The sequence below is a fragment of the Suncus etruscus genome, chromosome 2 (assembly GCF_024139225.1).
Source record: "Suncus etruscus isolate mSunEtr1 chromosome 2, mSunEtr1.pri.cur, whole genome shotgun sequence".
NCBI classification, from domain to species: Eukaryota; Metazoa; Chordata; class Mammalia; order Eulipotyphla; family Soricidae; genus Suncus; species Suncus etruscus.
This window is the reverse complement of record NC_064849.1, coordinates 151,692,819-151,814,714: the sequence shown is the minus strand read 5'-3', so window position 1 is coordinate 151,814,714 and position 121,896 is coordinate 151,692,819. Positions and strand designations below refer to the sequence as shown.

Here is a 121,896-nt window from a genome sequence, read left to right as displayed (position 1 = left end):
TATTGAATACAAGACCACTCTGGGGGCCGGAGAGATAGCATGGAGGTAAGGCGTGCCTTTCATGCCGGCATCCCATATGGTTTCCCCGTGCCTGTCAGGAGCAATTTCTGAGCATGGAGCCAGGAATAACTGCCGGGTGTGACCCAAAAACCACAAAATAATAATAGTAATAATAACAAGACCACTCTTGGGTGGGGCAGTAAAGACAGAGCTTGGGCTATTCTGTGCCAGTCTCACCCAGATTTACAAGTAACACAATCTCTGTTTGGGGGTAAATTCCCAAAACAATTTCTGTTTTAGGGTTAACAAAGGAGCCAGTAATGATCTTTCTTTTAGATAAAATAAAGTGTAACCTAAAAAGCTTACAAGGGCAATCACAAGCAAGCAAATTTCAACAGTAATTAAGAATCTCCCAAAGAGCAAAAGTCCAGGACCAGATGGGTTTAAGGATAAGTTTTATCAAACTCAGAGAAAAATTAATATCATTGATCTTTAAACTCTTCTAAAATATTAAAGAGATGGGAATTCTCCCTAACATCTTCTATGAAACTAATGTTATGCTGATTCAAAAAGCTGACAGAGATACTACCAAAAAAGAAAACTACAGACCAATCTCACTGATGAACATTAATGCAAAAATCCTCAACAAAATCTCAGCAAACCGAATCCAACTACATATTAAAAGTTATACATGGGGCCGGAGAGATAGCATAGAGGTAAGGCGTTTGCCTTTCATGCAGGAGGTCATCGGTTCGAATCCCGGCGTCCCATATGGTCCCCCGTGCCTGCCAGGAGCAATTTCTGAGCCTGGAGCCAGAAATAACCACTGAGCACTGCCGGGTGTGAACCAAAAACCACCAAAAAAAAAAAAAATCTTCGGGGCCAGGCGGTGGCGCTGGAGGTAAGGTGCCTGCCTTGCCTGCGCTAGCCTCGGACGGACCACGGTTCGATCCCCCGGCGTCCTATATGGTCCCCCAAGAAGCCAGGAGCAACTTCTGAGCGCATAGTCAGGAGTAACCCCTGAGCGTCACAGGGTGTGGCCCAAAAACAAAACAAAAAAGTTATACATAATAATCAACTGGATTCGTCTCTGTGGATGCAAGGATGATTCGGTATACACAAATCAATCCACATCATATACCACATTAGTAAAAGAAAATGTAAAAATTACATGATTATATCAATTGATGCAGATAAAGCATTCGACAAGATCCAACACTCTTTCATGATTAAAAGCCCCAGCAAAATAGGTGTGGTGAACTTTCCCCAAGACAGTAACAAATATCTATGTATACAAAGCCAATAACCAACATTATTCTTAATGATGAAAAATTGAAAGCATTTCTACTAGTGTCATGCCCAAGTCAAGACTGTTCATTGTCTCCACTCTTATTCAATATAGTATTAGAAGTTCTAGCAATAGCAATCAGGCAAGGGAAGGAAATAAAAGAAATAAAAATTGGTAAAGAGGAAGTCAAAATATCTCTGTTTTTAGATGCATAATGATACATCAAGAACCTAAAGAGTTGGGGCCGGAGAGATAGCATGGAAGTGGGGTGCTTGCCTTGCATGCAGAGAAACAGTGGTTCGAATCCTGGTATCCTATATGATCCCCCGAGCCTGCCAGGAGCAATTTCTGAGCATAGAGCCAGGAGTAACCCCTGAGCACTGCCGGGTGTGACCCAAAAAAGAACCTGAAGAGTCAGGGCCAGAGTGGATGGAAGTTGTAGGGCATTTGCCTTGCTACATGCTAACCTAGGATGGACCATGATTAGATCCTCAGGAGTCCCATATGGTCCCCCAAGCCAGGAGTCATTTCTGAACACATAGCCAGGGTTAACCTCTGAACGTCACTGGGTGTGACTCTCTCCCCCCCATAAAAACCTAAAGAGTCCACAAAAAAGCTCTTATAATCAATAAATCAAAAAAGCAAAATGGACAGCTACAAAGTCAATAATAAAAGACTGTTGCTTTTCTTTATACAATAATGACTCAAAGGAGAAAGAGATCAACGAGTATATTTCATTTAAAATAGTGTCAAAAACTACTCAGTACTCAAGAATCAACCTAACAAAAGAGGTAGAGCAATCTATACCACAAAAACTTCAAAACATTTAGGAAAGACATTGAAGAAGATCTAGAAAATGAAAAAAAGTGGATTAAAAGAATCTTTGTCACCAAAATGACAATCTTACCGAAACTACTATATAGATTCAGTGCAATCCCTATCCAAACTCAGACAACATTCTTCAAGGACTTAGAAAAATTTGTGTGGAACAATGGAAGACTTAGGATAGTCAAACCCGTACCTAAAAACAAGAAACTGAGAGACATCTCATTACCTAATTTGATCCTCTACTACAAATCCATAGTTCTCAAAACAAAGACAAACTTTTAGACCAATGGTTCAGAATAGACTATCCAGTGACAAACCCCCAAATATATGTCAATTAATCTTTGACAAAGGAAGCAAGAACATGAAGTGGAATAGTGTTTTCAAAAAATGGTACTGATAAAATTGGTTAACCACCTATGAGAAATTAAAGGTAGATCCGTATCTCACATCTCACACAAAAGTCAATTCAATGTTGATCAAAGACCTTGAGATCAGACATTAATCCCTAAAGTTCACTGAGGAAAACATAGGCAAAGCACACCAAGATTTAGACCTCAAAGGAATCTTTAATGATAGGATGCTGATGACAAGCACTATTGAATCAAATATGAATAAATGGGACTACATCAAACTAAAAAGTTTCTATATGGCAAAAGAAACACAGGCTAAAATTAAAAGACAGCTGAGTGGAAGAAAACATTGTAGTCAACATATCAGATAAAGGGTTGATATCTAGGATATACAAAGTACTCACAAAGGTTAACCCCACAAAACCTAAAAACTCTAAAAAATGGGGAGAGGAAATGAACACACACTTCTCTGGCCAAAAGGCACATGAAAGAAAGAGCTCATCATCAATTATTAGGGAAATTCAAATCAATACAACAATAAGATATTATCTTACACCAGTGAGGATTACACATATAAAAATATTGAGAACAATTTGTGTTGGCAGAGATGTGGTGAAGAAGAAACTCTCCTCCATTACTGGTAGAACTGCTACCTGGTCCAACTCCTGTGGAAAACAACAATATGAGAGTTCTAAGCAAACTAAGAATTCATCTGCCACATGACCAAGAATTCCACCTATGGGTATCTATCCCCAGGACAGAAAAATATTCATTCAGAAGGATATATGCACATTGCTGTTCATTGCAGCACTCAGTACAATAGCTTAAGACTTAAAATAAACCTAGATGTCCAACAACAGATGAGTGGATCAGGAAGATGTGGTACCTATGTACAATGGAATATTAATGGCTGTAAGAAATTATGTAATCATACAATTTACTGAACCATGGATGGAACTGGAGAGTATTATGTTAAATAAACTAAGTCAGAAGTAGGATAAATACAGGCTACCACTTATATGTGATATTTAGGATAACTACATGATGAAATGCAGTGGTTTAAATATGGTTGTTGAGAACACTTTCAGCCTCAGAGTATATAGCAAGAAGAAGAAATTAAATGGAGAAAAACACAAATATTAAAGGATAGGGCACAGGAACCAAGAAATCTTAGGTGCATTGTTGATATTTAGAAAGAACAGAACAAAATATCCAAGCCACAGTCAACAATATAATCATCAGATCCAAACTTTAACAAACTAAACTTAAAATGGCCCTGTTATGCTGGAAGTCTGGGAGTAGGGGATGGTGGTATGGGATGCACTCTGGGAACTTTGGCGGAGGGAGGTTGACACTGGTGTTGGAATTGGTCCTGAAATATTGTATATTTGAAACCCAACTATGAAAACTTTGTAAATCACAATTTCAATAAAAAGTTTTTTTTTAAATGGTTGGCAGAATTTGTTATGTATTTCTGTTCTACTTTCAAATTTTTCTCACTGGATTGTTCGTAAAGTCTACTTCATTTTGCACTTCATCGATATGCTTCAATTATTTCCTGTTGCTCTATTTTTACCTTCTGCTTGCCCATCGAATTGGAAGCCTCCTCTACCTTGGAGGCAGCAGGCCACCTAGGTTTCTTCACTGGATGTTCCAGTGCTTTGGGGGCATGCTGGGGGCATGTAAAGAGAATGACATCTCTCTCTCTCTCTCTCTCTCTCTCTCTCTCTCTCTCTCTCCCTCTCTCTCCCTCTTCTCTCTCTCTCTCTCTCTCTCTCTCTCTCTCTCACACACACACACACACACACACACACTTGCTTTTTCTCTCTCTCTTTTTTTTTTTTTTTGGTTTTTCAGGCCACACCCGTTAGATGCTCAGGGGTTACTCCTGGCTACATGCTCAGAAATTGCCCCTGGCTTGGGGGGACCATAGGGGACGCCGGGGGATCGAACCTTGGTCCTTTCCTTGGCTAGCGCTTGCAAGGCAGACACCTTCCTCTAGCACCACCTCGCCGGCCCCGCTTTTTCTCTTATATATGTGAATATTTTTAAGTGTGTAAGTTGGATTGCAATAAATAGCAAGATTATTAGAAAACATGTTAAAAACTGCCTATGTGTGACCCTAGGGCAATTCCCAGAACCTGAAAAATTCCTTAAAACTTCAGCACTAAAAATTGCAAGTTGATAATACATTGGCCCTTGCAGTTCAAGAATTAGAAGTTTCATATAAATTAATAAACACATAACACAGTTTCATAAATTTGTTGGATTTTCCAATAAGGTATTTTTATCTCCTCAAAAGCTGGTAAGAAACAAGGAGACATTGGAATAGGGACCATCCCAGATATCCCAGATATGTTCACTTTTTTCTTCTCAACTTTTCTCAGCAAATCATACTGATTAAGCTCATGACAAAGGCTGGAAAATTTAAACTTCATTGAGTTCTCCTATCTTGCGCTGTAATTTCTTTATGTCTTTCTGAACTTTCTGTTTCTCTAAATCCATTTTTGCTTTTTGTATTTGTTGAAGAGAGCTGAGAGAGTCATGAATTGATTGAAATCCTAGAAAAGAACATAAAAAGAGAAATTCTTAAAGCATCATATTTTTGAACAAAAGTTCCTAATCAGCAGTGCTGTAATAAATGCCATTTAATTCGATGCAAATTTATATCCTTTAGAAACAAGTCTATGAATATACTATTATTTTTGCATGCCATGGAGATGCATTATTAACAATTGTATTTCTTAGGACGGTAGTGATAATATGGAGCAATAATACAGTGGGTAGAGTGCTAGCCTTGCATGTGGCCAACGTGGATTCATCACATATGGTCCTTTAAACTCCACCAGAAGTAATTTTAGAGTATAAAGCTAGGAGTAATCTGAGCATGTGGGGTGTTGTTCAAAAACAAACTAACAATAACAACAATAACAAATAGTGTTTCAACTTCTATCTGGCTTCATTATGGAAATTCAATTCAATTCCTATTATTTCATGCCCCATGAAATATTGCATATAACGAAATAATTTTTTTATTTCAAGAAAGTTAAAATAGTCTCTGCTTTATAGTTTGACCAGATATTTAAATTATCTTCTTAAATATTTATATTTCTGGGGCCAAAGCAATACCATTGTATTCATTGGGTAGAACACTAGCATTGTATGTGATCAACCTTAGTTTTATCCTCAGAACCCCATACATTACCCTGAGACCTTACCAGTAGTGATTCCTTAGCCAGAAGTAAGCCTAGAGCACTATCATCTTTTATGGGACACTGGGATTGAACCGTGGTCCGTCTTGGGTCAGCCACGTGCAAGGCAAACACCCTACTGCTGTGCTCAGGCTCCCAAAGCACTCTAGTCTTTCAAACAAGTTTTGAATCTCATCCATGAACTTTTCTTTCATTGTAATAAGAATTTTATTTATTTTCTTGTTTGTATTGTATTTGGACTATACCCAAAGGTGCTCAGGTCTCTAAAATAAGTTATTGAATAAAATAGAAGTAGCTGGTGAAGAAGACACTCCATGTCACCCTGACTTTGACTTAGGATCTGTACAGAAAACAGGATATTTAATTACAGAAACCTTACAGCAACAGCTGTGATTGTGAAGAGCTTTTACTGTGACCACAGAGAAAGACTTTGGGTTAGATAACTTAGTATGCCTAGAGCTGGTCTTATGCAAGGATTCTTCATATGAGGTCTGTTTAGGACAAAGGTTTTTCCATTCTATTTTCCCCATATTTTTCTGTGCCTATGCAAACAACCACCACCACCACCACAAAAACTGCCACACACATACCTTTTTAATTGTATTTTTAAAACCTCTTATCTTTTTTAAAAAAGATCTTATTAAACCTTCTGCTATTATATTAATGACTTTATTAGAGATACAAGAATTTTCACGAATATACTTGCTACTGAACTTTTTCTTCTTTTTCTACTCTTCCATTTTATTTTTTAGTTTTTCTTTCTATTTTTCTCAATAGCCTTGCTTTCCCTTATTGTGAAACAAATGTATTATGATTAGTTATGTCAACTATGTGATGCATTTTCTTAAAAAAAATTTTTTTTTAGCAAAGAGTAACTGGTGACAGATTCAAAGCTGCTCCAGACACACAAAAGCTCGAGTCAAAATAGGATTCCTCTACATCTGGCTGGTGTTACCCTGAGCCAGGGCACTTCCCAGGATGAACTATAAAACCAAGAAAATTGAGGCCAGCTTCATGCTGAAGCCAGGTGTCTTAAATTCTTTTTTGTGTTGGAATTATACAAGGCAATGCTTGGAGGTTGCTCACAGAATTTCTGTGGAACCATTTGTGCAGGGAGTCGAAACCAGGCCTCTTTCTCAGCAGCTTATTTTATAGGACAAATGTTAGGGGAAAAAAAACTCCTAATAAGTCTCTGGCAGTATGAATTATTGGATGAATGGAAGCTATTGATGATTAGGCACCACACGGTCCCCCAATCATGGAAATAGCACCTGTCAGTTGTAGAGCCCCCACCTCAATCAAAGAAAAATTAAGTTCAGATAAAATATAGACCATTCTGGTCTCACTCATCTATGGGTTTTAAGAAAAATGAAAGACATTCTTGCAATAATAATTTTCAGACACAAAAGAGAAAAGAGCTGGAAGTTCCAGCTCACCTCAGGAAGCTCACCACAAAGAGTGATGAGATTAGTTAGAGAAATAACTACATTTTGAACTGTCCTAATAATGAAAATATATGAGGGAAATGGAGAGCCTGTTTAGAGTACAGGCGAGGGTCGGGTGGGGAGGAGGGAGACTTGGGACATTGGTGACGGGAATATTGCACTGGTGATGGGTGGTGTTCTTTACATGACTAAAACCTAAATACAAATATGTATGTAATCAAGGTGTTTAAATAAAAAAAATCTTTACTTTACTAAACATACTTTAGTCCTGGGAGTAAATATCTTTCAAAAAAAGAAAAAAATATATAGACCATTCTATACTAACTTTTGTTAACATTGAGTGATTCTTTTCAAAATGTATTATAGCCACATTAAGCTTTTGAGGTTATAATTCAAATTTTATTAACCAGGATTCACAAGTCACTTCTCTACACATTTTTATGAAGGATGCAAAGGAGCAAGTCCTTATTTGGCTGAACTAGCACTTAGTAAAATACATGTAGAAACCTGTAGATAGCAAATGTCCTCTTCAAAGATATCTGGGCATTTTACTGATGGAATGACTACAAAGAAATCTCTGGCAGTTAAATGTAAGGAAGGATCAATTGCCTTGGCATATGATTCTTTGTCTGGTTACATTATTTTAGGCAATAATAGGAGTTGGGGATGGGGGGTGTGAGGGTCAGACTTCTAGGCAGTAAAATTGAGTTATATGCTAGAAATATTTGGCAGGAAGGAAACCACAATGTTTTCTTAAGAACCCCCAAGGCACTTCGATACAGGACTGAAATTTGATAGAATTGAGATGAAGTTTACTGAGAATTAGAATGCAGAAGATAAGTGAGGGGGTTTCCTCTATTGTGGGAAGCGTCTCAGAATTGTGACTTAAGGCAGATGGCAGCCTTGTAGCACCTATTCCCCTCCCTCCTTTTGACAAATTAGAATGTGTCTTTCAAATTAATCCCCTTTGATGTTAGCCAGCTTGACTCTGCTGCCATTGGCCATCTTCTGAAGAAAAACATGCTTTGTAATGAACTTTGAATTCATTTCTTGGTTCAAAAGGTCAGACATTCAATCTGACGTCTTTGCAGCCTCATTATCAAATGTTCAGTGAGAAAAGCATTTGATTTCAACCCCTAATTTGATGATATACCTACTAGTCACGTCTTAGTGATCACTGAGGACTTTCCAATTCAAATAGAATCCTATGAGTCTAGCTTAGAGGACACAGAAATCTCACAGCAATCGCGTTATGTGAGTTTACTTATGTAAGGTAAGAACATGCATTTAATTACCTGCCTTTGGTGTTTTTATGTTCTTTGGTATGTTTAAGTATTATATTAAATACAGAAGATGTCACTAAATGACAGCATTGATGCTTATCCATTAGCACAAAGAAGAAAAGGGTGCAGAGCAATGGCAGAGTAGTAGGGTGTTTATCTTGCACATATCGAATGCAGGATCCAGGTTCAATCCCTGGAATCCCATATGGTCCCCCAAATCTAGGAGCGATTTCTGAGAGTAGAGCCAAAAGTAACCCAAGTGCTGCCAGGTGTAGCCCTCCAGGACACCCCCCCCCCAAGAAATAAACAAAAAGGAGAAGAAAACAAGCATCAAGTAGGAAAAGGCTACCTGCCATCTTGTTCTTAAGTAAAGGTATCTAACTACTCACCTGTTTGATACTCATTCTGCATTTTCTCTAATTCAGCCCAGATGAGTTTTTCCAGTAGGTTCATCTTTTTGTACAGTTTATTTTCTATTTTTCTTATGGACTTTAGCTCAGTTTCCTGTTTTTGTAGGTTAATAAGATTCTCTAATTTGCTGGAAAGTTGCAGTAGTTTTTGTTCCAGTTTTTTTTCAGATTTGTCCTATAAAGAATATTATGTGATAAGACCGCAGGAAAAAAAAACTTACATGGATTTGCATTTTAGCTTAAAGCATTTTGGGTTCATTTTTAACAATTTCACTTTTCCATGTTAAGACATTGAAAATTCAGACATTTTGTTGGTTCTAAAACTGTGTCCAGGTGTTTGGTACTCGGTACTACATATGATTACATATGATTCCCCCAGGCCCTGCAGGTGTGATTCCTGGGCACAGAGCCAGGAGTAAGCCTTAATCACGACTGAGTACAGCCCAGATAAGAACAAAAAACTCTCTAGGTGGGACCAGAATTTACATCAAGGCCTCCCAAAGATGAGGTTACAGCTGAATTCCCAGACCCTTCTATGGTACGCATTACCAAGTGTGCAAACTCTGTGTCCCCAACTGTTGGAACAATAGAATTAAAAATATAGTTGTTAAAAGAAAAAAGTAAAATCTCTGGTGTATTCTAGTATTTGGGCAGTGCGACAGCTCTGCAGCCTGAGGCTTATTAGCTTTTCTTCCCTGTGAGGTCTTCCGCAAACCACCCCAAATTTGGACTCAAACTGGCTGAAATTGGCCCAGGGCCCTTTTGGTTACCGTCTCTCTGCCCCAAGAAGAGAGTAATCTGCACTTGAGATTTCCAACTCTTGCAGTTTTAAAACGCTGTGATGGCAGAAGAGGGTCTTATATAGCGGTGCCTAAAGGCCCTCGTCTCATGTTTCAAAAAACATCTTTAAGGGGGGGGGCAGATGCTACGTGGCCCTGTACTGCTCTCCCTAAAATGCTCAGTTATTGTGCTGCTTGCAGAAGGCCCAGAGTGACTCTGGAATTCTCCAGAGCATCGGGTGCATCAACAATAAGGTCTTACTTGCTTGGGAAGGAGAATTGAAAACAGAGTTACTAGTGTCTCCGGCAGGTCAAAACAGCTTGTATAAAGCAAAACTTTTCAAGCTTTGTGTGGAAAATTCACCCAAAATGCTATGCCCAGCAGCATAGACTCTCAGGGGGAGGCCTCAACTGCTCTGACACCTCAGGTCCGGGTTGGGATCAATAATCTATATTAAAAAAGCAATTGCAGTTTGACAGCCCACTGGCTATAAACCCACAGATTCCCTCATAGTTAAATGACTTAGTTATTATTATTGTTGCTGCTGCTGTTGTTGTTTGGGTAACTCCAGCAGAGCCTGGAGTGATCTCTGAGATCACTGCTGGAGGTGCCAGGGACCAAACCTGGGTCTGTCTGCTGCCTGTAAGGCTAGTGCCTGTCACCTGTGCTATTTCTCTAGCTCACTTAAAACTATTTTGATCTAGTGACTAGTGCTTTACAGATTAGGCTGGCACAGATAGAGCTCATGCTTTGGGATGAGTTTAGAGCTGCAAAATAGCATGCAGAACACAGGCATATGAATTTCTATAGTGCTGCAAAAAATGTTAGTGACATAGGAAAGATGACTGTGAGCAAGTGTCACGTGAGGCCTTTGCTCATCACTAACATCCACCTGGTGACTCAGCAACTGTTCACCTCAAGAGTAGCGGACTCCTTACCAGTTGCTCATGTAGGAGCTGCATACACTGATTTACATGGTCCAGATGGTCTTTTCCATATTTGATTAACTGATTCTCTGTCCATTTTTGTTGGTTCTCAAGTTCTTCATAAACATTACTTGAAAGTGTATTAAATCTAAAGGGAGAGAAGGGTTGTCTTTTTTTTAAACCACCAAATTTAATGTTAAATTCAAACAAAAAAACAAAATGCATTATTGAGGAAAAACTTAAGTCTATTTTGATGATGAGACTCAAGAAGCATAAGCAAGAAATTTTGGGGCGTTGTGGCTCTGAGGGAGCCTATGCTAAGCTTGGGCTCAACCTGGCTGCTGACAACACCCCTCTGGTTACCTGGAAATCCAATATCTAGATAGTGATAGTTACAGAAATCCTAATTACCTATGCCTATTTCCTCTCAGAAAGCCCAGATAAACTACTTGGGAAAAGAAGAAATACTCAGCTAAGGAAGTATTTATGGTTGATGTCAGCAAACTTTTAATATTTATAATCATTATTTGAAGTTCTATCCTATGATCTGAGGCATACAGTTAAGGCTGTCATTGGGCAAGAAAGTAGCCTCATGGGGCCAGAGAGGTGATGCAAGCAGTAGGGGCATTTGCCTTGCTACATGCTAGCCTAGGACAGACAGAGGATCCATTGCCCAGCATCCCATATGGTCCCCCAAGCCAGGAGCGATTTCTGAGCGCACAGCCAGGAGTAACCCCTGAGCATCACTGGGTGTGGCCCAAACCCCCTAAAATAAAAAAAAAAAAGAAAGCAGCTTCAGATGACATAAATAAGCATGACATAAACAAACCAACATGGCTGTGGTTTAATGAAATGTTTGTTATATATATCCAGATGTAAATTTCACCTACCATCAGGCAAATATAAACATAAATTATAAAAAGTATAAATATTATTCTTCACGGTGGGTATATTTACTGGGAGGTATTAGTTGTTAAATCCTGTTCTTACTAAAACCTCTATGAGGCTGGGCAGTGTGATTCACCCATGCAAAAGGGAATAGCGTGACAGGAGGGAGAAGAGCCTGGAAAGGATGAAATGTGTAAAGACTTAAGAGAGCGTCCATGGCAGATTTTCCTTTCCCTTGTTTATCTACTCAGGTAAAATCTTTGGAAAAAATTTGAATAACACCAGGGGTTTCTGTGTAAAATTTTGGAGAAAAGAGTATGCTTAAAGAGGTAATGAGTTTCTCATAAATAATAGGGCAGTAGTATAAGAAAGTGCTACATAGGATACTATATAAGAGAATGGTGTGTGTTTGTGTGTGTGTGTGTGTGTGTGTGTGTGTGTGTGTGTGTTTCAAACTCAGGCATAGAGAGACATTTACTCTGTCACTAAACCTCATTTCCCAGTTCAATAGAGAATAATTTGTTTTGTTTTGGGGGTACAGCTGGTGATGTTCAGGGTTTACTTCTTGCTCTGTGCTCAGGAATCATTCCTGGTGATGTTTGGGGCACCATATGGAATGTTAGGGATTGCATGCAAGCTAAGTGCTCTCCCCATTGCCCCAGATAAAACTTTTGCTTTTTGACTTATGTTGCAATTCTGATTCTATAATTTTGAAAACCATACATTTTAACTAACTTTTACTGTTTTTTTTTCTTTTTTTTTAATTTGGTGAGGGAACGAGGGGAGACACACTTAGCAATCATTGTTTAGGGCTTACTCCTGGTTCTGCTATCAGGCATCAATCCTGCTGAAGCTTGGGGAACCAGATGGAATGCCAGGGATCAGAGCAGGTTGGCCACATGCATGACAAATTTCTTATCTGCTGTATTACCTATTGCTCAAGCCCCAACAGGGAATGATTTCAAAAATGTCAATCAATGGATGTTATTATAGAGATAAAAATAATTAAACTGATTATCATCAATTGAAAAGGTCCCTCTACTAGAAGACGAGCTCACACCTTTCACATCTGCAGAGGCAAAGAGAGATTCAAAAGGGTGGAGGGAAGGAATTGGTAAGGGGTTTTGGTTTCTTTTATTTGCATGTGAGTTTCTCATTGCAAAATGTAATTTCAAATTTCCTTTTAGACTAGGCCAAATGTATTTGCAGGACAAGGCATATTGTTCTTTACTTTGTGGATAGCTTGAAGTAATGTTTGTTAAGAAAACTTGCATAATGATAATTTAGAAATGAAAATTGATTAAGACACCCTAAACATACAGTACATGTATTTGCCTCCTTGACTATCCTAAACAAGTGTTTGAACCAATAATTGGGCTAGACAAGTTATATGAGGTCATTTTTATTCAACCTAGGGTCATTTAGCAATGTCTGGAGATACTTTTGATTGACACAGATGGAAGATACCCTGTGAACTTTAGCAGGCACAAGTCAGATCCTAACAATGCGAAAGACTCTATAATACACAGGGTAGATCCTTCACAAAGAACTGTCCAATCAAAATGCTTTCTGCACCTAGCTTTAAGGAACCCACATTTAGATTTAGATGATTGCTGCAGACGTGTTGCGTCTCAGCAATTCTCATAGGTCATAGTACTTCACGAGAAGAAAGCGGGAACACGAACGGCTGAACAGAATAATATTGCAGAAATGATTACCACACACGAAGTATGGGGACCCACGTCTGATGAGCGTGTGACAAGTTTAATTTTTTGAGCAGGAGAATTTATAGGGGCAAGATTAGCCAAAGGTAAAGAATGATTGTAATCACAAAGCCTAGTACAACAATAACAATATCCAAGCTATGGGTGTGACTGTAAAAATTCTAGGTTACAAAGGAGAAGGTCACAACTCAAGGTAACTCTTTGCAAGCTTACTTCAAATGTAAAATCAGGATTAGGAGGAAGTAGGACATATCTAGAAACTTGTTCTTTCTAGGCTGGATTCTATTGTTTTAGAGGTTAAGTGAAAGGAGGAGCCAAATCTCCAAGAATGTGCTTCCCTATTTCTAAAGGAGGGTCAATAGTCAAGATCTGTATTCTGGTTATGCCCTTGATTACCAGAAACTGCAGCTGCAGAGGACACATTTGAAAAAGAGAGAAAAATTGTCTTTGCTTTTAGGGCTGGCTATATCCAGAAAAGGCGGTTCTAAAATAAACTTTGGTGCTGGGATTTCTGAGCCAAATTATTTGATAGAGGCCATTATTTAGCCTGGTATATACAAAGGAGACATAGTCAAATACTGGCTGAAAATGTAATGCCAGGCATCTCTTTGGAAATTCCTCAACCATCCATGCAGGGGAAAAAGGCGTCCACAGCGGGCCTTTTGAGGAACCCCATGGGGGTTAAATTTGTTTTACCCACCAGGAGAATCTGAGGATACATCTGGTGAGCCCCCCTAGAAGCTTAAGTATGCCCTGGCAGATGATAATTTCAAAAACTAAGAAAACTTAATTTTATAAATCATAGTTACAATAGTTGAATTTTGATTTTCATCTCTATCATCTTTTTGATACAGCGGTGTTTTCTCACATAGAAAGCATAGCTTGAGAGGCCAGAGATACTTAATAGACAGGGCATTTGCCTTTCAAGTGGTTGTCCTGCATTTGATATCTGGCATTCTATATGACCTTCGAGCACAATAGCCATCATCCCTGAGCATAGAGTCAGAAATAAACCCTGAGTAAGGGCAGGTGTGACTCCCTCATCCTCAAAGAAAGCAACTTGATTCAGTTGTGTATAGAGATATAGAGAGCATAAAGTCAGTTGCTCTTCTTTGTTTTGCTCTAATCAAGATAACATCAAGCTCAAACATTGCTACTGGTTAGTGCTGTTGAATCTAAGATAAATAAATCCCCACTAAATAGGCAAAGAATCTTGTTTTCCAACTGCTTCCTTTCTCTGAATCTTCCTATTCTATACAAATCCCTTATTTCATTCAGGCTTACTTTCAAGTTCTACCTTATGAAGTTTGTTTTTATTGACCACATTGTATACCATAAAACACCCTAAGCTTTATGAAAATAAAGGTTTAAAAGTGATGCTTTTAAATAATGACCAGATCCTAAGATAACATATTGCCATTTTTTGTTTGCTTTAGTTACCACACCTAGCTGAGCTCAGTGCTTATTCCTGGCTCTGTACTCTCTACACAGTGTGAACAATGCCTAGAATCGGAAATGTGCCTGTGAGTAGTTGTTGGATAAACCTTTTCATTTAATTCATTTTAAAGGCTGCTCATAAATAACAGATCAGAGATAAGTCAAGTTACTTACAGCCTAATATTCTAGAGGAAGTATTAATTAATAGTGATGGTTAAGGGGGAAAAACAATCTACATATAACCAAGAGAGAGTTTTATAATTGAGAATTCAGACTTCATATTTTTTGACTGTATAAATAAGTGAGAGCATATACGCTCATCACTGATGCAATATTAAGGTCCCTCTGAAAGTGAAGAAATCATTAAATGTGCCCAAGTAATATATTTGGAAGGGCACATCAGTAATTGAAATTCTGAAATTAAAATAAAGCCATAAAATTGAATTACTACTTAATGAGCCTTTTATTACAAGGCGTTGTCTATAATTGAAAATTCACTCTTTCAGTTACAGTTAGAAGTTAGACTCTGTTGGTATCTTAAAATGTAAAAAAGTCTTTTCAAATCTACCTGTGAAAGATAACTAAAATTAAAAATAAAATATTTTGTTTCCTAGCATTTGATCTATCCTTAGATATGTCCTGTGTGCATTAAAGAAAAACAAGAATTTAGCTGTTTTGGGGGTCAAAATGTTCTACAAAAATTTTTTTGCTTTTGCTTTTTTTATTTGTTTGGTTTTTTGGGCCACACCTGTTTGATGCTCAGGGGTTACTCCTGGCTGCCCCTGGCTTGGGGGGACCATATGGGACGCCGGGGATCGAACCGCGGTTCTTCCTAGGCTAGCACTTGCAAGGCAGACACCTTACCTCTAGCGCCACCTTGCCGGCCCCTCTTCAAAAGTTTATTAAGTCATCATGTCTATCTTTCAAAATGAATAAAGTAATATCAAGATTTAAGGAAAAATATTTCTTTTCCTCAAAGTTTTTTTCTAATGAAATGAATATTTGCCATAGAATTATATTCCTATTAATTAAGCCTTTTTTCAATATATACAGAAATATTTCTATAAGATGCATCTAGATTTATAGATAGGTAAATAGACAAATGAGTTTTTTAATTTTCCTTTTTTAAAAATACAAAAGTATTATCTTAAAATTATAACTAGAAACCTCATAGAATAATGTGAAATATTAGTTTGCTTGCTTGTTTGGGGGCCATATTGGCTACATTCAGGGCTTACACTTTCCAATGTTAACTAATTTACTTAATTTTCATGACTGTAAGCCTTATTATCTTTAGTTTATTTTGATTTAGTATCCAATTATGCTTAGGGCTCAGTCTTGGTTCTGTTCTTAGGAACTTTTCTTGGTGGTGCTCAAGGGGACCTTATGCAGTGCCTGAGATTAAAACAGTGATAGATTGAGCCAGGGTCAAGGCACAAGGCAATACCCTACCCATTATATTATATCTCCAACCCAAGTTTTCTTATATTTTTTGTTTGTTTTTAGGCCATACCCAGTAACACTCAGTGGTTACTCCTGACTCTGCACTCAGAAATCACTCCTGGCAGGCTCAGAGAATCATATGGAATTCTGGGGTTTGAGCCCAGGGCAGCCACATGCTTTATTTGCTAGGTTATTGCTCTGGCTACAGTTTTCTTATCTTTAAAGTAGAAACAAGACCCTTCAGATCTGAATGTGCTTGTAATTTTTGAGCACTTAATGATTAGTAAACTTTAGAGATGTCAATCACTATGTTAGTTTATCTACTGCTAGATCTTAATAATGTCCTAACTTATAGATTCTTTACCTGTGGATAGAATTTTTATTTGTGTTCTCTCTCCAGCTGGAAAAGGCTGTGATTGTCTTTGGATATTCCAAACCACCACTGACATATTATATTCATTTGCCTTACTAGCCAAATACTTTTGCTTTTCTTGTAAATCATTACTAACTGAACAGTATGAACAGAAAGAGCTATCTAAGGACTGAATTGATAGAAAACAGCTCAATTATAGAAGTCCAGAGCTTTTGCTGCATAAACACTATGTTGTTGGCTTAGAAAATTACTTAGCTGAACATCTATTTAACAATGACCTTGTAGGAAAGAGGAAGGTAAATGCAGGGATATAAATGCAGAGCCAGGAGAACTCCTGAGCATTGAAAGGTGTGGCCCAACAGCCCCCTTCAAAAAAGATTAATTTTTGTGTTTGAAACTGGGGATTAAATATGCAAGGTTATCTAAATATATGTATTTATACATATAAAATATATATCACTGATGTAAATCTCCATACCCTAAAATAAATTCTAAAACTATATTTTCAGAAACTTTACTTTTATGGTTCTTTGAATTCTTTGTCTCTGGGGCAGGAGAGATGGCATGGAGGTAAGGTGTTTGTTTGCATACAGAAGGTCGGTGGTTCAAATCCCGGCATCCCATATGGAGCGATTTCTGAGCATAGAGCCAGGAGTAACCCCTGAGAGCTCCGGGTGTGACCCAAAAACCAAAAACCAAAAAAAAACAAAACAAATAAAAAAAAAGAATTCTTTGTCTCAACTTTAAAGAACTAAATCAAAGAATTTAATTAAAATAATTTTAAAAAGCAAATCAAACATCAAATAGATATTTACTGAGAATTTTCAGTGTGCTAAAACTTAAAACTTAAAGACTTAGATATACTTGTATTTTTTTGTATTTTTTTTTGCTTTTGGGGCCACACCCGGTGACTCTTAGGGGTTACTCCTGCCTATACACTCAGAAATCGTTCCTAGCTTGGGGAACCATATGGGACACTGGGGGATGGAATCGTGGTCTGTCCTGGGTCAGCCACGCGCAAGGTAAATGCCCTACTGCTGTGCCATCGCTCCGGCCCCACTTATATATTTTTCAAAAAGTAAGAAAATAATGGTAATTTCTTATTTACTTTGGATATCTACTCCTTTGAGTTTAATGATGGCTACTATTAGGTCATAAGTTACTAGACTATCAATATTTACCACTTTAATATTCTGAAATTGGGAGCTGTCTTAAAAGCATAGTTGCTGTGGCTTAATTGTTAGCTTCATGTCTTAGAGGCGCAAAAATATAATGGAGCTTTTTTTGTAGTCATGACAGATTTAATGTCATTTAATGTAAAAGGTGTGAAGATCAAGAAAGCAGAGTATTGCCAGAATACTAGCTTTGCCCAAGGTATTAAAACCTGTGAGAATCAACCCTGGATCAGCTATATACAAGGCAAATGCACTAACTGTTGTGCTATCTCTCCAGCACCAATGATCTTTACTGTTAATTCCATTATATAAATTATATAATCTAACAATCTATTGGTCAAGTTATGGGATAGATGTGCTTGTGTATGTAAATTTATATACACATGTTTATAATAAATATGTATATAGATACTTGTTCATAGTTCTGTAGTTATGTGTAAGTATAGATGCATAAATATTTGTGCACAAAAACAAAACAAAAAACAAAAAAATACCCTATCAAACAGTGACTTGGAGAATAGTAGAGATATAGTGAGATGCTTGCCTTGATTGCAGTTGATCCTGATCATAGGAAGTTTCATTTTTTCCTTCTCCCCAAAAAAAAACCCTTGTCAAATAGCATTTATTCCAGGCATTATTGAACAGGGAGGTAAAGGATACAAAAGTAAAAGAGGCAACAATATCACCCACTCAAATGACTAGAATTCTCCTTTACTGGCACTACAGCTTGTAGAGAAATGCAGTCATTTAAATGAGGATTTGAGGAAAAGGATAACAGCAAAATAAATTATTGTGTAGTCTTTTGCTTAGGGGGAAATTTAGTGTTGCATGGAAAAAAGACAATATATATACATATATATAAATTGGATAAAAACAAAACTATACTGTACATATGCATATATAAAGAGAGGATAAAGATGAAAATATATAAAATATTATAAAGAAAAATATTTAAAAAGCATTAACACAAAGGAGCAAAATTATCAAAAGAAATCTTAAAATTTTTTGTTAAAGTTGTTTTGAAAATTTTTGACAATCTTGTGGAACTGGTGTATAATATGCAAAGTGATTTACATTGGGCATTTGTTGAAAAGTTACATCGATTTTGTTAAAAAAAAGGGACAAAGTAACTGTTATCTGGGATGTTATATACCAAAATATTGATAAAATTAATGTTTCATCTTTTATTATGAATATTGTATAAGGAAGGTACTTTAGAGCAGAATATTCTCTTCATCACTTTTTGCTTTATTTCTTGGCCAGGTTCAAAATTTTGAGATAGTTTTTTTTAATTTAATGCCAAAATTTTCAGTAAACAAAACCAAAGAACAATCTTTAGACTGCATTTAGCAGAATTAAAAACCTTTCATTCACTCACCTCAACTCCAAAAGATTCATTTCATGGCGATAATCCCCCTGGATGATCTTTAGATTTGAAGTTTGCTCAGAATTTGAAGATTCTATTTTTCCTAAAAGCTGTATTACCTGTTAAAAGTACAAAAGAAGCTGCGCATATGTGAACAAAATTTTCAATAATTAAATTAATTATATCTTGTTGCTAAAGAAACCTACAGCATGTCTGAGTTTGAAAAACATTTTTTTTAAAGGAGAAGTTCTTTTTTTTAATTTTGGCTATACCCAGTGACATTCAGGGTTTACTATAGACTCTGTACTCAGATGTCACTCCTAGTGGCCCGGGGCACCACACAGGGGCTCAAGATTGAGCCTGGGTTAGATATATGCAAGGCAAAACACTACCCATTGTACGATAGCACCATTTGGGGGGGTGGGTTGGGTCACACCCAGCAGCGCTCAGGGGTTACTCCTGGCTCTATGCTCAGAAATCGCTCCTGGCAGGCTCGGGGTACCACATGGGATATGCCGGGATTCGAACCAATGACCTTCTGCATGAAAGGCAAACACCTTACCTCCATGCTATCTCTCCAGCCTCGTACTATAGCACCTTTAAAAGAACAATTCTACAGTCTAGAATTCTCTGTAGGGACAGGATAAGGGAATGGGTCTGTCTATAAAATTCTTTTTGAGAATAATCTGCCTAATATGACAAAGACATGCTGTTGATATTTGTTTACCAATGTGTTAGTTTCATTCTTTATTTTCTTCTTATCACATAAGAATATAAGCCATTGTGTTCTCTGACACCACTATATCACCAATGTATACTAGGTGGACAATGATGAATGCTCACCAAATACATGTTAAATGTTTAAATGCATAATTGGGGTTTAAGTGAAATACACATGACTTGCTTAATTTTAGGTCTCAAGCACTTCGATGCAGGATTATGATATGAGCAGAGATCACAAGTGAAATGACAGGACATATAAATATAAGGTAAAAAAACAAGTTATAATTTTGCAAATAAAGAAAAGTATGTCTGTCCCATTCCCAGAAACATCAAGGGGAAAAAAAAACAGACTTGCAAAATCTTTTAGAGATAAACACAGACTTGGAAAAATAGGTATAAAACTGTAGCATATATTTCTGCTTAAATGAATCACTGTCAAGAGGAATAAAACCACAGGATTGTATGTTGTTGTGAGTTTTGTTGTTGTTTGTTTGGGGGCCACAAACAGCTGTGCTCAGGGATTTCTCCTGGCTCTGCACTCAGGACATACTTACTCCTGGTTGTGCTTACGGAATCATATGGGACGCTAGGGATTGAACTCAAGTTGGTCATATGGAAGGCAAGTGCTCTACCTGCTGTACTATTGCTCTGGCCTCACATGTTTGAACTTGTGCAAAGGAAATTAACTCTTGAAATACAAGGACATATGAAGGAGTGTGAGCACTTAACAAAATCAGAACTCTTTTAGAAAAGAAAGGCAAAAGAAAAAAAAAGGCAGTTAGAAGATTGTTGGTGGCATCTAACACCACCAAAAACTGGTTACAGTTTGAAACAGACTACCTACTGGTGGTTTCTTAAAGGCAGACATGTCAACAATAAAATAACAGGAAGATTATATGCTTGGCAAAGGAAACAAAAGCAAGACAAAGTGATATCATTAGATAAACTAGTATTCAAGGAAACATGTGAAATGTAACATATAGATTCACTTTTAGAGATGAGGAGTAAAATCACCAGTAAAAATAATTTTGATGCTTGGGGAAAACAGTTTAAATGTAGAACACATGCCTAGCACATGTGAGTTCCCAAATTTGATTCCTGGTATTATATGTATCCCTAGTACTCCAAATATGGCCCTGGTGGCTCTGAGCATCATAGACTTAAGAATGAACAGTCATCAGTTTTCATGGCCGGCCCTGGCAACTCGGGCCCTGGAGGGCGGGCGGAGGAGGAAAACTCCTCCCCTTTCAATTTTCAAACTGAAGAGGAAGCCTGCAGTTGGACCCAGCAGAGCGCACATGCCAGGAAAGCTGTCCCTCTTTTTTCTGGTATGTCAGGGTCTCTGGGCAGACAGCGGGCCATAGGCCTCCTGGACTGAACACTTGGTCCAGGAGACTGAGACCCCACCCACGCCAGACTGATCTTCATGGCCAGCCCTGGCAACTCGGGCCCTGGGGGGCAGACGAAGGAGGGAAACCCCTCCCCTACGCATACTGGACCCCCTGTATTGTTTGTTACTAATACTAATTTTCAAAACACTTTTTAAGCATTACCCAAAAATGTTCCTTATCCTAGGAATGTTCCTAGGAATGGAATCAGTATGCCCAAGATTTAGATGAAAGACTCAAATAGACCTTTATTCTCTAGTCTTTTTGTGAATGTGAGATTTCATATTGACTCCAAGACTAAACCATAAACAGTCTATCTATATATTGTTTTTTAAAATTATCTTTATTTAAACACCGTGATTACAAATATAATTGTACTTGTATGATTACAGTCATGTAAAGAACACCCTCCTTCACCAGTGCAGGATTCCCACCACCAATTTCCCAGATCTACCCACCCCCCACCTCACCCACACCTGTACTCGAGACAGGCTTTCTTTTTCCCTCATTCATTCACATCGTTATGATAGTTTTCAGTGTAGTGATTTCTCTAACTGCACTTATCATTCTATGTGGTGAGCTTCATGTCATTAGCTGCACCTACATGGGAGGATGGGGGGAAGTAAGGGTTGGGACTGAGGCAGTAAAATATTAGAAATGAGCTTTGTAGGGCAGTATCAAGGTCCCAATACAAGATGGATATTATGGATATATAGAATATATGCACACATTAATATCAATTATATATTGTATACAGTCTCTATCATGTATTGCCTCTCCCCTCACCCCTGTGTCTCTCCTACCCCCTCATCCCCCAACCCAGAATCATTATCTTCCCCTTATTTAACCCTCTTTATCCTCCATTCCTAACTGGGTAGACACCAAGACTGACCTTCTTCCCCAAAAGACCACCATCCAGCTCCTCATTGAAAGACACCCTCTCGGTCCCCACCTCATGCCTCGACAAAGAACTACAACCAACACGCCCACTGACCCATGCTTGGTGGCTCCTCTCACCCCCATCAAACTATAGACTGTTGCATGATACCAGAATCAGCTTTAGCAAAACCCCTAGTTCAAGGACAATATAGGGTTCCATAATGCTGCAAAACATGTCTCAAACTCAACTATCACCTGTTGTCTTCAAATACCTTTGTTTTCTTTCTTTTTTTTTAAACACAGGTTTATTTATCTGTTTTATTTTAATGAATACATATTTTTTCTATCCTTACCATTTTTGGTGCTGCTTGGTATTAAAGCCTTGCCTGGGATAAAATGCAGATCAAAAACAGACCACAGAAATTGTGAGTATAACCAGTCATCCTTACTCATAATAGCACCAGCAATCCAATATGAAACCATATGTTTTTGTATGGGCACAGTAAATAAGGGAAAACCATAGACACAGAAATTAGATCTTATCTTCTAAGGATAAGACCTCACACTTTTTATATCACTAGGGTGCCTCCCATCCTGGACATGTGTCATGTGGATACAATCCAGTCTCCAGGAGATTGGACAGTGTCAATTCAATTCCAACCCCCGGATCCCAGATGTAGAACTGATACAGCTCTGGGCAACAACTCCAGGAACCAACTTCATTGGGAGAATTATAGCACAGCTCTGGCACTAACTTGTACCAGTTACGATATGATAAAGAGGAAATGACAACTTGACCCAAGACTAAGTTGTCTTATCACCTCACCTAACTCTGGATGAAACCAGAAGATGTACTGTCTTTTGAACAGCGAAAAAATAAGAGCACCATGTACAGAAAACTGACTTTGACAGCTGCTACTGGGCAGAACTATCCTTTGGACCGATAAGAAAAATTCTGCCCTAGACTGTAGACCAGAACTCTTATTAAATTAAAAAAAAAAAGGATTTTTTATTGCAGACCCCCAACTTGGATAACAGAGAGTGAGCAGAACCCTTAGATCCATAATATCCCATAATTTGGCTTGGAGATTAAATGAAAACAGGGAGCATCTGATACAGAAGACTGTACACAACAATGGTGAAACAGAACCTTTAGAACCGTAAAGACTCTAACCTAGACCCTGTCCTAGGACCTGTACAAATGCCAAGACCGCTGGATACAGTGGCCTCATTGTCTCACCCACAACTGAGAGGAAAGTTTCCTGGCACCACATACAAAGCCCTTGGGATGAGGTAATGAACACCTATGGAGCCAGGGGTTGATCCCATGATGGTATGCTTCAAGGATGGAGAAGCCCTGAATCTCCTAGGCCACGGGAATTCCTATTCTCCCTCAATGCTTACTGTGCCTCTACAAAAAAAAAAAAAAAAAAAAAAAAAAATGGAGGAAACGCCAAACCCTACCACTGTAGCACCCCTTCTTTTTCTTGTTTTGTTTCTATTTGTTAGTTTTAGACTTTATTTTCCTTCTTTCCTCCACTTTTCTCTTCCATTTTCATTCCTGTGGTTTTATTTGGTGATATTTTTTTCTTTTCTCGTTAGCCGGGTACATTTTTTTCTCCTTTTTCTTTTTTTTGGTAGTTGCAGCCAATTTTTTCTCTCTTCCTTTTTTTTCTTTTTTTTCTTTCTTTTTTCTTTTTTCTCTTATCCTTTTTATCGCAAACGACAACAGAATAGACAATCTACAAGAAGCTATAAAGTGGAGACCAGTTGCACTAGTATTCTGGGGGGAAAGGGAGGGAGATATGAGATGCATGCTGGAAACGGGGGTGAAGGGAGGACAGCACTGGGGTGGGAGTGTCCCTCATTTGTTGTCACTATGTGCCATAAATAATGCTGTGAAAAATAAAAAAAAGAGAATGAACAGTCATGTTTGAGCATCACAGTGACTAATCTTCTGGGACACACCCCCGCAGCACCCCAGCACCATTTGGCATGGCCTCTATAAAAAATTATTTTGAAACAATGCAGAAAGACCTCCTCATTCCTATGTTCATTGCAGCAATATTTACAATTCCCAGAATATGGAAATAATCTAAGTACCAGACAACAGACGAGTGACTAAAGAAACTGTGGTACATCCACACAATGGAATACTAAGCAGCTTTTAGGAAAAATAAAATAATAAAATTTGCTTACATGTGTATGCATATGAAGATTATGCTGGGTGAAATGAGTCAAAGAGATAGACATAAATTAATCTCATTCATCTGTGAAATATAAGAAAATAAAAGACAGTATGGTAATAATATCCAGAGACAATATAGACAAAGTAAAGGAGAACCATTTTATGGTAGAAAGCTTGCCATGAAGAGCAATGAGTAGAGAAGAGAGAGTTGGAACTGATCATTCTGGACAAGAACTGGGTGCTGAAAGGAGATAAAGTCATCTGTGTGGTACTCCTTCATTAACAGTAGTGCAAATCACAGTCTGTAAAAGGAAAAAAGGAAAATAGAGAATGTCTGCTCCAGAGCAGATGGGGGGTGGGAGGCATACTTGGGACATATGTGGCAGGAAATATGTACTGATGAAGGGTGGTGTACATTGTATGAGTGAAACTCAACCATGGCCAATTTTGTAATCACAATATGTAAAGTAATAAAAAAAAGAAAAATTAGGGGCCGGAGAAATAGCATGGAGGTAGGGTGTTTGCTTTGCATGCAGAAGGACAGTGGTTCAAATCCCGGCATCCCATATGGTCCCCCAAGTCTGCCAGGAGCGACTTCTGAGTGTAGAGCCAGGAGCAAGCCCTGAGCACTGCTGGGTGTGACCCAAAAACAAAAAAAAAAAAAACAAAAAGAAAAAAGAAAAATTATTTTGAGGGCTGAAACAATAGCACAGTGGATAGGGCATTTGCCTCACACACCGCCAGTCTGGGTTCAATTCCTGGCATCTCCCCAAGCTTGTTAGGAGTAATTTCTGAACACAGAGCCAGGATTCATCCCGGAGTACAGCCAGATGTGGACCAGCATTAAAAAAATAATTTTGAATGTTTACTTACCTTACTTACAATACAATATAGTGAAATAAAAAGTGAAATCCATGGAATTATAAGTATAAATTAACAAATATAAATACAGTAACAAAAACATACATTCTCACCAAATATAACTGTGATTTAGACTCCTGTTATGACCTAAAATGCATTTCATAAATCAAATGTTTGGATCTAATAAAACCTAAAAAGTATGAGTTAGTTGTTTTCTGAGCATGATTAAAATATATCAAATCACTAGCTAACAGCACGCAAAGATATTCTGAATATTTCTAGAAGTCAGATAATTCATACAATTATACACTCAGACAAGTTATCTTGTATGATTTTTGGTACTAACAGTGTTGAGAAGTTGTAGTCAAAACCTTCAGGGGAAAAATGGAATCAAGCTTTAAATCAGAAAACCAGATATAAACTTTTTTTTGTGACATTTTTAAAAACTTTACTAATTGATTGGTTGATTGGTTTTTGGGCCACACCTGGCAGCATCCAGGGGCCACTCCTGGCTCTGAGCTCAGAAATCGTTTCCAACAGGCTGAGGGACCATATGGGATGCAAGGGAGTCGAAACTGGTCCCTCCTGGGTCTGCAGCATGCAAGGCAAAAGCCTCACCAATGTGCTATCTCTCCGGCCCTGTGATTTGTTAATAGGACTGAGTACCTGGAAAACTAAGAGAATCAAACTGAAAAACTATTAAGACTAGATGAAAAAATTGTGGGGAACAAGGTATGATTGGAATAATCTAGCACCCATGAATAATCCACTGAAATAACAAATGTTCAACTCCTCCAATTCCCAAAGAAATTCTACTTTGTGGGGCCGGGCGGTGGCGCTAAAGGTAAGGTGCCTGCCTTGCCTGCGCTAGCCTTGGACGGACCGCGGTTCGATCCCCCGGTGTCCCATATGGTCCCCCAAGCCAGGAGCAATTTCTGAGCACATAGCCAGGAGTAACCCCTGAGCGTTATCGGGTGTGGCCCAAAAACCAAAAAAAAAAAAAAAAAAAAAAAAAGAAATTCTACTTTGTTCTGTCTAAATTATTTAAAAGATAACGTGTTTTTTTTCGGGCCACACCCGTTTGATACTCAGGGGTTACTCCTGCTAAGTGCTCAGAAATCGCCCCTGGCTTGGGGGGACAATATGGGACGCCGGGGGATAGAACTGCAGTCCTTCCTTGGCTAGCGCTTGCAAGGCAGACACCTTCCCTCTAGCGCCACCTCGCCGGCCCCGAGATTACGTATTTTTAAATAAATATTTGATATAGTAGGGAGCAGAGAAGACTGACTTAAAACTGTTGACTTGGAAGATGAGAAGAAAGGGCATGACAGGTAGAGGAGAGAATGAACAGCATGGAGGTGGCAACATCTTATATTTTGGGGTGAGCGTGGATCCAGATATTGGTAGTTCAGCATCACCACATATAAAGAATGAACTAGGAAGTATAGTGTCAGCTGATAAAATGAGCAAATGTAGAGAGGACCTTTGTTCAGGATAAAGCACTTGCATATTATTTTGTACAAGATACAATCCCTAATCCATCCCAACTCATTTCAGGGATATATTTTGATCACCTCACATTTATGTTGGGCATTTAATAATAATTCCATGAGAAATTCCTTGTAATCCCTGCTACTACTACTATACTCTTCAGGAGGAATCCAGAGAATAAGGCTAGACGGTCAATGATGGAATGATATAGCACATGCTTCTAATGAATTAAATAAATAATTAAGTAAATTAATTAACTAAATAATAAGTTAAATAATTGGGTTGTTTTGGGTTTGGTTTTTGAGGCCATATGTAATAGGGTTCAGTAATTACTCTGGCTCCACACCCAAGAATCACTCCTGGTGAGTTTTGGGGGATCATATGAGATTCCAGGGCTTGAACCTAGGTTGGTCACATATAAAGCAAGCAACCCTCTGCTCTACTATCTCTCCAGTGCACATTAAATATTTGTTGGAATTGAACATATATATATATATATATATATATATATATATATATACATATATAGGTATATATGCATAAGATGCCATTTTAAGCCATTTGGAAGAAAAGACCAGTTACCACTTGATTACCATATATTTTTGTACCATAAGATGCACTTTTTTTCCCCGAAAGATGCATCTTATGGAGCAAATGCCGCCTGGAACTGAAGCGTGAATGCAGGGAAGGAGAGCATCTAAAAACCATGTGCATCTTATGGTCAGGTATATCTTATTAGAACAAAAAATACAGTATATATTTTGATAAGCGACAATGATTTTACTTGTCCTTGATATATATGGTTCTTCTATTTACTTACCTTTACATCCAAATTCTTAGAAACAGTTTCTATGGCAGGTAAGAGTTCTTGGATTGATTTTTCAACGTGATGATGCTCCTGTCTGATGAAGTGAATATCGCTAGAAAGCTTCATAATGCTGGAGTCACATCTAGTTGCAAGATGGAAATTGGCTGTGAGATCAGTATGTTAATAATGTTTTTAATATTAATGATAATTTGTGTATACATTTGGAGTTAAGTTACATAATCTTTTAATAATGGGTTGATAGATGAAGAAACATATACACAAATATATTTTTCTATTTATTATTTGCCTCCTGATGAGGATGAAAATCAGATTGAATCATGAAACATTTACTCAAGCCAGAATTCTTAATGGGAATAGTTTAAATAAGAACATTGGGGGTAAATTTGTGATTTGTTAATTCCATTATAGATGTTTTGACAGATTTTGTTGTTTTGATCATTGTGATTACTCTATGCTGCTTGTTGATAGGTAAAGTTGGAAATTTTCTTCTTACGTATCACATCCTAACTACAGTTTTATCCTTTTAGCTTCTTTTATTTGGCTCCCAGCTCATCATTACTTCTCTGGTTAGAAAAACTGACTGTGACAACCACAACTGAGCAGAACATATCCTGGCACCAATAAAAGAAAGCCCTAGTCTAGGTTTTGATCTACGATCTGTACATCAACCAAGATCTCTAATTTCAGAGGTCTGACTGAGACAATTGCAACTGAATGGGTCTTCTGGAAACATAATGAAAGACTAAATCCCAGGCTCTATCCTGGGATCAGCGCAATGACCAAGACCACCAACTACAGAAGATGGATTAAAATGACAACTTCTAGAACAGCAAAGACAGACTTCATCATATGCTCCACTCCTTGACCTGTGCAGATACCAAGATTTCTAGATACAGAGGTCTGATTTTATCACCCATGACGGAACAGAAGTCTTCCATACACCACAAAAGCACCTAGGGGAGAGTAAAAGAACATGCAAGGAGTCCATAGTTATTCCCATGACAGTATACTTCAAGGGTGGAGAAACCCTGTATCTCTTAGGCCAAGGGAATTAATTCCCTTTCTATGATCCCCAATATTTACTGTGCCTATGCAGGAAAAAAATCAGCACAAAATAATCTTTTTTATTTATTTATCTATTTTAATTTTATGTATTTATTTATTTATTTATTTTAGTTATGGTATTGTTGTTGTTTTCATTTTTTAATGTGCTCTGTTTGGTTTTTATTTCAGGACGGTGGTTCTTATGTGGTGCTTGTCTTTACTGCTGTAGTGCTCATTGGATTTTTTTTTTTTTTTTTTTTTGGTTTTTGGGCCACACCCGGCGGTGCTCAGGGGTTGCTCCTGGCTGTCTGCTCAGAAATAGCTCCTGGCAGGCACGGGGGACCATATGGGACACCGGGATTCGAAGCAACCACCTTTGGTCCTGGATCGGCTGCTTGCAAGGCAAACACTGCTGTGCTATCTCTCTGGGCCCGTGCTCACTGGATTTTTTGTTTGATATTTCTTTTTGTATTGTTGTGGTGTTTCTCTTCCTTTTTCCCTATCTTCTCTCAAACAGATATTGAGAGCCTCTAGAAGGACTCCACCCACTTTCGGCTTATTTGATTTTTACCCCCATTATATTGGTTTTCTTTTCTTCAAACAGAACCACATAACTTGAACCATCTAGTTCCACCTCTCAAATTGAGGGTGAAATAATGAAGGGTACCAAGACCAAACAGTTGTATGATCACTAAGTAGTAAGCTAGACATAGAGGGGGCCACTTATACTAGCAGCCCGGGGGGGGGGTAAGGGTGGGGAATATGAGATGCAAGCTGGGAACGGATATAGAGGGAGGACAACTTTGGTGATGGGAATTTCCCTAATTCAATGTTACTATGTACCTAAATATTAGTGTGAAAGATATGTAATCCACTTTGGTCAAAATAAAAACTATTTTAAAAAAAAGATGGAAAAAAAAAGAAAAAGAAAAAGAAAAAGTGGCTTTGTACTGGTAAAGGGGTGTGTTCTGTTTATGACTAAAACCCAACTACAATCATGCTTGTAATCATGGTGCTTAAATAAAGATATTATTTAAAAGAAGAAAAGAAAAATTGGCTCACAAAGGAGAGGGAGAGTGAGACAGACAGAGGGAGATAGGGAGACAGAGAGACAGAGCAGAGAGCGACAGAGAAAGAAGTAAAAATGACTGCCCAAAAGTTCTTGAAGTAATTATAAGAAAGAAAAAGTGGCATCACTTCTTTTAGCTCCTATTAAAATGTGTACTTCTCTGGGTGATCTCAGTGATATTAGGACATAGCAATTTAAATTGACATACAAATGAAGCTTTGTCTCATCCAGTTGCATTTGACATTTTAAGGAAGAAACTATAGTAAAATGAAGTTAGACTTGAAGATTAGCTATATTCTTTTTTTTTTTTTTTTTTTTTTTTGGTTTTTGGGTCACACCCATTTGACGCTCAGGGATTACTCCTGGCTATGCACTCAGAAATGACCCTGGCTTGGGAAGGACCATATGGGACGCCGGGGATCGAACCGCGGTCCATCCTATGCTAGCGCTTGCAAGGCAGACACCTTACCTCTAGTACCACCTTCCCGGCCCTGATTAACTATATTCTTAACATTTCATGAGCCCTCTCTGGAAAGAAATAGCTTCTTAGATTACACAACATGTTATATGATCAGTTTCAATATTTATGTATATACATGAAAGTTAAAATTCAGAGTACTTTTATTTATTTATTTTGGAGTTAAGGGGTATAGGCCACATCCATTATGGCTCTGAACACCACATGTGTCCCAGACTTTCCACCCCAAAATAAGTTGAAACATTTAAAGTATCAATTTAAAAAAATGATGATTTTTGTTACCAGAGTTGAGCCACAGGTGAATTAAGATGGAAATTTTGCCTTAGCAACACTTGAAAAGAATTATATAGTTGTGATAGGAGGCTGCTAGAAGTAAGCAGTAGGACATTATTTGGTTAAAAATTGGAGTAGAGGGGCCGGCGAGGTGGCGCTAGAGGTAAGGTGTCTGCCTTGCAAGCGCTAGCCAAGCAAAGGACCATGGTTCGATTCCCCGGCGTCCCATATGGTCCCCCCAAGCCAGGGGCAATTTCTGAGCGTGTAGCCAGGAGTAACCCCTAAGCATCAAACGGGTGTGGCCTGAAAAACCAAAAAAAAAAAAAAAAAAAAAAAAAAGAAAAATAAATTGGAGTAGAGGCCAGGCAGACAGCTTGAAGTTCTAGTGCTAGTGTATGTGTTTTACCTGTAGGAGGCCTGTGTTTAATTCCAGACACCACTTGCTCCTCTGAGCACCACCTGGAGCTATTCCTCATAATGAGCCAGGTTAGCACCCCCGTACTGGTAGGTGTGGTCCTCAAACAAATAAAAATTCTAACAGAATATTGGAGCTGTATAAAAAGCCTTATTCACACAGTTGTACATTATTTTTGGATCAACTTTGCTTTTGCTTAATTAGGATGTTCTATGAGTCCACATTCCAACTCCCAAGGTCTTACACAACCAGTATTGCTTCTCACTGCCCAGTGTTTACCCTGTTCCCACTCCCAGGGACAATTGCTTTGTGCATGATTAAGAAATTGATCTCTGGTATCAGATTAATATTCCTTTAGAATTTTGTCTTCTGCTATTTTCTAGGTTTTTCATCTGGGACAAGGTTCTTAAATTTCAGTTTTTCTTTTCTGAAAAAAAAATAGTATGTTGAGATCTCTGCATATACTGGCACAGACAAATGGGCAAAAAATAGAAAGCTGTCTTTTATATCTGTGTGGTCAGCCTTCAAGACCTAAATGTGTCTCCTGGATAATGTTATTTCAGAACTATTTAAGAATAGGAAGTGATAAAGAATGGCAAATATTTAGCCAGTAGGTGGCACAGGAGAGCTCCTACAAGTTCAACAGCTATTATTTATTAACTCAATTGAAAATAGTTTCCTCTTTATTTTCTTTTTTTTTTCTTTTTTTTTTTTTTTTTGGTTTTTGGGCCACACCCGGTGACGCTCAGGGGTTACTCCTGGCTATGCGCTCAGAAGTCGCTCCTGGCTTGGGGGACCATATGGGACGCCGGGGGATCGAACCGCTGTCCGTCTCCTAGGCTAGCGCAGGTAAGGCAGGCACCTTACCTCGAGCGCCACCGCCCGGCCCCTCCTCTTTATTTTCACCTTCCCCAATCCCATCAGCCTACTGGACTGACTTCACCTGAAATAAAAAAAAAATCAATGTTTTTAATACTGCATTCTATGTTTCCATATAAAGTTTCTCATTTTGGGAAACAATTTTATTGTTTTGTAAAAATAAATAATAAAATTGTCACATAATATTGTTAAGATATTTCCAGATTGTTAAAGGTCTTAAGATTTTTAATAATTAATTATTGAATGACTTTATATTGAATGCTTTCTTTTTTAGTAGATTTTTTTACATTTATAGGATTTTTCTTTTATTTATTGATGCAGACATTTAAGTATTATCTATAATATAATATCTTGTAGTGTAGATCCAACATTCCATTTTTAGAATAAAAAACATTTTATAGTTTTATTGGCATATTCAAATTTTTCAAAATTAAAAAAATTCTTTCCTTACTCTTACTCTTACTAATTTGTATACTCTTACTAATTTGTATACATCTATTTGGTATAAATTTTAACATGTGTTAGCATAAAGTTGTCATGATGGAAATTTATAATGTATCTTTAATTTTATAATTGATTTATAGCATATATTATAAAGAAATCATTTTGCTAGTGGATGAAAATTTTGAAAAGATGTCCACCCTATCTGCACTTAGTATAAACTTCTGTTCCAAGCTAAAAAGAATGCTGATTTGGGGTCCAGAATTATTAGCACAGCGGTAGGGCCTTTGCCTTTCATGCAGCTGACCCGTGATGGATCTGGGTTCGATCTCTGGCATCCCATATGGTTCACCGGGTCAGGAGTGATTTCTGAGTGCATAGCCAGGAGTAACTTCTGAGCTAATCACCAGGTGTGGACCAAAAACCAAAAAAAAAAAAAAAATGCTGTTGTTAAGAAATTCAATACTGATAAAATGCGATTATGTGTTTGCACTTTTTTATTGCTTAAGCATGAAGCAAAGTAATGATGATGAGTTTGTAGCAATGCCCTATAAAAACAGGCTCTTTGAGTTTTATCATGGTTTTAGGATGCTTGCCTATCTTAGACCCATAGGTTTGCTTAACCAGTGAAATGAACCCTCCTTGTTCTCTTGACATAGATTATCATGGTGTGTTTGACTAAATGAACATCTACTACAATTCTTCACACTATTAACTTTTAGTAAAAATGGAAAAAAATTGCAGTTTTTGAAAAAAAAATTTTTTGTTTCTGGGCCACACCTGATGATGCTCAGGGGTTACTCCTGGCTATGCACTCAGAAATCTCTCCTGGCTTGGGGGACTATAAGGGATGCTTGGGGTTCGAAATGTGGTTCATCCTAAGTCAGCTGCATGCAAGGCAATTGCCCTACCACTGCACCACCGCTCTGGCCCTAGTTTTTGAAAAAAATATTTTTATCAACTTCATTGATTTATAATTTTGTAGAATTTAGGTTTTTATTTTATCTATAGTTGTGTAGGTAAATCAGCAACACAATCAGTAAATTTTTGTCAGATGTGAGATAGAGACATATAGAGAACCATATTAAGGGAACAACAAATGGCCAAAGGTATCAAAAATGGAGGTTTTTTTTGTCTATAAGAATTAAATTTATTTGGAGAGTGGAGAATTAAAAAGGACATTGGAGTAAGGAAGCAGACATGCCGGTAATGGGTGGGATGTTGGAACAACATATGCACGAAAAGTTTAGTTAATCATATTGCAAATTACAGTACCATAATAAAAATGGTTAAAAGAAATTACAACACCATTCTTCAAAGTTATAGAATACATGTTAGTGAAATTTCTAGTGAATCATTAAACTTCCCAAATAGCCAAAACAATTCTGAGAAAAAATGAAAATAGGCAGCATCCATCATAAGCTCTAGGTTTAAACTATAGCATAAAACTATAGTACTAAAAACTGTGATGATATAAAAAGCACTCAAAAACAATAGAATAAAATTGAGAATTCAGAAGTAAGTCTACAGATACAATAAGAATAAGGATAATTTATGACAAATGCATTACAAGCTATGATGTTACTTATGCTCAATCTATTAAAAACACTGGAGCAAAGGTAAAACATCCTTTTTTTGGAGGAGACACACCCAGCAGTTCTGAGGGCTTACTTCTGGTTCTGCCTAAGGCAATACTCAGGGGACCATATGGGGTGCTGGGGATTGAACCCAGGTCAGTTACATGCAAGGTAAGCTCTGTATCAGCAATATTATAATGCTCACAGAACACATATCTTGATATGCACAGGGGTGCTAGAGAGCACTTCTTGTTCTGTGTTCAGGGACCACTCTTATCTGTGTTTGTGGGATCACATGTGTTTTTGGAGATTCAAACTAGGTTCTTTGTCGCAACCACATCAAGGCAAATGCCTTCACCTCTTTACTCTATCCAGCTCCACACCATGATATTGATTTAAGCATTTTCTTCAATAACTTGACTCCATTGGCAATGAAAATTAAACCTATGATACTAGAAAATTAAAGGTTCCTTCACTTTTTATTTTCAAAGATATGAAAGTTTAAGTAACCATATTGTGAAACACAATACCACAATAAAAACTGAAACTAAAATAAAAGTTATCTATTGAACGGAAAAAAATATTTGACATAGGATTTATATACAAGATATGTAAGTGCCCATAAAGCCCAACAATAACAAAGTAGCCACATTTAAAAAATGGAGATAGTCTGAACAGAGACATTTCATCAAAGGCAACATACAGATGGCCATGAGGAAGTTTCCATCATAACAGATTTTTAGAAAAATGCAAATTAAAGCAATGAGATAGCATTAGTAAGAGTGGCATCAGTCTGAAAATCTAGATAGAAACAAAGGCTGGTAGGGATACAGTGAAAAACATGCTCATTCACTGTTGTTGGCAATGTAAATTAATTCAGTGTCTGTGGAAAACAGTATGTATATTTCTCAAAAAATAAAACAACAGAACCACATTGATTGAATCATCTTGTTCAGCCTCATAAAACTGAGAAGGGAAAATGAATGGTACTAGGTCTAGACACACACATAAATATTTAGTGGAAATAAAATATGATCAGACCTGAACATCAAACCCAAAATTAATGACAACAGAAGCTATACCTAATTCACAGTAAGCTCAACAAGTGGGGACTAGTTACACTAGTATTCTGGGGGGGGGGGTTGTAAAAGAGGGAGATGTGGGATGCATACTGGGAACAGGGGTGGAGGGAGGACATCACTGGTGGTGGGAATGCCCTTGATTTATTGTCACTCTGAACCTTGAATATTACTGTAAAATATTTGTTATTCACTTTGGCCATAATAAAAATTAATAAAAATAAAATAAAATAAAACAACTATCTTATTATTCAGCAATTATACTTCTAGCTATCTATCTAAAGCATACAGAAACACTAAACTTTTCATTGCAGTGCTACTTAACAATAATGTTTCTAGAAACCAGCTAATTGCCTAACAACAGATGAGTAGATAATGAAATTGTGGCATATTTAGTCAATGGAATACTACTCAGTATAAAATAGATGAAAGCTCACATTTTGATACAACATTGAATAACTAAAAGAAGAATATGTTAAACAAAGTTAGTACAGAAGAGAAGGCCAAATTCTGAATGTTTTACTCATGTGTTTATAAAATAGTAAAGCACAGGCCAGTGAAACACTAGATTCTGACCACAGGATTGTGGTTATTGGTTATGAAGACAAGGGAAAGGGAACATATTGTCTAGTGATAACACTGTCTAACCCTAAACTCTTTTTTTTATTTAAGTAAAAATAGCTTTATTTAGAAAATATAAGTAACCAGAGGGAGATAAAGAAAAACTACTTTAGTTTAAAAATGTATTTTTCATACTCAGCATTTTTATCTTGAGGCATTTAGAGAAAAGCAGAAAACTATTTAAAAATAAGACATCCATAACATGTTTTATTATTATTTTGTAGCTTTGGGGCTATACCTGAAGTTGATCAGGGCCTATTCCTGGTTCTATGCTCAGCAGTTGCTCCATCCAGTCCTGGCAGGGCTTGGGGAGGCAGTGTGGTTCTAGGGATCAAACCTGGGTTCTCAGCATGCAAATCATGTGGCCAGCCTGTTGAACTATTTCTATGCCCTATAATATTGTTTTATTAAAAAACAAAGAACCTGCTTGGGTCAGAGTAATACAAGAGGCAGAGTGCACTTGTCTTGCATCCAGTCTACCTGGGCTTGATCCCAGGCACCATTTCTGATCCCCCAATTCTGCCAGGAGTGATCCCTAAGTATAGAACTGAAGTAAAAAGTAAAACCTGAGCACTGCTGGATGTGGCCCCCAAACCATAAAAAGCAAATAGAAAAAATGAGCTATTGATAAAATCATTATATATTTTATAAAGTATTTCAATTTTAGGCATCATTTATTGTTCATATGACAAAAAAGAGAAGATAAATAAGCTAATAAGCTTTATACCCTGCTGTTTCAAGTTTTTTTTGTTTGTTTTTGTTTTTTTTCTGTTTCAAGTTTTTATTAATATTATTCTAATTTTAAAATGTCACATTTTATGACATTTACAGTGTTCTGTAACTAGGTCTTTCACTGCTCTTTAATCTTCATTCATTCTATATTTAAAATCTTTATTTACTGGTATTTTTTAAATTACCATTTTTATGACTGTAATTGATTTATTTTCTGTTTGGCTAGAGTCTGCCATCAGTTTCAGAAGATAGACTCAAGAGTATAAAAATGTTTTTCTGGCTTGATAATGCCTGAGTAGTTCTTTACTCTTGAAGGACTGCAGCTTTTTAATTTTATTATTATTTTTTAGAACAGAGAGACATGGTGCCACTCTTTGGTTGAGGTGACATCTGAGATAAATGTTTTTTTTTTCTCCTTTCTTTTAAATGATTTATCTTCCTTATCTCAAATTTGAGTAATTTTTCTTTTACCTAATGACTTTTCTAGTCTGCAGTTTTAGTCAGGTTATATTTTTGGGTCCAAATTTCTACCACCAGTTGACCCATAAATTTAAGTGTTTGTTTCTAAAAAGGCATTGTCTTATATTTATTTGTCCTATTTAAAATTCTTTGTTCATTTTTTTTTGTCTTCAGGAACTACAGGAGTTTTGTGGTCAGTATATTTTACTTGTCTCCTACATATGCATCATTTCTCAGTTACCCTTTTTCCAATACAAATAATTTTCCTTTTGTGTGGGCTACTCATGCTTTTGGGTAGGTGGTTTTGAATCTAGGCTTCCCACATATTAAAACCATAATGCTATTTTTTGGATCTCTGTTTTGCTTATTTATTTTATTTTATTTTTTGCTTATTTATTTTAAAAGCCTCATTATTTTCAGTTATAGCCTGTTTTGGGGGCTTCTGAGTAGATTAAACTCTGTAGATGTTAATGTTTTTTTCATTTCCCCATGAACAGTTTCATTGTTCCTATCTTCTTTAATTATTTGATGAGTCTTTTTTTGCGAGGCTGTTGTGGTTGGGGCGACTCCACATCAGTCTCTGCAGCCAGGAGGCTGCACTCCTGACGATATTAATCTTGCAGTGCAGTTAATTGCTAAGAACTGGTGATGTGGAGTTGGGAGTCACAAAGCCTATAACCGAAGAGTGGGAAGGTGAGGAGGAGTTGAGAAACTGGTTATCAAACACAGTGCCTCTTATATGCAAAGCTCTTTTCTCCTGTCCCTTATCTACTTCAGGAGAAACACTATTAGCTCTTTTCTTCAAAGTAAAATGTATGTAGAGTTTAAAAGTCAATGATAATTAAAAGATTAAGAACAAACTATAGTGGTTCCATATTCTGCCTCTCGTCTCTTCTTTCAGTTCCTTTATGTCTGTCGAGGAAAGCACTCACGACCTTTTTGTTTTTTGAGGCATTGGGAGCCAGGCCCACATTCAGCTTGTGCTCATGGCTTATTCATGGGTCTGTATTCAGAGCTCTTGGCAATACTCAGGGCATCATATAGGATGCAGGGGATAGAACCTAGGTCTGCTACATGCGAAGCTAATGTACCCTACACCTCCTATCCAATATCCTATTGCTCCAAGGCTCACCTTTTAGCCCAATTTCCCTCCAAGATTCCTGAACAAATAACTTCCAAGCCTTTGAGAATCCTGTTGTATAAAGTAAGGTCATTCTTAGCTTATCCAAGAGCATTAAAATCAGTTTTTAAAGGAAATTTGTTAAGTAATTGCCCACACATTCATTTGTTTTCTAGGTTCTAAGATTACTATGTTGATAACCCCTGCCTTTGTGGCTTATATTTTTTGTTTTGTTTGTTTTGGGACAACTCCCAGGACTTATCCCTGGTTCTGTGCTCCAGGATAACTTTGGCAGGGTTTAAGATATATTGGTATTCAGTTTAAGGTGAACATATTGGTGTTAGATATGTTAGAACATACCTAACCTGGGTAGGTAGCAAGTAAGACAATCACCCTGCTAAATTGCTTTGAATGGATCTGAAATAATGGCTCCTGTCTCTGGAGTTTCAAGCCAGGAAAGGGTACAGAAATGTTGTTCAGCTTAATGTATTCCCATTACTGTATTCCACAGAGATAAACAGATGGGAACACATTAAGCTCAGAAGCTTCTGCACCTCAAAAGAAATAATGCCCAGGATACAAGAGCCACCCACTGAGTGGGAGAAACTATTCACCCCCATCAGATAAGGGGCTAATATCCAAAATATACAGGGCACTGACAGAACTTTACAAGAAAAAAAAATCTAATCCCATCAAAAAATGGGGAGAAGAAATGAACAGACACTTTGATAAAAAAGAAATACAAATGGCCAAAAGGCACATGAAAAAATGCTCCTCATCACTAATCATCAGGGAGATGCAAATCAAAATGATGAGATACCATCTCACACCACAGAGATTGGCACACATCACAAAGAACGAGAACAATCAGTGCTGGTGGGGATGTGGAGAGAAAGGAACTCTTATCCACTGCTGGTGGGAATGCCATCTAGTCCAACCTCTATGGAAAGCAATATGGAGATTCCTCCAAAAACTGGAAATTGAGCTCCCATTCGACCCAGCTATTCCACTCCTAGGGTTATACCCTCGGAACACAAGAATGCAATACAAAAAACCCTTCCTCATACCTATATTTATTGCAAGACTATTCACAATAGCCAGGCTCTGGAAACAACCAAGATGTCCTTCAACAGATGAATGGCTAAAGAAACTGTGATACATATACACAATGGAATATTATGCAGCCATCAGGAGAGATGAAGTCATGAAATTTTCCTATAATGGATATACATGGAATCTATTATGCTGAGTGAAATAAGTCAGAGGGAGAGAGAGACTCAGAATAGTCTCACTCATCTACGGGTTTTAAGAAAAATAAAAGTCATTTTTGCAACAATTCTGAGACAATGAGAGGAGGGTTGGAACTTTCAGCTCACTTCATGAAGCTCACCACAAAGAGTGGTGAGTGCAGTTAGAGAAATAACTACACTGAGAACTACCATAACCATGTGAATAAATGAGGGAACTGGAAAGCCTGTCTGGAGTACAGGTAGGGGAGAGAAATTTGGGACATTGGTGGTGGGAATGTTGCACTGGTGAAGGGGGGCGTTCTTTACATGACTGAAACCTAATCACAACCATATTTGTAATCAAGATGCTTTAATAAAGATATTATAAATAAAAAAAAGAAATTGTGTTCAACCAATAGCCAGACTATTCTAGCTGTAAAGACTAACTTGCAACTTAGACATGCCTGCTTCCTTCTGTCTGTCATTCATTCATTCTGTCTGCTTCATTCTTTGCAACAACTTCTGTTGGTCAGTGGTTGAAGATGCCAATCCAATTGGCTTTATTGTGGTAAATTACCACAAGTGGGGCTTTGGGAAGGATCAAAGTGACATGTTTCTGACAGTACTCTGCTCTACTTTAAATCTTATTTTTTCCCCTTTTAATTTACTTGAAATCAGAGAACCTGTGGTTTGAACTCCTGTATTTCTTTCTGCAATTCACTTCATAAGTATTATTTATTGGTTATAACACCCTTTTTTAGCTTCTCTCTGTGGCTCATTTTGGCAGTAGGTGGAGGTATGGCTTTCCAAGCAGTGATCCTGAACTGGGGCTTCTCCATTCTCTGCCAGCCAGAATGGTATTTGTGCAAGGGGCAGGGGCTCAACATATGGTGCTGCTCAAGCACCTGGTTTTGTAATAACACAGGCTACACAGGTGGTACTGGGCACCTCCACGGTCAGACTTGGTGGTGGTCAGGGTGCCATATGGACCAAGATTTGAACCTGGGAATACCCCACACACTAAGTTCTTTCAGTGCTGCATTAATTTGTTTTTAATGCATAGACTGCATTCTTCCTAAGAACTACTCTGACTTTTTAGATTGATCCTGACTGCTGTCGAAGATCAGTATGTATTTTGTAGATAACAGGGCACCTCAATTTAGACTTCTATCACCAATTCTATTATTTCCTGGTTGCATGCAGGTCTTCCCAGTTTCTTCTCTCTCCTCTCTCTTCTCCCTCTCTCTCCTCTCTCTCTCCTCTCTCTCCCTCTCTCCCCCTCCCTCCCCCTGTTCCTTCCCCCTCTCTTCCTCCCCCCTCTCTCCCTCTCTCTCCTTCCCCCTCTCTCCCTCCCCCTCTCTCCCTCCCCCTTCTACGTCCCCCTCTCCCTTCCTCCCTCCCTCCCCCATTTTTCTTCCCCCTGTCTCATCCCCCTGTCTCATCCCCTCTCCCCCTCTCTCCCCTTTCTCCTCCCCTCCCTCTCCCCCTCTCCCTCTCTCTTCCCCCCCTCCCCTCTCTCTCCCCTCTCTTCTCTCTCTCCCTCTCTCTCCTCTCTTGCCCTCGCTCTCCTCTCCTCTCTCCTCTCCTCTCCTCTCTCTCTCCTCTCCTCTCCTCTCTCTCCTTTCTCTCTCCTCTCTCTCTTCTCACACTCTCTCTTTCTCTCTCTCTTTGGGGGGGTCATACCCAGCAGTACTCAAATGATACTCCTGGTTCTGCGCTTTGAAATTGCTCCTGGCAGACTTAGGGGACCAAATGAGATGTCGGGAATCGAACCCAGTCGGACCTGGGTTGGCTGCATGCAAGGCAAATGCCCTGCTGATTGTGTTATTGCTCCAGCCCCACCAGTTTCTTCTTAAAAATCCTTTGTGTATTTCATGAACAATCACTGATCTACTGCTTCTCTTTCTACAGTTGAATCTCGCCTTCTCTCTTTCTTTGGGCATGCCAGACTTAAGTTAATTCTCTTAGGTGTGAATGGGTAGGAGGAAAGGGGATACTAGATGATAACAATTTGTAGCTATACATCCTAATCGCTAAGGGAAATGCAAAACAAATGTCTAAAGGCCAGATGATAGTACAGCTGTGAAGCATCTAGTCAACCTGATTTGATGCCTGGTATGAAGCATCATTAGGTCCTTTGCACATCACTGTGTATAAATCTTGGATGCACCCAGCATCAGCAGAGTGGGTGAACAAGGGACCCCCAGTACCCAGAGTCTGAGTGCCTTTGTATCTTTGAGCCTTTGCATTTGTACCTCTGGCCTGTTTGGATGAGAATTGCCTAAAGTGCCTGGGATATCCTGAACTATTTCTCTAGCTTCTTGTGCTAATTTCTTCCCTAGATGAATCAGCCACCAAACCAAAACTAAATGTCTTCCCTAAATGGATCTGTCCCCAAACCAAAACTAAATACCATTTTTATAGGTAGGCCGTTGATCATGAGAGCCATTCACCACTCAGCTCTTTTCCATATAATATTCTTTAATGTAAAATAGTTTACCCACTTCTGCTTATCTACCTTCTAAAAGTCTGAAATCAAGTTGATTCTTGCAGGAAGACTGTTTTCTCCCAATCTACTAGAATGTTTACTTTTGGGAGGGACACACCAGTGACACGAAGGGGCTACTCCTGACTCTGTGCTCAGAAATCGCTCCTGGCTTGGGGGACCATCTGGGACAACTGGGACCAAGCCTAGGTCTGTCCTGAGCCAGCCGTGTGCAAGGCAAACAACCCTACCTCTATGCTATCACTCCAGCCCCCTACTGGCATGTTTTCTTAGCTCCTCCAACTTCCACTATTCACCTTATTACTATATTTGCAGCTCATATTCTTTTGTAGATTAAACAGATATGTGTAAGGCATTGTATTTCTATAGTCCTGAATCCTAACACACTGCCTGTAATATGGTAAATATATAATACTTTCTATTGAATTGAAGAAATAGATATCCTAGAACAGGTTGGTTTTAGTCTTTAATCACCCATTTATTATTTGGTCACCAATACTTCAGAGTGAATTAGCAAGGCTGAGTTAGAAGTATTCCAGGATTTCTGCTGTGTACTTTGGCACATGGGAGGACTTTTGAACTTATGCTTCTGCTCTCCTCTGTGAAGCTGTTGTGAAGCATCCCACCCAGAACAGCTCTGGAGGGCATGATAACAGAGAATATCTCCTGAGGGCACATCAGCAGAGGTGAGCTGTCTCCACCCATGAAAGACAGAGCCAGAGGAGCATGGCTGCTGCTGGGCTTTGCGGTCACATACATTTTATTGCCAATGAACCCCAGCACAACAAATAGAAGACATCATACTAAAAGCATGACAATGGAGAAACAAACTGGCCAACATCATGCATAGAGAATGAAGATGGCAGCTCTTCTGACCCCAAAAGTGCCAACCACTTAGTTAGCCTCTCAGATAAGGAGTTCAGAGAAGAAATATGGAGGATCCTCATATAACTCAAAGAAAGCATGGATTGAGCTGAATGAACCACAAATAAGAGCCAAGAGGATATGAAAATAAAAATGATAAAACTCCACTCTGAAATAAAGGGACTGAAAAACTTGGTAAATGAAGTGAAAAACCTCACTGGAAAGCCTCTCTAACAGAGTAACAGTGCTAAGGACAGAATAAGTGAGCTGGAAGATGAATTGCATAACAACTCCATACAACAGAAGAGAATGGAAAAGAGCCTTAAAGCAAATGATCAGAGCTGGGAAGTATTCCAGGAAAGCAAAATGGCAGAGCACAATGAAAAGGCTAAACTGTCATCCTAAATTATATTTTCTGATGTGATATTTAAAATGTTTTTAAAAATCATACAAAATATCCTGTTCAGTAATTTATCTATTTAGTAGTAAATCTGGTATGCAACATGTATGTATTTTAAATGTTACATTCATTAGAATTTGACTCATCTAGAGATATTATTCATAGTTAAGAGAATGTCTTTGGATAGACAATTGAGGGCCTAAAGAGAAGACTGTTCACTTTTATATGGAACTAAACTGGGTGTTCTGCATGGTCTGAGGCTTTCAAATGCTATCAAATATTTTCTTAATAACCTCATCAATTTAGCTAAAATAAGTACCTTATTTTATTTTCAAATAAAAGTTAGATGGAAATGAGAATTCAATGGACAAGAACTGAGTGCTGTATGTCAATTAAAAGCTTCTTACCTGGCGACTCTTCCTCGAAGATCTCCAACTCCTTGAAGATGTTTGTTGTTTAGCTCCTGAACTGCATAATTAGTTCCTGTGGCCACCTGGTCTCGAATTCTGATTTGGTTTTCTAAAATCTGTAATTTTTGGTTAAAATTCCCATCAGTGTTTCTCCACATGACAGAAAAGAATCAGTCAAATAGAATTTATAAAACTGAATACATTTATAACTAATTAACAGGTTCTACCATTGAGAAGCACCCTGTGCTTATTAAACAGAGAGGCAGTAATAATAGTCAAAATTCTGCTGGTCTTTGTTATGATGAAATGAATTTTTTCAAATAAGTTCCAAATATACTTCCCAAAAATATCAGAATACAAATTTTGTGATAACATCGGTCAAAATTTAAGTACTGACATCTTATTCAAAATTTTTACAAATATTATATGAACTAAACAAAAATTTTAGAATGCTGACAAGGCTAGGTTGCTGTTTAGTGATTATTTGTTATAACATTTTCCAGGAATTGGTGATAAGTGATGATAAATTTACTTCCAAAATAAATAATTTTTCTTATGTTCTCTTCTTTACTGATCAAAACCATAATGAAGTATTACAACTAATGCAAACAGATCTGAATTAAACTTTATACATATATACTGGCTAAAATTTCTTGCTCTAGATTAGAATAATTTTTTTCAGTTTAGGCCCTCTGCTTTACAATCCTATTAATAGGGTTTTAGAGTTACACTGTTTCAACTCCAAATCCATTACCAATATCAGCATCCCTCCACTATTGCCCTATTGTTCTAGGTTTTTATGGAACATTAGAGATTTGGGCTTCAGTGTGCTCAGGATTGATGCTGATAATACTAATACCTTAATTAAGTGTTCTGAAATAGAGCTGTCTTATCTTATATTACTAGATTGGTCAGCCTAAGAACAGTACTTTTATTTATTATTTTTTTTGTATTCGTTTTTTGGTTTTTGGGCCACACCTGTTTGACGCTCAGGGGTTACTCCTGGCTATGAGCTCAGAAATCGCTCCTGGCTTGGGGGGGACCATATGGGACGCCGGGGGATCAAACCGCTGTCCGCCCTACACTAGCGCTTGCAAGGCAGACACCTTACCTCTAGCGCCACCTTCCCGGCCCCTTTTTTTTTGTATTCCTAAAAAAATTTTTTTAGAGCCATTTCTGGCAATGCTTTGGACTTATTCTCATCTCTGCACTTAGGAATCACTCCTGATAGTGTTCAGGAGACCATATGAGATGACAGGATCAAACCCAGATCAGTCATGTACAAAGGAAGTGCCTTACTTTTTTTGTTTGTTTGTTTTTGTTTTATTTGGGAGACACACCCAGTGGTGTTCAGGTTTACTTCTGACTAGCTTGGGGGATTATATTGGATATGTTGGAAGAGGTAGTAATTTTTAAATTAAAAAAATTATGCTTGTATGTAACAGTTATACCTTGATATTCAATCATTTCTATGTTAGCAAAAATATAAAAATAATTTATAAACAAAAAGTCAAAGCATAAGACTTTTAAAACCACAAATTTGTTATATAAGAAAATATGTTTAGTTACTATAGTTGACTTCAGAAAATAAACAAAGCAATACAACATCTACCACTATGATAAAAATCTATGTTGTTCCCAAATTCAAATGTCAACACAATGAACATTAGGATTTTGATATTTGAACTTTTCAGGGCAGGGGGACATATATTCAGGTCATAGTAGGAAGTATCATGATTTTGAAAAACATTCGAGTTTAGTTGCTGTATTTGATCAAGGTCTAAACTATGCTTTACCTGATGTTTATTTTTTGAAGAAGACATGTAGTAAACTATATAATAGTAATAAAAAGGAAATAAAATATTTTCTTAACATAAACTTGTCTTGCTAAACAAATGTATGTAACTAAAGAGATCAATATGATGTAATAAAGGCCCTAGTAAAATAAAATAGTAAATATGTAGAACACATTAAGTAGAATCAAGGGGAGGAGATATTTTACAAATGGTGTTGGATTTCTAGTCACATTTGTTTATTTACATTTATTCTGGTTACTAATGTGGAGCCTTACTTTATATCATACATCAAGACAGATTTTAGAAAAATTAGAAGAGTTATGCCATAAAATAGTAAATAAAAGAAGATATTATTTTATCTCTGAATCTTGTTGCTTATTCTTTTTGTTTATTTGGGGCCACACCTGGGTGATGCTCAAGGGTTTCTCCTGGCTCTGTATTCAGGAATTATTTCTGGCAGTTTTCAGGGTACCATAGGGGATATTAGAGATCAAACCTAGGTCAACTACAAGGTTAGTGCTCTACTCTCTGTACTCTATCCAGCCTCATGAATCTCATTCTTTATTCTTAAAAATAATGAGAGGAGCCTGTAGTGAAATAGCTTAGTGTCTTAGAATGATTTCTATAAAAGAGTGAAGTTGTGATTTAAATCACCAGTTCTGTACATATGCCAAATAAATATAGTTGATATAAGCTAGCTGGAGAAATACAATCCATATTATTGCCAAGGGATGCTTCAATCAGTTTCAACTAGTTTGTAAGAGCCAGCCATGCATATGTCTTCCCTTTGTTATGTTCAGTACCATCATCCTGGTGTTTGAACTTAATAATGGTAAGAGTATTTACACCAACAGAAACTAACACTATAGGCCAGGTTTTTATTCCGAAAAAAAGTGCTGTTTATTAAACATTGATCTTATGGTTTTTACAATTTTTTACTTATGGGTTTTACAATTATTTAAAATAAAAACATCACTTTTTTGAGGAATGTCCATATTTTTTAAATATATTTTTATTTAAGTAACATGATCATATATGGGTTACAGTCATAACCAGAACACCCCCCTTCACCAGTGTAACATTACCCCCTCCCCTTTCCCATCCCCTGCCTGTATTCGAGACAGGCATTCTACTACAGTTATTTGTTTTTAAGTAAGTAAGTAAGTAAGTTGTAAAAAAATATAGTAAAGGTGTGATAATGGCAATTGCCATTGTTTGCATAGGTCCAGAAAAATGGGAAAATGGAGAAAAACTCCTTGACCTGATTACAAAAAGACCTCACCCTATTGGCATAAGACAGACTCTGGGTTCCAGGCATACCAGTTCATCCAACTCCAGTCAAGAGGAATGTCCATATTAATTTTCATAAGGGCTGCATTAGACGACATTTCCATGAGCAGTAAATGAGAGTTCCTTTCTCCCCACATCCCCACCAGCACTAATGGTCTTGTTCTTTGTGCCAGTCTCTGTGGTGTGAGATGGTACCTTATTATTGTTTTGATTTGCATCTCACTGATGATTAGTGATGTGTAACATTTTTTCTTGTGCTTTTTGGCCATTTGTACCTTTTCTTTGAGGAAGAGTCTGTTCATACCACTCCTATGGATATACCTTAGGAACACAAAAATGCAATACAAAAATCCTTTCCTCACACCTATACTTATTGCAGCGCTATTTCCAATAGCCAGACTCTGAAAACAATTCAGATGCCCTTTAACAGATGAATAGCTAAAGAAACTATGGTACATATACACAATGGAATATTATACAGTTGTCAGGAGAGATGAAATCATGACATTTTCCTATACATGGATGAATAGAGACCATTATGCTGATTTGAAATAAGTCAAAGGGAGAGTGACACAGAATAGTCTCCTGATCTACAGTTTTTAAGAAAAATAAAAGACATTATTGTAATAATTCCCAGGGATTGGGGCCATAAGGATCAGCTCACAACATGACACTCACCTCAAAGAGGGGTGAGTGCCATTAGAGAAATAATACACTAATAACTATCATGACAATATTAATGATTGAGTTAAATAGAATGCCTATCTTGAATACAGGAAGGGGTGTGGGAGGAGGGAGATGGAGCATTGGTGGTGGGAATGTTGCACTGGTGAATGGGGTGTTCTTTTTGTGACTGAAAATTAACTAGTCATGTTTGTAACCACAGTGTTTAAATAAAGATATTATTAAAAATAAAAAAATAAAAAACTTCACTGAAAATAAATAAGATTTAAAAGGTTCTAAAAGCCCTAAAAAAGAAATTTGCCAGACTTTAACAGGTTATGAAAGAGAGCATGAAAATTGTTAATTATTTTGAAAAAGTAATGAGGCTCATTTCTAACAAATTATTATTATCTATCAAATTAGAAAATATTAAAATAATTAATATAAAAATATAGGCTTAGACAGTGAAAAAAGCACTCTCATATTTTACCAATGGAAGTGAAACCAGCTTTGCACTTTTGGGTTTGTTTTGTTTGTTTTTGTTTTGGGGTTACAACTAGTGGTGCTCAGGTCTTACTCTTGGCTTTGCACTCAGGGATCACTCCTGATGGGCTTTGGGAAAGGACTATATGGGATGTTGGGGATCAAATTTGGGTCTTCATATGCAAGGTAAATGTCCTGTCCTCTGTAGTATCATTCTGGCCCCAGTTTTACTCTTCTGGAAAAGCAATTGATCAACATGCATCAAGAACTTCATGAACCACTATGTTCATTCCTGATAATTCTACTATTTGACTCTATAGAATGGAAATAATGAAAAGACATTTTCATTAATAAATGAAAGTTATTTCAATATTAGGAAAACAATACAGTAAGTCATGTTATATATGTCATAAAAAAGTTTGAAATAACTTATGAAAGGCCAGAGAGAGCTTTGCATTTCGCTGACCCAGGTTTGATATTTGGCACCCTTTCCCTGAGCACCATTAGGAGTGCTCTCTGAATGCAGAACTAGAAGTAATCCCTGAGGATCGCTGGGTGTGGTGCCCAATGTACCACCACCAACAAATAAAATAACATGAAAGAGTTCATAATACAATTTTGGATTGAAGGTTGTGCTTACAAATATAATCTCAGCGTCCTAATGGTTTCAGGCTCAGCCTAGGACTAAGGAGAGTGGCAACTGAGTGCTTATCATAGGTCATTTGGTGCTAGACTGTGAGAAAATTCTTTTAGAGGTGAAACATTTTTCCCCCCAGACTTCCAAAATAATTGCAATGAATAAAGTATTGTCTTTATAAGTTGTGGAAAAAGGCAATAAGTAACGTTATACAGATTCTTCTCTTTGTAAGGTAAAATAAAGTTTTAAATTCACAATTTGCAGCCAGATTAAATAAAGAAATAATTAAAAAAAAACACAAGTGTCAACACTACAGACAATGACCTGGATTGGACAAACTAGTTTGCCTGGAGCCTAGAATTGGTCTTATGCCAGGAAACTTCAGGGGTAGGGTCTCCTTGTATTTTGGCCAAGGCTTTTCCTTTCCATGTCCCTCATATTTTAGTGGGCCTATGCAAACAATAATTGCCATTCTAACACCGTTTTTACTGTGCTCCTTTGACTCTAATCCTTAAGAAAAACAACCCACTTAAACTTTTGAGGTTAACTTAAACTAATATGCATGTGCATGGAAATGTAAAAAAGTACTTTGTCCAGACGCCATTTTCAGGGAGGGACTTCAGAGCATAAAAGCCGGCTATCCTTTGCAAAAGCTGGCTCCCTGTGTGTGACACCAGGCGGGGAAAATCCGCGAAAGTACACCGGCCCAGTGGGGCTCAGCTGTGAAAGACTGTGAGTGTGACCTGTCTATGTCTGTCTACTGTCCTCTTGCGTGAAACTCTTGCGAGTGGGGCAAAAAGAGCCTCCAGAAACCTCGCTCGCCCAGACGCCATTTTCAGGGAGGGACTTCAGAGCATAAAAACCGGCTATCCTTTGCAAAAGCTGGCTCCCTGTGTGTGACACCAGGCGGGGAAAATCCGCGAAAGTACACCGGCCCAGTGGGGCTCAGCTGTGAAAGACTGTGAGTGTGACCTGTCTATGTCTGTCTACTGTCCTCTTGCGTGAAACTCTTGCGAGTGGGGCAAAAAGAGCCTCCAGAAACCTCGCTCGCCCAGACGCCATTTTCAGGGAGGGACTTCAGAGCATAAAAACCGGCTATCCTTTGCAAAAGCTGGCTCCCTGTGTGTGACACCAGGCGGGGAAAATCCGCGAAAGTACACCGGCCCAGTGGGGCTCAGCTGTGAAAGACTGTGAGTGTGACCTGTCTATGTCTGTCTACTGTCCTCTTGCGTGAAACTCTTGCGAGTGGGGCAAAAAGAGGCTCAGAGGAGCACGGCCGCTCCGCTTCGCTACGCGGCCGTGCACTCTTTCTAAGGAAAGAACTCCATTGCAACAAGAAGGAAAAATCACACTAAGAACGGCGCTATATCACAGAAGCAAATATTTCTCTCTGGACTGTCTTCTCTGTTACATGCTCGGGCCTAAGATTTGACCCAGTGTGAGGCTTCATCCACGGAGGACTCCCCTCCCTTAGAGGCAAGTCAGCCAATCCAGAAAGGGAGGAGCCAGAGGAGTGTGCTGCCTACATCATATAGACAATGAATACCACTACAACACGTAGAAAAACCCACAATACAAATGTGACAATGGGGAAACAGCGCAGGCCAGCATCAGACATAGAGAATGAAGATGACAATTCTGAGGACCAGATAATGACTGAACAACTAATCAACCTCTCAGATAAGGACTTTAGACTAGCAATATGGAAGGTGCTCAACAGACTCCAAGAAACCATGGATCGAGTTGAACAGAACACTAATAAGAACCAAGAAAATATGAAGGCAGAAATGACAAAACTCCAAACTGAAATAACATGTCAACTAACAGGCCTGAAAAACTCAGTAAATGAAGTGAATGACAAAATGGATAAGCTCTGGGACAGGGTATCAGAAGCTGAGAATAGACTTGGTGCTGTGGAAGATGAGATACATAACAATTCCATACAGCAGGAGAGATTGGACAAAAAACTTAAAGCAAATGAGCAGACAATGGAAAAATTAGTCAAAGAATGGGAACAGACGAAAATAGAAGTCTATGATAAGATCAACAGAAACAACTTAAGAATCATTGGAGTCCCAGAGACCCAGGAAGAAAATTTCCAGGAAGAATCAATGGTCAAGAACATCATTAAAGAGAAACTTCCAGAGCTAAAGAATATATGTGATCAAATCCTGCATGCCCGAAGAGTACCAACCAAAAGAGACCCCAGAAAAACCACCCCAAGACACATCCTAGTCACAATGACAAATCCCACAGATAGAGACAGAATTCTGAAAACAGCAAGATCAAAAGGGGAAATCATGTTCAAGCAAGCTTCCCTGAGATTTACAGCAGACCTGTCACCAGAAACGCTCAATGCCAGAAAGCAGTGGTGGGATATTGTGACAAGACTGAATGAAATGAATGCTTCACCCAGAATACTATACCCAGCAAAACTCACTTTCTGGTTTGATGGAAGAATACATGGTTTCACAGACAAAAAACAGCTCAGAAACTTCACAGACACAAAACCAGTCTTAAGAGAAAAACTGAAAGACCTAATCTAAGACAAGACTACCCAAAAGACACACCAAATTTTGAAATAAAGATGGCGTTAAATCCCAGGACAATTCTTTCTCTCAACGTCAATGGACTAAATGCACCAGTTAAGAGACACAGAGTGGCTAAATGGATCAAAAAACTCAATCCAACCTTCTGCTGCCTACAAGAAACGCACCTGAATAGTCAGAACAAACATAGACTCAAAATAAAAGGCTGGAGAAAAGTTATCCAAGCAAACAACACCCATAAAAAAGCTGGAGTGGCCATACTAATATCAGATAATGCAAACTTTATACTCAGGAAGGTTGTAAGGGACAAAGACGGACATTTTATATTAATCAAGGGGTACGTAGAGCAGGAAGAATTCACTCTCCTAAACATATATGCACCGAATGAGGGGCCAGCAAAATATTTAATACAACTGCTGACAAATCTGAAAAATAATATCAACAACAACACAATAATTGTGGGGGACCTAAACACGGCTTTGTCAACACTGGACAGGTCAACCAGACTGAAACCCAACAAGAATATACTAGACCTGAGGAGAGAAATGGAAGAAAGAGGCCTAGTGGATATATATAGGACACTCCATCCCCAGAAACCTGGATACACATTCTTCTCCAATGTACATGGGACATTCTCCAGGATAGACTACATGCTGGCACATAAAACATACCTCCATAAGATCAAGAGGATAGAAATTTTGCAGACTACCTTCGCTGACCACAAGGCTCTGAAATTATTTGTGAACTCCAAAGGGACTCAGAAGAAACACTTTAACACCTGGAAGTTAAACAGCCTCATGCTCAATAACCAGTGGGTCCGAGATGAAATCAAGGAGGAAATAAAAAGGTTCCTGGAAACAAATGACAATAAAGACACAAACTCTCAGAACTTATGGGACACAGCAAAAGCAGTACTGAGAGGAAAATTTATAGCTTTGCAAGCACACATCAGGAAGGAAGAAGGAGCTTACCTGAGTAGCTTAATGACACAGCTAATAGAACTAGAAAATGCTCAACAAAAGGACCCAAGAACAGGAAGACAGAAGGAAATAACAAAGCTGAGAGCAGAAATCAACGAAGTGGAAACTCAAAAAACAATCCGAAAGATCAACGAAAGCAGAAGTTGGTTCTTTGAAAAAATAAACAAGATTGATAGACCACTGGCAAACCTAACAAAGAAAGAGAGAGAGAGAAACTTGATAACTCGTATCAGGAATGAAAAAGGAGAGATCACTACTGATATGACAGAGATTCAAAGGGTAATCAGAAACTACTTTGAAAAACTCTACGCCACTAAAAATGAGAACCTGGAAGAAATGGATAAATTCTTGGACTCTTATAATCTTCCACGGTTGAAGGAAGAGGATGTAGCATATCTAAACACCCCCATCACCATTGATGAAATTAAAACAGTAATCAAATGTCTGCCGAAAAACAAAAGCCCAGGTCCAGATGGATTCACTAATGAATTCTATCAAACTTTCCAAGAGGAACTACTGCCAATCTTGGCAAGACTCTTTCATGAAATTGAACAAACAGAAACACTTCCAAATAGCTTTTATGAAGCCAACATCACCTTGATACCTAAACCAGACAGAGACGCTACCAAAAAAGAAAATTACAGACCAATATCACTGATGAATGCAGATGCAAAGATCCTCAACAAAATCCTGGCAAATAGGATTCAATGCCTCATTAAGAAGATCATCCACTACGATCAAGTAGGTTTCATCCCAGGAATGCAAGGCTGGTTTAACATCCGTAAATCTATCAACATAATACACAACATCAATAACAAGAAAAATAAAAACCACATGATCATATCAATAGATGCAGAGAAAGCATTTGATAAGGTCCAACACCCATTCTTGATCAAAACTCTCAGCAAGATGGGAATGGAGGGAACCTTTCTCAATATAGTGAAGGCCATCTACCACAAGCCAGTGGCAAATATTATCCTCAATGGAGAAAAACTGAAAGCCTTCCCTCTAAATTCTGGCACAAGACAAGGCTGTCCTCTCTCACCACTCCTATTCAACATAGCACTGGAAGTACTTGCTATAGCGATTAGGCAAGAAAAGGATATCAAGGGAATCCAGATAGGAAAGGAAGAAGTCAAGCTCTCACTGTTTGCAGATGACATGATACTCTACTTAGAAAACCCTAAAGACTCTATCAAAAAGCTTCTAGAAACAATAGACTCATATAGCAAGGTGGCAGGCTACAAAATTAACACACAAAAATCAATGGCCTTTCTATACACCAACAGTAATAAAGAAGAAATGGACATTAAGAAAACAACCCCATTCACAATAGTACCACACAAACTCAAATATCTTGGAATCAACTTGACTAAATATGTGAAGGACCTATACAAAGAAAACTATAAAACTCTGCTCCAAGAAATAAGAGAGGACACACGGAAATGGAAACACATACCCTGCTCATGGATTGGCAGGATTAACATCATCAAAATGTCAATACTCCCCAAGGCATTATACAGATTTAATGCCATCCCTCTAAAGATACCCATGACATTCTTCAAAGAAGTGGATCAGACACTTTTGAAATTCATTTGGAACAATAAACACCCTCGAATAGCTAAAGCAATCATTGGGAAAAAGAATATGGGAGGAATTACTTTTCCCAACTTTAAACTGTACTACAAAGCAACAGTTATCAAAACAGCATGGTATTGGAATAAGGATAGGTCCTCAGATCAGTGGAATAGGCTTGAATACTCAGAAAATGTTCCCCAGACATACAACCATCTAATTTTTGATAAAGGAGCAGGAAATCCTAAATGGAGCAGGGAAAGCCTCTTCAACAAGTGGTGTTGGCACAATTGGATAGCCACTTGCAAAAAATTAAACTTAGACCCCCAGCTAACATCATGTACAAAGGTAAAATCCAAATGGATTAAAGACCTCGATATCAGCCCCAAAACCATAAGATATATAGAACAGCACATAGGCAAAACACTACAGGACATTACAGGCATCTTCAAGGAGGAAACTGCACTCTCCAAGCAAGTGAAAGCAGAGATTAACAGATGGGAATATATTAAGCTGAGAAGCTTCTGCACCTCAAAGGAAATAGTGCCCAGGATACAAGAGCCACCCACTGAGTGGGAGAAACTATTCACCCAATACCCATCAGATAAGGGGCTAATCTCCAAAATATACAAGGCACTGACAGAACTTTACAAGAAAAAAACATCTAACCCCATCAAAAAATGGGGAGAAGAAATGAACAGACACTTTGACAAAGAAGAAATACGCATGGCCAAAAGACACATGAAAAAATGTTCCACATCACTAATCATCAGGGAGATGCAAATCAAAACAACGATGAGATACCACCTCACACCCCAGAGAATGGCACACATCACAAAGAATGAGAATAAACAGTGTTGGCGGGGATGTGGAGAGAAAGGAACTCTTATCCACTGCTGGTGGGAATGCTGTCTAGTTCAACCTTTATGGAAAGCGATATGGAGATTCCTCCAAAAACTGGAAATCGAGCTCCCATACGATCCAGCTATACCACTCCTAGGAATATACCCTAGGAACACAAAAATACAATACAAAACCCCCTTCCTTACACCTATATTCATTGCAGCTCTATTTACCATAGCAAGACTCTGGAAACAACCAAGATGCCCTTCAACAGATGAATGGCTAAAGAAACTGTGGTACATATACACAATGGAATATTATGCAGCTGTCAGGAGAGATGAAGTCATGAAATTTTCCTATACATGGATGTACATGGAATCTATTATGCTGAGTGAAATAAGTCAGAGAGAGAGAGAAAAACGCAGAATGGTCTCACTCATCTATGGGTTTTAAGAAAAATGAAAGACACCCTTGTAATAATAATTTTCAGACACAAAAGAGAAAAGAGCTGGAAGTTCCAGCTCACCTCAGGAAGCTCACCACAAAGAGTGATGAGTTTAGTTAGAGAAATAACTACATTTTGAACTGTCCTAATATTGAGAATGTATGAGGGAAATGTAGAGCCTGTTTAGGGTACAGGCGGGGGTTGGGTGGGGAGGAGGGTGATTTGGGACTTGGGTGATGGGAATGTTGCACTGGTGATGGGTGGTGTTCCTTTTATGACTGAAACCCAAACACAATCATGTATGTAATCAAGGTGTTTAAATAAAAAAAAAATTAAAAAAAAAAAAAAAAAAGTACTTTGTCTTCAATGTTTAAGGAGTTACATAAGTTTTATGGCTTTAGATTGCTTTGTGTGTTGCTAAGAAATATTATGTACTACAATCTGGGGACTTGAGGGACAAAGTAATTGTACATGGGTTCTATTTTATTTTTCTTAATGTTCTTTGGCTGAAAGTTTAAAGTTCAGACATCAGCAATGGGACTACTGAGAATTCTGTTTATGGGTGATTGTCCTTCCATTGTAACTTTACCTTGTCCTCTTTCTTTGCATCTTTGTTCTTATAATTAAAATAAATTAATAAGAAGGAAAAAAAAGGAAAAAAATAAGTGTCAACAGCTAACATTCAAATCTATTGAAAAGAAATGTTTAGGACCATAGTAACAGCACAAGTGGGTAGGGCATTTGCCCTGTTGGATCCCTGGCATTCCTTATGGTCCCTTGAGCACTGCCAGGAGCAACCTGAGTGCAGAGCCAGCAGTAACCACTGAGCATCGCCAGGTGTGGCCCCCAAACAAACAAACAAAAATGATTAATATCAAGAACAAAGAGATAGTACAGTGGGTAAGGCACTTAACTTGCACACAGTTGACTTGAGTTTGATTCCAGTCCCCCAGGTCTGCCAGGAGTAATAAAGGACCATAGAACCAAGAGCAAGCCTGGAGTACAGTGGATGTAGTTCCCGCTCTTCCTCACAAATTTTTTCAACTCTGAGGACCTGATTTAGGTGTCAACTCACACTCGAATCTTTTTTAACATTATGCAAATAGGATGACTTAATTAGTGAATTTATTTAAAGTACTTGGATAGTTTTCATTCATTCATTCATTCATTCATTTATTTAATTTTTGAAGACCCCGCAGCTGTGTGCCATCAGGTGCTCTCCTCAGCCCCCCAGACACACTCCGGCTCCCCCATGCCACTTCTGGCTGGGCCTGGTTGGAACTGGAACTGAATTAATTGGAATCAGAGCATATCGGTGTTCGAGGCCTTGCACGGGCTGCATCTCTGAGAGCTAAGATGTTCTTAGCGCTGGGTCACCCTCGGTCGGTGCTAGGAGTGATCCACTGTTGGGTGCCTGGGCCACCTCCCCAGGTACAGTGTTTGAGGCGGTGTCTCCAAGGGTCTCTGAGGGTCTCGAAGAGTCTCTAAAGTCTCTGAGAGTCTCCAGGATCTCAAGGGGTTTCTAGGGTCCCCAAGGTTTCCAAGGATGTCTGAAGGTCTTGACTCTTGAGAGTCTCATCTCCAGGGGCCCCAGGGTCTCTAGAGTCTCAGAGGGTCTCCAGGTTCTCCAAGTGTCTGAGGGTCTCGAGGGTCTGTGGAGGCGGGGTGTGGGGAGATGCCTGATGTGACTGACGCGGGACCCCCCTCACGCTTCAGGAGAACGGGCTGTTGGCTGAGATCGAGTTCTGAGCGCCCTGCACGAGCAGACTAAGCTGCCGGTGGTCAAGAAGGCGATGGATGTTGATTCGGGAGGCCGACTCGATGGTGGTGATCAACTTGCAGTCTGTGCTCACATGAAGCTAGCTGCACATGAAGGCCTCAGACAACGTGCATCTCCTGGTCATGGTCGAGGGCGCTTCAAGGTGGGCATCACCCCAAAGTGGGTGTCACTTCAGGGTGGGCATCACCTCAGAGCAGGAGCTCCTGAGGGTGGACATGGCCTCAAAACGGGCCTGGCTTTTGGGGGGTATTGTTTGGTTTGGTTTTGACCTTGGACCCTTTCAGCATCAAGGCCTCCCAATACTGGAACTATGTCAAGGTGGAAATCCTGGCAAGTAGCATCCCCCACTTCCACTTATTTTCCTCAATTCAGTCCAGATCTACATAATTTCATAAAAGTGAAATTATTTTAGTTTTTAGATATTATTTATTTTTGTTTGTTTGCTTTGGTTGAGTCTCACTCTGGAACCCAGAGCCCCCCTTTCCCCAGGAGCCTGGCTCCCCTGAGATTCCCCTACTCTTCTCCTTTCACCAGGAGGGACCTGGATTTCCCACAGGGGTCCGCCAGGAGGAGTCTGACAGAAAACAGGATTTTCTTTTTTTTTTTTTTTTTTTTTTGTGTGTGTGGGGTGTCACACCCGGCAGCACTCAGGGGTTTCTCCTGGCTCTACGCTCAGAAATCGCTCCTGCCAGGCATAGTTTTCATTTTTATAGAAAGTAGTTATTAATTCATTTGTTGAACAATTTCTTCTTTATAATGTTCCAACTTTTAATCTTTAAAAAAGTCTACATAAATTGTTTAAAACTTAACTTTCTCTTTCCCCAATCTTTGTAATCATGATGACCACTTGGTTGCACACATGGTAATTATGTGTGCATAGTTGGTTGCAGTAAATTAACAATAACAAAATTTGTTGCTACATAAGGGATCACTAATTGGCAGTACTACTGGGATTGCACTTGGCAAGCGAGGTAGTGCCTGGGATCAAACTTGTGCCTGAAATCACTGTACCATTGAGTGACTATTGGGTCTCCCTAAAAAGTTTCCTTTTTTTTAAATTTTATTTTATTGATCCCCTAAAATATTTTTTAATTTTTTTTATTTTTAACTATGAGAACAAAGATGCAAAGAAAGAGGACAAGGTAAAGTTACAGTGGAAGGACAATCACCCATAACATAATTCTCAGAAGAAGTCCCCTTGCTGATATCTTAACTTTGAACATTCAGCAAAGAACATTAAGATAAATAAAACAGAATCCATGTACAATTACTTTGTCCCTCAAGTCCCCAAATTGTAACACATTAACCCTAAAATATTTTTAATAGTTTTCTGTATAACCAGATCAGAAGTCTTCATTTTTACTATTTATTCCAAATCCTTAACAAAAAATTTAAATGTTATATAAGATTGTACAGTTCTTAGGAAATGTTTTGGCATAGTTTTTTCTCTATAACATTAAAATAATTGATTACTATAAGAAAAGAAACAAGGTGGTCCAGGATATAGTATAGCAGGTAAGGTACTTGCATGCAACTGACCCAGTTCCATATCATATCCTATTTCCTGAGTGCAAAGCCACTGAGCACTTCTGGGTATAGTAAAAAAAAAAAAAAAAGTAAAAAAGGAACAAGCTTTCTTTCTTTTTTGGGTGGGAGTCACACCCGGCAGCGCTCAATGGTTATTCCTGGCTCTATGCTCAGAAATCACTCCTGGCAGGCTGGGGGACCATATGGGATGCCGGGATTCGAACCCCATCCTTCTGCATGCAAGACAAACCTCTATGCTATCTCTCTGGCCCCTAGAAATAAGCTTTCTATAGATTGAACACATTTTCCTTCTTAGTGTTGATGATTTTATTATATTATAATTAATACACATAACATATCAAAGTACATGTTAGGACATTTAAATATTTTGAATATTTAAACAATTTAAAATATATTCAGATATATTATTTGTTTTATTTATTTGATTCATTTAATTAAGGGATATATATAAGGAGGGAGAGATAGAGTTACATGCTCAGGTGAAAACATAAAGTTGTCCATAATATAGAGAGGCTGGAGTGAGTTATATACCCTCACTCTCAAAATGCTCTATAGCCATTGATCTATTCTTGAAGATCTGGGAGAACAGTGTGGCTAGAGCAAAGGAGAAAGGTTGGAAAATGGATTGATTTAGGCATTAGTGGGCTCAATTGTGATGGCCTATGAACCAACCAATGTTGTCATGGTGTCATAAAGACCTCAATTTGAAATTATTATAGTAATAAAATCTTGGAGACTTAGATCAAATACATTCCTTAGTACCATGCCTCCCAGGTACTGATGCTGACTGATGTGAAAGAATTACCTCAATATTTTGGCTTAGTTTCTTGACGATGGCAGTGATGGTCTGGATATGGTTTTCCAAAAGCTTTCTGGCAAGTGATTCCTCTGTTCGATAGCCCTTGGTCCCTTGAAGACAGGCAGAAATCTCCTCTTTGATATGGAAAGCTTGTTCAAGGAGGAAACTGATTGTGCGCTCCTGGTTGTTCAGTCTGCTATTGAGGTGATTTTTGTCATTGTTTTGAATAACAGGAAGAAAAGATTGATCCCTGGGTAAGAAAAGGAATACACCAACGTGTTGGAAGAATGACCTGAAGAAGCCAGAACCGTAACTGACAACCATTTGGCACTTCTTCACAGAGAATTATGCGGAGACTAATCCTGAAAATTCCTTCTCCTTCTCCCTCTCCCTCCCTCTCTCCCCCTCCTCCATTCCTTCTCCCTTTTCCCTCCCTCTCCTTCCTCTCCCTCTTCCTCTCCCTTCCTCTCCTTTCACTCTCACTCTATCCTCCCCCTTTCTGTCTTTCTCTTGTTTTTTGGGAGGAGTCACTCAGTGGTGCTCAGGGTCTACTTGTGACCATACTTAGGGGACCCTGTGGTGCTAGGTATTGAAGCTGGGACTTCAGCATATAAAGCATGTATTATATAGCTTGTGGCATTATTTCCCTGTCCATCTGCTTTTGGTTGGGTAGAAACATATTTAGTCTCATCTGAGAAGTCAATCTGACTTATGCCTGATTTTGTCCCTGGAATTTTTCATGTTTCCCAAGCAAGAATTGTTCTATATATATTTACTCACTTTTCTAACAAGTTGGATGGTTTCTGGATCTACATAGATTTACTAACTGATAACTCTAAATTGAAGAGGTTATTTTCTAATAGCTGCATGATAGCTCAGAGGGAAAGATATATGAGACAGAGTTTAAGAAAAAGTTAATTTAGAAAAAAAAAAGCATGGGACATAGCTACTTAGCATGCGGCAAGGGGTTCTCTAAAATCTTGATAATCCTCATTGGCCTTAGAACATATTGTTCACTTCATAGGTTGACATTTTAAAAAGAACAGCTACTTTTGCTGCCTTTTCTTTACTGATTTACTTTTATTACTTCTTTTGAGTTAATCTTTAAAGTCTCACCCATCATTTGCTGAGTCCAATCCTTAGAAGTAAATCAAGTATACCCTGTACCTGAGGGGAGAGGATTAGACCCCACTCATTTAAAAAATGAGGCACTGAATTATTGGGAAACATTATTATATTATATATTATATTATTTATTTATTTTATTTTATTTTATTGAAACCATTGTGATTTACAAAATCGTTCATAATTGGATTCAGACATATAATGTATCAGAGTCAATCCCACCACCAGTGTCAATTAGGGAGACATTTTAAAACCATTACATAGTCATACACTCTGTCTCTGTCTCTAGTTGAACCTTTCTGTGGTCAAGAGAGATCTTTGTGGCAATAAAATATAGAATTGTTTGGGGCCGGCGAGATGGCGCTAGAGGTAAGGTGTCTGCCTTGCAAGCGCTAGCCAAGGAAAGGACCACGGTTCGATCCCCAGCGTCCCATATGGTCCCCCCAAGCCAGGGGCAATTTCTGAGCTCATAGCCAGGAGTAACCCCTGAGCATCTAACGGGTGTGGCCCGAAAAACCAAAAAAAAAAATATATATATATATATAGAATTGTTTGAGTTGTAGTTCCAGGGTCTAAGAAATTCTGGAAGTTTTGGGAGCTACAGGGACAGATGTTTAGGCCATAGAAAACACTGTCATCTTTTGCCTTGCCCACAGTTCCTGGGAATCTCTGCAGAGTTCTTAGGAATGAATATAAAGCTACAACACACCTTTACCCTCATGTTCTTCAGAAGTTCTACTTAGTTTTCTCCCCAGGAAAGAGGATGCTCTGAGCAACAAAGTTGACCCATGTTAGAACCATCAGGAGTAAGCTCTGAGAACACAGTCAAGAGTAAGACCTGAGCACAGTCAGTTTTAACCCCCTAAAACAAAAGAAAGCAAACAAACAAGAAAGAAAATCTTCCCAGAGGAATAGTTTATGTGAGAGCTGTTAGTCTAATTTTATAATTTTATTTTTAGGAGGATGGGAGCCACCTCCTGCTATACTCAGGTTTACTCCTGATTTGGTGCTCAAAGATCACTTCTGGTGGTTCTTGGAGAAACATATATGGGGCTAGGAATCAAACCCAATTCAGGTGCATGTAGTGAAAAAATTTTAAACTATTGTAATAACTCTCAAGCCCTATTAATCTAATTTATAGAAAATTAGTAGAGTATCAAATTTAATGAAGATATAGAAGATTCAATACAATTAATGGACCAAAAAATCTTGAATGCAAAAGTTGGTAAGTTATTTAAAAAATACTTTAAAGTAGGGGCCGGAGCGGTGGCACAAGCCGTAAGGCTTCTGCCTTGCACGTGCCAGTCTAGGATGGACCATGGTTTGATCCCCCAGAGTCCCATATGGTCCCCCAAGCTCGGAGCAATTTCTGAGCGCATAGCCAGGAGTAACTTCTGAGCATCGCCAGGTGTGGCCCAAAACCAAAAAAAAGGTAACAGTTTTAATGATGCACAGTAAAATTAGGAGAATAATGAACAAAAGAAGAGCTATAATGAAGAGAAAATGTGAGAGCTAAAAATAGAAATCACAGAGCTTAGTTACATAGTAATATAACTAAAAATATAGAAGGAATGAATAGTAGATGAAGAATAGACAACAGAAAAAAAGCCGGGCCCAGAGAAATAGCACAGCGGTGTTTGCCTTGCAAGCAGCCGATCCAGGACCAAAGGTGGTTGGTTCGAATACCGGTGTCCCATATGGTCCCCCGTGCCTGCCAGGAGCTATTTCTGAGCAGACAGCCAGGAGTAACCCCTGAGCACCGCCGGGTGTGGCCCAAAAAAACAAAAACAAAAACAATAAAAAAAAAAGGAAAAGAGCCAAAAAGATTGATAAAAAATTATTTTAAATAATGAGTTAACTTGAGACACATGGGACAATAAAAGTGAGTAAAATTTACAAGTGATCTTAGATAAAGAAGGAAGAATGGTCAGAAATATTTTTTGAAGAAACAGAATCAAAAAACTCCTTATGTAGGAAATAAAACACCCTCCAGATTCAGAAAACCCAGAATTTTATACAACTAAATCCAGATTAAATGTACTCCAAGGCACATTAAAGTTACAATTATTTATATGTCAAAAAATAAGATGAAGAGAATCTTAGGAAAAGGGGTATGGCTCAGTGTGACTCAATCATTCAATCCCCAATGTGTGTGTGTGTGTGTGTGTGTGTTTTCTCCTTAAGAAAGATTTACAGAGAAAGACTGTTCTCCCTGATATCCTGTGAATAGAGGAGGGGTGTGTGGCCAAGCCCTTTATTTGTTAGAGCAGATGAGTGGATGAAACAGGAGCAGGATGTGTAGATAATTATGTTCTTCACATGATTATGTTCTTATGTTTACCAGGTCATCCAGATCATTGGGCACAGATTAGGTCCTTCATGATAGCAGAAACAATCTAGGCCCACCTTTGTGACACAATGCTTACTCCTATAGGTCCCGATTAATAGGAACATCAAAAATACTTCGTAGCTTTTTTTCAGTAGAACAAAAGACAAATTGATAAAATACTATGATAGCAAGGGATGACTTCAATACCCAGCTCTCATCAATGGACAGGTAAACCAGGCAGGTCAGCAGTCTTCATTTGCCCCACAAAACTAAACATAAAAGTGAGAAATAGATAGGAGCGGATATTGAGATTGCAGATAAGGGTTCTGAGGACTCTGAGGGCACTCTGATTATACAGTTGCTTGTGTAGAGACTATTTAGAAAGAAAGCATCAGGGAGCAGATGGACTGGTAGAACAGGGCTCCACCTCTACTCAGATGTCAGACTGTGGTCTTCCCTCATGCCTCTTGCTGCTCTTCAATTTAATATGTTGACAGAAGCTCTGAAGCCCTTGGCACTGTGAGTGTATATGTCTGTCACCATAGAGACAGAGAATTACATAAATTCTAGACTGAAGTTGTTTCTTTTATTTTTATAGCTTATTTTTAATGTTATTTTGATTGGAGCAGTGTTCTTTTTTGGGAATTCTGTTGATAACTACAATTTCTTTTTAATTGGAATACTATGGTTATTGCTTATTTTTGATGCTTATTGAAGCATCAAATCATATTTGCTTACATTTACAGGAAAATGAAATTTATATTCTGCCTCCTTCCATTTCTGTTGCCAGAAGCAGTCTAATGCCTTTTTATGGCTAATACTAAATCAGAAGTTCGGAGAACATATATAGAACATTTGCAGTTTTCTAAAAGAGATTCCTGATCACACATTGTTCAAATAATCAAATTGCTCAAAAAGGTTAAATCATGTACCTTCCCTAATGCAAGAGATGGTCAAACTGATTATTCCAGTTAAAAAATCATATGCTACTTTATTAATGTATTATGTCAGGATAGTATATTTATGTAAAATTAATTTATATCTACCTTAAATTTATATCTATGTTAAAGGAATTGCTGAATATTCCACACTAGTCATGGTGGAGTAAGATTTTCGGGAAGGTTTGGACTTTATAAAATCATTGATGATGCAGCTGACAATTTGAACAGATTTCCAACAAGCTCAGAGTTCTGTTTCTCTGTGATTTGGTGTGACTTACACCAGCTGTGCTGTTGCTGGCAAATGACTTGGTACATAAAGCCTCTCACTTCTCTCTGCCTGTTCTGTTCTTGTGAGTGGAGGACTAAATTTACTTAGGAATTCTGATAATCATTTTAGCAACCTGGAACTCTTAATTTATTAAGAATAACTGTGACTTAAGCCCTTTTTTAGAACACAAAAAGGCATGATTGAAAAAAATTTTACTTTTGAAATCTATTCTATGACTAGGTCATTCTCAGTGTAGAGTCCTACAAAGAAGTTGAATTTTAGAGAATGTTTTGATTCCTCCAACAAAATCTGCAAGTATGTGTGGGGGAATGATGAATCTGAAAATACACTTTTGAAAGTTTTTTTTTTAAGTGGCTTTTTAACTTTTTTTCTAGCAAATGGACTTTAATGGCACACACACACACACACACACACACACACACACACACACACACACACACACAAAAACCCAGTCGCTTTTGATCAATTTTTTTTTTAATTGGGACCACACACAGTGTTGCTCAAGGTTTACCCCTGACTCTATGCTCAGGGATAGAACTAGATTTGGCTGCATCCAGGGCAAGCTTCTGACCCCCATAATATCTCCTGGGATATTGGTAGATGATTTTTTATGTAGGGCTACATATTATTGTGGGGTAAGGGAGGCAATTCAAGTTTCCGAGAGTGCAGCTGAAGGAGAATCAGGCCCAATCTGCAGAGCTGGCCAGTCTGACCAGCATGGAGGAGGCAGGAAAGAGAGGACTCCATAAAATAACATAACTGAAAAACAAATTAAAGAAGAGACTGCTGGTGGATCTTTAGTAGTGATAACTTATTCATTCTGAGGGAAGCTCCTTGCCTTAAGTAACATTTCCAATATTACTGAATGATGTATGATGTACCTGGTATAATTGGGTTTCTCATGGAAACATTCAGTTTGGGAAGTATTCCTGTGTGAATGCCGTGGATTGGGTTGGTTACAGAGATATGAGAAATGATGTTAACTGTAGCCAAAAAAAGTTTTGTGATTGTTGGCATTCTAAGCATATTTTGTTAAACTCACACTACTTTCCCATATTTCCTTGTTCTGTCTGTTGCTGTTGCTGTCTTGTCCCTGGCTTTCTCTGTTAGGGTCTTAGCCTGTGTGTTTTCTTGTATGCATGCTATTTATGTGACTCTCCTGGTGAAAGAACACTGCATTTAAGGAATTTAGATCTATCTCAGTCACGTCCTTTCACTTCTCTTAGATTACTCCAGAAAAGAACTCCTTGTCTGCACAGTGGAGATAAAATAGATGTTGATGATGCACCTTAAAGCCAAGAAGTGATTGGCATTGCCAGATATCACCAGAAGTAAGAGCAGAGGCAAGGAACAGATTATTCCTCACAGTACTCAGGAGGAGCCATTCCTACTGACACCTGCATTTTAGAATTCAGAAGCCAAACATTTCTGTTATTTTAAGCTTTGCAATGTATGGTTCTTTGTTAGAGAAGCCTGGGATAATGACTACAAAGACAGAATACCAGTGGGGAGTTCCTGGCCCAGAAGAAAATGAAGAATTTTTATACAATCTTATTTCTTTATGTACTTCTAGTCAACATATGACTTTTTTAGCTTGTGTTTTTTTTTCTTTTTAATTTTATTTCACACCTGGCTGTGCTCAGGGCTGACTTTTAACACTTTACTCAGGGATCACTGCTGGTGGGTTCAGGAAACCACTGCTGGTGGGTTCAGGTGGGGTGCCAGGGATCAGACAAGATCAGCTATGTGAGAGGCAAGTACCTTACCTCACTGTACTATTTCTCTGGTCCCCAATCTACATTATTTTCATGGATCCTCCTTTATTTTGTTCTCACACTGATCTAAGAAAATGTTTTCTTAGATTAGGTAGAATAGAAGATTATCAATAACTCAGCTAAAAGGCTGTTAAACCTGCCTCTTCCATGCATCACAGAAAAAATTTAGATTAATAAGAGACTTTCTGTTCTGTGTTTTTTTTTTAATAGAAATAAATTGTACTTGTTCCTACCCTTCTTTTTTTGGTTTTGAGGTCACACCCAGCAGGTACTCAGCCCTGACTGCTGGGTTTGTACTCAGATATCACTCCTGGTGGGGTTAAGGGACCACATGTGGTACAAGAAACCAGATGTGGGTCAGCCACATGCAAGGCAAATTCCTTGTCTCTTAAGCCTCTCATTCTTATGCTATTTTTAATATTTGGATTTACTCCTAGTGATGCTCAGGTGCTGTTCCTGACTCTCTGATCACAGCTGATCCTTGACAGTACTTGGGGGACATATGTTGGTGCTGAGAATTCCAACTGGGATTGGCAGAATATGACATGTGCCTTTTCTTTTGTATTATTTCTATAGCCCATTTTTCTTTGCATTGTGTTATATAACTTTCTACCAACATTATAAAAATATAATGTGGGAGTCTGGAGAGGTAGTACAGTGAGGACGACATTTGTCTTGCAGTCCTTTGACTGAGCTTTGATCTCTGGCATTCCATATAGCATATAGAGCATAGCCAGGAATAATTCCTGAGTGCAGAGCTAAGAATAAGCCTTTAGCATCCCTGTGTAGAACACTACTACCACCATCAACAAGGTAATGTTTCAGCCTAGTTACCATCCCTCTGTGAACTTATACCTAAAACTCCTAAGGATTCTCTCTAAGGGCCAGAGGTTGGAGGGGCTCCCTGTCTGCTCTGGAACAGACTGACCTTAGTGGAATCTGGCATGTGAGTTGAGATTTGAAGACTGATGAGACTCTAGAGAGCATTGTGGGAGGGAGGGAATGAACTTCCTTTGGCAGCTCATGCCCTGACTGTTTGGGGCTGCTCTTGGTTCAGTTTCTGCAAAAAAACTGTGCTCACCCACAGCCAAAGTTTGGCCCATGGCAAAGAAAGGATGCCAGAAAAAGAAGAATAAAAGATGAAACCATGGGTAGTGTCAGCACCTTGGAGACATAGCTGTGAATTCAGGATGCTTATACCTCACAGAAGGGTACTCATGGGAGTAAGTCAGAGATTATGGTGGAACCCTACCAACACCACCATATATTAAGTTTGTAAATATGTTTATGCTGCTGAGGAGTTGGAGGTACGATATCTCAGATGTGTGTTGTTAGAGAACTGGCAGAATAAATTGAGAAGAGGTAGTGGGTCTATAAAAGTAACAAAGATGGATTTCTGGGCACGAATCTGGTGCCACTAGGGAGCATGTGAATTGGGGCAAATATTTGCCTCCTCTCAATATCAATGCCATCATTTCTAAAATAATACTGAAATGATATCCCTTAAGGTCACTGTGACAATTTAGTGAGATGATTAAGAATGATGAGTAAGATGAGTAAGAATGATGAGTAGATGAGTAAGAACTGGAAATCCTGAAATGAATGTGCTCAGCGAAGAAGGAATTGTGCAGAATGGAAAAGGTTCCACCAGACAATAAAAATCCTCCTAATAATTAAACATTCTGACTTCAGAAGTGCTAAAGGCTATTTTAAGATTTTATTTAGCTAATAGTTGGCCTCAATGATAGATCTGATATTGCAAAATAAAATCTAAAATATCTCCCATTTAGTATTCCCTAGTCTGTTGAAATCTCAACCAGTGATAGTCTGACTACTTTTCTTATAGACTATAATGTGAAATATCTGTCTTCCTCATACAGCTACAGAACAGTGTATAACAGAATAATGAAATATCTGCCAAAGTATTAAAAAAACCACACCACAATCATATTGAAAAAACTTTGCAGAGGCCTAATGCCAAAATTCTGTGTACAAGGAGAAATCATTGATCATTTATTATTTTGCTCATATAATTTATTTATAGTTTTATATGTCCGATTTTATTTGTGGGGTGTGTATTTCATATCTAGTGGTACTCAGGGAAGAGTCCTATTGAGAAATTACTTTTGATGTACTCGGGAGACCATGAGCACTTCTGAAGATTAAGTCAGATTTATCTGCAAGTAAGGTAAAGACTGACCTCCTGTACCTAAGAGCTTTATTAGGGGCCACTCAAGAAGTGTTTTGTGGGGACTCAAAGCTAATCCTAGCCTACCGGTAAGGACCTCACAGTTTGATACTTGAGCCTGAGAGTGCTCAGAGGCTGTGCAGGACTATGTCTAATGTTGCTGAAGGTAGAGTCAGTCCTGTGGTGCCAGGCATCAAAAGCAGGGCTATGTACATACTTAGCACACATTCTGCCATTTAAGATAATGCTTTCGAGTGTTATGTATCTAAATTTTAAATACCATGTTTTGGTTTCCTTAAGTTGTTTAACAAAAAACACTTCGGTCTGTCTGTCTTGTCTGTCTGTCTTGTCTGTCTGTCTGTCTGTCTGTATGTCTATCTATCTATGTACTTATCTATTTACTGATTTTTGGACCATACCCTGTGAAGCTCAGGGGCTACTTCAGGCTCTATACTCAGAAATTGCTCCTGATAGGCTCTGTGGGATGGTTGGGATCGAACCCAGGACTGACTCCTATAAGGTAAATTTCCTACTCATTGTGCTATCAGTCCATTCCCAAAATACCTAGATTTACTGTCTCTTTGCTATGGTGCAAGTGATTGGTGTAAAGCAATGTTAGGTATTGATACCAGCAACAAAGATTTTGCAGTGGGCAAGCTTTAAGTTGCCTGCAACTAAAATACAGAGAGTAATAATGAATGATAACAGGCTATTACTATTATAAGTGTCATATTTGGTTATTAGTAAATTGTTGCAATTCAATAAATACTGTGATTTAAGGGGTGAGATACTTTACACATTATTATTTTTCTTGTTGATTTTATTAGGTTGAGCATGTCAATTCAAAATACTTGCACCAAGGTCCCCTGGGGACATTGATGAAGGAATGCTGACATTCTAGTGATGGGTCTGATACTGAAATATTATATGTCTGATTATTTTTTAATAATGATTTTTATTTTGACCAAAGTGGATTACATATCTTTCACAGTAATATTTCAGTACATATTGGATCAGGGGACAGTATCATAAATCAGAGTACCTAATCACAGTGCCTGGAGCATATTATATTGAAACATTGTGTGCTGATTATTAACAGTACTATAAATTATAATGCTAAATTAAAACAAAATACTTGCACTGCTGGCTGAAATGACTGTCACTGAATGAATGAATGAGTGAATTTTTGGATCACACCTGGAGGTGCTCAGTGGCTACTAGAGACTCAAGCTTTGTGCTTGGGGTCACCTGACAAATGAATTTTAACAGATTTTCTTTCCATTTATCAGGTGAAGAATAGGACAGAATAGATCCCCCTTTACTTTGTGAAGGTACATTTAGTTACTGTCCCCATTTAGAATAATCTTTTATGCATATCATATTCATTGCTCTTGACTAGAAAAATAATCTACCCAAAGGTTATGCATCTATGCATATATGTATATAACACTCATGCACACATAGACATATATATGTACATATATACATATTTGTGGGTAATAGGGGGACTTTGGGCTACATCTGGCAGTATTCAGGCTTTATTTCTGGCACTGTGCTCAGGGATCACTCCCTATATGTGGTGCTAGGGATTAATATGGGTTAGCAGATGTAAGGCAAGTACTTTCCTTATTCTTTTACTATGTCTTCTAGACCTTCAATTTTTATATTTGTAAATATAAAATCCTTCCTTCTTGTTTGGTTCCACTTTACTTAATCTATAGTATCATTGACATTCACTTCATATTAACTTCTTTAATTAATTTGGTCATTTTTCTTTTGGGTGTATGTTGTCTATTTTTGGATTTGAATTATTTTAAAGCTGCAGTGGTCCTAATGAGCTTCTAATTCATTTCTTCATTTGACAAATGAAAGGGCTAAGAGTCATAATTATTTTGCAAATTACTGACCTCAACACAGAAAATTGGTGATAGAGCTGCAATTAAATGCCAAATTCCCTCAAAACCTAAATAGGAACATTACACCAAAGCCTCCTTTATCATACAGTGTAGAAGAAAACAACTCCTAATAATATGCATTATCATCTGTTCTGTCTTTAATAACTGGAATTCTAGGATCTTTTGGGCATTACACATGAACAGCAAATACTATGTTCTACTTCCATGTTCCTAGATTGCTCCTTCTTCTGAACATTTCCAGATAAACTTCAGGTGGGTGTGGGAGTGCAAGCATTTTATGATGGTTAGTATATTTAAAATTTCCTTGACTTGAGTTAAGTTTTGTGTATGGAACATACCTTGATGTACTCAGGGTTTACTCCTGGATCAGTAATCAGGGATCACTCCCAGTGGTGCTCATAGGGCAACCATATGTGGTGATGGGGATCAGATGTAGTCAACTCTCAGCTAGCCTTAGCTCTCGTATTCTTTCTCTCTACCTCACCATTTCCTTGAGTCTTTATCATGAAATGTTAACATATTTTATTTATTTAAAGTAATAATAAATAAAATAAATATTTATATGGTCAATTATATCTTCTGCATCTGATGTCATCCTATGTTGTCATTGCCTATGTTGTTATTTTATTTATATAATCCATAAGTCTATAGTAACTTGTGCAACTTGTTTAAAGATGAGGAAAGGAAAAGCTAGAGAGACTTTATTTGCTGAGCTGGTTTGATGCAATATCTTCTGAAAGCAAAAGACTATTTTAGGATAAATCGTCTTGATTCAACTCTTACTGAATCACTAAATATAGTAAATGATGAGAACTATATATACTTTGTAGACTTACCTGTTACTATATTCAACTAGATCTGTTGGTTTCTTGGTTGACATTTCAGCTGGAGGTAATCTTACCTAAAAGAAATGTTATGGCTTTAAAAAAATATGAACTCTTTTACAGGGAAATTCTATTATGTTAGCTTTATGATCTTTCAATTTAATGTAATAATTTTTATATTTTATTTCTTGTGTCTTCCAATTGGTATTCAGGAGTTCTGGGGGCCCTTGGGTAATTATCAACCAACTAGACAACAGGTTCAGCACAAGGGCTCCACTATGTGATGCTACTAGCAAAATATGGGGTACTGGAAAAATCTCTAGGGCCACACCCTGTGATACTCAGAGACATCCAGGGATACAAATGGTGCTGCTTCAAGAATCATTTGGTATAGGGACTCAAACATGGGCTGAGTGCTTGCTAAACGTACATCTTAAAATCTTAATTTGAAATGAAATATTAACTATAGAATATACTATAGATCAGCTCAGTTAATCTTACTTGTGCCTCTTTTTTTTATTGTTAGAGACAAACAAATATCAAGTTCTGAGTAGATACTAAAAAACAACATTTCACTGATTTTTACTACTGTCAAAAAATAACTTTTTTGAAAATGTCATAGCTATAGATTATTTTAACACAATATTAAAATGAATATTCAATGCTTATTGACTGAATTGTTAAATAGAAGTCTCTTGGGCAACATGCTCAATTATGAGCTTTAATCAGCTCATTTTATGAAATAAAGTTCATAGGGTTAGAGTAATAATATTGGTGGTAGGGCACTTGCCCTGCATGTGGCTGACCCTGGTTTGATCACCAGCATCCCAGTTCATTGCAAACACCACCAGGAGTAATTCCTGAGTGTGAATCCAGGAGTAACACCTAAATATCACTGCGTGTGGCCACAAAACAGAACAATAAAAAGAAAGCAACAAAGCTCAAATTTGAAAAGTAATCTAGCCAAGTAATTTTGTTTTCTAAAACCTGGAGACCAGATTACTATATTGAATGAGGAATAATAAAAACATCTTATACAGAATTTATTAGTAAACAAAACTGGACACTTGAGCACTTAATTGAATAAAATACTACTAGAAAATTCCATTTTTTTAGTATTTCTAGAAGGAAAGAGGACACCAATTGTACTCACTGTCTGCATATGGTGACATGTAAATTCCCATATTCTTTCTTTTTTAAGTTTAAAAACAGGGCACAGATTTTTCTTAATATAGTAGTCTGTCACCAGTCTTCAGTAGAAGATTATGAATTGTATTACACCTAAGCTTAAAATTAAACAAATATGTTCCTAGAATATTATTTCTTAATCTATGCTAAAATATACTATAATGGTGAGAAGACTATTCTAAGAACAACAGACAAAAATGATTCCTTTTACAGGTGCCTGAAGAATTTCCAATTTTATTTTATTTCTTGTAGGGAGCCATTGAGCTGTCATGAAGGTGGTCCTCTCTGCCCACCAGGACAGAGTCTCCAGTGGTTTTTTGATGCTCTTAAACCAAACAAGGGGTATGCTGGCCTACGTCACTTTGTCCTTGTTAAGAAAACATGGACCCACTAGTAAATTTAACTGCCTACTTCCTGTTTCCACTTTTTTTTTTCTTCCTGGAATATATAATACTAAGACCTGGCTGCCTCACCAATTTACTAAATGGCAGGCAGCTACTTTCTTCCTCTCATTTCTCATCTACTACCCTTTGCCCCGTGGAAGTCTCTGGGAGACAAATCTCTGACTTTAAATGTCTGCCACCTAGTAGTCCTTTGTAGGTGTTTTGGAATGATCAAGATGAACTTTTTTGTCCAAGGATACTAAGTTATGCATTGTCTTTCTCTCTCATTCTCTAGCAAAGTAATTAATAATTTGCTTTATTTTCATTATTTTTTACTCTTACATCTTATTTGAAAGACCATCCTCTTAAAAGAATAAAGACAAATAAATAGTAAGGGGGCAACAAATGACCCAAGAAACTAGAGAGACTTGGTCTAAGGAACTGAGCTTTCCTGGCAGGGTGAGGGACCATAGACAGGACCCCTGGGTGCTTGGGTCTACATAAAGCTGGAGTGATGTCTGCATTAAACTGTCATTAACAGTATTTTAAATAACTGTATCTCAATAAAAATGGAAAAAATTCTATTTTGAAATTTATGTATATATTAAAACGTAAATGAGAAAAAATATCCTCACCTAGAGAAAAAGCTGTTAACATTATGGTAAATTTATTTCTTCTTTTTTCTGTTCAAGTTAAAAAATGTATTTAAGACAGTATTTAAATTTTATATATTTGCTGATTATAATATAAAAGTCATATATATTTGAATATATAAGTTAGCTCTGTTTTAACCCTATTCCTCTAGTCTAAATGTAATTATATCGAAATGGTCTAACAGTCAAACAATTTGGTAGTTATGGGACTTTTCACACGTGCCATTTTTCATGTTTCATCATAATACTTTTAAATAGTATAGTCCTTTACAGTTTAAAATGGACTATAAAATAATTTTATGTATCTTATGTAATTTCATTCTTCCAACAGTCCTGTAGAGACAGAATAATTAACTTTATATTATGGATAATCATTATCTTAAGGAACTGAAACTCTTCTTTATTACAAAAAGGGCTTAAGACGATTCTTTTTATGTGTGGGGAATCTGAAACTTGTAGAAATAATGGACTTTCTCCAGATCATATAGATGGTAGTAACAATCATAGCTATTGACCAAGTCCTACCTCCTTGAAAACCTTTTTATCTTTGTGATTTATCTCAACTTTGCATTTGTTTGCTTTGTTTTCTGGGGGGAGGGCAAAACAAAATACTACACCTAAGGGCTTACTTCTGATTCTGTGCTTAGAAATCACTCCTAGTGGTGCTTGGGGCAACCTATGGGGACCTGGGGATTGCATTTGCTTGGTAAGGTATAAGACAAGCACCCTACTTGCTGTACTATCTGACCCATCTCCAAGTTATCAAAGATAAACTTAGAGTCTTTATTTCACAGAAAAGAAAACAGATATTGGGGCCTGAGCGATAGCACAGTGGTAGAGTGTTTGCCTTGTACTCAAGACGGAAGGTGGTTGGAATCCGATGTCCAATATAGTCCCCGAAGCCAGGAGTGATTTCTGAGCGCATAGCCAGGAGTAACCCTGAACATCATTGGGTGTGTCCCCCCCAAAATAAACCCCCAAAAAGGGGAAAAATGAAAACAGATATTAAGCAGTCAAATGCAAGTATGTGTTACAACTAATAAATATTATTTTTTTAAAAGTCAGTGCTTGATATTATGCTACCTTTTCAGTGCTCTTTCCATCTGTGGCAAAGTATACAAAAGTAAAACAAAATAAAGTAAAACATTTCTTTGTGTGTTCTTTAATTGATGGGGAAGGTAGTATAAAGTATATTAAAAAAATGAAGCATTTAGCAGCTTTCTTTTTCTACTTTTCTGTAGAGGAAGGGGGTGTCATACTCGCAACTCTCAGGGGGTTACTCCTGGTTCTGCACTTGCTGAGGGACTAATTGGGAATCTAGAGATGAGACTGGGTTGACAGTGTGCAAGGCAAGCACCCTCCGCTATTATTATTGCTCTGACCCCCCTTTTAACATAAGAGATAATCTATGCTTAAGATTTTTCCGTTTGAATCGTCATTAAAAAAAAAAAAAAACCTAACTAAAATGGTAAGATCAGGGACCTGAGCGATAGTGCAGAGGGATAGGTGGGTCTCTTGACTTGCAAATGGCCCCCGATTTAATGCTCCACAAGCCTGTGGATGATCTCCTGAGTCCTCTAGGAATGATCCCTTAGCACAGAGCCAGGAGAAAGCCCTGAGCACCACAGGCTGTGGCCCCAAACAAACAAACAAACAAACAACAAAGGGTAAAATCATTCCTTTTTAGTCACCAGTATTTCAGCGCAATGATTGTAACACAAAATGAGTTCCTTTTCCATTCCGGTTTTTTGCTTTTGCTGCTTGTCACTTGGCAAAGCAAAAGGCACAGGAAATGAGGACCGAGTGAAAAAGAAAACCGTTTCCAAGTCTCCTTAGAACTCTCTAAGTAATGCTTAGCCTTAAAGAAACTGAGCAAAGTGTTCTACTTCTAGTATAAATAGCTAAAGGTACTTGCTTTTTTCTTTTGGTCACTGACTGAGCCAGGAAGGGGGCCATCAGGTTTATCCAGTTGTTCTTCTGCAGGATTAGCGTCACTTTTGTTTACATCTGTATCTAGGTAACCAGAATGCAGAACCAGATCAGAAACTGTGGTAGTGAATCCATGCACGGATGAAAAGTGCTTGTAACTAAGTCTGTAAATATGGTTTTGGGGTAAAGGGAGGTTTTCAGTTTTACCATTTCCCTTATAGCATTTTCCCTTCCCCAATTGTCCCCAAGGTCACCAGAGTCAGGAGAGCTTATCATTGTAAATACTTTCACATAACTGTTAGGGAAACGTTGTTGAGCTGCATTTATTTAGATTTAACTTTTAAATAATAGGGACTTACTGGCCACCCTGCCATGTTCAAGTCATCCAGGGGTTTTATTTGGGATTTAATAGCCTGTATTTTAAATTTTATCAGAAATATATGTCAGTAAGGCATAAGAGAGTGGAAGCAATACAAGAGATCAATACCTGCATTCATGCTGTTGGATTTCTTGTCTTTGTTTTTGGTTGAGTTGATGTTTTGCAAAGGCAATAGGGGCTTCCCCACCGCTCTCCCAGAAAGTCAAAGTTTAGGTAACTTGGTTGCATCCTGAATAAAATTTTCACCCATTTGGGATATCTTGTGGGATGACTCAGTAACATTGTGACCATAGTTGGGATTTGTGGTGTCACTGGGCTGACGTTGACACTTGAAGTTGTTAAATATCTGGGGGATTTACTTATTTTTCTTACTACTCATCTAAATGGTTTTCCCGAGTTTACCTACAGAGTTTCATAAGAGAGCAGCTTCCATCTGTGAAGCGTTACAGTACCTACCGATCCTCTTAGTAAGTATGCAACTTAAGTAATTCTTCTAGGCCACTAGGGGGAGTGCAGTGAAGGTAGAAGATGGTGAGATGGGAGGGTTAGGATTCAAGAAAAGAAAATAATGAAATTTGGCTAAGTAAAAAAAAATTGTAAAGTTATTTGGCCCCAAAGATGTGCCCACTTCAGCTCTGAAACTATTTTAATGGATTTTAAAATAGAAATTTGTGTATCTCCTTTCATATTCTTCAGTCCTCTTATAAATATGATAGTGTTGACTGAGTTGCTATTCACTTTATTATGTTGAGTATTCTCGGGACACACGCAGGCTTGTCTGGGCTTTGATTTGGGTAAGTCTGTTTTTTTTTTTTTTCATCTGTAATGTGAGCTAGTAATATTGATTTTACAAGGTGGTTGAGAGAATTACATACACTATTATACCCGAAACAATAGAATACTTATTGGAATTCTATTATGTAGAAGCTATTTTTATTAATTATGTACTGGATAGCAATAGCCTCCAAATAAATATTGACCTGTATAGAAAAGAAGAACTATGATTCTCTTAAACAATTTGGTGAGATTTATTTTGCCTCCTTAAATTCAAAAATTCAAATTCCCCCCCCCCTTTTTTGGTTGTTTTTGTTTTTTTGGGCCACACCCGTTTGATGCTCAGGAGTCACTCCTGGCTAAGCGCTCAGAAATTGCCCCTGGCTTGGGGGACCATATGGGAAGCCGGGGGAGTCGAACCGCGGTCCTTCCTTGGCTAGCGCTTGCAAGGCAGACACCTTACCTCTAGCACCACCTCGCCAGCCCCATCAGTTTCCTTTTTTAAAAAAATATAATTACTTTAAGCACAGCGGTTACAAAATTGATCATGGTTGAATTTCCAGTGGAACTCATTCTGTATGATTCTGTATGTTTTTATTTTTATTTAAAATTTTTATTATTAATAATTTAAAATTATTAAATTTTTATCACTGAGATATAGAGTTAAATTGATGGAAGAGATTCAGTCATACAGTGTTTCCAATATTTATCCCTTCACCTGTATGACTTTTTCTTGTTTTATTTCCCTACCGCTCCTTTTTTAGGGGGGTCACACCCAGCAGTGCTCAGGGGTTACCCCTGGCTCCACTCTTAGAAGTCACCCGTGGCAGACTCGGGGGACCATATGGGATGGCCGGTTTCAAACCACTGTCCTTCTGCATGCGAGGCAAATGCCCTACCTCCGTGCTATCTCTCCGGTACCCCTACTTCTCCTTTGTATGAATGTTTTTAAAACCAAGCAGTACACACAATATATGTATCTATTTAGAATTCCTGCCTGCCTGAAATGTATGTAAAATCTTCCCAGAGTGTCACTGAGTTCCAAATCCCTCCGAATACAGGGTTACCTAGATTAGAATCAAAAGCACAGAAACCAAATACTGTTGAATTCTGATCTTAAAATATTAAAACTTACTTTACATATTGTGCTATTATTTTAAATGGTATAAAGAAATAATAATGCTGTTCACAGGAAGGGGCTGCTTGTGGGCCAGTTAAGACAAAACCACTGTTATTGTATGTATGCCACATAACCCTAGAGGGCACTATTCACAGTACAGAATTTTATATTTGTAACGTTTTAATATATGCCATCATATTCCTCCTTGAGATTCTTTTGAGGAAGACGGTACAGATGTAAATTTCCTAGATTGGTGGCTTTTTTTGACCATACCTGGCATTGTTTAGTGCTCCAGGATCATTCCTGGAAGGTTCATATGGGGTGCTGGGCATCAAACTCAGGTCAACTATTTGCCAGTTAAGCTCCTACCGGCTATACTGTCTCTCTGGCCTGACTATATTATATATTAGTTTTATTTATTTATTTATTTATTTATTTATTTATTTATTTATTTATTTATTTTTGGTTTTTGGGCCACACCCGGTGGTGCTCAGGGGTTACTCCTGGCTATCTGCTCAGAAATAGCTCCTGGCAGGCGCGGGGGACCACATGGGACGCTGGGACTTGAACCAATGACCTTCTGCATGAAAGGCAAATGCCTTACCTCCATGCTATCTCTCCAGCCCCTTAGTTTTATATATAAAACCAAAAAATCAACAGAACAAGGAGGCTTGGAATGATTTTCAAATAAAGGGTAAACTTCTAACTGAGCAGACTTCAAGTTTTCTACCCATTCCTATATACCATCCTTCCTTGAAGATAAAACATCAAACGAGTAAGAGAGAGAGAGAGAGAGAGAGAGAGAGAGAGAGAGAGAGAGAGAGAGAGAGAGAGAGAGAGAGAGAGAGAGAGAGAGTGTGTGTGTGTGACTTTCATCTCAAAAGGTGCTTCATCCTAAATGGGTCATTTATGCTTGTTCACAAATATATTTTATTTACTCTGTTCATTCCTTGCTCTGTTCATTCATTTACTCTGTTCATCTCCTTTTCCTCTAACATCAAATTGCTTTTACCTACCCTTTCTTCATGCTCAGATGACGACTTTCTATTATACCAACTACACATCCTCAGAAGGTAATTTTATTGAGCCCACCACTCACTCTACAATCTGTTTTTGAGTTTACGAAGTCTCCTTCCACTTCCTTCCATATCTGTGGATGATACATCTGTGCTCATTCAGGTTTATTCCTCAACTGTATCTCCCCCTAGTTCTGGCCTATTCTAGGAACCTTATTCCCTCTTTCCTAGATCAGTCCTATGGCTGTATAAGCATCTGCTTTTTGTTTTCCTCTTCCACTCACTTAAGCCAAATAAAAAGCTCTGCCCTTCTAGCTACAACCTGTTTTCTTGCACAAGAATAATCCTTCAAAGAGCTGTTTTTCTCTTTTTGTTCTTGTCTTAGTTGTTTCTCCTCCCCCTTAAAGCTACATGCTAAAACCTTCACTTAGAATGAGACTGTATTTGAAGATAAGGTAATGAGGAAGGAATTAAAGATATAGGAATTATAAGGATGTGTTTTTTATCTTATATACTGAGTATTTTTGTTTTAAATAATTTTTAATTTGAATAACTATGTTTTATGATACTGTTAATGATAGGGTATCATTCATATAACATTCTAAACCTCACCCTCCATCAATGTCTTCTTTCCTTCACTACTGTATAAGGGATCCCTAATAACCCCTCCATTCACAATCTACCACTATCTTTGGTAAACTCAATTCTGTAAACCAGTTCTCAGTTTTCTTGTTTTTGACCATTTGTTATTCCCACACTATTGTATTTGTCTTTACCAGGATTGAAGCTTTTGTGAAGAAATTTTTACACTTTCTCATCTCTCCTCTCTCTCTCTCTCTCTCTCTCTCTCTCTCTCTCTCTCTCTCTCACACACACACACACACACACAGTGTAACAATATATTGAGAAGGTATCTGTATACAACTAGACAATGGTCTCTTTTCAGGAACCAAATCTTTCAGCACTTTAATCTTAGACTCGTCCTGTAGAATTGGGAAAAAGAAATTTCCATTGTTTGGGCTAATTGATAGGTCAATTGCTTTCAACACTGCCTATTCCTAGCACCTCATATATACTTCTTAGCCCCTCCAGGAGTGATTTCTGAACACAAGTGTGGGCCAATAAAAACAAAAAACAACTCCAAAATATATAAAAATAATTCCTTATAAGCCAGGTAGACTATGGTATATTGTACTTCTCAGAGTGACTGAGAAAACAAAGACCTACTAAAGTCATCACAGGCAGCCTTTGTGTCTCCATGTCTTCAGCAAAACTGCTCTGTGAAGGTCTCCTGTGACCTCTCTGCTGTTAAAACTGGTTATTTTCTTCTTTCCTTACTCCAGCAGAATCTAACAGTGTACAGAGCTGCTGCTTTTGGAGCTTCCTGTTTCTTCTACTTTTTTTCTATGACACCTTTTCACAGATTTCTCAGTCATTTCTCTGACCTCAGAGCACATGATAAATCTTCTCAGTTTTCTTGATAGAGTCCCAAAAGGCCTGTGTCTTGGGAACTTTTAGTCCTGAATGAACTAAAAGTGTATCACCCTGTCTTTGAGTGTTGAAGCCCCAGAGCTCAGTTCTTAGTCTTTTGCACTCATTGCCTGGGTATCTCCCAACTGCGTAACTATCAACTACTAACCCCAAAACATCTTTTCAAAGCTATTCCCTATACAACCTTTTCTTTATAGAAAATGATAATTCTTTCTAGTTAGTCAGGCCACAGATGCTGGAACTGTCCTTTATTTGACTTTTTCTGTCAAACCCTATCAGTTTTTTTTTTCCCATTTTCAAAATAGACCCTTCTATATAAGACCCTTCTATATAAGCAATTCAACAGTTTATTTCCCATCATCTCTTCTACAGTTTCTTCCCTGTATTATTGTTATAAATTTGTTCTTATTGTTATGACTTCATAAAATATCTGCTTGCCAAACTTGTCCTCTATTAGTTCTTTTCAGTGAAATAACGAGAGATGTTTTCAAGGCTAAGTCTGATTGATAAAACTTGTCTGCTCAAAATCCTTCAATAGTTTCTTTTCTTGCAAAGGACTAATCCTTTGTAGTATATGTTTCCTAAGATTCTCTCAAGATCTTTTGATTTAATCTTCTTCATATATTTCCCTTGCTTAATCTCCTCTTACCATGCTGTGCAGAGGGATACTCTTGCACACAGAATCCCATGTCAGAGCTGTTTAGCATGCTGCATGCTGGCCTGAATATTTCCCAGGATATTCTCTCTCCTCACTTTTTATTTGCCTTGTTTTATTCCATCCTTATTCAGATGTTACTTTCTGGGAGAGGCCTTCCCTGACTATCTGAAAAATTAGTTTCCTCATTTCTACACACACTTTCTCTATTTCCTACGGCTCCTCTTTGCATTTATTCATATAGTATATATTTTTATTTCTTGTTATCCCTTAAAATTTTTATTTCTTGTTATTCCTTGAAAATAAGGGTTTTTATTTCTTTTAGTATTTTATTGATTGGTATCAGTGCCTTAAGGGTAAAGGTCTGAAACATGACAAGTACTGTACTCAGTAAATATTTTTTAAATAAAAATAAAAAGTGAAGTCTATAAAATGTGTAGACAAAAATTTCCATGGGCATTCAGAAATACAGATCTCTTCTCTCTGACCTTAAATAAGAAAGAATAGCACAAAAAGTGGAAGAAGGGGCCCGAGAGATAGTTCAGCAGTGGGGCATTTTGCCTTGCACACAGCTAACCCAGGATAGATCTGGGTTTCATTCCCGGTGTCCCATATGGTCCCCCAAGCTAGGAGTGATTTCTGAATACAGTCAGGATTGACACCTGAGAGTCACCAGGTGTGCCCGTCACCCAAAGTGAAAGAAGACCTAATATTTAATATAAACTTGGGGAATAAGAACACACTGAAGCTTCCCTAAATTCATGATGGCTTGAGTTTTTCTTTTCCTGCCATAATGCCCCAAGGACAATTTCAGAAGCATCTACTGCCATGTCCATCCACTGGCACAGGGGGAAAAAAAAAAACAAAAACAGTCCTTTTACTCCACCATCTGTTGTTACTTGTCTGAATCTCTTCCTGCCTGAAGTTGAGCCAGTAGTCTCTTAGAAGGTTCTGGTGACTTTAGTAATCATTTGTACTTGAAAAGGACGAATGTGGTAATGCACCCATTTTAAATAGGGTATATCTAACTCACCTGGAGAGTTTCTTAAATTGTAGATCTCTACACTTCATTCCAGTGGATTTATAAACAATGAATGCAATAACCACACATGCTTAAAAACTAAAAGGAAATCAAAAGGAGGTACCTCTCAAGATCTGTGAAAAGTCTGTGTCTGTTTTGTATTTATGTGCACTTTCTACATTCCAGTAGTTCTGAAGATATTCAGTTGTTTTTTGTTTTTCTTTTTGAAAACATCTGTCTTCAATCCTAATTGTCAGGTACACTTTTTCTTACACTAAACCACATGCGAACTGGCAATTTGCTGTCATTCTTTCCTTGTATTTATACCTGACTACTACTTCTAACTCTCAGGAAGGTCTTCTTTTCCCATTCTCAGGTTTCTTTTACACTTGTATCTCTCCAACAGCTGAACAAACAGTTTGTCCCCAGACACCTAATTGTAGTCAAGGTGCTATCGTGAATTCCCATGTCTTTTAGCTGTGTTTCTGGTCTCCAACTCCCAATGCCTTTACCTGGCTTTGGCTAATATAACTCAAATGAACTGACTAACCAAATTAAGAAATGCTATATTAAGCTATATTAATATTAATATTAATAATTTGCAGCACTATGAAATACCAAGGGAGGAAAGACATTCTGGGGAGGTAGATACATCCTTGAACATGGTTATTATATGCATTCATATGTAGAGTCTAAAATGAACAAAGAAATAAACAAAACATAAACTGAAAAGTCGGCAAGTTTCCACATGGTAGATAATGCAGTACAGAGGTAGTCAAGCTAATAATTCAAAGACACTGGCAATAGTAGTGGCAATTTATTGTGTTGCCACCAGATTCAGGAATCATCAGGTTTTTGTTTTGTTTTGTTTTTTTGGTGGTAATGAGACTTGTGCTTATTAAATTAGTTTAAAGAATCTCCATAATACTGGCAGTAGGAATATTTATTCTAGCTGTTCTGGCCTCTTGATTTATTTTTCACATTCTTTTTTTAAAATCTCCTGCTGCAGTCAACTTTTTATTTTGCCAGGAGACTAACTGTAAGTAAGCCTGCTGGGCCTAAGTGTCTGTCTTCAAAGTACTCAATTTGACATCCTGGAGAGTGTCAGTACCCCAGAACAATGCTAATTGGGGGGACAGTGATCCCACTGCCACTCAAAGATCTTGAGGAATCTATTGATGTTGTGTAGTAAGGTCTATGTCTGGAGTCAGCCAAACCAGTTCAAGCACAGTATTTCAAGGTGAATAGAATAACTATTTGAAAAGCATATAAATAGTTTTTGATGCTCAAATCAGTGAATGCATCCCTGATCCTAGATATCCATTCTATAGCCGAAAGGATCTAAGACAAAACTGCATATTGTATGCATTTGTCTCATCAAGAAAACTGGCAATGAAAACTGTAAAAAGGTTGCATTTCTTTGCTCTGTAACTATCTTTATATCCCACTATTAAGATAAATTTGATTCTGCACTTGGGACTTACTCCTGGCCATGATTTGGGATATTTGGGGTTTAGAGGATTAAATCTGGGTCAGCAGTATGCAAGACAAGTGCCCTACCCTACTAACCAAGTGCTCTACTAAACTATCACTCCAGCTAATATATTCGCTTCTGTTTTTCCAAAACTTAAATAGCCCACTCTGGAAACCATTTTGTTAGTGTGGCTACCAACATCCTCACCTCTTTGAGGCCTAGTTGCCTAACAAGAGTTTAGGCCCTTTATTTTTGTTTCTCTTTTAGCATAGTTTATCTTTTTAAAAATTGAACTCAGATGTTTAATGCATATTTTCTAGTAAATTATTTACTCTAGAAATTTATGGTTCACTTTTCTAAGGCACAGAAAAGACAAGACCACACCATAAAATAAGGGGAAGGGGAAAAATTCAAACATTTACTGAGTACTGATGATGTACAAGACATTGTGTACATACAGTGATATATTTATAGTTTAGAAAAAAAAATTTTTGGGGGGTCACACCTGGCAGCGCTCAGGGGCTACTCCTTGCTCTATGCTCAGAAATCACTCCTAGCAGGCTCGGGGGACAACATGGGATGCCGGGATTAGAACCACCATCCTTCTGCATGCAAGGCAAATGCCCTTCAGCTGTGCTATTTCTCTGGCCCCTAGAAAATTCTTAATACTATGATTCCATTATTCCACTTTACTGGTGCAACTTGCGGAAACTTCTCAGACTTATTGAAATATGTCTGACTAAAAACTATTCTCCTTCAACTTTATTATGGGGTATTTGTGTGTGTGTGTGTGTGTGTGTGTGTGTGTGTTTGTACATATATATTAATTATAAGGGCTGCAATAGGTAGTACTTGGAACCCCAGCCCCTAGGTATCAGAATCAGAGCTGCAAATCTGCTAGGCATGTGCTCTATCCCAGCAGTTATCTCCCCAAAACATCACAAGTGACTTACACTTTAAAGTCAGTATCTTCATAATTTCTTGCCCCACTTTCCCATCGGGGACCTCAAATAATGGTCCTCAGAGGTTATCTCTGGCTTGGTGATTCAAGGTTGTCCCTGGTGGTGTTGGAGGCAATGTAGTACCAAAGTTGAACCCAGACCTCCCATATGCAAACCATGTGCTCTAGCCCTTTGAACTATTTCCCTTGCTCTGCTTTTTTTTTTTTTTTTTTTTTTTTTTTATAATTTTTTGGTTTCTGGGCCACACTCAGAGGCATACAGGCTTTACTCCTGGCTCTATGCTCAGAAATTGCTTATGGCAGGCTCAGGGGACCATATGGGATGCCAGAGATTGAGCCCGGTCTGTCTGCATGAAAAGCAAATGGTCTACTCATTTTGCTATCACTCCAGCCACTGGCTCTGAATTTTGTAACATGAAATAGTATCTAAGCAAATTGGTAGACTTCTCTGTCCAAAAGAAAATAAAGCATCAATTGTTTTGAAAATTACTTGTAAGTACCAGAGTGTTTTTAGATATTCTATGTTTAAAAAGTTATTTTAAGGGGGCTGGAGAGATAGCATGGAGGTAGGGCGTTTGCCTTTCATGCAAGAGGTCATCGGTTCGAATCCCAGCGTCCCATATGGTCCCCCGTGCCTGCCAGGAGCAATTTCTGAGCATGGAGCCAGGAGTAACCCCTGAGCACTGCTGGGTGTGACCCAAAAACCACAAAAAAAAAAAGAAAGAAAAAGTTATTTTAAGATAATATGACATATAGTGTTAATATTTATGTCTTCGGTATAAAATATTTTAGTGTTTTAAATGTATTTTAATACCATGCCAACACATGGATATGATTTCCATAAATAACAGATATTGTACATATTATACAAGTTATATGTTATATTGTAAACAGATTATAGACTGCAATATAGAAATTCAGATTAAATTGTAAAAATACTATAAATGATAATATCCTGGATATTTAAAATATAGTTCAAAGTATAGAGAAAGGATCACTTATAGCCCTCCTAGTTTTAGTCTTTGCCAGGGATAAAACTCTTTTGGCCATATTCTAGACTTACGTTCGATTCACTGTACTATCATTCTGGCACCTTAATTGTTTTTTAAATTTTGGGAAGTTATAATATGGCTGAGTTTTGAGTAATGACAATAATACTTCAATAATATTGTATAAAATTATTTATCTTTGATTGCTTTCTAAGGAAAAATAAATAAATGGATGGGGATATTTGCAATGATCTTGATATATACTGCCAAACTGCTACTATAAATGGATTTTGGCAGTTTAAAAGTATATTGCAGCACTATTTACAATAGCCAAAACCTGGAGACAACTCAGATGCCCTACGCCAGATAAGTGGCTAAGAAAATTGTGGTACTTATACACAATGGAATACTATGTAGCTGTCAGAAAAAAATAAAGTCATGAAATTTTCCTATACATGGATGGACATGGAAACTATTATGCTGAGTGAAATAAGTTAGAGGGAGAGAGATAAACACAGAATAGTCTCACTCATTTGTGGGTTTTAAGAAAAATAAGAGACATTATTTTAATAATATGCAAAGACAATAAGAGATGAAGGCTGGAAGGTCCAAACCATGATATAAAGCTTACCACAAAGAGTGGTGAGTTCAGCTAAAGAAATAACTCTACTGACAACTATCATGACAATGGTAATGAATGAGAGAAATAGAATACCTGTCTTGAATACAGGCTAAGGGGTGGGGAAGGAGGGAGACGGAGGGCATTGTGGTGGGAACTTTGCACTGGTGAAGTGGGGGGTGGTGTTTATTTTTTTTTACATAACTAAAACCCAACTGTAAGTATGCTTGTAATCATGGTGCTCAAATTTCTATGAGGTTTGGGCTTAGGTTGCTCTTGGGGGTTCTGGACTTGCTCAATCCCCTGATCTCTTAGAAAGCATGAGAGAGAAAGGGCTCATCTGATTCATTATTGATCTACAGAGATGCAGTCAGGGAAGCACTTTCAGAGCACAATATTCAGCTTCAGGCTGAGAAAGCATTTTCCACTCCAAATCTCAGATTTGACTTCCATTAGTCAATCATCTTTTTTAGACTGACATTAACTTTTTTATTCTTTAAATTGGAAGAGAACATTGATGAGACAGAAAACAGAAGGGAATTTAGTGGGAATATTTTTATGAGCCTCTGTAATTACTATTTTTCATATTTTAAATTTTATTTTCACATATATAAATATAGCACTTTACATACTTAACTGTAGAAATATAAAAAAATTAGTAGTCTTTCCCACCCTATTTTTCCTGTTCTCTTCCCACTCTGCTCAAACCATGTTAACTACCTCTCATGTAGTCCGAATAGAAAATACTTTTAAATGTAAAGCATTTCAAGTAGATCAAATAGCACTTTCTCATTTATTTTTTGGGTGAATGTTACATCTTATATGTTTAGCCAGATTTGAAAGCTGTGGCTTTCACTAGATTCTTACTAGCTAACCTGTGCTAAAACTATGTTTATAGAAGTGTTGTCTATTGACTGCTAAGAATTAAAAATCTAAATGTGATTTTTGGCAAGTGAATGTATTTTTTTCTTTAGGCTAACTTACTTAAAAATGTTCAAGTAAATTTTCTGTGACTTTACAATGCTTCCAGTGGACATTTGTGAAGAAAAACAAATGGAAACTTTCTGGAGTGATAGAAATACTTGATACCTTAACTATGGTGCTGGTTACGTAGTTGTAATGCATCTGTCAAACTCCTCTGAACTATATACTCATGTGAGTACTTTTGATTACAAGTAAACCATACTTAGATAAAACAAAGTATTTCTATTTAACTAGACATTAGTTATATATAATATAATATATTATATAATATAATAAGACATTAAAATAATGGCAAAGATATTATTATTTATCATTATATCCTCACCCCTTCCCAACTGGGATGATATGCCTCTCAAATGATATTCTATGGAAACACTGAAGGAGAAACAAGTGACTCTGTAGGTAACAAGACATCTTTCAAACAAATGCCATCAGAGCTACTGTAGAAGCTGAGGTCACTTTTTAATCTTCTGGAGGCATCTCTCAGGTTAATAGAAGATATAGATGAAGCAATTCTTGATTTGATGTAATGGATACAGTCCAATTTTCTTTCATTATTTCAGTATTTCTCTCATTACTGCATCAAACATAGGCCAGGTGGAGCAATGCATGATAGTTAATAAAACAAACATTATTTCTCAGCCTAGAGAATCCCAACTGTTTATTTTTATCCAGGTACATTTTAATTAAAATTATTTTTGTTTGTTTTGGAGCCACATCCAGTGGTGCTCAGGGATTTTATATACATTTATATGTATGTATATAAAATCTTTATTTAAGCATCTTGATCACAGACATGATTGTAGTTGGGTTTCAGTCATATAAAGAACACCCCCTTCACCAGTGCAATATGCCCATTGCAATGTCCCCCATTTTTCTCCTCCCCCACCCTGCCTGTATTTGAGACAGGCATTCTAATGATCTCATTAATGTTGCTATGGTATATGTCAGAATGCTCAGGCTTTATTCCAGATTCTACATTCAAGTATTCTTCCTGGCAGGGCTTGAGGGATATCAAATGTGATAATGGAGAGTAAACCTAGTTTGTGTTTAATTAAACGTGATTGTAATGTAAACATTTTACCAATTGTACTATCACTTGGATTCTATCATCAGGTAAATTTTGGCTTAACTTTTTAATAATGGTTTTATTTTATTGTTTACCTTAATAATATGATGAATACATTACTTTTTAAGGAATGGGTTCATAATAGTCTGACTCTAAAGTATTGTTGGTTGAATTTAGTAAAATTTAGATGATAAATTGGCAAAGTTCATCATTTCATGTTCCCAATTTTTTATTATCAGGCCTAATATTGAACACTAAGATGAATGTAGTCAGGGAGTTCTGCTTTCCATCTTGGTCATTCTTTGAACCATGCAGGTGGTGTTCTTGTGCACTCTTCAAGGGACAATCTTTCTGGCTTCAGCCAAAGATGGAGAACAGTGAAGTGTTCCATGGGTAACATACAAAGGGAAATGCACAAAGGCACAGATCATTGGCTCTGAACTAATCTGAGGTCATGCTGGCAGTTTCAAGGCAAAGGCTCAGATCAGGGTGAACATGGAACCAGTACTGGAGTGTGTGCTTTCTACGAAAATATATCCCTTCACCTCTGAGTTAAATATTAATTTGAAGAAACAACAGCGTTGCAATATAATGTCAGGTGTTTTGCCACTGAATGAACACTGATGTAAATAACACTGAATAAAACTTGACTAATTCTAATGTAGTGTTTAGAACCTAAAACGGCTTATGGAGAATGACTTGTTGTTTTAGGTAACTTTTTGAAAAACCATTTTAAGAAGCTCAAAAGCCACACCCAGAGTGATAGTAAAATGGGTAAGGCATTTACTTTGCAGGCACTGGATAAGATCTCCTGAGCCCTGCCAGAATGACCCTTGAGTACAAAGCCAGGAATAAGCACTGAGCACACTTAGCATGTGGCCCACATGCTTAGATATGGCCCACAAACAAAAACAAAACAAAGCAACAAAATGCAGAAAATAACTAGATAAAATATGCAAATACAATTGTGAACAATGTTGAAAATACCTATAAGGAAAGATAAACTAATTTAATGCACTAGAAAAATTAACTGGTATGATGCTTGTATGCGTGCATGTATCTAAACATTCATATTTCCTTATTTTACTCTTCAGTTCCATGGGAATTCTGCCAGATGATTCTATTTAAGATAAAGTTATTAAAAATAGTTATTCAACTTCCAAGTTGAGCGAAAGAGAATAAAAATATATGCAAAATAGTTAAATATATAACACTTAAAATATATAATGATGATAGTGACTAAATGATGAATATGACAGGTCAAATTGAATGTATGAGTAGCCTAAAGATAATAGTGTACTGCTTTTTAAAGAAAAATTGTCTTTTCTTTAGGGTTGAATACGTCTTGCTAGTTCCCTATAGGAAGTCAGTGGAAAATTGTTGGGATGTGCAGAGAACATATAAATGTGGAACATTTTGGACATAAAGTCCTCTTCTTTGCAAATGCCTAATGATTATTAGGTTCATTAAATGCTTGGGGGTAAGTTTGCTTTAAGAAACAAGTATCTTTCTCTGTAGTAGCAGACCAATGAATGAATAATTAGTCTTTTGATTGGTGTCATCTAACAGTCATACGAACATTGTATAGAAAAGAAGGTCTTTTTTCATTAGAAGGAAGACTTTAAGATGGAATGCTAGAAAGTAAGTTTCAGTAAGGGGATGGGGGAGTTTAGTTTTATACTGTTTAGGGTTAGGATGTTTATACTATTTTGTGTGAGGATAACAGTCATAGCCATACATAATAATATAGTGTATATAGGGAGTGACAATGAAAACTCATCAGGTAAAAGATTTTTAATATGGTACCAAGGAAATAGGTCAAGGCAGGCTCTTTTGTGCAATATTTACCAAAATGTTCTGTCAAATCTGCTGTCCTGTGTCCTAATCAGGAGAAATATTTGTAGTTTTCCATTTTGGTCCAATCAAAAATATCAGAATGGATTGGAGATATGGTTCAGAGGTTAAATGTATGCCTTACATGCGTGAGGCACTGGCACTGAGAAAAATAAGAACCAAAGGAATATAATGATGTGCTGTTGCCAGGATGGGGTTATCACATTATGTTTCCAAACTCCAAGTCTCCTGCTGTGCTTTTACTTCCTTGGTCCTAGAGACAAATATCTGGTTTTTGGTGAGAAAAATAATACATAAAACAAAGATGAAAAGAGAGAGCAAAATTGTTCAAAAGTTTTATTATTTGCTTACACTGGTTTACACTGACAAAAGGAAGATCCAAGATATATTATTTATCCCAGATATAGAAATAGAAGATGATAATAAAAGAAACCCTGAGGATTTTACTTAACACCAAGTAAAACAAAAATAAAATAAACTTTTGTTAGGGATTACCAAGTCTTCTGATGAAGGGAAATTATGAAGCAGAGCAGATATTAACAATAATATTAGGTCTGGGTGACATAATAAAGAACCAAGTCAAAGTTTTGTAGAAAACTTCCCTATCTATGTGCTTGTCAAGATGACAGGGCCAGATTAGGAGGGCTGGAGAGGGAACTGGAGCTGGAAACATTGGTGGATGGAGGTTAACACTGGTGGCTGGATTGATGCTATTACATAGTATGTCTAAAATCCAAATATAAATAGCTTTGTACATCACAGTTTTAATAAAAATAATAAAATTAAATGAAAAACTTCCTGATCTTAAAATTTCAAATTTTATGAAACAATACCATACCTTTCTTGTGTTTAGGTTACACCCAGAGCTGCTCAGGGTCCTGTATCTGCACTCAGAGAATTACTCTTGGAAGTGCCTAGGGGAACTGGGACTCTTGGACAGAACTCTGGGCTGCTGTATGCAAAGTAAGTTTCCTTTTCACTCTACTACCTCACTATCCCATTCCTTTCTTTTATTTTATAAATCAGCTGCACTAATATTGACTTTTCCTTGCAATAAAACCATTCTTACTGACCAAATTAGTAAAACATTAACATATATAGATAAACTCTTTAGATACCTTAAATATATAAGCAAATAACACCTTAATTTTTTTATGTTTGAATAAGCAAATCAAAGGTATAAAGAAGTTCCAGCTCACCTCAGGAAGCTCACCACAAAGAGTGATGAGTTTAGTAAGAGAAATAACTACATTTTGAACTGTCCTAATATTGAGAATGTATGAGGGAAATGGAGAACCTGTTTAGAGTACAGGCGGGGGTTGGGTGGGGAGGAGGGAGACTTGGGACATTGGTGATGGGAATGTTGCACTGGTGATGGGTGGTGTTCTTTATATGACTGAAACCCAAACACAATCATGTATGTAATCAAGGTGTTTAAATAAAAAAAATTAGGGCCGGAGAGATAGCATGGAGGTAAGGCGTTTGCCTTTCATGCAGGAGGTCATCGGTTCAAATCCCGGCGTCCCATATGGTCCCCCGTGCCTGCCAGGAGCAATTTCTGAGTCTGGAGCCAGGAATAACCCCTGAGCACTGCCGGGTGTGACCCAAAAACCAAAAAAAAAAAAATAAAATAAAATAAAATAAATTAAAAAAAAAGTCTATTGGCTTAGTAATATTTTATTTGTGGAATAGCCATTGAATCACTCAACATAGAATAGATTTTTTTTGTTTGTTGGTTTTTGGGCCATATATCTAGTGACACTCAGGGGTTACTCCTGGCTATGTGCTCAGAAATTGCTCCTGGCAGGCTCAGGGACCTAATGGGATGCCAGGGATAGAACCCAGGTCAGCCCTGGACCTGTCATGTGCAAGGCAAACACCCTACCACTGTGCTACCCCCTCCAGCTCCTAGAATAGATTTCTAATGTTTCAAATACCTCTTATAGAAACATTAAAAAGTGTAAAAAAATCTATGCTAGTTGGCAATGTGCTTAGGTCTTAAATCTATATTTAGGTATTCATAGATTTTCTTCTGCATACTGATAAAGCATGAAAAATGTTGTCTAGAATAAACTTAAACTAGCCTTTGCAAAAGCAAATTTATTTCAGAATTATTCATATTTTTTCATGAACATGTGACGTTTGAGATGTGGAACAATTTCTCCAAAGTGCAAACTTAATCACTTCCCCTGTACTTTTGTAATAACAAATAGAGTTTAGTTATTGCCTTAGGAATAAAAATATTTCAAGTAACCAGAGTTGTTATGTTGTGAAAAAGATTGAGCCTTATTTCAATATAGAAATTTAATTACAGGCAATTTGAATATTAGAAAACTTAAAATATGAATATATGCAGCTTTTACATATATTGCAAAGTCTTATGAAAGAATTTTATCACATCAGCTCTTTTTGCCTTTTACTGAATCACTGTCTCGACCTCCTTCGGTTTGTTACTAGCTTCCTAGATACAAGATCTTTTGAGTAGGAATTGAGAGAAAGGCATTTCTGTTACACTAGATTTTCACAAGAAAGGCTATTTTTTTACTCTCAAGGGCTGTAGAATAGCTATCAGTACATTTTATTTATACCTTACCAGAAATTTTAGGTCTTGGGTAAAGAGTCGTTAGTACCTCATGAGTCCTGTAGAATTTGATGAGGAGTTGGTGGTTCAAGACCTAGGTCACTATTTGAAAAGAAATATAGAAAAGGTTAAAAAATATTGGGAAAAATCTGGGCTGGAGCAGTGGGCAAGTGGTAAGGCATCTGCCTTGCCTGCGCTAGCCTAGGATGGACAGTGGTTCGATCCCCCAGCATCCCATGTGGTCTCCCAAGTCAGGAGCGATTTCTGAGCACATAGCCAGAAGTATCACCGGGTGTGGCCCCCAAACAAAAATATTGGAAAAAATCCATTAATTTTAACTAAAAATATATGTACATGTAGGAAAGATACCTGATGGAACTGTATTAAAAATACATATCAGCAGGGGCTACATTGAGAACAATTGTCTTTCTTTTTGCAGGAACTAAATAGCACAGTTACATTCTTTCACTATACAAAAGACTTTTTGGCTCATTGGAAGGAGCTCATTGCCAGTGTAAAAACACCAAAGACACCACAAAACAGAGGTAAGATCTGGAAATTTGTTTTGAAGAAGCTGTGTAGTGTGACATAGAGAATGGGATAATTTATCTTTGAGGTTGCTTAGGTGTCCACATTAAATAGATTTTTCTTGAAGCTCATGGTCATATAAGTTGGGAAGCACTTTTGTTTAGCTCACTCTTTAGCATGCCAAACTGCTTACCTTTGCTCAACTATTCTGAAAGTTTATAAACAAACAACTTTGTTCTACTTTAAATTTAGGAACTGTGTTCATCATCCCAGGAAAATTTGAATCATCAAATTAACACACATCATAAAATGCCTCAAAAAGCTTATAACTGTAGCCAGTCCTAGTGAAAAACTCAGAAAGGAAGTGTCTTAAAATTCTTTTTGAGTTCGGTGATGGACTTCTAAAAATGGAAGTCGATGCTTCCAAAATGGAAGTTGATGCTTCCAAGTTGAGGCAAATGTCTAGAGTCAATACCAACAACCCGGCTCATATCCAACTAAAACACTAATGTTTTTATTGGGGTTGCAAATGAATGAATCCTTATGAATCTTCTCTGAATATTTTGAAATCCGAAATATAAACTATTACTGCTATACAGAAAAGCTACAAAAAAGGAGCTAAACATAAAATATAAAGTAAAAATTAAGCATTGGAAGATCTTAGTGATATATATTTTAATTATAAATAACTGATTACTTCAACTAGGAGGTTGCTATTATTTTTAAAATTTGAGCAGAATTAAAAACAAATATTATCATTATGAATAAGGGTCCAGGGATAAATCTTGCTATTTACTTTACTTGGGGAAATAGTTGTAGTATAGTAGAAATATAGCCCATTCCCAAATACTGTTTTTATAGCTGCAAACCTGTTGAAAGGGCAAAAGTAGGAAAATTACTTTATAAATATTTGATAACTAGAGAAGATTTTAGCTGAGGAGTCCAAATGCAACCTTTTCAGTTAGAAGCAATATTCTCTCATTTTCATATGATATAAAAGGTCATCCATCATTTTTGAGAACATTTTTTCCCTTGAGCAAGAAAGAGAGAACTTTGTTCTGTCGTGAGGAAACAACAGGCATTGATTAAGAAAACTGAGGAAAATTGTGTATTTTAAGGAGTCTTCTGAAGATTCACCTTGATTGAATTGCCCTTCCCATGACAATGAAATGCTAAAAGGGTCTATTTCCATTGATTAAACTCTTCTAGTAGAGCAGTTTTTCTCAAAATGTTACGAGATGGAGGAAGCTGAGTAGATACATTGGACTATGAAAACCAAAGTATTTTTTCCTGGAATTTTCACAGAACTGCAATCAGGAAAAAATTTGGTCATTTTCCCTTGGAAATATTCACACCCCCAAGAATATTTCTGAGTACCGTATTGGTAGCTCTGCTGGACTCTAGCTTTTAATTCACTTGGTATGTAGGCAAATTTCTCTGGTATTTCTCCCTATGTAATGCACCCTTTATGCATCTTGAGACTTCAAATCTGACAATCTTGTCTATATTCTCAAAAACAAAACATATTGGAAGCAAATTAAATGAGAAACAGTAATAAAATTAAAACATATTCTGATAAAACACAAATAAATCATTAAAAGTGTAATTTTTGATCTATAAACAAATGCTAAAATGAAGAATAATTTGAATTTGATGTATTATAATATTCCTATGTCTTCTATACATTTTCTATTATTTCTCGATTTCTCATATGCCATCATAGTATCTAATTCATAGCAGTATCTAATACTTTTTAAATGTGTATGTGCACATTAAAGTGCTAGATGTTTCTATTAATGTAAACTAACTTTTATCTTCTTTACCCTTTTATTTATTTCAAATTTCAGCATTATTTCTTATTATCTAATCAGAAAAAAATTTAAGAGGCCAGAGTGATAGTGTAGTGCGTAGGGCAATTTCCTTGCATGTGGCTGACCTGGGTTTGATTCTTGGTATCCTTTTTGGTTAGCCCATCAGAAGTAATTTGTGAGTGCAGAATCAGAAGTAACCTCTGAGCACTGCCAGGTGTGCCCCCCCATAAAAAAAGTTTTTAAATAATACTGCTACTTTCACTATAGTCCATTTATTTAACTTCTTGGTTTTTACTAAAGGAAAAAAGTTTATTTGTAAAATTATATGAATTTCTGTCTGATGGATTTTGAATTGCATCAAGGTGTTCTTATTTGTGCTGACAGGCTATGTCCTTAAACACATTCCCTGGTGTTTCTGAGCCTTTGGCTTTTTTGTCGAAAAGAGAAAAAAAGTTTACATGAGAAAAGTGACCCCTAAATCTGTGACTCTTTGCATGTGTGACTTTCCAAGCATGTTACGTTAAGGGCTGTATGTTCGTCTCATGGAAAATATTTAAATGAGAAATATTTTTTATAAGATGGCTGACATTCTTGTATGAGACTATTTTTATGAACAAGTAGGCTTTTTTATTTCTAGATTTAACTTATTACTCTAAAATTATGGATTTCAAACTAATACCTTCATCAGAATCCCTTGGAGCTGAGTGAGAATAAGAGTGACTGAACCCTAGTTTAAGAGTTTCTGTTTCAATGGACCTGGGGTGGGGCTAGAAAAAAATGCATTTATATAAAGTTCCCAGGTAACACTGTGTTTTCAAGAGACCCCACCTAAAGAAAATGTTCTGACTAGGGGAAAACATTGCTAATATCTATAAGTATTTTGGATTTCTCACCACTTCCCACTTTCAAATTCTTCAAAAAAGGGTTAAGAATCACTCAAGGATATCTTCCAGACCTTTGCTTATTAAAAATAAATCTATTTGAAAATAGTGACCCACTTTTTTCCTAGATACTTAAAGTAGGAACAAATTATTAATAAGAAGCTTGAACTGGAGGTAAGACAGAAAACATTATGTTGTTTTTGTTATTTGAATCTACGGCACAAGTGAAAACAAGTTAACTAGGGAAGTTAACTAGGAGTGACGTTGTTTTCTCTAAGGAGAGATTTTTTTTTATAATATAATTTTTATTTTGATCATAGTGGTTTACATGTTGACAATAATATTTTAGTTAAATATTTACATAACATCAGGGGGGATTCCCATCACCAAATTGTCTTCCATTTTTAAGGTAAAGGGTGAGGATGCTTTCAGTATGCTGTAGTTAATTGTCTTCTGGGTAGGTCCTCACAGACTTTTCCCTTATTACTCAGTTTATGCCTTGGGGTATATATATGTGTATATGTATATATATATACACATATGTATTTGTATATGTGTGTGTATGTGTATATCACAGTGTAAAAACACAGAACTGTGACAAGGCAGGCTCCTTTGATGTATTACTAGTTCCCTTCCCAGAAATAAATCATGATCATCACTTTCCAAGTGCATACACTTTTCTGTCTTCCTGAGTGTCTCTGACCAAGTTACTTTTATTGTCCTAATGGCACTCTAAGACATTTTACTATAGAAATAGCCTTGTCTTACTGTTTATTTTTCAATACAGTGTCACTTTCTTCACAGAACTGGAAATATTTTGAACTCATAGCTGGACTTGGATTTATCTCTATCTCTTACCACTTGACCTTAATTAACACAGCATTTGGCAAGTGTGGCAACTTGTATATACCAATATTCAGGTAACCAATACCACAAATGTTAACATTATTGTGACTATGTTACCTAGACTATAATTAGTTTTTTCATTTTGGGGGCTATACATGTGCTCAGAGCTTATTCCTGACACTGCACTTAGGGATCACTCCTAGTAGGTTTGGAGGCCATCTAGGATGTTAATAATTAAACCCAGGTTGGCTGCTTGCAAGGCAAGTTCCTTAACCACTCTACTATCATTCTAGCTTTGGCTATAATTATTTTAAATAAAGTATTGAGAATAATCATGTTGGCAGGAAGATCATACTAGATGTGACACTGGTGGAAGGGCATAAGCAACTGGAGAGTTTACAAATTTTATATATATTGATACCGTAAACTTTAACTTTATTTTGCATGAGAGCAGGTAGGGCATTTGAATTGCACATATCTAGGCCCTCAAACCTGCCAGAAGTAAGCTCTGAGCACTATAGGATGTGGCCTATAAAAGAGAAAAAACAAACAAACAAAAAACAATCAACCAAACAAACCAAAAAATAAATATTGTAAACTTAAAGTACAATAATAATATAATTTTAGCTTAAAATACTAAGGGGTTATGTATGTGTGTGCATTTCCTTCACCCTCAAAAATATCACATTCAAAAAGGGAGGAAATCTCTTCTTTTCTTATGGCTTCTCTGCCAGAGGATTAAATTGTCATTGTGTGACTCTCAAGAACCAAGTTGTATATTTTCTGCTGCATGAATCATCATAAACAACAGCTTTGGGAAGGAACTAGAGGGTCAGTAATTATACTGATGAAACAGAAAGACTGTATTCCAAGTGAAGCTAATTTTAGCAGAAGTCAGATAAAAATGTTAACTAACAACAAACTACTGGCAATGGAGCTCAAACCACTGATGGTTTGTGGTGGTGGTTTGGGCTATCTAGTTCTCAGTGCCATCAGGGAAAGCCAACTTGGATATCTTGAACAATTCCAATTTGTTTAAAGTTTAAAGTAAACATAAAATGACTATGTAATAATATCAAGTGGAAAATAATCCTGAGTTAGAAATGCAATGAAAATATTGGAAGCTAGCTATTTTAATCTCTCTCTCTCTCTCTCTCTCTCTCTCTCTCTCTCTCTCTCTCTCTCTCTCTCTCTCTCTCTCTCTCGGATGGGATTTCACAGACCCATAAATTTGATGACTGACCCAGTCTGTATTTTTCCACAGTATAGGCTAATGTATGAAAAATACCCTAAATGGAAAAAAATGTTTCTCTTATAAAAATATTAGGAAAGAGAAGGGGAGGAAAGAAAGGCAAAAGGTTGGATAAAAAAGACATTAGAAATCATTTTTTGAAGACCTGTATGACAGATGATTCACCAGCTTGTAAAACACTAGTCTGAGGTAGCAAGCAGTAGCTTAGTTAACGGGAGATCTCTGAGTTGTGTGCTGCTCCTTGGATGGGTGGGCCAGAACCATTTAATGGGACAGGTTAGAGGGAAAAAACCAGTCATGACATCTATCTTTAGCATTGATTGGGAGAGAATAAAGCATATCATATGGTCACCCAGTCAAAGGCAACATGGTACAGAATATTAATATTCTAGCCAGGCCTCTGAAATATTGATATGGTATGTCAAAAATGGGTCTATCAAATTTTTATGGAAGGGAAAATAGATTATGGTGAATATACAGATAAAAATAATGGGAGGCAGCAAGAAATAATAGTTATAGCTGAAAACATATTTCTGAGTGACCAGGCAAAAGATTGTAAGGGATAGAGTTAACATCATTTTTTTTCTTTTTTTTGGTTTTTGGGTTACACCCAGTGATGCTCAGGGATTACTCCTGGGTATGTGCTCAGAAATTCCTCCTGGCTTGGGGATCATATGGGAGGCCAGGGGATCGAACCGTGGTCTGTCCTAGGCTAGTGTGGACAAAGCAGACAACTTATGTCTTTGTGCCATCGCTCCAGCCCCGTGAACAATTCTTTTTTGAACATTATTTGGTACAATTTTATTTATAAATCATGTATAGTGTATAGTATTACAAATGTCTAAGACAACAATTCTCTTTTATATCAAAATGATATGAAAGCAATTTAGATGTTTTAAATATATTTTAGCATTTGCCTTACATACAGCTTACCTTGGTTTGATTCTCAGCATTGATTGCATTTGGTCCCCTGTGTATTACTAAGAGTATACAGCCAGGTGTAGCCCAAAACCCAATAAAATAATAAATAAATAAATTTATAAAAACAAGAAACCCAGTTTAAATTTTGCTTAGAATTATATTGTATTCTAAGAACACAAAGTATTTTAGGTACTAAATTAAGCACTTTGTAGGCTGTATCTTAGCTAAGTTTTCAGAAAAGTATTTCACTGAATAATTAATTAAAATCTCCTGAAAAAAGATATAATACAGAAATAATTAGTAAATAGTATGACTATAAAGAGATCAAACATTATTGCTTTATTTAAATACCAAGGCTTACATAGTTACTCAAAATACATTTGTTTCTGGTATTCCATGTTCTAACACCAATCTTACCTCCAGTGTAGCATTCTCTCCACCATTATCCTTGAATTCCAAGCACATTCAAGCTACAAATAAATTTACTTTATATTGCTTGTTTACAACAAAGTGGTGATGGAATTATTGAAAAAACTTTAATAAAAGAAAATTTTCAAAAATTATTATATTTCCATCAGCACCATTAAGTTAATATCTGAACCTGTTACCAAGCTGCTTGTTTCTAGTTGATGACTCTGTTTTATTGGTTTTCTTAACTCTAGGTAGCTACTATAAAACTCGGATATAAATTGTTGTATGTTCCCACCAGAATGTAAGTATTGAAAAATTATGTGGCTACATGCTCCAGGAATGTCAAGTTCTATGGCTGAAGCTGTGAGCATATCTATGGATAACAGTGCTTCTGGAAGTATAAAAGGGGATATTAGGGGTGGGGAGGCTGCCTGCATTCACTCTGAGAATACCCTTAGAGATACTTGTCCAACTACTGGCATACCTGGAATTTTTATTGGTAAGGCATTTCTGCAGATATCAAGGGTAAAGTGATAAAGTTGGGCCATTGGAGTAGTGCTGATTGTGTATTGTGGGTGCAGTTTCTGTGACTTTGGCAGGGCAAGGACTTGGCCCACCACTCCTTCTGAGATTTATCTCAGTTTTCAGCTGTAAGACCAGAGTACAAGATAAGGAACAGAGGCATTGTTCATTGCAAAGTAATATTACGTAGTGTATACTATATACATATATATGTATATACATAACAACATCATACACTCATAACTTGTTGGGTTATTGGGTTGTTTGAATCTTTTGAATATTGTAAATAGTGCTGCAATGAACTCAGGTATAAATATATCTTTTAAATTACCATATTTTTATAAATCTTTTTTTTCATTGAAATCTTGATTTAAGCACTATAATTACAAGCATGATTGTAGTTGGGTTTCAGTCATAAAAAGAACACCCCCCTTCACCACCAATGCCCTCTATCTCCCTCCTCCCCCTCCCCTGCCTATATTCAATACAGGCATTCTACTTCTCTCATTCATTAACATCGTCATGCTAGTTGTTGTAGTTATTTCCCTATAATCATTCACCTCTCTTTGTGGTGAGCTGCATATTGTGAGTCAGTCTTTATGGCCCTTAAGTGTATTGTCTCTGGGATTATTACAATAACGTCTTTACATTTTTTTAAACCCATAGATGAATAAGACTATTCTGTGTCTATCTCTCTCCTTCTGACATACTTTACTCAGCAGTCTGGCTATAGTAAATAACATTGCAATGAATATAGGTGTGAGGAAGGGATTTTTGTATTGTATTTTTGTGTTCCCAAGTTATATTCCTAAGAGTGGTATAGCTGGATCATATGGGAGCTCAACTTCTAGATTTTTGAGGAATCTCCATATTCTCTTTCATAATGGTTGGACTAGATGGCATTCCCATCAGTAGTGAATAAGAGTTCCTTTCCACATCCCCACCAGCACTGCTTGTTCTCATTCTTTGTGACGTGCACCAATCTCTGTGGCGTGAGTTGGTACCTTATAGTTGTTTTGATTTGCATCTCCCTGATGATTACTGATGTGAAGCATTTTTTCATGTGTCTTTTGGGCATTTGTATTTCTTCTTTGACAAAGTGTCTTAATTTCTTCTTCCCATTTTTGATGGGATTAGAAGCTTCTCAGCTTAATAAATTTTCATCTGTTTATCTCTGTGAGTCAGGCTGGATGCAGTATTCTAGGTGAAGCATCCATTTCATTCAGTCTTGTCACAATATATGAACATTGTCTTCTGGCTTTGAGAGTTTCATGTGACATGTCTGCTGTAAGTCTTAAGGATGCTCCTTTGAATGTAATTTCCTTTTCAATCTTGCTGCTTTCAGTATTCTATCTCTATCTGTGGGATTTGTCATTGTAACTAGGATGTATCTTGGGGTGTTTTTCTTCGGATCTATTTTAGCTAGTACTCTTCGGGCATGCAGGATTTGATTGCATGCAGTCTTTAGCTCTGGGAGTTTCTCTGTGATGATATTTTTGACTATTGATTCTTCCTGGGGATCTCCTTCCTGGACCTCTAGGACTCCAATTATTCTTATGTTGTTTCTGTTGAGTTTACTAAAGCCTTCTATTTTCATCTGTTCACATTCTTTGAGTATTTTTCCATTGTCTGATTGTTTGCCTCAAGGTTCTTTTCCTATCTCTTCTGCTGTCTGGCATTAATCTGCATTTGATCTTCCAGTTCACTGATTCTGTCCTCAGCTGCTGTTACCCCCTTGGAGAGGCTTTTCATTGAGGTTTTCAGTTCAGCTACTTTGTTTTTCAGATCTATTATTTCAGTGTGGAGTTTTCTAATTTATGTCTTTATATCTGTTCAGCTAGAGCTATGTTTTCTTTAATTTCTATGAGGATCCTCCATATTTCTATTCTAAACTCCTTATCTGAGAGAATAATCAGATGGTTGGTATTTTGGGGGTCATCAGAGCAATCATCTTCATTCTTTGTGCATTGTATTTGCATGCGATGCTTCCCCATTGTCATGCTTGTAGTGTGAGTTTTTCTGTGTGTTATCCTGGAGTTCATTACTTAGAAAGAGCATACAGCTGCGAATCAAAGTGGTGTGGTCATGCTCTTCTGGAGCCTCAAGGAGACGTTTTTGTTGGGCCCTTCCTGGCTCTCTCATGAGATATTCAGGAGACTGAATTGAAGAGAAACAAGCAAAGCTGACAGGTCCCCTCAGTCTCTCCCAGTGGACAACCTCACAGCAGTGCCAGAACCTTCCCACCTGCCTTCACAGACAAAGGAGTCACCTTTCTGCCTGTGTCCCCCCCGCCCCCCGGCAGCCGTTTTTTAATAACTCAGTCTTTCTTGGCTTTTTGGCCTGAGAGACTCCTGGAGACAGTTTTTTGCTGGGCCCTTCCAGGCCCTCTTCCAGGTGGGAAGTATTAATATCTCTGCCACAGTGTGCAATATTTTTGACTTGGCTATAAGTTCAGCAACTTGATAACTAGTTTTAAGAGCTCTTTCATTTATCCTTATAGTTTTTCTCACGAAAGTTTCCTGTTTCTCCGTGTTTTCACGCAGGCAAAAAAAAAAAAAAAAAAAAGCCAGCATTCTTGTTTTGAAACGAAGAGTGTTTTGTTTGGAGATAGCCTTTAAGTTTACTTGGGGCCATAGCACTGTTAGATAGCTTTTCACCACACACCACACGCAGTGGAGTTGGTTTCTCTGCATCTCCGGTGAAAGTAAATCCAATTGAAATCCAATTTGCTATGTTGCTTTGTGCAAGAGAATTTGCTTGAGCTAACCATCTTTGCTTTCTTTTGATCCCCACTCATATTTGGGCTTTCATCTGGCACTGAATTTTGTTCAAAGTCCAGTTCCTTCCTTTTCAAAAACTTGCTCATCACAGCAGTATCTCCTCCCATCTCACTGTCACTCAGTATTTATTGCATTTGTCCCCTCCAGCTAGCCGCTGTTCCTCACACTCAGCACTCTTCTGCACATGTCTCCATTCAGATCCATCAGTCAGTACTCTTCTGCTCATGTCTCCTCCAGATCCATTACTCAGCGCTCTTTTGTGCTGCGTCTGTGCTAATCCTCCAGAGTCCAGATCTGTCAGTACTCTTCTGCACATTGGTGACCTATTGCGATGTCCCCTCCTGTCAGTGGAACAAACGGCATTGGAGCCATTTATAGTTTTTAACTATAGTTAAAGGTATAACATATAGTCTGTAACGATATGTTATGGATGAAATTGGAATTTTTCCCATGGCACACCAGACACTATCTCATGGTGCACTAGTGTGTCATGGCACAGTGGTTGAAAAACACTGCTATAAATTATTCTTTTCAAATCAAAAGAGATTGTTGGGCATTTGCCTTGTTTTTGGCTCACTGGGGTTTCATTTTTGGCATCCACCTGATTCCCCAAACTCCACCAGGAATGATCCCTGAGCACAGAGCCAATAGTAAGTACAAAGCACTTCCAGGTAGAACCATGTGACTTCAAATAAAATAAAATAAAACAGAATATTAAATGTCAGACTTCCTCCAAGGAAGACAGGGCTTGAAATATTGCATTAAGAACATGGAGGAAAAGAGCTCTCATGAATTTGAAAGATGCATGTACTTAGTGTTTGCACTACATGGACCTCTAATAATGGACCTCTGATGATTTGGTCTCAGCAATGGCTTCCATCAGTTCAATTTTAGATCCTATTTCTATCTTGTTTTAATTATAAAATATAAAGTCTAATGTCCACATGTCTGCGTGAGACCTTTCTCAAGCACGTTGCCTTTACCCCTTCCAACGGCAGGTCTGGAGAAGGGAAGTAATGACAAAATAATTTCAGAAATAATAATTTCACAGAAAGTCAGATAAAACTTCATAGAAGTCAGCCAGCTTTATTTCACAGTCCTTACTGCCATTTGCATTTCCTCACATATCTTCTATACCAAGCTTTTTCCAAGCATCTTCTTGTTCGCTCCGCCACTGGTTCTCTCTGCCTCTGTCTCTCTCTCTCTGCTGCTCTTCATGCTTCCTTGCTGCCTACTTCCTCCTAGGCAACACCTTTTATATTTGTTTTATCTCAAACCAAAGACCCCTCCTAGGTGTGGGTGGGTCTGACCTTCGGGTGATATTAACAGGGTGTTGGAGGAGGGGTTCCTTACATTTTCCACCTTTTTGGCTTTACTAAACAAGATCAAAAAAGTAAGAAGTTACAAAACTTTTTTGGTCTCCTGTTCTCCTCCACCAGAGGCGGAACTCCATATCAGAACTTAAAGTATCAAAGTATAAATTGAATACAATTCTTCTCAAAACAAGCAGCCATTTTCATGTCTTATATGTATCACAAAATATTTCCTAGACTTCTCTAAGCATAAACAATGAAACTTTTCTACAAATTAACTTGTACTTTAAAATTCTTAGCATTATTACACCAAGCACTTTTAATAAGTCTAGAACATCCTAGTTCCTTTCCATAAACTTCTTTAAACAAAATCACAAGAACATTTCTGAAGATAATACAGTTTCAAAATAGGCTGCTATATGAGATACATAATAAAACACCATCGCATTTGGGAAACATTCACTAGGATAGCTAATAATTTTCAAAACCCTAACACTTCCCCAGAATTGTGCAAAACAAATATTAAAGCACTCAAGTTAGATACAACATTTTATGTTTGCAGTGGGGCTTAGAACAACATTGCAAGTTCCATACAGACAAAACACATTTTAACCGACAAGACAATGGCCGATGCAAGTAGGGTCAAGAAATTAACCTGAAATACAGTTAAGATGTTGGAGGTTCTGAAAAACAATTTTTCTTAGTGGAGCTTCACTGGACTTCTCCATTTCCATCATTTTCTTCTGTTAGGCTGCCAAGTTCATCTGGGCTGGAAAGTCCCATAGTTCCAGAACCAGAATATGGGAGAGACAACTGGTGTCTGCCTGCCATTGTTCCCCTTTCAACAGAGCTTTCTTTCTGGCTTCTTTCCAATCAATGATTTCTATTAGTTTCTGCAGATTGGGAAGCCAAAGTCCTGAAAAAGGCATCTTTGGTAGGAGAAAGGTCTTCCCCCCATTTCACTGCCCTCTCTCTGGCCTGAAGGGATCTCCACCATGTTCAGATCAGGTGTCACGTGCTCCAACATTCTGGATTCACTATTATCACTGCAGCTCAAGAAAGCCAAGATTTTCCACCAAAGAGTCAGGGCACCACCATTGCTGAAGTCTTCTCAGATTCTCAGGTCCTGTGTCCGTGTTTGGGTGCCAATTATTAATTTAATATAATATAAAAGTCTAATGTCCACGTTCTGCATGAGGCATTTCTCACACACAGTGCCTTTACCCCTTTTTCTGGCAGGTCTGGAGAAGGGTAGTAGTGGCAAAATAATTTCACAGGACGTCAGCCTTTTCCAAGCATCTTCTTGTCTGCTCCTCCTCTGGCTGTTTCTGCCTCTGTCTCCCTTTCTGCTGCTCTTCATGCTTCCTTAATGCCCCTTTCCCCTAGGCAACATCTTTTATATTAGTTTTATCTCAAATTGCAGACCCCTCCAGGTGTGAGTGGATCTGACCTCCATTGGATATTAACATAGGGCATTGGAAGAGGGTTTCCTTACACATCCCTGACTAGATGAAGCTCTTCAGAGAAATCATTTAGTGGCTGTGTCTTATTGCTCACTTTTCTTCTTAATGCAGTTTAGTGATGTGTCCTCTGGAAATGCCTCCTCAGAAGAAATAGTCAAAGACAATAGATCATAGGAGACACTTGAGTTTAAGGTAACATCAAAGAGACCACACAGTTACAGCACTTTCACCAGCTACCTCACCTTCTCGTCCTATCAGCTTTCATTCATCTATAACAAATTGTTCTCTCCTACCTCAAGTCTGAGCACATATTATTCTTTTCTTCTATTGGGAATTCTCTTTCCCTGAACCAACTATCTCTATTGGAATTTCCAGCGTAAAATTCATACACATTATTCTTCAAAACATACTAAGAATGTCAAGACAGTGACAACAATCTTACTCCTTACCAATCTTGCACAGTATCTTACAGGAGATATTTCAAAGAATAGAGCCCTGAGCAAATACAGATTGCAAGAGCTGACCCTGCATTATCTTGTGCTTTCAACATGACCACTGATTATGATTAATAGGTTATCATTTCTAGTTATTTTCTGTAAGTTTCTTAATTTTATAACATTTACACAAGTTTATATATTCATTACCTTACTCGGGGTAAACTATACCCCATCCAAAGATGTTTAGCCTTGACATTTGACACATAGTGACACAGAAATATATTGATACATATATTATGAAAATACTCATATAAATTCCTTGATCAATTAATTTGTATTCATCTGCTTTCAACTTGAAATAACCTTTAATATTAAAATCTTCATGTCATTTAAGACTGGTCAAGATAAAGCAGGAAATTATCAGAGTAATCTGTTTTTGAGCTAAAGTCATTATAGTCATATTCTCTCATTTGATAAATTCTCTCTTGTTTCCCTAGAATCATTTGATTGCTTTTATGATTTTCAAACTACCGTTTTCAAAATATATTTTTTCTTATTTGTTTTTGTATACTAAAAATCTTCTACTGGTTCTATGAGTCATGCTTCCATAACAATTTTATTTCTAAAGATTAGGTTGTCTGAATTCTAGCTTTTCATGGTCTGAATTATGCTCTTCCTCTAACCTATATTCTCAGGCTAACATTTTTTTATTTTAAAATTTTAATTTCTACTAATTAAATACACACTTTCTTTCTATACAAAGAAGTATAATAGCATGCCAATACAGTTGGATTCCAATCCTGTTGTTCCTTGACCTCTCGGTGTGAAGGACAGGGATGAGCTAATGAAACCTCTCTAGTTCTGTATTCTGACAATGAAGAAGCCATTTAGTTCAAGGGGCATGGAGTATTCTAATTTTAACATCTTGTTCTACATCTTTTTTTTTAATAATATCATTATTTAAACAGCTTCATTACAAATATGATTGTAGTTGGGTTTCAGTCATGTAAAGAACAACCCCATTCACCAGTGCATCATTGCCATGATCAATGTCCCACATCTCCCTCCTACCCAACCCAACCCACCTGACTCTAGACAGGCTTTCTACTTCCATAATTCATTCATGTTGTTATGATAGTTATCAATGTAGTTATTTCTCTAACTGCACTCACCACTTTTTGTGGTGAGCTTCATGTCATGACCTGGAAGTTCCAGTGCTCCTCTCTCTGTCTCTTAGGATTATTGCAAAAATGTCTTTTATTTTTCTTAAAACCCATAGATGAGTGAGACTATTCTGCATCTATCTCTCTCCCTCTGACTTATTTCACTCAGCATAATAGATTCCATGTACATCCATGTATAGGAAAATTTCATAACTTCATCTCTCCTGACTGCTGCATAGTATTCTATTGTGTATATGTACGACAGTTTCTTTAGCCATTCATCTGTTGAAGGACATCTTGGTTGTTTCCAGAGTCTAGCTATTGTAAATAGTGTGGAAATAAATATAGGTATGAGGAAGGGATTTTGTATTGTATTTTTTGTGTTCCTAGGGCATATCCCTAGAAGTGGTATAGTTGGATTGTATGGGAGCTCAATTTCCAGCTTTTGGAGGAATCTCCATAGCACTTTCCATAAAGATTGGACTAGATGGCATTCATTCCCACCAGCAGTGAATAAGTGTTCCTTTCTCTCCACATCCCCCCAGCACTGCTAATTGCTGTTCTTTGTGATGTGTGTCAAGCTCAGTGGAGTGAGATGGTACCCCATAGTTGTTTTGATTTACATCTCCCTGATGATTAGTGATATGGAGCATTTTTTCATGTGCCTTTTGGCCATCTGTATTTCTTCTTTGAAAAAGTGTCCAATTCTTCTCATCAAAAATTGGGGATGTTTTTTTCTAGTACAGTTCTTTCAGTGCCTTGTGTATTTTGGATATTAGCCCTTAACTGATGGGTATTGGGTTAATAGTTTCTCCAACTCAGTGGGTGGCTCTTGTATTCTGGGCACTATTTCCTTTGATGTGCAGAAGCTTCTCAGCTTAATATGTTCCCATCTATTTATCTCTGCTTCCACTTTTTTGGGTAGTGTTGTTTCCTTCTTAAGGATGCCTTTGGTCTTAATGTCATGGAGTGTTTTACCTACATGTTGTTCTATATACCTATGGTTTTATGTCTGATATTAAAATATTTAATATTTGGATTTCACCTTTGTACATGGTGTTAGCTGGGGATCTGGGTTCACTTTTTTCAAGTGACTAACCAGTTGTACCAACACTACTTGTTGAAGAAGCTTTCCTTGCTCCATTTAGCACTTCTTGCTCCTTTATCAAAAACAAGGTGGCTATATGTCTGAGGAACCTTCTCTGAGTACTCAAGCCTATTCCACTGATATGAGGGTCTATATTTATTCCAATACCATGCTGTTTTGATAACTATTGCTTTGTAAAACAGCTTAAAGTTGGGGAAAGTAATACCTCCCTAATTCTTTTCCAAGAAGTGCCTTAGCTATTTGAGAGTCTTCATTGTTTCAAATGAATTTTAAAAGTGTTTGATCCACTTCTTTAAAGAATGTTAAGGCTATCTTTAGAGGGATTGCATTAAATCTGTACAATGCTTTGGGTAGTATTGCCATTTTAATTATGTTAATCCTCCCAGTCCATGAGCAGGGTATGTTTTCATTTCCACGTGTTCTCTTATTTCTTGGAGCAGGTTTTTATATATTTCTTTATATAGGTCCTTCACATCTTTAGTCAAATTGACTCCAATATATTTGAGGTTTTTTTTTTTTTTTGGCACTAATGTGAATAGGGTTGTTTTCTTAATGTCCCATGACCACTGTACAAAATCTCCCTCCTCCCCACCCTCTCTGCTGCAGGCATCTTGCATCTCAGCATCTCTAGTGGGGAGCAAATCCTTAACAAAGCAAAGTTTAACAGTAAACATACTTAAGCTATATGAATGTGAGCTATAAGGATCCTGAGTTACAAAGGAGAAGGTTATATAATTCAAGGCAGCTCTTTGCAAGCTTACTTCAAATGCAAAATCAGGAATTATTCGGAAGTAGAAAATATCTAGAAACATGGTCTTTGCTGAACTGAGCTGTATAATTCTAGAGGTCAAGTAAAGGAAGGAGGGCAGATATTTTGAGGCTTCCCTGGGCTTGCTTCAACCTGGAAACTTTGATCCTCTCTGGCATTCATCCCCTGATGGCTTGCCTTGGCTGAGGTGAGTGTTTCTGGGCCAGAGTTGTAGATAAAGCTGAATGCTGGGCCCCTTGGGCTCAGCAGACATTTAGAGGCCTCCCCCAGCTTGCTTCAACCTGGAACTTTGATCTTCTCCGGCATTAATCCCCTGAGGGCATGCGTCAGCTGAGGTGTGTCTTTCCGGTTGGAGTTGTGGATAAGACAGATTCTCCTGGGCCCCTTAAGCTCGGCAGACATTTTGGGCTTCCCTGGGCTTGCTTCAACCTGGGAACTTTGATCATCTCTGGCATTCATCCCCTGACAGCTTGCGTAGACTGAGGTGAGTGTTTCCGGGCCAGAATTGCTGATAAAGCTGACTCTGCTGGCCCCCTTAAGCCCACTTATAAGGGGTAGAAGCAAAGGAGCGCAGCTGCTCTGCTTCATGGCCGCGCACTCCACCTAGCCAATAAATACCACCACAACATATAGAAAAACCCACAGCATAAGCGTGGCAATAGGGAAACTATGCAGACCAACTTCAGTCACAGAGAATGCAGATGGAAACTCTGATGACCCAACAATAGCCAACCACCTAAGCAGTCTTTCAGAAATGGAGTTTAGAGAAGAAATATGGAGGTTGCTCATAGAACTCAAAGAAAGTATAAATCAGAACACTAACAAAAATCAAGAGAATTTAAAGATAGAAATCAGAAAACTCCAAACTGAAATATCATGTCAAATAACAGGTCTGAAAAACCTCAGTAGAGGAATTGAAGAACATAATGGATGAACTTTTCAACAAGTTAAAAGCAGCTGAGGATAGAATTAGTGCGCTGGAAGATGAGATGCATAACAAATTTACACAGCAGAAGAGATTGGAAAAAAAGCCTTAAATCAAAGGATCAGACAATGGAAAAGTTACTCAAAGAATATGAACAGATGAAAATAGAAGTCTTTAATAAGCTCAACAGAAACAACTTTAGAATCATTGGAGTCCCAGAGACCCAAGAAGAAAATCTCCAGGAAGAATCAATAGTCAAGAACATCATCACAGAGAAACTACCAGAGCTAAAGAAAACCTGTGTCCAAGTCCTGCATGCCCGAAGGGTACCAGCTAAAAAGAAACCCTAGGAGAAACACCCCAAGACACATCCTAGTCACAATGATGAATCCCACAGATAGAATACTGCAAGCAGCAAAACTCACTTTCAGGTTTGAAGGAAGTATACATGGCTTCACAGATAAACAATAGCTCAAAAACTTTACAGACTCAAAACATGCCTTAAAAGAAAAACTGAAAGATTTATTCTAAAGACAAGACAGAACAAAAAACACACCAAACTTCTACACTAAGATGGCAATAATTCCCATGACAATTATTTCTCTCAATGTCAATGGACTAAATGCACCCATTTAAAGGCACAGAGTGGCAAAATGGATCAAAAAACTGAAGTCAACTTTCTTCTGCCTACAAGAAACACACCTGAATAGTCAGAATAAACATAGACTGAAAATCAAAGGGTAGAGGAAAATCATTCAAGCAAACAACACCCTTAAAAAAGTGGGAGTGGCCATACTAATATCAGATGATACAAACTTTATACTCAGAAAAGTTGTAAGGAACAAAGATGGATATTATGTACTAATTAAGAGATTTGTACAGCAGGAAGAAATCACTCTCCTAAACATATACGCACCCAATGAGGGACCAGCAAAGTATTTAATACAATTATTGACAAATCTAAAGAAGGATATCAATAATAACACAATAATTGTGGGAGACCTCAACACAGGCTTGTCAACACTTGATAGGTCAACCAAATGGAAACCCAACAAAAATATAATAGACCTGAAAAGAGAAATCGAAGAAACAAGCCTAGAAGATATATATAGCACACTCCATCCTCAGAAACCTGGATACACATTCTTTTCCAACGTACATGGGTCATTCTCCAGGATAAACCACGTGCTGGCACATAAAACATATCTCCATAAAATCAAAAAGATAGAAATTTTGCAGGCTACCTTTGCTGACCACAAGGCTCTGAAGTTAGATGTGAACTACAAAGGGACACAGGAGAAAAAATTTAAACCTGAAATTAAACAGCCTACTACTGAACAACCACTGGGTCCAAGATGAAATCAAAGAAGAAATCAAAAATTTCCTGAAACAAACGACAATGAAAACACAAACTATTAGAACCTATGGGATACAGCAAAAGAGGTACTGAGAGGAAAATTTATAGCTTTGCAAGCACACATCAGGAAGGAAGAAGGAGCATACATGAATAGCTTAATGGCGCAGCTCATGGAATTAGAAAGTGCTCAACAAAAGGAACCAAAAATAGGGAGACAGAAAGAAATAACAAAGCTGAGAGCAGAAATCAATGAAGTGGAAACCCAAAAAACAATCCAAAAGATCAACGAAAGCAGAAGTTGGTTCTTTGAAAAAATAAACAAGATTGATAGACCATTGGCAAAACTCACAAAGCATAAGAGAGAAACTTGATAACGCATATTAGAAATGAAAAGGGGAGATCACTACAGATACTGCAGAGATTCAAAGGGTATTCAGAGAATACTTTGAGAAACTCTATGCCACTAAATATGAGAACCTGGACGAAATGGATAAATTGTTGAACTCATATAACCTTCCATGGTTGAATAAAGAAGATGTAGCATATCTAAAAACTCCCATCATTAGTGAGGAAATTAAAACCGTAATCAAAAATTTGCCCCAAAACAAAAGCCCAGGCCCTGATGGATTCACGAATGAATTCTTTCAAACCTTTCAAGAGGAAGTACTACCAATCCTGGCCAGGCTCTTTTATGAAATTGAAAAAACAGGAACACTTCCAAATAGATTTTATGAAGCCAACATCACCTTAATACCAAAACCAGATAGAGATGCTGCCAAAAAAGAAAATTACATACCAATATCCCTGATGAACACAGATGCAAAGATCCTCAACAAAATCCTGGCGAACAGGATCCAGTGCTTCATCAAGAAGATCATTCACTTTGATCAAGTAGGTTTCATCCCAAGAATGCAAGGCTGGTTTAACATCCATAAATCTATCAACATAATACACAACATAAACAACAAGAAAAATAAAAATCACATGGTCATATCAATAGACGCAGAAAAAGCATTTGATGAGGTTCAACACTCATTCTTGATGAAAACTCTCAGCATGATAGGAATAAAAGGAACCTTTTTCAATCTAGTTGAAGCCATCTACCAGAAGCCAGTGGCAAATATTATCCTCAATGGAGATAAACTAAAATCCTTCCCTCTAAATTCTGGTATAAGACAAGGCTGTCCTCTCTCACCACTTCTATTCAACATAGTACTGGAAGTACTTGCTATAGCGATTAGGCAATAAAAAGATATCAAGGGAATCCAGATAGAAAAGGAAGAATTCAAACTCTCACTGTTTGCAGATGACATGATACTCTACTTAGAAAACCCTAAATACTCTACCAAAAAGCTTCTAGAAATAATAGATTCATATAGCAAGGTGGCAGGCTACAAAATTAACACACAAAAATCAATGGCCTTTTTATACACTAATAATAATAGGGAAGAAATGGACATTAAAAGAACAATCCCATTCACATTAGTGCCACACAAATTCAAATATCTTGAAGTCAACCTGACTAAAGATGTGAAGGATCTATACAAAGAAAACTATAAAGCCCTGCTCCAAGAAATAAGAGGACATGCGGAAATGAAAACACATGCCTTGTTCGTGGATTGGCAGGATCAACATCATTAAAATGGCAATACTTCCAAAAGCATTGTACAGATTTAATGAAATTCCTCTGAAGATACCCATTACATTCTTCAAAGAAGTGGATCAAACACTCCTGAAATTTATTTGGAACAATAAACAACCTCGAATAGGTAAAGCACTCCTTGGGAAAAGGAATATGGGAGGTATTACTTTCCCCAAATTTTAAGCTGTATTACAAAGCAATAGTTATAAAAACAGCCTGGTATTGGACTAAAGACAGACACTCAGATCAGTGGAATAGGCTTGAGTACTCAGAGAAGGTTCCTCAAACATATAACCACCTAGTTTTTGATAAAAGAGCAAGAAATCCTAAATGGAGCAAGGAAAGCCTATTCAACAAGTGGTGTTGGCACAACTGGTTAGCCACTTGCAAAAAAACGAACTCAGACCCCCAGCTAACACCATGTACAAAGGTAAAATCCAAATGGATTAAAGATATCAGATCTGAAACTATAAGGTATATAGAACAACATGTAGGTGAAACACTCCAGGACATTGAGACTAAAGGCATCTTTCCAAACAAGTGGAAGCAGAGATAAACAGATGGGACTATATTAAGCTGAGAAGCTTCTGCATCTCAAAGGAAATAGTGCCCAGAATACAAAGGCCACCCACTGAGTGGGAAAAATTATTCACCCAATACTCATCAGATAAAGGACTAATATCCAAAATTTACAAGGTACTGACAAACTATACAAGAAAAATACAACTAACCCCATCAAAAAATGGGGAGAAGAAATGAACAGACACTTTAAAAAAGAATAAAGGCAAATGGCCAAAAGGCACATAAAAAGATGCTCAACATTACTAATCGTCAGGGAGATGCAAATCAAAACTACTATGAGGTATCACCTCATGCCACTGAGATTGGCACATATCACAAAAAAGGAAAATAAACAGTGCTGGCGGGGATGTGGAAAGAAAGGAACTCTTTTTCACTGCTGGTGGGAATGCCATCTAGTACAACCTTTATGGAAAGCAATATGGAGATTCCTTCACAAACTGAAAATTAAGCTTCCATATGATCCAGCTATACCACTCCTAAAAATATGCCCGAGGAACACAAAAATACAATACAAAAATTCCTTCCTTACACCTATATTCATTGCAGCGCTATTTACAATAGCCAGATTCTGGAAACAACCAAGATGCCCTTCAACAGACGAGTGGCTAAAGAAATTCTGGTAGATATACACAATGAAATACTATGCAGTCATCAGGAGAGATGAAGTCATGAAATTTTCCTGTACATGAATGTACATGGAATCTATTATACTGAGTGAAGTAAGTCAGAGAGAGAGAGAGAAAGATGCAGAATGGTTTCACTCATCTATGAGCTTTAAGAATGATACTCTACTTAGAAAACCCTAAAGACTCTACCAAAAAGCTTCTAGAAACAATAGACTCATATAGCAAGGTGGCAGGCTACAAAATTAATGGCCTTTCTATACACCAATAGTAATAAGGAAGAAATGGACATTAAGAAAACAACCCCATTCACAATAGTGCCACACAAACTTAAATATCTTGGAATCAACTTGACTAAAAATGTGAAGGACCTATACAAAGAAAGCTATAAAACTCTGCTCCAAGAAATAAGAGAGGACACGCGGAAATGGAAACACATACCCTGCTCATGGATTGGCAGGATTAACATCATCAAAATGGCAATACTCCCCAAGGCATTATACAGATTTAATGCGATCCCTCTAAAGATACCCATTATATTATTCAAAGAAGTGGATCAGGCACTTTTGAAATTCGTTTGGAACAATAAACACCCTAGAATAGCTAAAGCAATGATTGGGAAAAAGAATATGGGAGGAATTACTTTCCCCAACTTTAAACTGTACTACAAAGCAATAGTTATCAAAACAGCATGGTATTGGAATAAAGACAGGACCTCAGATCAGTGGAATAGGCTTGAATACTCAGAAAATGTTCCACAGACATACAATCACCTAATTTTTTATAAAAGAGCAGGAAATCCTAAATGGAGCAGGGAAAGCCTCTTCAACAAGTGGTGTTGGCACAACTGGATAGCCACTTGCAAAAAATTGAACTTAGACCCCCAGCTAACATTATGTATGAAGGTAAAATCCAAATGGATTAAAGACCTCGATATCAGCCCCAAAACCATAAGATATATAGAACAACACATAGGCAAAACACTCCAGGACATTGAGACTACAGGCATCTTTAAGGAGGAAACTGAACTCTCCAAGCAAGTGAAAGCAGAGCTTAACAGATGGGAATTTATTAAGCTGAGAAGCTTCTGCACCTCAAAGAAAATAGTGCTCAGGATACAAGAGCCCCACATTGAGTGGGAGAAATTATTCACCCAATACCCATCAGATAAGGGGCTAATCTCCAAAATATACAAGGCACTGACAGAACTTTACAAGAAAAAACATCTAATCCCATGAAAAAATGGGGAGAAGAAATGAACAGACATTTTGACAAAGAAGAAATACAAATGGCCAAAAGACACATGGAAAAATGCTCCACATCACTAATCATCATGGAGATGCAAATCAAAACAACAATGAGATGCCACCTCACACCACAGAGAATGGCACACATCACAAAGAATGAGAATAAACAGTGTTGGCGGGGATGTGGAGAGAAAGGAACTCTTATCCACTGCTGGTGGGAATGCCGTCTAGTTCAACCTTTATGGAAAGGGATATGGAGATTCCTCCAAAAACTGGAAATCGAGCTCCCATACGATCCAGCTATACCACTCCTAGGAATATACCCTAGGAACACAAAAATACAATACAAAAACCCCTTCCTTACACCTATATTCATTGCAGCACTATTTACCATAGCAAGACTCTGGAAACAACCAAGATGCCCTTCAACAGACGAATGGCTAAAGAAACTGTGGTACATATACACAATGGAATATTATGCAGCTGTCAGGAGAGGTGAAGTCATGAAATTTTCCTATACATGGATGTACACGAAATCTATTATGTTGAATGAAGTAAGTCAGAGAGAGAAAGAAAAACACAGAATGCTCTCACTCATCTATGGGTTTTAAGAAAAATGAAAGACATTCTTGCAGTAATAATTTTCAGACACAAAAGAGAAAAGAGCTGGAAGTTCCAGCTCATCACAGGAAGCTCCCCACAAAGAGTGATGAGTTTAGTTAGAGAAATAACTACTTTTTGAACTGTCCTAATAATGAGAATGTATGAGGGAAATGGAGAGCCTGTTTAGAGTACAGGCGGGGGTTGGGTGGGGAGGAAGAAGATTTGGGACATTGGTGATGGGAATATTGCACTGGTGATGGGTGGTGTTCTTTACATGACTGAAATCCAAACACAATCATGTATGTAATCAAGGTGTGTAAATAAAATATAAAAAATAGTTTTATTTAAATATTTCTTGTAAAATGTTTCTTTAAATGACATGTTTTTATTTGTTTATTTATTTATTTATTTTGTTTAGGGACCATACCTAGTGGTTCTCAGGGATTACTCCTCTCTCTGTATCCAGGGGTCGCATATGATGGTACTCAGGGGGCCAATTGAAGTACTAAGGATTAAATTTAGACCTGCTGATTGCAATGTAAGTATCTTTATCTATTACTCTATCTCTCCAGTCCCAATATACATTTTAATTTTAATAAGTACACATTGATTTATTTAAAGAAAGCACTTCAACAGTGCTCAAGAGCTATTTTCATTGGGTATTTGTAGGGATTATGTCTAATATATAATAGAGCCCGTTTGGTGCCAGGGATTAAACATGGATCTCTTGGCCCTTAAGAAGTTTTATTTCAAAAGGATTGTGTTTTACAGTTTAAAACTTTTCTTCATAAAAATGATTTTATATTATAGTGTTTAAGTTAATAAACACAAAGAAAAATATTAAAGAGAAAAAAGGTAATACCCTACTGTGACAAAAACCATTGACACTTTTCATAAATAATAGCATCTTGAAAAACTGTACTGAATCATGGGCAAATAGAAAGTAGAAAATAAATTACTTTCTTTGATTTAGTTAATGTATAAATGAATTATTCATCTTCTGTCCAAGCTTAAAGCTAGCTAATATCTTTACTCTAACCTGAATATATATATATATATATATATGTATATGCCAATTATAGATTTATTTCTCAAGACTATATAGAAAAACTTTGCCTAGGAAATAAATACTTTAGAATTAATTATTTTATTTAGAATTTTCAGTTTATTGATTTTTCTTAGAATGATAAATATCACATACTTACTACAATGTAAGTCAAAATAATGCAAATCACTACAGAAGATTTTCATGCCCAGGGAGAACAAACAAAATGTTGACAAAAACTATAAGAAAAATATCTGTGGCAGCTTTACAAATGATTTCTGTGAATTTTATTTAAAGGCCTCATTCCTCTTTTCTTTCAAAGTCCCAATTTTTAAATTGCACAATAAAATTTTTGTTTGATTAATGTAAAGTACATAAGAACTGGGGGGGGGGTCACACCTGGCAATGCTCAGAGATTACTCCGCTTTGCTCAGATATCACTCCTGGCAGGCTTGAGGATCCATGTGGAGTGCCAGGGATTAAACCTGGGTTGGTCACGTGTAAGGCAAACCCAGGTATGCTATCACCTTGGCCCCCAGTGCATGGAGATATTACCTATTCTTTTACAATTTTTATTTTAATTTTCTGTTAAAATTATTTATCTCTAATCTTTCATATGCTCTGAGTCAGGCAATAAATCAGTAGGCTTTGTTGATTCTAGACTTGGACACAGATAAGCAGTACTATTGTCCTACTGTAATTATAACAGATTAACAAAAACAACAGTGAGGTACCATCTCTCATCATCACAGTCTGGCACACATCACACATCACACACACACACACACACACACACACACACACACACACACACACACACAAGCAAAATCAGAGCTTGCAGGGATGTGCGGAGAAAGAAATTCTCCTTCACTGCTTATGGGAATGCTGTCTATGCCAGCCTTTATGGAACGCAATAAGGAGGTTCCTCAAAAAAATTGGAAATTGAGCTCTCATACGATCCAGCTATACTACTCCTAGGGATATAGCCTAGGAATACAAAAACACAATACAAAAATGCCTTCTGCAAGACTATATTCATTGTAGCATGATTCGCAATAGACAGAATCTGGAAACAACCCAGATGCCCATTAACAGATGAGTGGCTAAAGAAACTGTGGTACATAAACACAATGGAATACTATGCAACTGTCAGAAAAAATGAAGTGATAAAATTTTCCAATCATGGATAGATATGGAAACTAGTATGCTGAGTGAAATAAATCAGAAGGAGAGAGATAGACACTGAATAGTATCAAGGAGGGGCTAGACTAGAGCAATGGCACAGTAATTGGGCATTCACCTTGCACACAGATGACCCAGGATGGACTGTGGTTCACCCCCACCCCTCAGCATTCTATAGGGCCCCCCAGCCAGGAGCAATCTCTGAGGGCATAGCCAGGAGTTACCCTTGAGCGTCACCAGGTATGGCCCAAAATTCTAAATAAAATGTAAAAGGAAGGCAGGCAGGCAGGCAGGAAGGAAGGAAGGAAGGAAGGAAGGAAGGAAGGAAGGAAGGCAGGCTGGAAAGCAGGCAGGAAGGAAGGAAGGAAGGAAGGAAGGAAGGAAGGAAGGAAGGAAGAAAAGGAAGAAAGAAAGGGAAAGGAAAGGAAGGAAGGGAAGGAAGGAACGGAAAGAAAAGGAAAGGGAAGGGAAGGGAAAAGGGAAAAGAGGAGGGAAATGGGGAAGGGAAAGGGAAAGGGGAAGGGGAGGGGAAAGGGAAAGGGGGAAGGGGAGGGGAAAGGAAAAGGGGAAAGGGGATGGGGAGAGGAAAGGGGGAAGGAGAAAGGAGAAGGGAAAGGGGAAGGGGAGGGGAAAGGGAAAGGGGAAAGGAGATGGGGGAAGGGAAAGGGGAAAGGGGATGGGGGAAGGAGAAAGGGGAAGGGGAGGGGGAAAGGGGATGGGGGAGGGGAGAGGGGAAATGGAGAAGCTGGGAGAGGGAAAAGGGAGGGGAGAAGGGGGGAAGGAAGGGGAGGGGAGAAGGGGGAGGGGAGAAGGGGCAAGGAGGAAGGGAGAAAAGGAGGAAGAATGGGGAAGGGAGAAGGGGAGGGAGAAGGGGAAGGGGGAAAGGGAAAGGAGAAGAAAAGGGGGAAGGGGGAAGGGAAAAGAGAAGGGAAGGGAGAAGGGGAGGGAAAGGTAGGGGAGAAGGGGTGAGGGGACAGGAGAAGGGGGAAGGAGAAGGGGAGGGAGAAGAGAAGGAAGAAGGGAGAAGAGAAGGGAAAAGAGAAGGGAGAAGGGAAAGGGAAAGGGAGAAAGGGGAAAGGGAAAGAGGGAAGGAGGGAAGGGGAAGGAGGAAAGGGGAAGGGGAAGAAGGGGGAAGGGGAGGAAGGGAAAGAAAAAGGGAAGAAGGGAAAGAGAAAGGGAGAAAGGGAAAGAGAAAGGGAAGAAAGGAAGAAAGGAAGGAAAGAAAGAAAGAGAATAGTATTACTCATTTGTGGTATGTAAGAAAAATAAAAGACAGTATGGCAATAATACCCAGATAATAAAGAGATGTGGACTGGAAGGACTGGCTCACGATATAAAGCTTACTACAAAGAGTGGTCAGTACAGTTAAAGAAATATCTACAGTAACAGCTATAATGATAATGGTAGTGAGTGAGAGAAATATAATGCTTATTTCTAATCCAGATAGGGAGTGAGGAAGGATGGAGCTGGGAGTTGGGGGGGGGGGTATTGGGTGGTGGGAATGTTGCAATGGTGAACGGCAGATGTTCTTTTTATAAACCTAAGTATAAACTTGTTTGTAATCATGGAGCTTACAGATATTATAAAAAAAATAAAATTTGTGTCATCTGAATGAAGTATGGCCACTTCAACCTTATTAAGTCTCCAATCTAAGACTTTGAGTCTTTGTTCTATTCAGATGTGTTTCTTATTGACAGCAGAACATTAGATTCAACATTTTAATCCATTTTGCCACTCTGTGTCTCTTAATTGCTGCATTTAATCCATTGACATTGAGAGAAATTATTATCATGGGATATGGTGCCATCTTTTTGTAGCAGTTTGGTGTGTCTGTTGAGTCAGTTTTGTCTTAAAGTAGACCTTAAATTCATCTTTTGGGGAGGGGACCACACCTGTTGAACATCAAGGGTTACTCCTAACTGTGTGCTGAGAAATCACTCCTGGCTGTGGGAACCAACTGGGATGTCAGGGGATTGAACCACAGTCCATCCTATATCAGTTGCATGCAAGGCAAATGCCCTACTGCTGTGCCACTGCTAAGGCATAACTTCACCTTTTAAAGCTAGTTTTGAGTATGTAAAATTTCTAAACTGCTGTTTATCTATGAAGCTGTCATTTCATTATTTGTCAATATATCCTGTAAAAATTGAGCTCCTGCCTGTTGCTACACAAGAATGACTAGTCAGACAGAGGATTTTCTCAGAACTGGTTTAATAAAAAACAGTGCAGTTGGGTAGCCAGAATCCTTAGAGCAAAGCTATTTAAAAACCCAGCCAATTTCCAACCAACAGCAAAACTCCCAATATCATCCACACACCAATCATACCAACCCTTCATCCTCCAGCTTAGGTTTCTACCCCCACCCCACAAATACTGCTTCTCTTTTTTTTTCTTTTTTTTTTTCTCTTTTTTTGGGTGGTGGTGGTGGTGGTGTTGGCAAATACTGCTTCTCAATTCGATACAGTAGTCACTAATTGAGAGGTTTCTTCTCTCTTAAAGGGATAAACCCTTTTGAAGAGAATGTCCAAGAATTTTCCATCTTAGTATAAAGAGAAAGGATTTTTTAGGACAGTAATTTTGTCCATATGTACTTGATCCATACTACTAATTAAGTTTCTGGTAGGTCATATCCACAACTGCCTTTAGGCTTTAAGGGTTGTTTGTGACAAATCTGTTGTAAACCTTAAGGATGCTCCTTTGCCTGGAATTTTCTGTTTTAATCTTGCTGCCCTTGGTATTCTATCCCTATCTGTGGTATTCATCATGTCATTATGATTAGGATGTGCCTTGGGGTGTTTTACTTTGGATCTCTTTTAGCTATTACTCTTTGGGCATGTAGGATTTGGTTGCATACACTCTTTAGCTCTGGGAGTTTTTCTGCAATGATACCCTTGACTGTTGTCATGGAGATTTTCTTCCTGGGGATGCCAATGATTCTTACGTTGTTTCTGTTGAGTTCATTCCAGACATCTATTTTTATCTGTTCACATTCCTTGAGTTTTTTCCCATATCCTGGTCATTTTTTAAGGCTCTTTTTCAACATCTTCTATTGTATGAAGATGTTACGCATCTCATCTTCCAGCTCACTAATTTTGTCCTTGGCAAATGTTTATTTAGTGATGAGGCTTTCCAGTGAGGTTTTTATTTTGCCTACCAAGTTTTTCAGTTTGAACTTTTCCCATTTAGCTTCTATGTACTCTTGATTCTTTGTGGTTTGTTTGCTTCTTTCAATGAATTCTTTGAGTTCTTGGAGCATTCTCCAAATTTTCCCTCTAAAGTCTTTCTCAGAGAGGCTAGGTAGGTGGCAAGTACTTGTTGAAACTTCTAAAGCATCATGTTCATTCTCTAAGCATGGTGGTGTTCTACATAGCTTTCCCATTGTGTTCTTTATAGTATAGTTTTTTTCTACATGTTGTGCTGGTGTACATTGACTAGGAACCAAGCACAGCAGCTCATATGTTTGTCACTTAGGGGGTCTGGCTACCACCCAATTAAAGAATTATTCTAAGGGTGATAGATGGATGGTAAGAAATGTCTTTTCACTTTACCAATATTTATATATTATAATTTGATGATTGTGAATGGTTACCGCCACTGCTTTTAAAGAGTTTGCATGGAAAGAGTCCAAGTAAGCCTCTAACAATCAGAGGCGAAGAACAGATAGATGAATGGGGAGTGTATTGTATCCCCCAAGAGGCTGTTCCCAAACCTTCTTGCAGACAAAGCAATTAACTGATGAGATTTACCTTGAGGTGAATGCTTTGGAGAGACTACTTCAGAAACGAGGTGAACAACACAGAGGGGCATCCTCTCCCCATGATTAGTGGTTCTTAATCAGGTTGGACACCGGGTCATCCTTCCTCCCTCACAGAGAGCTCTGGTTAAAAGAGAGATTACATATCGACACTGTGTTGTTCCTGAGGCTTATCTAGTCCCCAATGTTTATGCTTATCTTCTCCCTGGTGCCTCACTTGTGCCTAAGTATGATTCTACTATGTCCTGCCATCTTCCATATATCCCAGTTTCTCTTGTCCTATCTACTCATTGTTGGTATGGAATATAATGTCTCTGGACATCATTCTGGTACCTATTCCTTCCTGGTCATCAACTGGGGGGAATGGTCCTATAGTCTCAAATGCCCTGAGGGGACAGAAATTGACCTTGCTGACTGACAGTGTATGCACAGGAGACTGTGTGGTGGGATCATATTCCTAGATATGCTTAAGAATCCATTCGTAGTTTTGTGTCTAGAATTACAACAGTCATTTCTAAACATAGTCATTTCTCTAGTGTAGCTCTCTAGTGTAGCTCAGCATTGTACCTCTTTCATTCTCTTATAAATTAAAACCTTTTAAATTAGTTTTTTCCCTTATTAATGAAATTGTTTCTGAATTAGATAGAATTACTCTTGCTTAACTGATTCAAACTAATGTGAATTCAAGCTTTATGTGGTCAAGATTTATTAAAAAATAAAAGGTCTGGTCCCTGCTGTGAGTGTAGCAGCAAGGAGAGAGACTGTAAGGATCTGACACCTTCGCCTGTTTCTCTTCTATTCTGTCAACTGAAAGTCTTCTAAGAAGGTCAAGAGAGACCCAGTGAAAACTGTCTCCCAGAGTGCCCCAGCAGAAGGGTATACTTCTTTGTCTGTGAAGGTGGGAGGTGTCAGGCCCAAGCTGTGTGCATAACAACAGGGAGAGAGACTGAAAGGATCTGTCACCTCGACCTGTTTCTCTTCTCTTTTGTCTCCTGAACCTATCCTAAGAAGACCAAGAAAAACTAGTCAAAAACTGTCTCCCAGAGGCTCCAGAAGAGTGCTCCACTTTGCTTCACAGCTGAACACTCTAACTAAAGAAATCTCACCAAAACACGTATAAAAAAATAACACTATAAGTGTGACAATGGGGAAAATTCATAGGTAAACACCATACACAGAGAATGAAGATGATAGTTGATGACCCCAAAAATACCAACCATCTGATTAATCTCTCAGATAAGTAGTTTAGAATAGATATATGGAGGATCCTCATAGAAATTCAAGAAATCATAGATCAAGCTGAACAAAACACAAAGATAGAAATCAGAAAACTTCATGCTGAAATAACAGACCTGAAAAATATGAAAGCTGAACTGAAAACTGCAATGAAAAGCCTCTCCAACAGGGTAACAGCAGCCGAGGACTGAATCAGTGAACTAGAAGATGAGATGCAGAACAACTCCATACAGTAGAAGAGACTGGAAAAGAACCTTAAGGCAAATGATCAGACAATGGAGAAAGTACTCAAAGAATGTGAACAGATGAAAATAGAAGTCTTTAATAAACTCAACAGAAACAACATATCATTGGCATCCCAGAGGCCGAGAAAGAAGATCCCCAGGAAGAATCAACAGTCAAAGACATCATCACAAGTAAAACTCAGAGCTAAAGACTGGATGCAACCAAATTCTGCATGCCCAAAGAGTACCAGCTAAAAGAGACCCCCCAAAAAGCACTCCAAGACACATCCTAGTCACACTGACAAATCCCACAGATAGAGATAGAATACTGAAAGCAGCAAGATCAAAAAGGGAAAAATACATGAAAAGGAGCATCCTTAAGATTTATGCAGATATGTCACAAGAAACCCTCAAAGCCAGAAGACAGTGGTGGGATATTATGACAAGACTGAATGAAATGGATGCTTCGACTA

The 121,896-nt window shown here is 37.7% G+C and overlaps 1 protein-coding gene across 1 annotated transcript; it reads right to left on the bottom strand.

Annotated features, from left to right (window-relative positions):
- Positions 1-4,893: 4,893 nt before the first annotated feature.
- On the bottom strand, positions 4,894-69,729 carry FAM81B (family with sequence similarity 81 member B). Its single transcript, XM_049769147.1, has 8 exons — positions 69,671-69,729; positions 58,278-58,521; positions 42,881-42,999; positions 27,279-27,408; positions 18,941-19,047; positions 10,535-10,670; positions 8,796-8,991; positions 4,894-5,027 (listed from the first exon to the last, which is right to left on the bottom strand). Exons 1-8 carry the CDS (start codon positions 69,712-69,714, stop codon positions 4,894-4,896), a joined length of 1,110 nt encoding a protein of 369 aa, XP_049625104.1. The 5' UTR covers positions 69,715-69,729.
- Positions 69,730-121,896: the final 52,167 nt, after the last annotated feature.

Excerpts from the sequence above, each read along its gene's own strand:
- FAM81B (XM_049769147.1), bottom strand. The coding sequence starts at position 69,714 with ATGTCAACCAAGAAACCAACAGATCTAGTTGAATATAGTAACAG. Across the intron at positions 43,000-58,277 it reads AACTAAGCCAAAATATTGAG|ATTTTAGAAAACCAAATCAG; the intron begins GTAATTCTTTCA and ends CAAAAATTACAG. Across the intron at positions 5,028-8,795 it reads GCAGAATGAGTATCAAACAG|GATTTCAATCAATTCATGAC; the intron begins GTGAGTAGTTAG and ends GTTCTTTTCTAG.